The sequence below is a fragment of the Meriones unguiculatus genome, chromosome 18, assembly GCF_030254825.1.
Source record: "Meriones unguiculatus strain TT.TT164.6M chromosome 18, Bangor_MerUng_6.1, whole genome shotgun sequence".
NCBI classification, from domain to species: Eukaryota; Metazoa; Chordata; class Mammalia; order Rodentia; family Muridae; genus Meriones; species Meriones unguiculatus.
The window spans coordinates 10,987,964-11,131,283 of NC_083365.1; the positions used below are offsets into that span (position 1 = coordinate 10,987,964).

Sequence of the window (143,320 nt, forward strand, 5' to 3'; positions counted from 1 at the left end):
TGCTCTTAAATGCTGAGCCATCTCTCCAGCCTCAAACATGGAAACTGTCAAAAAAAGGCATCTAACTAGCATCTCACAGCTTGAGAGGGTTAATCCACATTCATCATAGCTGGAAGCAGACAGGCAAGGTACTAGAGAAGTAGCCAAGATCTTGACATCCAGATACCCAGACAGCAGGCAAAGAGAGCTAGAGAGAGTGAGCAAGAGAGAGAAACTGATGGGCTTTTGACACCTCAAGCCCACCCCCAGTGACACATTTCCTCCAGCAAGGCCACGCCTTCTAATCCTTCCCAAACAGTCCCACCAACTGGGAGCCAGGCATGTAAATATATGAGACAATGGGGACCATTTTCATACAAACCACAACATTCCACTCCCTGGCTCCCGTGGGCTTGTAGCCATATCAAAATGCAAAATGAATTCAGTCCAACCTCAGAAGTCCCCATTGTCTATCACAGTCTCAACACCATTCCAGAGTCCAAAGTCTCTTGTAAAAGCAAAAGCAAAAGCAAAAACAAAAAGCAAATCACATGATTATAACATACAATGGCACAGAATACATATTACCTTTCCAAAAGGGAGGAATGGGAACACAGTAAAAAAAAAAAAAAAAAAAAAAAAAAAAAAAACAGACCAAAACAAGGCCAAAACTCAGCACAATTCCAAATTCCAAATCCCATATCTCTATGGCCAATGGCAAAGGACTTAGATGGCTCTTTCCTTTCAGCTTGGATGAAGACAACACACTTCTCTCTCTTGGGCTGGTTCTTGGGCTGTCTGCAACTCTTCTTGGGAAGTAACAGCTCTGCTGTCTCCAATCTTAGAGTCTCCAAGGCAATCCAGACTTCGCCTTCACAGCTCAATGCAATGGCTTCTACAGGCTGCCATGCAGGGACTCCCCTACCACATTCCTGGCCTCAGCTTTCCTTAACTATGGAGGAAGAGTCCACATCCCGTTCCTATACTGTTTTTTATTTTAAAGCCAGAACCATATGGCCAAAGCTACTCCAACAAGGCACCACCTCCTAATCCTTCCCAAACAATTCCACTAACTGGGAGGAGCCAAGTATTCAAATATATGAGCCAGTGGGGGCCATTCTCATTCAAACTACCATATCACTTAAATTGCTTTTACCAGGTTATTTTTATCACAGCAACAGGACAAATAACTAACACAATGCATTTACTATATGTGAGCATGTATATGTGTTTGCGTAACTTCACATATAGGTATCGAAACACAATATATTCTGAATATTTAAAAACTCTATAGATATGGCAACATTTTGTATATTATTATCCAGCATGTTTTTCTATGTTGTGCTGCTCAAATGTTTTTGCCAACTTAACACAAGCTGGAGTAATATGAGAAGAGAGAACCTCAATTGAGAACATGCCTCCATCAGATTGCCCTGTAGGCAAGCTTGTAGGCCATTTCCTTAACTGATGATAGATGTGGGTGAGCCCAGCCCACTGTGGGTGATGCCACCACCCCTGGGCAGGTGGTCTGGATGGGAAAAGAAAGCAGTCTGAGCAGAGTCCTGCCCTGACTTCCCTTAAGGAAGGGAAGTGGAAATCCTTTCCTCCCCCACCCTGCTGGTGGTCATGGTGTTTGTAGATGCCAAACTAAGATAGACGTGTCTAATAATACAACCTTTATTTCTTTTACCTGGTGAACATATCTAAATTCCTACAGGACAAACATGGCAGCTTGTTTTCCAGCGTTCATGGTCACAGATGGCTACATTGTGTGCTTGTGTGCTTGTGTGCTTGTGTGCTTGTCTCATCTTGTATACCAAGTTCCTCTAGGGTATATGTTTGAAAGCAGAATTGCTGGGTAGTAATAGGGGATGTGTGTCTTCCACTCTGTATTATGACATTGCTTTCCGAAGCTTTGCTTTTTTTTTTTTAATTTATTTTTTAGGTGCTATGAATATAAACCAGATCTTTGCACATGCTAAACAGGCTTTCTACCATCTAACTGTATCCTAACTGTATCCTTGACTCCTTTACAGAGCTTTCTACCAACTTGCATGTGGGTATGATATTTCTTTTCTTTTTTCTTTTTCTTTTTTCTTTTTTTTTTTTTTGTTTTTGTTTTTGTTTTTTTCTTTTTGAGACAGGGTTTCTCTGTGTAGCTCTGGCTGTCTTGTAACTTGCTTTGTAGACCAGGCTGGCTGGTGGCTGGTTACAAAGATCTGCCAGCCTCTGGGATTAAAGGTGTGTGCCACCACACCTGGCTTGGGAATGAGATTTAAAGGCAGGGTGTCAGAGCAGCAAGCAAGGTGTGGAAAATTACCAGCAGGCTATGAGAGTACCTGCTAGTTGACATCCCTGCTGCAGTGAATGATGTCAGTGCCTCATACAAGCTGGTACAGCCCTGGCCCAGTTGCTGTGTGTACTGGTTGCTAATGCTCCCAAGCCCTCCCCTCTTCCCCCAGTCAGTTGGTCCCTGCTCCATCCATGAATCCAGGCATACAGTAGGTTTCTGTTCATCTTTGTTATTTTGTATTGGTTCCAAAGGGTAGATAGAAAAGATGAAGGTGAAGTAAAGAAGCCACACTCCCCATTTTCTCTAACCTTGACCATACTAGACTTCCATGCAAAGAGAGATTTAGAGGGAAGAAGAAGAGGAGGGAAGGAAAGAGGGATGGGTTTTAAGGAAGATTCACCTCAAAGCTTCTTTTCAGGGAAAGCTTGCTAGAGGGTGGGAGCCAGGCCAGTGTCTCTGCGCTAAGTGAGAAGAATATTGAAAGGCTCAAATCCTCCCCTGCTGGGAAAACTCCCTCTGAGTCCAGCAGCCAACCAGCCACTTGGTCTTTCACAGCTTTGTCTATTTCCTCTGGTCTAATTCCCAATTGTAGTCCCACATTTTGTTTACTAAATGTATCTCTGTGCAAAGAACACTATCCAGTGTATAGTATCAACTCATTGTTTATTAAATACATTAATCAGTGAATCTCGTTTATATACACAGTATTTTTTTTTTAAATAAGACAGAGAAGGGAACCAGTGACAATGGCTCCTGGGGAAAAAGCTTGCCAAACAAGCCTGATGACCCGAGTTTGGTCCTCAAAACCCATGAGGGAGAGAGAATCAACTTTAAAGGTTGTTTTCTGGCCTCTACATTCATGTCCAAATACATTCTCATTCTCTCTCTCTCTCATATACACACACATACAAAATAATAATAATAATAATTAATGATATTAAAATTTAAAAGACACAAAAGGCTTCAAGAGGACACTGTTTCTGATTCCTCCCCAGCCTATCACACATCATGCTCTTGTACTCAGTGCCAAGTGTGAAGCCAGAGCCACATTTCCCAGGACAAACCTTCTTCCTCTTCCTTTCCCTCCTGACTCAGAGCCCTGGCTTCTCCTCTATTTCTGCAACGATCACACACCAGACAGGCACCACCCACTCTCTCGTCTGGGCTGAACTCCTCTTTCTCTCTTTTCTTCACGTGCATGTTTTTGGCAACCTTTGAGACTCTTCTCCGCAGGGGCTGGGAATGTAGCTCAGCTGACAGTCTTTGCTCAGCTTTCACAAAGCCCTGGGTTCAATTTCCAGGACTGGGGATAGTGACATGTTCCTGTAATCCTAGCCATGGGGAGGTGAAGACAGGAGGATGAGAAGTTCAAGACTGTGCTTCAAGGCCAGCCTGGGATATATGAAACCCTGTCTGAAAACAAAAAAGCCTCATGGACCACACTGATGCCTTCTTCCATCCACCTGGGGCCACTTCTTAGAAGTACGACCACCCTATCTGGACCTTATGTTCTTCCCAGGCTCATATGGTCCCACTGTCATATGGTTTGAGTGAGAATGACTCCCAGAGGCTCATATATTTGAATACTTACCTCTCCCCTCTCCCATTGGTAGAACTGTTAGAGGATTAGGAAGTGTGGCTTTGGAGAAGGTGTGTCATTGGGGGTAGGCCTTGAGGTTTCAAAAGCCCATGCCTTTCCCAAGCTAGCTCTCTCTCCTCTCTGCCTTGTGCTAATGGATCAAACCATAAGCTCTCAGTTACTTCCTCAAGGGCCAGGAATGCCTACCTGTTGCCATGCTTCCCATCATGGTGGTCACGACTCACCCTCTGAACTGTAAACAATAGAAAGTAACAAAGACATCTCACTTCTTCCACCTCCTTCCTTCAAGACATATGGTCTCCTCATCCACATGCCTACACACTGAATAACCAATGAATTATGTATATTTCTTCCTCTGTGTAGTTCTTCATTTTATATACTAGCCCCTTATGCCACTATCCTCCTTTTCTTTGAGGCAAAAAGAATAATAACCCCAAGATGTCCTCATCCAAATCTTTAGAACTTGCAGATATGCTACCTTTCATGGCATCCTTATGAAACTTGGTAACATGATGAGATTAAGGATCTGGAGAAGTTTATCTTGTGTTTCAGGAGTTTATCCCCATGTTAGGGGATTTTCTGTTAGTGTGATGAAATACAAAAGATAACTAATTTATATTAAAAATGCTTTTTTTGGTTTTCTAGTTTGGTGGCTTTATCCCCTGACTTCTTGGCCTTGTTTTGGGGGGATGTGAGGACACTGTATATCATGGTAGGGTATGTACAGAAAAGAAGGCTAATTACTTCACGGCATCCAGGAAAAAAGTACTATTATCCTATTTAAGGAGACCTGATTATTTACCACTATGTCCACCTCTTTTTTTTTTTTTTTTTTTTTAGACGAGATCACTATATAGTCCTAGCAACCTGGAACTTGTTATGTAGACCAGGCTGGTCTGGAACTCACAAAGATCTGCCTGACTCTACCTGGGAGTAAAGGTGTACACTGTTAAACCCACCTCGTAAAGGTCCCTCAGGCTGGCAAACAAGCCTTTAACACTTGAGCATTTGGGAAAAAAGCTCATGCATACCATAGCAGGTCCTCACGCAAAAACCAAAGGGAGGCAAAGGAACCATAGCAGGATATGTGATAACAAATGCATTTGTGTGTTTAGGAGATAGAAAGAGGAAGAGAGGGAGAGAAGAAAGGAAGAAAAGAGGACAAACTTGTTGTATGTATGAGAATATAACAAAGGGAGGAAAGAGGAAAATTATACAATTACATTTTAATTTAAAAATTTTTAAAGAAAAAAGTATTCAAATAACTAATTACTAAAATTTTTAAATTTGGCACGCATAATTAAAAAGCCCATAACCTGCAATTCAAGAAGCTGAACAATATCCAAAATTACTAAATCAAAAGTAATGGACATCAAGAGCTCACACACAAGCACCTGAAAACTAAAAATGCAAACATTTTTAAAACAGACAGAGAGAAACGATGCACTCAGTATCAACAGAGGGGAAACCACTGGAATCACAGCAAAGTCTCATCAAATACCCCAGACACCAGAAGGAAGTAACATGACACTTTTAAGTGATAGGAGAATTTTTAACCTATAGTTCTATATTCATTTCAAATAGACTGAAGGAGCCAGGCACAGTGGTGCACGCCTCTGATCCAGCACTCTGAGAGGCAGAGGCAGGCAGATCTCTGTGAGTTCAAGGACAGCCATGTCTACAAAGCAAGTCCAAGACAGCCCAGGCTATGCAGAGAAACCGTGTCTTGAAAAACAAAAACAAACAAATAAACAAAATAGACTGAAGGAATGAAAGGGAAACCAGAACACTCAGATGAGGACAACTGTTCCCGGAAACCATACTCTGAAAGAATATCTAGGGTGCCTACACCAACAGTTAACTCTCTCTCCTCTCTGCCTCAAGCTTGTGAATGTACGCTCTGAGTCACTGCTCCGGCGCCATGCCTGCCCGCTTCCCACCACGACGACAGTCATGGACTCACCCTCTGAAACTGTTCGCTTCCACTAAAAGCATTCTCCTCTAAGCTGCCTGGGTCATAATGTTTTGTTACAGCAATAGAAACGTAATTAAGACACTTCCCAAGAACATAAAATGAGAAGCTGGAAACTAGATCACTCACACATCACTGGCAGGAATTGTACAGCCCTTCTAGGAAACAATTGGCAATTTCTTATGAAACTAAATATGCAAATTTCCATGTCAACCCACAATTGCACTCCTGGGCGTTTGCCCAAGGGACATTATAAACACATAAAAAAACTATATATAAATGTTTCTTTTGAAGTACACAGACTATAATGTTCAAATTGGAAACAAGTCAGATGTCCTTCAACAGGTAAATGAATGATTAAGGGGGAAAAAATGTAACATCCACACAATGGAACACAACTCAGCAATAAGAAGAAACAAACTGTTGACTCATGTCACAATGCAGATAAATCTTCAGGAAATTGAGCAAACAAAGCTAGTCAAAGGCTCCATACTGGGTGGTTCCATTAATAGGACCCCTTTGAAATGATACAGTTATACACATTAAGAGCTTGTTAAGTAGCTGCCAGGACCCTGGGACATGGAGGCGGGAAGAAAGCAAACAAGAATCATGATAAAAGGGCAGCACACACATCCCCTATTCTGTAACTCCCCTGTGATGTGATTACATAGACCTACACTACTGATAAATTACATAAAACTCTGTGACCACACAGAGACAGTAGAATAAGATTTGTGCACTGTGGTGGTATCAGTTTCTTGGCTACCGTATCATGTTATATTTTACATAGCCGAGAGACATTGAAGAATACACAGAAGTATTGTTTAATCTCTTACAACTTTATGTGAATCTATCTCAGAATTAAAATACTAATTCAAATAAACTTCATTACAAAGAAACCTAAAGGAATGTGGGTGTGAGCAGATGGTTGAGGGAGAACATCTCAGCAGACATTCATCCATGCATGACTCCCTGGGGAGACGTGAATGAGTGTCTATTTACCCCAGAGAGGACACCAGTGGAAGAATAAAGACCAGCTTGCTTTACTGCGATCACTCACAGGACTGTGGTGAGGAGTTACCTGGAGAAATGCGGGTAATCCCTAAACCTCTCCCCATGCTGCATGCCCCAATTTCTATATTCTGGGTCTCCTCTCCGCTTTTCTTTCTTGGTTTGGCAAGTACAACTTTCAGTTACTTCAAGAAAAGGAAACATGAGTTTGTACATATTAGAAATTTTTTGTTGTTGTTTGGTTTTTGTTGTTGTTGTTTTTTGCTACTCGACTGGTAGTTTAACTAGGTATAGAATTCCAGATTAAACCAATTTACTTCAGAATTCTGAAGATATTGCTTTAATATTTTTGCAGTGTTGCTAAAAATAGTTCTGAGGCTAGTTAGAAAACAGAAAGGAACTTAATTGTGTCTCTGAGTTATGAGACTTAGCAGTGGCAGTTACTGAGTTCTATATTGATTTAGAAAGATATGTAGGTCAGACATACCACTCTATTGAGGATGGAGAACAGGCCTTTAGTAAAATTATGAACAGTGGTGAGTTGTCCCATTATTTTATGTTCCTTTGCTTCTCCTCAAACCCTTGGTTTCATCCTTATTTGAATCAAAATAGTATATGAAAATCATCACAAAAAAAAAAGGGAAAGGATATGGGAAAGGAAAGCATCCCCCACCCCCTAATTTTCCTGGTTCTAATATTTTTCTTTTTCCTTTTTCTCACTGGCTAATAGCCAGGAGTTTTTCTTTTTTTAAAATTATTTTCAGCACATTTCATCATAATTCTTTTTTTAAAAAAGATTTTTTCTTGAAAAATCTTGTGTGTGTGTGTGTGTGTGTGTCTGTGTGTCTGTGACAGGTGTCTGTGCAGAGGCCAATAGAAGGTGTCAGATCTCTTAGAACAGATCCGATGGGATCTTGTGAGCTACCCAAGATGCTCAATCAATCTTAATCTCAGAGTCACCACAGAGTGAAGACTGTGAGCGCTTCTTGCCGTTTTGTTGTGTTTTTATGTGTGATAGACTAGACCACCTGCAAAAGGCACTGCACTCCCTTCTGTGAGAAACATCACCTACAATGCAACCATTTTAGGACCTGGGCATGTGTGAAATTCTACTTGGTGGTCTACTCTGCCAGCCCTTCTCTCACAGGCTACAGGTCACCCTGTGTCCCCTAAAATGTTCATTTGGCCTTGAAAGGAGAAAATTCTGTGAATAAGAAAATGGAGTACAGTATCTACTCTATTTACTCTTTACCACAGATGGGGGTACAACTGAGTCAAGATTTTCCAAGGCTACAATATGAAATACCACTCACGTGTCTTGATTTTGGCAACAGTTGGTGAAGAGAAGTCTAGAGTTCTGATTTTTGTTGTTGTTGTTGTTGTTGTTTGTTTATTTTTTTGAGATAGGGTTTCTCTGTGTAGCCTTGGCTATCCTGGACTCACTTTGTAGACCAGGCTGGCCTTGAATTCACAGAGATCTACCTGCCTCTGCCTCCCGGAATGCTGGGATCCCTGTAATTACAGGGACTACACCACACCTGGCTTGTTCTGATTCTTGAGATTTGGTATCTGACTTAATTTTCCCCATTAAAGCATGTGGAATATTTTTGTGCCAAATTCTGAAATTTCACAATTTCCATTATGTTCTTAGTTAGGCCTGTTTTATCCATTGAAGCCCCATCACCTGGTAATTTATGTTTCCCACTTTGAAAAAAAATGTCTTGAATTGTCTCATTCATTATTACCTTCTCTCCCGTTCTGAAGGGCCTACTCTTCTGGGCTATTCCTCCTACCTGTGTTTTGCATTTGTTTTCTGTGAACTATTTCAGACAGCCTATACATCTTCTATTGATTTTTTTTTTAATTTCTGGTACGATAAGCATGAATGTAGGCTTATTGCAAAGCTACTCTTTCTTTCCTGTCTTAAAGTAGCATTGCATTCTTGTTTTATGGTTACAGTTAATCATCCTTGAGAATAAGTCTCAATGCTTTCTAAGTTGCTTTTCCCCCCTATTACTTATTTTAATATGTTCTGTTGTTACTTCTTCTCTATCTTCTGTGCTACCTGATTTCCTCAGATACCTGATAATCTAATAATCTATAGTAGACATTACTGGTATTCTACTCATGCCCAGCTGCTGTGTGCCTGGATGCAATGACTGTCCTTTCTTTAGACAGTCGTCCTTGCCCAGAGACTGCTTTCCCTAATTTGTGACCCCTTTCTTGGCAGTCAATGGCCAATGATCTATTAATGTCTGTGTATAAGAAGAAGTCAGTCCTCTTGCTCCAAGATTAGATCAACTTTGATATAATTTCCATTTCAGAACTCTCCGCAGATCAGATTGAGTCCAAATTTCAGCCAAAGCCACCTGCTTGGTCTCCTTTCTCTGGGGCTTCTGAGAGCGAAAAGGTGAGCGTCTCCTGAGCCCCTGACCCCTTGCCCATTGTAAACCACTTCCGTGGGCTCTTCCCGTGGTTCAGCTTCATTGCCTTGATTGGTTTGGAGTCAGGAGGCTCACTCCCACGTGCTGGTGAGGGTGCTTCCAGAGAAATTCCGCTGAGAAAGGAAGATTCGCCCTGAATGTGGACGGCACCATTCCGTGGCTGGTCGTGGGCAGAAAAGAGTGGAAAGGAGAAGGTAGGCTGGGCGCTGCACTCACTCCTCTCTGCGACTTGACTGTTGACAGTGTGGTCACTTTGTAGCTGCCTTCCACTCCCACCACCGTGCCTTCCCTACCGCAATGGACTGTGTCCTCTTTGACTGGGAGCCAAAATAAATTGGAGCCAAAATAAATAAATTTACTATATGACTTCTCATCAGGTATTTTCTCACGGAAACAATAAAAGCAAGTAATAGGGAAAATTGATTCCAACAAGTGGGGCCGTTACTATGGTTACCTGGCACGCGGCTTATAGACCTTTTCAACTAATTTGCAGAAGGGTTTTATAAGAATTCGGGGTCTTTTCCAGCTTGGGCCCGGCGGAATGGCTCTCACAGGAAGAAGGGCGGTTCTGGCTCCGCCATCAGTGAGGAGGTGACCGGGAGTACAACATCCACAGCGCATCCATGGAGTGGGCTCCAAGAAGCCTGCTCCCCGGGCCCTCAGAGAAATTCCCAGGTTTGCCGTGAAGGAGATGGCGACTCCAGGTGTGCGCATGGACACCAGGCTCAATAAAGCTGTCTGGGCCAAAGGAATAAGGAACGTTCCATATCGCATCCGAGGACGTTTGTCCCGAAAAGGTAATGAAGATGAGGATTCACCAAACAAGCTTTACACATTGGGTAACTTATGTGCTGGTTCAAAAATCTACAGATGGTCAGTGTGGATGAGAACGTCAAATAAAGGTGCAGAACCACCACCAAAAAAAAGAAGAAGAAGAAGAAGAAGAAGAAGAAGAAGAAGAAGAAGAAGAAGAAGAAGAAGAAGAAGAAGAAGAATCTGGATAAAGGAATTATGCTGATCTAGTGAAGTGATGAAGTAATGGGAAGGTCAGGTTTCTAGTACCAGGCATGACTTTCCTCCTATTGCGTAGGCCTTACGTCCAAATAGACAGCTGTTGGTTATTTCTAAGATGGGAGTGCCACTGTTGCACTTTGAGGGATGCCTTGCCACCACAGCCTGGCAGTTTTCCTCCTTCAGCAGCTTATGTAATATTTTCTGGCACTATGAAAGCCAGACCACAGGAAGAAGGCTTTCACGTCAGAACTACTTTGATAGTTGATGGCTCTTTTCTGGCGGTGACCATTGTCAGACCAACTGACTTAATCTCAGGTAGTATATGTGTATGTGTGTGCACAAAATATATGGATAGTATCATTTTAATCAAATAAATATACAACAATATAATTTCTTGAGACTATTAAAACATCATCAGCTATGTGTTCTTTCCCCTCCCTAAATAGAAACCCCTCCCCATTTTTCTGTTTCCCAATTCATATCACCTGTATCCTGCTATTACCTTCTCCTCCAAACCCCATGGTCCCTTTTTGCCTTCCTGGTTTTTGCACTTACTCCATGTTGTATGCATCTGAAAATTTAGATCTAGAAAGCACAGATGATGGACAGCATGCAGCAGGTGACTTTCTGCCTCCGGGTTACCTCAGTCGATATGTCCCATTTATCTGGAAGTTTCACGACATCAGCTCTCTATAGAGGTGAACAGTATTCCACTGAGTATGTGCACAACATTTTCATTATCCATTCTTGGGTTGAGGGACATTTGGGTTGTTTCTGTTTCCTAGCTATTGTGAACAGAGCAGCAATGACCATGGCTGAGCAAGTATCTGTGGAGCAGGATGTCAAGTTGCTTGGGCGTTTGCCAAGGAGTAGTATAGCTGGGTCACATATGAGATCTGTTGTTTTTTTTTAACTTTTTGAGAATTTTCCATACAGATACCAGAGTCACTATCCCAGTTTGAAATCCAACCGAGAGAGCGACTGTTTTTTCCACGCCCCTCCCGCGCATTTCTTGTCAGTTGTTCTGTTTATTTTAGCCTTTCTGACTGGGATGTGATAAAATCTCAAGGTTTTAACTTGCATTTCCCTAATTGATAAGGATAATGAACACTTTCTGATGAGTTTCTCAGCCATTTTTATCTCTTCTATTGAGAATTCTCTGTTTAGATTTAAAGACCCCCCCCTTTGATTGGGTCAGTTGTTTTCTTGATTGTTTTGTTTTTTTTTTTTTGAGCTCTTTATATACTGGATATTAAATCTCTGTTAACTCTCCGTCATATATAACATTCTTCAGAGAATCCAAGTTCACTTCCCAGCACTCAAACTCCAGTTCCAGGGGCCTAGTACTTTCCTCTGACCCCTGAAGGCACCTGCACTCACACGCACATACACACAGACATTTTATAATAAAATAAATAAAATAAAAAAAGGTTATTTTAGGTTCACAGCAAAACTGAAAGGAACACACAAAGGTTTCCCTTACACCAAGACTTCTTAAACTTTTCCCACTCACAATCCCTTCTTGCCCAAATTTTCATGCAATCCCACAAAATAAGTATGTAGTCTATGCAGATGTGTAAGCCTACCGCTCAAATACTATTGATAATAAACCACAACAACTATTTAAAAACAATTCTTCAGTGCGCATGGGATTTTACCATTTATTAAGGACAAAAGTAAGTCTGCCTACTGTATAATGATGTGCTTATTATTTTTTTAATATAAGGAATTGAACTTAAGGGGGCCTGGGAGAGATGGTTCAGTGGGTAAAAGTGTTTGCCATACAAACCTGATGATCTGAATTTGATACCCAGACACCATGGTGAAAGGAGAGAACTGATTCCCAAAGGCTGTCCTTGACATCCACTCAGTCCATTGCCATTTAAGCATCCCCTTCCGCCCACACCATGCACACTATTAATAGACAAGAATAAAGTCTGGCCTAATGCTGCAAGACATAGAGCATCTTCAACATTTTTATTGATTCTTAATTTTTTTAAATTTATCATTATTGTATGTATAGGCATGTGTGTATGTGTGAGAATGTGGCTATGCATGTGTCACAGCATGTGTGTGGAGATAAGAGGACCACATTCTGGAGTCTGTTTTCTTCCTCTGTGGGGTCCAGGGGTCAAACTCAGGCCATCAGGTTTGTGTATCAAGTACCCACTGAGCCATCTCAAAGCCTGGTTGCTATTTTCGTTTTATAATCAGCAGTGTTAACACTGTCATTTTGCATGAATATGTAGTACCAAATGACAGAAATATGTTTGAGGCCATTTCGGAAATTGCTGGCTGTTGTGCGTTCAGAATTAAGTCTGCAGTGAAGTTGTGTGATACAACGTGGGTTACGGACGCCAGAAATACTCCAGATTCATTTTGTGTTTGCTTTTGAATGAATTTTTGGTTGTTGTATATTCAGAAACCTTTTACTGTTGCCAGTTTTTTTCATGATCCCCACATTCAGTGTGGATCACTAGGCACAGTTTGGGATGTTGTACCTTAACTAGTTTCCCAAATCCTCAACCACCCCCACCACGGTGGTAAATTCATTATAGCTGATGGACCATCATTGATATGTCATTATCATCTAGAATCCATGGTTTAGATCAGGGTTCCACAGGCTTACACAAATGTGCAATTTGTATTTGCCATCACAGTATCATACAGACATACAGGGTATTTCCAGCTCTAAACAATTCTCTGTGGATTTTTAAAGGAAACAAGCTTTTCTTTTTTTTTCCTGTGTTGCTAGATAAGTGTTTGTTGCTTGTTGCTTTTTTGGTAGAGGGACCAGGATCAACAGTTGCAGAGAATAAAACTGCACGGTACTGTTCTAGAAACAGCTGGAAAATAAGGCTCAAGTGCCAGACAGGGCAGAGAAAATCAAAAAGGCAGACACACAGCAGCTTGGCACATCAAGAGGATTTTGTTAAAGGGGTGGGGGGGGGGGGGAGAGTGAATAAATTTGCATGAGAATGGATGGAGAAGTCTGCAACAGCCCAGGGGGAAAAGGTGAGAAGGTCTGGTTTATATTAAAGTGAAAGGTGTTATCAGCAACCATCTGCCCAAAAGGCCTTCCTGGTAATAGCTGGGATTAAGAGCAAGGAAGGAGGGGATCACCCAGTTTCCTGGAGTGAGGGAAAAATCGGTCTCATCAGGTTGGTTCAGAATAAAACTTTATTAGAAGGGAGAGCCTCAAGACCACGGAGGGCCATTCTCCTGCTTAAACTAAGAGAGCATCAGCAGGGACAGAGCATCATCTCAGAGACATGACCAGACCTTGAAGAGAGGGAGAGTCTGCCCTTCTAGGCCTTGGAGAGGAGACTCATCAGTAGAGATAGCTTAAATGGAAAAACAGAAAACAGAGCTGCCATGACAGGCATCTGGAAAGGGGAGTCTTCAGATTACCCCAAACAAGAGAGGTGTTTGTTTGTTTGTTTTTTCAGTTTTTTTTTGTCTTCTTTGATGGTTTCATTCATGTATACAATGTATATTGCTCATATGTACTCCTCATTTTCCCTCACTTCCTTTAAACTCCCCAGTCCATCTTCATCTACATGTGGTATCTCTCTCCCTCTGCTCACTGAGTCTAATTAGCACTGCCCACAAGGGCATGGGTGTGGTGCCTTTCACTGGGGCATGGGCAATATGCTAGCAGACATACCTCTAAAGAAAACTCACTTCCTTTTCTCCAGCAGCCATCAACTGCCAAGAGCGGCTCAGTTAGGGGTGGGGCCTTGTGAACTTCTGCTCCATCCATGCTGAAATGTTGACTGGCTACATCTTGTGCATGTAAGCACAACAATTTTAAGTTCACAAGTGCCACAGCCGTGTCAAGTTCAGAAGAACGCATTTCCCAGCATCCCCTCACAGCCACTGGCCTCTGCACTCTTTCTGCCCCTCTTGCATGATATTCCCCGAGCGTTGGGGTGGCAATGGGTGTCCTGTTTAGGACTAAGCATCCAATAGTCCCTTACTCTTAGCTCTTCGATCACTCCTGATCTCTGCATTAACGGCCAACAGAAGGTTCTCTGTCTAGTCTTGGGAGGAGCACTAATCTATGGTACAAACATATATATTTTGGATGCAACTTGACCTCGTGAGTATTTATCAGAACAACAGTACTTAGGTCCCTCAAGGGCCTCTTACCTCCCAAGCCATTGGCTTTTGACCAGGTTTACAGTATCAAGTATGAATTCCGTCCTGAGGCAGGCCTCAAGTCCAATCAGAAAGTATTCGGTTAAACCACTGCAGTCATACGCTACAGCACAAGTGGGCGGATCTTGACTGATAGGTCAGTACAGTAGCATGTAAGAGCCAGAGCTGGGTAAGACCTTTGTTTCAGTTTGTTTTCTACTGTTGCGATAAAATACCAGGACCCAAACAGTGTGGGCAGGAAGGAGTTTGTCTTCTGCTTCCAGGTAACATTCCATCGCTGAGGGAAGTCAGAACAAGAATCAGAAGGGAGGAGCTGATGCAGAGGTCATGGAGGAGTGCTGCTCACTGGCTTGCTCCTTATGGCTTGTTCAGCCTGCTCTCTTATACCACCCGGGGCACCTGCTCAGGGATGACCCCACCCGCAGGGGTTTGTGCCCTCTCTCAGCAGTCATTAACCAAGAAAATGTCCTGCAGACGCACCTACAAGCAATCTAGTGAAGGCATCTTCTCAGTTGAGGTTTCTCTTCTCACATAGCACTGGTTGTGGAAAGATGACGAAAAAGCACTAGCCAGCACAGCCATTGACATTTTCCAAGGGAGATTCCTGACTTTTATAGGTTTACAGTAGGTAACAGATGATAACCACCCACAAGGGGTGGGCCCTCTCACATCAATATTTATCAGGAGTATGCCCGACAGACGACCCCGCAGCCTGATGGAGGCGATTCTTCAGCTGAGGTTTCCTCTCTGCAGACAACTCCAGTGTGTGCCGCGCTTCTCCTCTTGAATCCCATAAAAGAGAGAGAGCTTCAGACAATACTCCAGCACCTTGAGTATCTTCACTCATGTGACCTGCCGTTCCCTTGCAGTGTGTCCTGTTTTTTGTTTTTTTTTTTCCTATTTTTTGTTTTGCTGCATTTTTTTTTCCTTTGATTCAAAGAAAGTTTTCTTGCTACTTTTGCACACCTACGTGGGCTTTTATTTCAATTCCTTGAATAGGAGACCAAGAACGTGTAAGTACTGTAACCTAACTGAAGGTAACATCTGCCTTAGCCTACGTGCCAAAGTGAAGGACTTATGTAGGACTTCAAGCTGGCAGCAGTGAAGGGGAGGAGTTGCAAGGCCACACAGCCCAGCGGGGCTCCTGAGACTAGAGGTAGGGGGGGAGGGGAGGGGCGGGGAAGGGAGGAGAAGGGAGATTACCCACAGGTGTGGCCTGGTTTTGGGAGAGAGGAAGTTGGGTTGGAGGGTCTGTGATATACTTCCCTTTTCCTAGGAGGTTTATGGTTTGCCAAAGCAGGAGGAATGGGCCGGCTGATAGGCATTTTCCATGATGAATTAAGCGACGAACTATTTATGGTTTATGTGAAAGAGCCGGGAAGGGGTGGAGGAGGAGAGGATTCCTCCTAGGGAAACGGGGCAGAAGGGAGACCTGAAGCGCAGTGCCCACACACCGGGGATGGCTATGAGAACTGCTGCCTGCTTCCACGGATCTTCTAGAACTTAGGCCTTGCTATAACCAGAGGGCTCAGTTCCCCCACATCCTGAGTCAGTTTGTCTGTGGCGTAGAATAGAAGCTGGGGGCCGAGAGCAATGGGTAGACGTAATTACTGGTTCTTGAATATATTTACTTCCACTGTCTGTACAGGCACTGGGTGTACAGCAGGTGGAACATCTAACTAGGGGCGCCCCACCTTTGTGAACTCTCGGGCCTGGGTTCACAACGGAAGCCGAGTTCACTCTTTCAGCTGTTAAAAATGTTCACAGACACGGGAAAAGAAGACGCGAACCTTGCAGCGCAGCATCAACGCATCAAACCTACAGCGCAGCCGGGCGCCCAGCCTCGCCAAGGAGCGCCGCGCCTGCGCATTGCAGACAATGAAGCCGCGCGCCCCCGGCGAGGAGGCGGGACTTGCCCGGGCATCCGGGTCCCACACCCCGCCCCCGCGGCATGAATGAGAGGCGCGGCGGCCGCCCCTCCCCCGCCGGGCCCGCCCCTCGCCGGGGCCGCAGCTAGCAGTCGCTACCGCCACCTCAGCGGCTCGGACCACGGACGCGGCTCGCCAGCAGCCCGCCGCACAGAAGCTGCCGCCGGGCGCCGCCGCCCGCACGCCCGCTGCCCGCCGCCCGGGTGAGTGAGCGCAGAGCCGGCCTGAGGGCCGCGCGGCTGCGGCGCAGGCTCCGCGGGTCCGCGGCGGGATGCTGAGGGCAGCGCGCCGGCCTCGCCCCCGCTGGAGGCTGCGGGGCCGCGGGGCGGTCCCCGCACACCCGCACAAAGGGCGGCGCGGGCTGTCACCCGGAGGTCACCCCGGGCTGGGCCCGGGCGGGGGAGGATGGAGGAGCCGCCGCCTCGGCGTCGGCGGTGGGGACGGACGCGCGTCCCGGGGCCGCGGAGTGGCCGTGGTTTTCGGGTCCCCAGCCACTCCTTCCTTTGTGGGGCTTGTCTCGTGCCTGGTTGTCACCCCGTGCGCGGCACACTGAGCCCTCCCTCGCTGGCGTGCTTGCTGATGGAAGTCATCGGGCCGCCTCAGCATCTGCGGTGGGGGGCGTGCGTGCACCCGCAGGCCGGAGAATTAACGACCCTGGCTTTGTTTCCGGAGACCCGAGGGGTGTGTGTCCTGGGAAATGAGACGGCCCGAGGTCGTCCAAAAGGGCAAAAGGCAGAGAAGTGTAAAGATAACTTGCATCCTGACCCGTCCGTCCCTGATGTTATTTTAGATAGCAGGGTTTTTTTTGGTTTGTTTTGATTTTTGGTTGTTTTTTTTTTTTTTTTTGGTGTTTTGTTGATTCTCATTGTAAAGCCAGTGGGTCTATGCATTGAAAGTATGAGTCTGCATTCTCATGTCTCTGTATATTTAGAACACTTTGCTTTTAGGGTTAATGGTGATATATTTATGTGTCGGGAGTACGCCAACGTTTAGAACATCGCTTTCTGGGGCTTGGTTCATTGATAATAGGTCTTTGTACTTGTACGTGTCTGTAGGAATACCCCCAATATATCTGGGGCACTGCTTTCCCCACTCTTCAGTACAGGCAAATTTTGTTTTTGCCTTTCTGCTTTAATAAGAGGTGGTCTAGCAGGTTCTTTCCGTCTCCTTGTCTGTCCGGTCGTCGGCGCTCCCCCCAACCCCCAGTGCTTTGGCAAAGGATTTTATTGCATATTACCCTGGCACGCACCCCGGCTTTGATCTGAATTTTCGTGTGCGTTTGGTTGTGCTGCCTAGCAGAAAAGATCGTCTTACAGGACTACCAGAAAACAACACCTTTTTTTTTCTCCATTGTTTGTCTTCATTTCCCACCTTCCCCTCCAAAGAGGGTAGGAAGCAGGGTAGGCCCTTATTTGATAGGACTATGTGCCTGTTCACTTAGCCAGTTAAAAAGAGCTGATTAAGATTGTACCAGCCAGGTGTGCGGGCAACCGCCTTTATCCCATTGCTTGGGAGGAAGAGGCAGTAGGATCTCTGATTTCAAGGCCAGTCTGATCTGCATAGGAATTCCAGGCCAGAACTGCATAATGAGACCTTGTCTCGATAAACAACAAGCTTTTCCTTGTTATTTTTTTTTTAAAGATTTATTTATTTATTATTTGTACAGATTTTTGCCTGCACACCAGATCTCATGGTAGATGGTTATGAGCCATCCTGTGGTTGCTGGGAACTGAACTCCGAACCTTTGGAAGAACAGTGCCTATTCTTAACCTCTGAGCCATCTCTTCAGCCCCCTTGTTATTTTGTCTTAACCAAGCGTATTTGAATTTTAGAAGATAGTCATTACTCTGGTTGAATAATGTATTTTGTTGTTTTTTTACCCTTCTAATTTTATAGTGAAAAAACACATTTCCTAAATATTTCTGTTATGATCTTTTGAGTCACAATAGTGGTGGTGGTGAAAAAAATAGTTTATATATGAATAATTGAGTGGGTTCAATTTTCTTTAAGATTCTCTTCAAGACTGCTTATTTTTGAGTCACAAATATTTTCACTCCTAGTAAAATTTCAGTACAAAATGACATGTAAACCTCCACAACATCTGTTTATGTAGAGGCTCCCTGCTTAAAACATTTGCTTTTAATTTGAAGGAGATTTTCCACTGGTCGGATGACAATACATTATTCTTGCTGTATGCATTTTTCTTGAACCGCCGGTCACAACCCAACATGGGGTGCATAACTGAATGTGGGAGTCACAAAAATTAGAATCAAAAGCTTCAGTGATCAAAATTTAATTCAAGGGCCTGGGGATGTAGTTTAGTGGAGGGAGTTCTTGCTTCGCATTCAGAACACACTGGGCTTGATACCTTGGACCAAATCAACGAGATTTGGTGGCCCACACCTGCAATCCATCGCCCTTTTTGGGATACAGCCTGGGATACAAGAGACCCTGCTAAAATAATAGTAACAATTCACAATCCAACACTTAACTCTGAGATGTTCCAGCACCGCTCACTGGTGTGGCAATGCAGGACTTCGCTGCAGCCTTGCTTCTGAATCTACTTGGCACCTCACAGTCTGTAACAGTGCACTATGCCAGTGAATGCTGCCTGCAGTGCCTCTGCTCAGCTCCTAGCCTGTCTGTTAGAACATAGAAAGTTCGAGAAACATGATGGTTTAAAGCTGGGTGTGTGGTAGACACCTTTAATCTCAGTGCTCAGGCCAAGCAAGTGGATCTCTGAGTTCCTGGACAGTCAGAGCTACATAATAAAGAGACTGTCTCACACAAAACCTATGAATATTTTCCCACTGTCATTCCTCCCAGCGTGTAAGTATAAAATTACTATATCTGGGGCTTAAGAGATTGCTCAGTGTTTATGAGGGCTTACTGTCTACCAGAGGACCCAAATTTGGTTCCCAGCACCCACATTAGTAGTTTAGATCACCTGTAACTATAGCTCCCGGGAAATCCTATCCCCCTGGTTTCTGCTCTGTAGTTTACATACCCAAACAGGTGTGTCAGCAAACATCTTTAATCCTATTGCTTTAAGGAAGAGACAGTAGGATCTCTGCTTTCAAGGCCAGCCTGGTCTACACAGTGAGTTCCAAGACAGCCAGGGCTACACAAAGAAACCCTGTCTTGAAAAACCAAGATAACAACAACTACAAACTTTAAAGAAAGAAAAATGGATTACATTGTGTTTAAATTATCCTTTTTTTTGGGGGGGGGGTGGGGAGGAACAGGATCTCACTGCATAGTGAGTTCCAGGCCAGCCAGGGTTACACAGTGAGATCTTCTCTCAAAACAAAAGCTGTTGAGTTGCTAACTTGAATTTCATTCCCCCCAGGATCATTTGAATTTTGGCTTGGGATTCAATTGCCAACAACTTCAGACATGGCCCTGGATTAGCTCCCTTTCTCATTGCCGTGACAGAACACCTGACCCAGATGACATGGCTGAACACCTGAGGGTATGGTGGAAGTCCGAGGCAGGAGTCCAAGGCAGTCCATTGTGTCTAGTTGAGAAGCAGCAACAGTGATACTTGCAGATGCTCAGTTTACTTCAAGTCTGTGGAGTTACTGCCATTCACCCTCAGGGGAGCTCTTTTCCTCTTCAATTTTTTTTCTTTTTCAAAGTTTACCATTCTCCTGTCTCCCGTGTTCTGGATGTTTTCCCTGCAAGTTTGTCTGTGTTCCAGTGTGCTTGCCTGGTGCCAGAGCATCACATTCATGGAACTGGGGTAGCAGACAGTTGTGAGTGGCTATGTGGGTGCTGGGGATTGAACCCCAGTCCTCAAAGAGAAGCCAGTGCTTTTAACTGCTGGACTATTTTTCAGCCACTTTTCTTCTTCAGTCAAGCCTTTGGGGGAAGGGGACACCTTTATAGACACCCATGATGAGTCTAAATCCCATCTAGTTGAACAATGTACCATCATGGGTCCTAAACATACTTTTTCCAGTTTGTACTGTATATAAAGCAGCATTTTTGCATTAACATTATAAAGTCGAAGTATCACCACCTCTGAAAATGATGATGCAGCTACAACTTAATTCTCGCATACCCATATCAACATGCTAATTACTTTCTGTTTCCAGACAGGGTTTCTCTGTGTAGCCTTGGCTGTCTTGGAATTCTCTATATCTACCAGCCTGGTCTTGAGCTTAAGAAATCCATCTGCCTCCCTGAGTGCTGGGATTAAAGGTGTGTACCACCACACTTGGCTGAACTTTAATTTTTGTTTGTTTGTATGCTTGCTTGCTTTTTGACAGGCTTTCTCAGTATAGCTTTGGCTGTCCTGAAACTAGCTGCCTGCCAGCTGAACATTAATTTTTTAAGAGTGACTCAGCCATTTATTTATTTATTTGTTCACTTATTCACTTATCTATATGTCTATCTATCTTATCGATCGATCGATTGATCTATCTCTGTCTTCTCTCTATGTCTCTCTAAGGCTGTAAAGGTTTAGAAGATCTCAGAAGCCCCTCATCTTCCTCTCAGGAGCTCTAGAATCCTGTCCTTAGGACTCCTGCTTTTGTCTTCCTCTTATTAGAGACTACCTTCCTCCCGACTTCTTTGTCTCATATCCCTTCACTACTCACAGTTCCTGTATTTGTGCCTCGCTCTTGCATCATTAACTTTATGCAAGTCTTTCCACTTCAGCACACAGGCAGGTTCTCACTTTTGTCTTTAAAATCACAATACCACATTTAATAAATTTTGTTTGCCTCCCAACCATCGCTTTGTTTACCTGATAGTTAAATGTCTCAAGTGAAAAGTACATGCTTTTTGCCTGTCTTATGTCGTGTCTACCAGCCCTAACTACCCATGACTTACCTTCTCTTTTGTTTGTTTGGGTTTTTTAATATTTTTTTTTTCCTCTGCGTAGCCTTGATTGGACTGGCTTTGTAGACCAGGCTGTCCTTGAACTCACATGGATTAGGCAGAGGCCTCCCTGAGCCTTGAGATAAAAGGCCCGAGTCACCAAGCTCAACTTTTTTTTTTTTTTTTTAAATTTTTTTTTGGGGGGGTACTTCTTGACTCTTGACTCTAGTCTCACTAGAATGCCAGGAACAAGATCCTTATCTGTTCTGAAATTCAAGAGCAAAAGGCACAACCAACATTTTCCGTCTAGCCAGGTAACTCTTACCTTTTAATTTTTCTAACAAGAAAATCCTTTCGTTTTTGTTTTCTTCTTTCCTTCCTTCCTTTTTTTCTTTCTTTCTTTTTTTTTTTTTTCTTTCTTTTCTTTGCTACACTTAAAGAGGTTAAAAAGCCTGGCATGGTGGCACAGGTCTTTAGTCCCAAGACCCAGGAGGCAGAGGCAAGCAGATCTCTGAGTTCAAGGCCAGCCTGTTATACAGAGCCAATTCCAGGACAGGGCTACATAGAGAAACCCTGTCTCTTGAAAAACTGAGGGGAAAAAAAAAGTTAAAAAGTTATAATAATTGTATTGACTTTTCTCTACAACGCATTGCATCTCTCTTGTATGTTAATTCTAGCAGGGTTTCTCTGTGTAGCCTTGGCTGTCCTAGCACTCACTCTGTATACCAGGCTGGCCTTGAACTCACAGAGATCCACCTGTTTCTGCCTCCCCAGTGCTGGGATTAAAGGCATGCACCACCATCCTGGTCCAATACTAGTATTCTTTTTTTTTTAATTTTTTTTAAATATTTATTTATTATGTATGCAGAGTTCTGCCTGCATGTACACCTGCATGACAGCAGAGGGCACCAGATCTCATTATGGATGTTTGTGAGCCACCATGTGGTTGCTGGGAATTGAACTCAGGACCTTTGGAAGAGCAGTCGGTGCTCTTAACCTCTGAGCCATCACTCCAGCGCAAATACTAATATTCTTGAACCTAGGTTCTAACATCAAACTGGTTAGAACTGAATTCTATCTCTTTCAACTTTTGACATGTGACATGTTTGAGTTTTTAGTTTAGTTTTTTGAGATTCAAAACTTGAGATTCCCAGTCTCATCCCCTTAAGTGCTGGGTGACCCGTGTGTTCCATCATACCCAGCTTTGGAAAGTTTGAAAACCTCAGTTTCTTCATGTGTATGATCGAAATAAAAGTATACACTCCATTTATTTGTCCTGTGGATCAAATGAGATAATGAGAACTTCTCATTTTGGCACTCAGTGAAAAATTGTTATAACCTTCAATTTATACTTCACTGTAACGTAATATTTCTTTAAATAATTTATTTAATTTTGTGCACATCAGCATGAAGGTGTCAGATCTCTTGGAAATGGAGACAGTTGTGAGCTGCCATGTGGGTGCTGGGAATTGAACCCAGTTCCTTTGGAAGAGCAGACAGTGCTCTTAACCACTGAGCCATCTCTCCAGCCCTCAAAATCAGAATTATATGCAGTTTTCTTGGTGTTATCGGATTTTCAAGAATCTCTTTTTTCTTTAACAAATTATTTCATTTTATTTTACATGCATTAGTATGAATGTGTCCAATCCCTTGGAAATGGACAGTTGTAAGCTGCCATGTAGGTGCTGGGAATTGAACTCAGGTCCTTTGGAAGAGCAGGCAGATGCTCTTAACCACTGAGCCATCTCTCCATCCTCTAAAACTGTGTAGCCCAGGCTGGCCTTGAACTTGTGATCCTCCTGCCTCTGCCCCCTTCAGCAAATCCTACCGGTGTGCGCACACCGACATAATATTTTTAATACTTAAAGAGAAAATTACACTTATTTTGTGTTGGTGTATCTGTGCCATGGGGTACATGTAGGTGTCAAAGGACAATGTACAGAAATTCATTCCCTATTAACATGTGGGCTCCGGGGATTGAACTCAGGTCATCAGGCTTGGAGGCAAGCATCTTTACCTTCTGAGTCATCTCTTTTAATATTTTTGTTTAGAATACTTACATCCCTCTAAGATTTATTGGTCATAAATATGACCTATTTAGTTTTTTTTTCTTTCTCTTTTCTCCCCTTCTCAACCCCCCAATTTCTTGCCTGTTGGTTCCCCAGATTACCTCATGTGATAGGTTAGTAAAGTGGTCTACAGTTGACAAATGAGCAGCTTGTAGCACTTTGTAGCAGTTTGGTCAGTTGATAAAATCGTTTTGATCATTTGATAAAATAGTTTAATTTGGGGGGCTGGAGAGATGGCTCAGTGGTTAAGAGCATTGGCTGCTCTTCCAGAGGACCCAGGTTGGCTTCCCAGCATCCACATGGCAGCTCACAACTGTCTGTAACTCCAGTTCCAGTAGTTCTGGCATCCTCACACATATATACTTGCAGTCAAAACATCAATGCCCATAAAAATAAATAAATCTTTTTTTAAAAAGTTTACTTTTGAGCCAGGTAGTGTTTATTTGGCTTGCTCAGAGGTTCCTTCCTCATGTTATTCCACATTGTTATTTGTATTCCTTTTTGAAACAATTCTACTGTTGTGTAGCCATGGCTAGCCTGATCTCCCTATCTCAACCCAGCTGGTCTTCAGCTTGAACTATCCTCCTACCTCTGTCCATCATGCTAAGATTATAGTCATGTGCTAAAACTTTCAAATGCCCAGTGTGTCATCAAACAGATTGCTTATTTATTTATCCATTTATTCATTTATTTATCCATTTATTCATGCATTTATTTATTTGCTTGTTTGTTTGTTTATGTTATTTGAGATCGTATTTAATATAGCCCAGCAAGCTTTGATCTTAAGTTGGAAGATGACCTTGAACCTCAGGTCTCTGCCTCCTTAAGTGCTAGGATTGTAGATAAATGTCATCATATCTGGGAAACAGGTTTGTTGTTTGTTTGTTTGTTTCAAGTAACTGTAAGATGTTCTCTTTACCTGCTAGCAAGCTAGGCAGAATGATAGATGTAGCATTTCAACATACTTTGAGAGTCATGTTAAGGCTATAGACAGGCTGTAAAAGTCCCACCAGAGTTAGGTCTTACTAGACTTAAAAAGTTTGTTTCTATATATTAAGTGCTTTTGTTTTAAGTTTATTTTCTCATTAATTGTGTTAATTTTTTTTTTCTTTTTAAGTTTGGAAGTTTGTTTAAGAACCAAGGACCTTTTCACACTAAAACTGAGGGTGAGTTTTAGTTTTAGAAATTGTTTCTTGAATTTATTTGGTAGTTACTCCACTTTCTTATGTAAATGAATAATGGCAGCTCTTATAATCTGAGCATGTCAGCCCACAGAATGCAGGCCTGTGTAAACTGCAGGCTTTAAAAGAATGCCAGATGGTTGAAAAGGAATTGTGAGCACTCCACTAGTGCCATCCTTTGAGAGCCAGCTGGATAAACCTTGTCTGCTCTGGAGGTAAGAACTAGACACTTTGTTCTGGGACAGCTGGTCCCTGAATAGCTGGCCTGTGGCCTTCTTTTGGGTTGGCCACTCTTGGAAAGCCAGCCTGGGCCTTCCATCTACTCTAGTCACACCAAAGAGGTAGTTACGCCAGCCTTGCTCTGTGGTGTCTGCCTCAAGAGTGAAGCAAGCCTGCAGTGTCAAGGAATAGAAGCCACTTGCTATTGCAAGTGAAGCCTGTGTCATGAAATTGCTTTGGGAAAGCTTAATGCCCTATGGTTGGGAATTTAATGCTAAGCATAGAAGAATTGCTTGTCAACAGAAGTCAGTGCTTTTACATTGGGACTTTTTCCAGTTTATCTGTTTTCATTTATTAACATCTCTTAAAATGAGGTTTGCTTGTTATTTTCATCTTTATCTTCTAAAATTCGGGTCATTTGGATTAGTAATTTTTTTTTAACCTTATTATAAAGTTTACTTCTTTATAAACCATAAGCTTCAATAGAGGGTTAGTTATATATGCTAAAATTTGTCTCATTTTATTACTAATGTTCTAAGTAGACAGGTGCTTGTGCCAGGCATTTCCTTATACCCTTTAGCAAATTTAATATTAGTTTAATTAAGGGCAAAAGAAGTATAAGTGATGATAATGATCTTTTTGATTTTCAACATTAATAGCCTCGTTCAGATTTTGCATTCTAGTTTCATATTGCCTACTCTTAAAAGAGTTGGTGCAAATTAAATGATGGAAAGGAAGAAGGGGTTGACACTGCAAGCCACCCAGTTCCAGGATTTCAGGGATGTGGAGTGGGGTAGAGTGCATTGTCAAAAACAAGTTTTCATATGTGGAGGTTTATGGAATGTTGGTGGGCAAACTACCTGTGACAGAAAGAAAGAAAAAACAATCCTGTTTCTCACAATAGTATGTTGTCTTAATTTTTTTTTTCATTTGGAGATTGAATGGTTCTGAATTTCCTATTAAGTTCATCTAAACAAAGCAAAAACCATTATGAACTACTTACATTTTTTTTATTCTCTCCCAAGTCTGAGTATGTGAAATTATACGTTGTGCTTTAAACTTCAAATAGCATCTACTCTCTGCAACTTGGACTGAATTGTGTGCATGGCTATAATTAAAGTTTCTTCAGTCTTTGGTTTTTCAGTTTTGTCTCTGAAAAAAAAGCCAAAAGTTATCTGTCTGTCTATCTATCTATCTATCTATCTATCTATCTATCTATCTATCTATCTATCTATCGAGACAGGGTCTTACTATGTAGCCCTGGATGTCCTAGAACTCTCTTTGCAGATGTAAACAAAGCTGACCTCGAACTCTGCTTCCCAAGTGCTGGGATTACAGGTGTACACCACCACATCTGGCCCAGAAGGAAATTTTAAGATATTTTTTCTTCAAATCACAAAGGTATATCAATATCTACAGATAATTTTATGCAAAATCTTTTACCTGGATTAGACTGCACTAAAAGCATCGGATAGCTGTAGTACAGGTTTACTTATTCCCTCCGTACAACTATGCCGAAATTATTTATTGTTCATGGGTGATAAAATTAAAGTTCAAAGAAGTGACCCCTTGAGGTTGACCAGTCAGGGGCCAGGAGCCCGTCTCCTCTCAGAGTTTATGCCGCCAGCTCCCAGGAGAGTAGTCAGACATCTTTGCAAAGAGCAGCTGAAAAACGACTGCAGCAGCTAAAGGATGTGAATAAAAATGATTACAGTTGAAACGGGACAAAGAGGATGTGTGGTTCCTCAGAGTCATCGGAACAAATGACTGCAAAGTTGACGCTTCTAGCAACGGAAATTTCCTTTCTCGCAGTTCTGAAGTCTAAAAGTGGAAATCAAGGAGACAAGGCTGCTGAGCTCCCCAGTGACTCCAGAAGAATCCTTCCATTTTACATTTTTCTCAAAACACTTGTCAATAGATGCGTAATCTATACAATCTAAACAGATTGATCTCTAAATCCTTAGCTTTTTTTGTTGTTATTTGTGAGAGAGAATTGCTGTGTAGCCCCAGCTGGCCTGGACCTGCTATGTAGACCATAGCTATGCAGTACTCTGATTCTCCTGCTGCTGCTTCTCATTTCTGGGATTAAACTACCACAACCAGTTTCAAATCCTTAATCACACCTGCAAAGACCCTTTGTTTTAAGGTCACAATTAGGTTTCTGGGACAGTTTTGTTTTTTTTTGTTTGTTTGTTTTGGTCCCCATTTAATCATTCACTCTGTGAGGAAATAATTTCCTTGATGATAATTTTTAGTTTCAATTCTGTGTCACACAGAACCTCCAATTAGACAGGTATCCAGCAGACCAATGCAAGACGGGGAAAGCATAGAAGGAGAGAAGGCTGAACTTCATGGGAAGGGTTAGAGAATCAGGCAGATTTTATTCAGAGAGAGATAGATGTTTGAGAGAGAACATGAAAGTAGACATATTTTTATCAATGATCGGGGGTACTTGGGATGTGCAGATAGTAGAAATAATCAACACAAAGATGGGCCCATCTTTGGGGAAGCATCTGACTACCGTGTAGTATTTAGAGAAATAGTGGAGAGTAAGGTTCAAATCAGGGTCAATTCATGCGAGGTCCAGAGTACTACATGGATGAATTTGTTCATCATTGGAGTTGTTTCCTGTGGGAACACGTTTCTCACAGGTCTTCAGGGCTACTATAAATCCCTCGGGGAAAGTGTGTAGGGCTTTTTCGTTTTGTTTTTCACATTTTATTTTACTCTTAAAATATTTTGTGTGCATGTTTGTAGCACATGCACGTAGGAGCCTACAGAGGTCAGAAAGTCATTGGATCCCCTGGAGCCAGAGTTACGGACTGTTAGCTGCCGTGTGGATCCTGGGCACACCACCCAGGTCCTCTGCAAGAACAACACGTGTCCTAAATCACCGAGCCATCTCTCTAGCCCCTTGTTTTATTTTTGAGACACGGTCTTGCTGTAGCTCAGACTGGCCTTAAACACTCACTGGTCCTCTTGTCTCTGCCTGCCAAGTATTAGGATTCCAGGCTTGTACTAACATACCCTGTGTCTCTCTCTTTTTGAGACAGATTACCCTGTAGTTACCACACCGTTTGTTAGAATTGCAGGTATGAACTACTATGCCTGGTTCGTACATTCTCAACATTATTCTGTTTATGTATGTGGGCATTGTTTTTCACCTGCACACCTGGGCACGACCTGCATGCAGTGCCCACAGAAGACAAAGAATTTGTCATATTCCCTAGAACAGTTACAGTTGGTTGCTGGGAATCAAACCTAGGACCCCTAGAAGAGCAACCGTACTCTTAAACACTGCACCATCTCTTCAGCCCTGTAGACTTTTTCTATTGATTTTTTTTTTAAGAAAGCAATAGTGTTAAATCAGTGCTGTGGGATGGGAGGTATGTATGTGCTGGGACATTTGCCTAAACAGTCCCCAGAACTACAAAACCATCGCTTGAATTAGAAGCAGAATATTTTGTGCTTTGAAGACATTTCTGGACATTGATTTTTCTTGCCGCTTTACTTTGAACTTCATGGGAAGAGAATTTACAAAGTGAGCTGGACAGCATCTTCGTCAGCGCCATGCGTGGGATATGTTGTGGATGTTGTGGGTTAAGATATTGTCTCAGAAAATGAAGTGATCAAATGTCAAAAGAAGGAAATCCAGCATTCAGTTCTGAATGCAGCTGTAACTTCTGTGTTGGTGTTTCAGTTCTCTGTTCTGTTCACTGTCATCATTCATTCATTTACAACTCCAGAATTCTGTGAAAGCAGGGCAGTTCTGAGGAGGGGGCAGCTGCATCCGTGAAAGGATTTGTTTGTATTTGGAGACTCTTCCTACTTTCTTTCTTTGTATATTCTGTAAAACTGTTCTGTTTTGCAGATTTTCAGTAAAAGAATGTATTTCAAATATAAACAATATTTATGTTCTGTAGGTGTGTGGCTGTCTTATTCAAGGAGAAATGGGTATTTTCCATGTAACGTATCCTACTTCGGTACACTGAAAAACCAGTAAAGTGGATTTTGCCCACGGCTTCCCTTTATTTTCTACTGAGGTAATTATTTCTTCATAGACTCAACTCTCTTACTTTGCTTTTGTTGGTGATGGTGGTGCTTTTGTTATGTTTTTTGAGAAAGGGTCTCACCATACAGCCGGCTGGCTTGAAACTCACTACATACACCAGGCTGGCCTGGACCTCAACAGAGCTGTGCCTGCCTCTGCCTCCTGGGAGCCGGTATTACAGGCCTCAGGCACCACACCCAGCTCAACACCCAGCTCAACTATGTTGCTTCGCAAACTTGTGTTTGCAGCAGGCTTAGGTTTTGTTGGGTAGTCTGAGTGCTCCGGTACTCCACCTCATGCTCAGTAGTTACAGCAGTGGTTCTCTGTCCAACCTCCCTCTGCTAGGGACCATCTGAAAATGCACAGTAGCAAAATTACAGTTATGAAGTAGCAATGAAAATGATTTTATAGTTGGGAGTCATCACAGCATGAGGAACTGTGTTAAAGCGTCACAGCATTAGGAAGGTTGAGAAGCACTGAGTTACAGTTACTTTGTCACACTTGTTTCCCCTTAGCCTTTTTGCTTTCCCCTTCCCTTGCCGAGGTGTTTTATAGGTGAGTCCAGGTCATTTTGTCTCTGGTTTATCCAGTACAGTTCTGCTTCCTTTTGTTTTATGTTATGAACTCATCACAGGACCCGTGTCCTGGTCCTGGGCCTCTCACTCAGGTTTGGGCTTTGTCTGCTTCTTCATCACATGGTGCAGTTCATTGCTGTTCCCTGCATTACATTCAACATTGTATCACATCTAGAGGTGGTACCTATCTACCCCGTTTCTGGTATAGCAAAAGACCAGAGGGTGGGTAGTCACAGTGTAAGGCATTTCATTCGGGCTATAGTGATGACTTTTCTTACTCTGCTATGTCTTTTACATTTGTTAGCAAGAATTCTGTAAGATCTTTATCTCATCAAAGAGTTCCTTAGGGTAACCATAAAATACACTTTATATGAGAGGCTGCCACTGTAACTTTATATTGTATTCTTTTAGAAATAAGTTTAATTAAAATGAGAGAAATTGAATTGTTTGATTTGAGGATTTAATCTTTTGTGTTCGTGGTACTGCCTTTGTTTTTTGAGTATCATATCAAGATGTGAATTATTTCATTTAAAATTGACACGTACTCTTGATATCTCTGCAAGTTAAAGATGCAAGTATATAAAAGTCCCTTTTAGTCAAGCAATGGAAGGAAAGCATACTAGGTTAGGGTGAAAAGTCAGACTCTTGGTTTGCTTTAATCCAGCACTTCCTCGGATCTCAGTCCATTCCACTCATTCTTTGGGGTAACTGTTACTAAATTACCAAGAAATAATGAATCTGGAATAAAAAACAAGATAAGAAGTGAACACCACAAATGACACCGGTTTTAAATTTATTTCCTCAATCATATGAAAAATGGCGATACGTATGTATTTTTTTTTAGATTACTTATTTCTTAAGCAATATTTTATTTTAGAAAATTAAAACTTTGATCCAAAGCTAGTTGGAATATAAAAACCTGCTTCCCTCAATTTTTTAAAGTATAATACTGAAGAACCTCACTTGTCCAATTTTTGGCTTCTCAGAAGTATTACAAAGTGATTTCAAATTCTTGAATACTCTTAAGACTTGCTCTATTGGAGGCTTGCTAGCTTGAATGTAATCTGATTCAGTTTTTAGTTAGTAGTTTGTGTCCCCATTTTAATTTGGCTTAAATCTATTATGTACAAGAGTCTGAGTCGTCAGCTCTGTAAAGTACATATCTTCTATAAAGATAGAAATAAAAGCCATAGGTTATGCTTTGCATTTTTAATGTTTTATATTTTTTTCTCTCTAAAACGTTTTGGGATATATATATATATATCCTTAAAATACTGTATTTTCATGTAATTGGGTATAGGTTAAAGAAAAGAGAAGGCTGCACACTTCAAAAAAATCTTAAAGCAGAGATTCTTCATTGACTAATTTTTACTTTATCAGCTGCGTAGTGGTGGTAGTGTATGCCTTTAATCCCAGCACTTGGGAGGCAGAGGCAGGCAGATCTCTGAGTTCCAGGACAGCCAGGGCTACACAGATATACCCTGTCTCAAACCCCCCCCCAAAAAAAATTGCCCTTTATGCTAAAGAGTTCTTTGATCATTTCTCTGATACTTCTTAACTTCACGTTCCTTTAATACTCATTTTATCCTGCTGCAATTTTCCGTACTTAACACCTTTTGTTTTTATTTCTTGAATCCTTGTTCTCAGGAAAGTAGCCTTGACTTCAAAGGAAAATTAAATAGGTTAAGGTTAAGGTTCTTAGCTTAGTAACCATCTCTAGGCAATCTCTAATCATCGTAAGAAGGTCATTAAAGTATGTGCTAGCACCTGTGCTATATGCTGTTTACTTAAAATGGAGTAGACTGTGGTGTGATCTCCTAAAACTGAAGCATGCCATCAGAAAGGGATGTCTTAACAGACTGCAAGCAGATGAGACCTTTACAGAAACCCACAACTGGTCAAAATTCAGAGAACAGCTGATAGTGGATACCTAGCCCAGATGATAAATCTGCAACAAAATCCCCATACCTAAGGTTCAGGGAACCTCGGGAGAGGAGCAGAAAGATTGCGAGAGCCAAAGGATCAGGGAGCTGCACAGTTGTGTCTCCTAGAAATGATAAGGAAGCTACACTTGTGATACTCAACAATGTGGTTGCCTAAACAAGACCTGAACAATGGCAGTACCAGTAGACATGCTGACATGGAAAGGGACAGTCTCTACCCACTGCTGAGGGAGGGAGAATGAGTTGTTCCCTAATGGGTCATCCAATACCAAGTGGTCAGCGCTGAAATCATGTACATACAAACAAGCCACTCAGCAAGTCTTACTTGTGTGTTGTCTGTTTGTGTTTAAAATTAAAGAAAAGCTCCAATTTTCCGTACTTACCACCTTTTGTTTTTATTTCTTGAATCCTTGTTCTCAGGAAAGTAGCCTTGACTTCAAAGGAAAATTAAATAGGTGGTAGTGCACACCTTTAATCCCAGCACTCAGGAGGCAGAGGTGGGCAGATCTCTGTGTTTGAGGCCAGCCTGGTCTACAGAGTTCCAGCACAGCCAGGGCTGCACAGAGAAACCAAAAACAACAAAATTAAAGAAAAAGAGGCCATCAATTTGAGAGGCAGCAAGAGAGGACATGAGTTGGATAGCGAGGAAGGAGGGAGAAATGATGTAATTATGTATTAACTTTTAAGATTGAAAAAGATGTACACAAGAAGAGCTCAGGAATGTTAGTGGTAGAGTTCTTGTTCAGGATGCAGGAGGTCCTGTTTCGTCTCCAGCACAGGAAAAAAAAATCATCCCTTTCTTATGCTCATAAATAAAATCAGCATAATTGTTTTTAATCAGGTGAGCTGAAGCTTACAGATCGTCGTCATCATTTCTCATCTCAGCCAAAGTGATTTAGTGCAGGAAATGAATTTCTACTTGCTGAATTCAACAGTTGCTTTACTACTTGCTGCTGAGTGTAATAGTTGCTTTAGAGTAGCGACTGTGTGCGAGCCACTGTGTGTAGGCCCGGAGCAGAAGGCTCACTGCATGGGTGCAGATAAGACACACTTCCTTTCTATAGAGTCCTTTTAGGAAATTGTGTCACCGCTTCATTGCTTCATGTTCTTGCCCACTTTTAATACAACCGGAGCCCACAAGGTGTAGTGGGCTCCACCCCAATCTTTGACCTATTCTTTTTGTGGTAAGGAGGCCTACAAAGCAGTGGACCACAGTACTTAAAACTCTTAAACTCTTTGGAGTCCAGAGAGCTAGTACATTCTACAAGAAACAAATGTAAATTTTTTGTCTTTTTAAGATAAATATGTCAGTTGGGTCAGTGAGATAGCTTAGCAGTTAAAAGCACTTGGCACCAAGCCTTGTGGCTTTGAATTTAACCCCTAGACCCTACATGGCAAATGCTTCAGCTGTCCTCTGACCTTGACATACACTCCAATGTACAGCGCCCCCTCCCATACACAATAAATAAGTCATTTAAAAAATTTTAATGAGTTGGTATAAAAAAGAATATTCCCATTCCAGCTAACATTTTACTTGGGTTTACTAGCTTTATTCATGTCAGATTTATCATCTCTTATATGCCAAGTATCATCTAGTCTGAATTTATAAATGGATAACTCCTTTTTTTGATTCGCTAAGTTACACTTTAATATTTATTAGATTACAATTGTCACTTTAATATTCTTTTTCATATGATCTGACTGAAAAGTTCCTGTAAAACTTAAAACAGGAACTTCTGAGGCATTTCAATAGTTTCCATGGGCTAACTTCCTATAAATGCAGTGAAATCAAGTCGAGCTTGCATTTGACTTTTATTAGGCTAACTCTCTTCAAAATCAAACATATAAAAAAATTTTTTTTGCACAGTAAATTCCAATGGTATTTTTTGGAAACAGTGATATAGGGGTAGCATATGGCCGTTGATTCAAGTTCTGGCTTCACTTATTAACTGTGGTCTTAGCCTCAGATGGAACTAATTACAACTAAATACTTCAGAGTTACTGTGAATGTAATTTAGTTTCTCTAACAAAGTACTGTCCTAATTATTGTTGCTATGCAAGGGCTAGACCATTGCAAGGAGTAAACACAAAACAGCTAGCCTTTGCAGATACATACCAGCTTTGGCCGCCTGGCTGCTGAGATGTGCCTGGTCAGAGGTTCCATTATAGCGATTGTCAGATGTAAAAAATTGTTCCCACTTCTTTAATACTTTTTCATCTTTTTTGAAGGTTGTATATGTATCATTTCTGATAGTTTTAAAATTTGTTGTTTACCCCTCTTTTGAATAGCTTTATTACATCTTCATAGTTTGCTTATTTAATCTTCAGGTCTAGGCTGGACAGATGGTCTGTCCGTTAACGGCACTTGGGCACTTGTTGCTCTTGTAGAAGACCCAGGTTCAGTTTCCAGTACCTACATAGTAGCTCACAACCATCTATATGACATCGGTTCTAGGCGATCTAATGCCTCCGTCTCACTCCTTTTTTTTTTTAAATAAATACATTTATTTATTTTAATAAATTGGAGGTACAGACAGTTGTGAGCTGCCATGAGGGTGCTGGGAATTGAACCTGGGTCCTCTGGAAGGGCAGCCAGTGCTCTTAACCACTAAGCCATCTTTTCTCCTTCTCACTTCTGTAGGTACCAGGCACACATGTATGTGCTACTACATGTATATACATGCAAGCAAAACACTCATATATAAAATAAAACCTAAAATAAAAATTTTAAACAACCAAAAAAATGTGTTTACTTCTGCAATACACAGCTCCCCCATCAGGCAGCTCACAACCATCTGTAATTCTAGTTCTAGGGCATTCAACATCTCATTCTGGCCTCTAGGCACCTGCATGTGGTAGACAAAAATTACATAGGCACACACATGCAAATAAATCTCTAGATGTCCATTAATTGGATTTTAGTTTGTTCCTAGAGCTGAGCATTTGTCACCATAATTTGGGAACATTTTCTTTATCGTTGTCTAAGAGGGGGCCTCATTCCTCTAGTCACCACTCTGTACTCTACACTAAGCAACTGCCAGTCTTCTGTTTGTATTCTCTGTCCTTGATAGAAACACAGTCATATGTGGCCATTTGGGACTGGTTTGTTTGACTTTCAAGTTTCATTTTGCCTGTCTTTTTGAAATCTTAAGGTTCTCAGAAGCATATTGACCTTTAGGAGGGATGAGTGGAATGACTTTTGTTAATAGAGAAAACTGACTTGAGCCATGACTCAATCACAAGTGAGGAGACATGTGCTCTAAATAGTTACTGTAGGTATAGAGTGAAGAGTGGCTTTCTTGTAGAAAAGGAAAAGATTAGTTCTTTTGCATTCCCCGTGTGTGCATGGATGTGATCGTTGGCATATTTTTCCATATACAGGGTAATAATATGAGACTCTGGAGTTATTGTGATGAAATCTGTTGAACCACTATCATTTTTATTTGCTGTTTTTCTCCTTGTAACTTTTTTCTGTTCGTTGTTTTGCACAACTCAGACATTATGATCATTTCTAAGTTTGCACACTACATCTTTAGTTAAGGTTTTGTTGTTTTCAAGACAGGGTTTCTCTGTGTAGCCTTTGACTCACTTTGTAGACCAGGCTGGCTGCAAACTCAGAGATCCACCTACCTCTGCCTCCCTGAGTACTGGGATTACAGGTGTGCCTGGCTTAATTATTAAGTTTTACGAGATGAAAACTTAGATGTTTTATTTTGAATAACCAACTATTATGTATTATAGGTTGAATATTCCTAATTTGAAAATCTGAAATGCTTCAAAAGTTGAGACTTTCTGAGCAGTAAACATGATGACACAGTCCTCATGTGACTGCTCACAGTGGAATTGTGTATTCGATATATAGAAACACAAATGACTGTTTAGACTTGTGTCCCACCCCCAATATTTCACATTCTATAACTACCCAGAGAGGAGATAGGGACATTATTTCAGAATCTGCTCCTCCTGCCCCCCCCAAAAAAAATCCAAAGCCTTGATACAGTTCTGGTCCCAATCATTTCAGATAAATGATATTAAACCTGTAGCACAAATGAGGTTTGGAGTCAGGATATATCAGTCGGGTAGAGGTAGTTGGCTGATCATTTGTGTTGTAATTCTGTGGAAGTAATTGGTAAATGTCTTCAGACTACTTCAGCTGTCACATTGTATCTGGTCAGTGGCTGCCACTGTTAATTCCAGCAGTGGGGAGGCAGAGGCAAGTGGATCTCTGTGAGTTCCAGGCCAGCCCAGTTTACAGACAGCCAGGGCTACAGAGAGAAACCCTGTCTGGAAGAACAGGAGAGAGAGAGAGAGAGAGAGAGAGAGAGAGAGAGAGAGAGAGAGAGAGAGAGATATCACATTTAAATTTTCCTGTGTAATATTGTGCTCTAATTAGTTATATAATGTGATGTCAGAACATAGGGCTAGGACTTATATATGATCTTAGCAAAAAGTGTTTTTCTGAACTACAATTTGGTTTTTCGAATGTCTATGAATATAAAATAATTTAAAAATAGCATTGACCTAGATGGTAAGTATATGAGATGAGATCAGCTCTCAGTCTAGAAAACCTCCTAAAACATGAATGGAACAGTTGTCCCAGGTCTAGCATGAAGAATCATGGAGTAAGGGACCTCATACTAAACACAGCCAACTCTTTCTTGCCATTCTACGTTCCAGTTGTGGATAACTCCATCCTCTTCCCATATTTGTCATGCTGTAAATGGCACCCAGAACTTGTGCGTGCCGGGCAAGTGAGTTATATCTCCAACTCTCCCTGAGCAAGTTGGTGACATGGTGTCCACATTACAGAAGACAAGGCCAGGAAAGGGGTGAAGTGGGAAGTAGACGACAGTTGTCAGTGCGCTTCCGTGTACATCTGTTGCATGTGGCGTGGACAAGCGCAAAAGCAAGGATAGCTGGGAAGTGTCAACACCTGCCCATCTGAGAGCCCTAATCACATGGAAAAGGAAGACGGCACGGCAAGAGAGGAGGGCAGACCGTCGGCACCTGCACAAGCTTGGTTAAACTTTTAAGAAACAGCTTATTTCTTTACACATTTTATGTGTATGGGCATGTTGTGTTTTGCCTGTTTATGTCTGTGTGCCACGTATGTGCCTGATGCCTACAGAGGCCAGAACAAGGGTATTTGATCCCTTAGAACTGGAGTTAGAGATGCTTGTGAGCTGCATGTGGGTGCTAGGGCTTAAACTCAGGTCTCTGGAAGGGCAGCCCGTGAGTGCTCTTAACTGCTAGGCCATCTCTCCAGCCCTGTGCCACTATCTTGCTAATCATAAAAGAGAAAACTAAGAACATTCTTCATTATATCTCTTCCTCTAAAGAAGGGCTCTATATCTCTAATACCTGATACAGATTTTCAAAATAGATCATTCTTTTAGAGGAAAAAAGGCTCCCAACTTAATGGAAATATTCCTTAAGACTATGCCATTACTAGGGTTGGAGAGAGGACTCAGTGGTTAAGGGTAAGTAGTGCTCTTATAGAACATCCAAATTCATTTCCCAGCACGTGTCATTTGGCTTACAACTGCATATAACTCCCAACTCCAGGGACATATGGCCTCCATAGACAGCTGCATTTGTGTGTGTGTGTACCTACATGGACACATACACACACTTAAAAGTAATAAAAAATCTTAAAACAGAAAGAAGTTGTCATTTTCAGATGTAGTGTCTAGTCCTGCAGTCCCAGCACCATCTGAGGACAGTTTGGTCTAAATCCCAGGCTAGTTAGAGCTACATGGCAAGACCTGGTCTTAAAGTACAGCACAAAAGAATAAATTGGGGGGCTGGAGAGATGGCTCAGCGGTTAAGACCACTGCTTTTCCGAAGGACCCGGGTTCAATTTCCAGCATCCACATGGCAGCTCATAACTGTCTGTAATGGCAATCCCAAAGGATCTGACACCTTCACACAAATGCACATAAAATAAATAATAAAAATATTTTTAAAAAAGAATAAATTATTCCTTTTTCTGCAATTGGGTTATTATAGAGGGATGGTCTGAAAGACATTACTTGAGCTGATAGGATTTATAAGCTAACTTATAATTGTGTGGATTTTCCACAGAGCTCAGTTACTCCTAGAGTCAGTAGGGAGTAGGTCAACCCAGATACAGTGACCTTACTGAGGGCATGTATCTTTAAGGCTTCATCAGTTCTAATCTTGCCGTAGGAGGAACTCAGAATTTCCTAATATCTCCATTTTAAATAATAGTGCTTTATGTGATGAAAGTTGTAATACCAGTCATGTAAATGTTTGTATTATATAAAGAGAAGAAACCTGCCAGTACTAATGATATTACAAGACTTGACTCTTTAAAAACCTGTTAAGAGAGAGATTGTTCATCATTCTGGAATGCTTATGACCTTTTCAGGATGCTTTGAAATATAAAAGCAGAACCAGAGTCATTCACAGAAGAAACCCATGTCATCCCTTCCCCTTACCATCCCAGTAATCCTATCCTCTGCCAGAAACTATCTTGAGCATGCAGTTAGGCTGGGTTTGTGGCTCGATCGGCACAGTGCCTGTCTAGCATATAAAAGACCCGGGTTCAGTCCTCAGTGCCACATACACACATGTAAGATCTTTGGATGTTTTCTAAAAGAACAAGGTGATCCTAGAAGTCGAAAAGATATTTAATGTAATGCCTAGGATTCAATAGCTAGAAACTCAGGATAATCATCACCCAGTGTCAAAATGCACAAAAAGCAGCACTCCTACTTTGAATTTATAACTGTTTGAGGATCGCTTAGTTAGTCATGAGCCTGATAGAAGGCTGTTTTAATTCATAGATTTTCTGTCTTTTTAAAGCCTATACAATGACTGAATATCCATTTTTAAAATTTGTTTGCTTGCTTTATGCCATTCTAAATGTGGTTATGGTTTATTAAACTTTGTTGTTTGTAAATATGCTTTATTTCTTTAGTACTTTTTCTCTTCAATGATTCTCAGGCCCTATATGGATTCTGAAAACCTAATATCTTTTCTAGGAATTAAAAACCCATCGGTGGGGCTGGGATCATGTATCAGTGGCCCTAGGCCCCAAGAATAAGAGAACCTACTGAATGGTATAAAAGATCTTACCACTTCTTCTAAAGCAGCCTGAATATGTGTGTATTCAATATACAATAATGGAATAGTATGTGAAAACTAAACTTTCTTAAGGGTTCAGAGTTTGAATTAGACTCACTTAGCTCAGCAATTTTAACGCTACCAGTATGAAAAGGGAGTCCGTATGGAGAACATCTAGTGTCTTTTAATAACCTTTGTATACTTATTACTAATAAAATTAAGTTACTTTGTCTAGAGACTGAACAAAGACAAGTACTTTAATTTAAAAACAAATTAAATCTTCCATGACTGTTCTATTAAACAAAGCTGTATTGATTTCTATCTGGTGACCTGTGATTTTTCCAGGAACTTATGACTAATTGTTGATTTGTTTTGTTTTATTGACAAGTATCTTGAGTGCAGATCTGCACTTAATATTACGTGATTTAATATTGAGTGATTTAGTATTTAATATTAAGGGTCACTAAGTGAAGAGTATAGGAACTCCATGTAGCTTTTCTGTAAATATAAAATTATAGGAAAACATATTTTTTGGTGTTTTCCTCTGAGTTGGGATCTCTAAATAGCCCTGGCTATCCTGGAACTCACTATGTAGAGCCCAGGCTGGCCTTCAAATCACAGAGTTCTATCCGTCTGTCTCTTCCTCCTTAGTGCTAGAATTAAAGGTGTGTGCCACCAGCCCTGGCCTTAGAAAAGCTTTAAATATATGCCTCATTCAGAATCACTAGACTTGTGCTGTGGGCCTTCCTTGCGGCTATGTGAACAAGTGAGTGAGCTGGGGTGTATCAGCTGAGTGCCCACAGGAACCAGCTAGGTGCCGCCTCCCTGTGCATCTGCTCCAGCACTGACAGGCACGTGCGCGCGCACAAAGTCCACAGAGGCCGCAGGATTTGGGGGAAAGTAAATGGTTTGGGTCCAGGTGTGGTGTTCAGTTTGGGAAGCCAGTTTCACTGTTTGGAGTCTGTTTTTTTTTTAAATCTGCATATTGGAAAGTATAATATTCAACCTAAAGTGCTTATAAAGACCGTAAAGCTTATATATACACATTCTAGCCATAAACTGTAAAGCACTGTGCAAAATGCTTATTCTGGTTACTGTCTTAAAAAATTGATTTGTCAGTTTTATGGCTTACATGTTAGGCGGGCGCTCTCTGTGTGACCTTTCCTGTCTCACCAGTCACTGGACCTTGTTGGCCTGGCAACATGTGCTTCCTGGTGCAATAGCATAATGGCTATGAGGGTAACCACCAGCTTGCTGGTGGGTGTAAGGCCTGCTCCCCAGAAGGTACTTCATGCTGGCACTGTAAACCCGGTGTGACAGAGTGACACAGGCTAGAGTCACTTAGGAAGAGGGAACCTCAGCTGAGCAAACACCCCCACCATATTAGCCGCTGGGCAGGTCGATGGAGCATTTTTTAATTGGATGGGAATGGGCCTAATCCTAAAGAGGGTGGTGCCACCCTGGTCAGTTGGTCCTGGGGGTTATAAGAAAGCTCTCCATTACAGCAAGCCTCTGTGGCCTCTGCTTGAGTTCCTATTCCAACTTCCCTCAGTGATGGACTGTTACCTAGAAGTGTCAGATGAAATAAATCCTTTTCTTTCCAAGTTGCTTTTGGTCGTGGTATTTTATCTATTTTATCCTAGCAATAGAATTCCCAAAACAAACGGTGAGAAAATAGGTCCTGTGGGAACCCGTAGTTTTGTTAAATAGTCATCCTGTTAGACTTCCTTCTAAATACTTATGTTTATCCCCATAGATTTGGTCAGAGGATTTTTATTTTTATTTTATTTTTATGCAGACACTCATAGCTAACTGCTCAAAGTGCTGAGCATGAATAACTGTGAGTGCTCGGCTTTGTATGAATCATGCATCACCCCCCGCTGTGCAGTGCCAGAGGCAGAAGAATGTGAGCTGCTGATGGGGAGAGAGCTGGGGATGCTGGTTTGGGGATAATGTGTGCCAAGCACACAGCAACTCACAGAACTACTGTTACCACAGCAGATCAAGCCAATCAAATGGTTTTCAAACAAATTCATACTAAAGCTCTTCTTTACATGTCTGTCTGTATATTCTAGTGAATAGGTAGATTTACATTAAAACAACAGGAGGTACCTTTTGTACTGATAATGTGATAGTCCTACAAAATTTTTTTAAAAAGTTGACATCCTTGCTAGGCCACAGAGGAGGACATGGCAGACAGACCTGAAGATACCTGATAAGCTAGGGTCAGATGGAAGGGGAGGAGGACCTCGCCTAGCAGTGGACTTAGAAAGAGGGAGGGGGATACAGCTGGGATACAAAGTAAATAACCTGTGATTAATATAAAAAATTAAAATAAAAAAAAAAAAGTTGACATCCAAAGCTGGAGAGATGGCTCAGCAGTTAAGAACACTGCCTGCTCTTCCAAAGGCCCTAAGTTCAACTCACAGCAGCCTTCTGGTGGCTCACAACCATCATTGGGATCTGACGCTCTCTTCTGGTGTGCAGATAGAGCACTAACGTACATAAAATAAATAAACCTTTAAAAAAAAGTTGGCATCCACAGGCAAATAGGGGTAAAGTTATTATTGACATAGTTGTTACTTTGATTTTTGTTGTGAAAAAGATTTACTTTTCTCTTGGGAACAATATGGCCTTATTTTATTTTATATGCCTTGGAGTTTTGCCCGCATGTGTCTGTGTGAAGGTGTCAGATGCCCTGGGACTGATGAGACAGCTGTGGGCTGCCATGTGGGTTCCGGGAACTGAACTTAGGTCCTCTGGAAAAGCAGTCCTAACCACTGAGCCACCTCTCCAGCCCTGTTTTAAACAACTTTAACAATTTAAGACCTCTGTACGTAGACGAGCTGTGGCGGCACATGTGTTTAATCCAAGTACTCAGTAGGCAGGGGGGAGCAGAGCTCTGTGAGTATGAGGTTAGCCTCATCTACATATTTGAGTTCAGACCAGCCAGGGCTACATGGAGACCCCTATGATGGATGGTTGGAGTTTTTTAAATTCTGTACTTACAGCCATGATGTATACCTCAGCACTTGGGAAGCCAAGGTAGGAAGTTTGTGAGTTTAAGGCCAGGGATTATATAGAGACATCCTGTCTCAAAAGAAAAAAAGAAACCAACCAAGCACAGAATCCAATAATTAGCAGCTGATAGATTATAATTGTAATATTATAGTGTATACACTGTACTGTGTGCCTAAGACATCAGAAAATAGGAGATGGCAAGTTTGATTCACTACAGTGAAGTCTCAAAGGTCTGAGGAGATGCTTAAAACAATTTTAAATGGAGACTTCATTATGTAAAAAGATAGGGGTGAGTCTTTATGAAACTGACAAATAGAATAACTGATACTTTAGCTGGTCTGTGTGTGGTAGCACATACCTTTAATCCCAACACTCAGGAGACAGAGCCAGGTGGATCTCTGAGTTCAAGGCCAGCCTGGTTTACAAAGCAAGTTCCAGGATAGCCAGGGCTACACAGAGAAACACTGTATTGAAAAACAAAACAAAACAACAACAAAGAATAACCCTTTGTATATGGCAGAGCGAAAGAACTGGTCATAATAGCAAACATTCAGATTCCAAGTATGCCCCACAAATTAAAGGCAGCAGCTCAGGCTCGATTGACCGGGCAGTGCCAGCCAAGGAGAACCTGTGCTCACACCCACATGGATCAGTGAGCGTCACCATTACAGAGCAGGGTAGGCTGAAGACTGTGAAAGGGACTGTTTAGATTTTAAAAAATGATTTATTTTATGATCATTGGTGTTTAGCTTATATGTATGTCTTTATGACAGTTTCAGGTCCCCTAGAAGTAAAGTTATAGACAGTTGTGAGCTGCCATATCACCTGGGTGCTGGGAAACAAATCTGGACCTTCTGGAAGAATAGCCAGCGCTCTCAACCAGCTCTCCAACTCCAGACTTTTTTTTTTTTTTTTTTTAAGCAGGCTCTTATTGTATAGCCCTGGCTGGCCTGAACTCACAGAGATCCACCTGTCACTGACTACTAAGTACTAGGACTAAATCCTTGGGCCACCATAGCCAGGTCTGTTTAGAATTTTTAAAGTTTTTTTTTTTTTAAAGCAAAGTACAAATAAAGTAATAAAACTTTATAACATTGTATTTTATGCTGCTACTGTTATTTTACATTTACTTACTTATTTGTGTGTACATGGAGGTCAGAGGACAACTTACAAGAGTCAGTTTTCTCTTTTTCACCATGTGGGTTCCAGGGATCAAGCTCAGGTCATCAGGCTTGGCAGCAAGCAAACCTCACCCACTGAGCCATCTCACCAGCCCACTATGACATTCTTTAATGAAACAAAAGTAGACTCAAAATAATGAGGTTATTTATAAATGAAGTAAAATGGAAAGATCCACAGTGAAATAGAGATGAGACAAATAATTAGGATACAGCATTGCAGTAGCTGCAGGTTTTTGTTCCTGCAATTCTCAAAACAATGAGGATGGGATAGCATTGCAGCCTGAGGGAAGCTAGGGAATTGCTGCAGAGTGAGAGATTGTGGTAGAGCGTCTCCCCTCCCCCCCCCACGCCTTTTTTTCTTTTATTTCTTTTCCAGATTCGTCACTCGAAGACAGAGCACCCAGATATCCACCATTTGTTGCTTGGTTGGTTTTAGATACCAGAGGTTTACCCGAGGGCCCTGCACATCATTCTACCACTGAACTCTATTCTCTAGTTCTTTTCTTACTTTTTGCTTTTGAGAGCAGGGCTCACTTCATGGCCCAGGCCAGCCTGGGTGTCGCAGCTCTCCTACCCCAGACTCTAAGGCACTGGGATTGCCGGCCAACACTACCAAGTCAGCTTCTTCAGCACAAAGAATAAATGAAAGATATGGATGACCTCAGACCAACTGGAACAATATAGATAAGGGTCACTAGAGAAATGTTTACAAAATACCCAGCAGTTGTCTTGCTTAATTGCTTGCGCTTGGGGCATTACAAGGTTTTTTTGTTTTTTTTTTTTTAACTGGAGATCTTACTTCCTGATAGGACCTGATGTTTGTTTCCAGCAAGGAAGTAACCCAGAAGATTGTAACACCCTGGAGTGAAAAGGGAAATCTTTGAAATCTGAGTGATAGAGACTGGTCCTTCTGGAAGGAAGTGTGGCCCCAGTGCCACTGGGAACACCAGTTCAGGCTCTGACTCAGCCCCTGCTGCTCAGAAGGGGCTGCATTCACAGAGACTGTCACACTTGCTTCCTTAGACGATTCAGGAGCATATAATCTGAGTGAGTTTGGGGTCAGAATAAAGGAAAGCATTCCAGAAACCTATAGGGGTGCTTTCTGGAGAACTTGGACTTTTGGCATTCACTGGTAAACAACATGTTTAATCATACACATGTAACATACTTCATATACAGCCATTCCCAGCACTCTTTTAAAAGTCTTCTACTTGTCTCTAAGATGTGAAGATGTAAACAAATATCTTACTGTTTTTTTATTTTAAAATGCTGTATTTTGAAACATACAGCGTACTAATTTCAAGATACAAAAAAATGTATTATACACTTCCCTGTTGTCTTAGGGTGTTTATAGCTATGATAAATACCATGACCAAAAGCAATGGAGGGAGGGAATTCTTTCTTCTTACAGCTTATATAGTCCAGGGAAGCCAGGCAGGGACTCAGGGCAGGAACCTGCAGGCAGGAGCATCAGAGGGCATGGAGGAATGCTGCTTACTGCTCTCTCCTCATAGCTTGGTCAGTTGGTCAGTCTGCTTTCCTTTTAAAGATTTATGTATTTATTATATTACATAGACAATGTTCAGCCTGCATGTGTGCCTGCAGGCCAGAAGAGGGAGGATACCAGATCTTATTATAGATGGTTGGGAGCCACCATCTATGTGGTTGCTGGGAATTGAACTCAAGACCTTTGGAAGAGCAGCCAGTGCTCTTTTTTTTTTTTTTTTTTTTTTCAAGCCAGTGCTCTTAACCTCTGAACCATTTCTCCAGATCCTCAGACTGCTTTCTTAAACAGCTCAAGACCACGTGCCCAGGAGTAGCACTGCCATAATGGCTTGGACCCTCCCACATCAATCATTACTCAAGAAAATGCCCCACAGACTTGCCTACAGGCCAATATTATGGAGGCATTTTCTCAGTTAAGGTTCTCTCTTTCCAGATATGTCTAAGTTTGTGTCAAGTTGACAAAATCAACAAGCATATCTGCTTATTTTCTCACAAAAGCAGTTTATACCATTAATTCTTTCAGTTTCTTAGTATCCCCCAGGCTTTGTGTTCCAAGCCCAGTTCTAGCTATGCATATCATGATCCACACAGGCCTGTAATTCCAGCACTTGGGTAGCTGAAGCAGTGAGATCTGAAGTTCAGAGGATAGCCTGGGCAGGTCCTATCTCAAAAAATAAAAATAAAACACAAAAAATAAATTTCTATATTCTTTAGTGAAATCTGCCTAGTCTATGTAGTAATGTGCATGTTTTATTGGCCTCTGTTGTGGTAGAGAGTTGGCTATAAACTGAAGAGTTGTGGAGGCAGCCCCAGAGCTGCCACCTCATTCTAGAAAGCTCTGTCATGTGGTACTGGCCTATATCATGAAGCTGCATTGTGGCTTGTTACCAGGCCTCAGCAAGAATGGACGTTGCCTTCTGCACTTGTTCCCATGGGGCGACATAAAACAAAAGGGCCGCAGCCTGGTGTTCTCTTGGAGTCAGTTAATGAGAGCACCTCTGGTTAAGCTAGAGCACAGAAGAATGCATCACAGCACAAAGTATGTGATCACACTAGAGGCTGGGGCACCTGCTCCTTCGCCTGTCAGGAAAATCAGCTGGTTAGGAGCACAAGTTCTATTTGTTGACATGTTTTTGTAATCATTTTTAGTGGCACGTATGTAAAAAAGCACGTATTAAATTCACGTATTAAGTTCAGATGCTTCTATATGTGTTTTACAACTAGCTTCTCTTGAAGCGCTCACTGCTCAGAGCTGAGTAACCTTCAGGTACTTTCAGACTTACTAAATAGAATAGTAGCTGGGTCTGTCTTTATCATTTTTCTAGGGTAGACTATGAAAAAACAGTAGTTCTATGCCAAAACAATCAGTTTAAAAAATATATATTTTTATATGTGTGTGTACATAAACCTGTTTGAATAAACTATACAAATCTATTTATGTGGTGGCAAACACCTTTAATCCCAGTACTTGGGAAGCAGAGGTAGACAGATTTTCATGACACAAGGTCAGCCTGGTCCACATGGGGAGTTCCAGGCTAGCCAGGGCTACATAGTGAGACTCCGTCTCAAAAACTCAAAACAAACCCTAAAAGCCAAATCTATCTAAAGGACTAGAATATGTCTAGGATAAATGAAAAGAACATGTGTTGTATATAAAGATGTGTATAAGAAAAATTTTGAATTTTTTTCTTTTTTAATTTTGAAATATTAAAAAGAAAATAATACTGCTCCACCCTGAATAATTACTAATGTGCTTAAATGAAAACAAAACACTAGGTATCATAGGATATCATACTGTCTTCTAATGTTACATTCAAGGTAGGTTAAATTTAAATTTAAAGAATAAAACTATATAAATATGAAAAAAATATAAGTGAACATTTCTTTAATCGGATGTGGGAAAACCAAAGATAGAAAAAAATTAAGAAGGGTGACAGATTTAGTGGCAGAAGGGGCCAGACAAGGACTTGACGTAGACACAGCTATCACACAGAAAATAAAGTCACAATGACCTCCACTGGCTTTCTTTCCTTCCTCCCCTCCCCCCATCTTTCATTTGAATACAGGCAGAAATATTTACCTCCTTAGAGAAAAATAGCAACCCAAACACAGGAAGTGACAGGAAGTGGTGAGAACTGTGACTAATGGGAACTTACTGGCCTGTGCCCAGAGGCTTAGGCACTCTGGAGACTGTAAAGCCGCCAGTGCCACCTACCTACTTAGGCAGCAGTGGAGCAGCCTCCAGAGTGCCCCGCAGCCCCAGGAGCTCTCTGCCATCTAAGAATGCAGCTTAGTTGTAGAGCTCTTGCTTGCCTAGTGTGTTCAAGGTCCTCAGTGACAAATATATATATATATATTTTAAGTCAGGCTTTCTTGAGCCAGTTTGGCTATTCATAGGCCTATTAAAATCCACTAATCTAAATCAAAAAATTAATACTCAAGGTTTCATTAACTTTTAAAGGTCTCAGAATAGCAAATTTCTTTTCAATGTTTTGATTGGTTGGTTAGTTGACTCAAACCTGCTTGGTTTTTGGGTTTTGTTTTTTTTGTTGTTGTTGTTGTTCATCTTTTTGGTTTTCCCTTTATTTCTTCTGGCTTACATGATTTATTCTTCTAAAGTTGAACTATCCAGTTCATTTTCAGTATTTTTCTGTTCTTTTTAAATTGATAACATAAATCAAAGAGGCACATGAAAGGATGATATGCAACAGATATTATATGGAAGAGATTTATTGGATGGAGATGAAGAGAGGAGAGAGTGAGACATGATGGAGGAGGGGAGGGGCACCCCAACAGAGAAGGGGGAGAGAGCAGGAGAGAGGAAGAGACCGCAAAAGCAAGAAGGTGAGAGAGACAAAGTGGCAGGTTGGTCCTTTTATGGAGCAGCTGAACTATGCCTGCCAGGTGCCATTACCTGCCCGGCGACACATGATGACATCATAAGTTGCTAGGCAACCTAGAAGCAGGTTGCCTAAATAACAGAGCCTCTAGGTTGCTTCCAGTTTCTGGCTATTGCAATGAACATTGAGTGAGTGTCTTTGGTAGGATGGAGCATCCTTTAGGTATGCCCCATATGTGGTGTAGCTGGGTCTGGAGGTAGATGGATTCCCAGCTTCCTGAGGAGCCACTGCACTGAGTCTCTCAGTGCCCATTCAGGTGTGCACCCCACCAGCAATGATGAGAGCTCCCTTAATCCACATCCTTGCCAGCAAGAGTTGTCACTTGTTTTATTGATCTTGGTCATTCTGACAGGCATAAGATGAAATCTCAAAGTCGTTTTGGTTTGCATTTCCCTGGTGACTAAGGATGTTGAACATTTCCTTAAGTGTTCCCCAGCCATTAAGTTTCCTTCTGAGAATGCTCTATTTAGATCTGTGTCCATTTTTTAGTTGGTTTACTTGATAGCTAGGCTGGGGTTTGTTGTTGTTCGGGGGGGTTATTTATATATATTTGGTATATAGTAGATGTATAATTGGTAAAAATCTTTTCCCATTCTGTACACTGCTGCCTTGTCCAAATTACAGTGTTCTTAGCCATGCAGAAGCTTTTTAGAGTTTCATTTTTTTGTTGATCTTAGTGCCTGCACTATTGGTGTTCTGTTCAGAAAGTTTTTTCCTGTGCTGATGCACTCAAGGTTATTCCCTACTTTCTCTTCTCTCAGGTTCAGTGTATCTGGTTTCCTGTTGAGGCCTCTGATCCATCTGAAGTTGAATTTTGTGCAGGGTGATTAGTATGGATCTGTTTGGATTCTTCTACATTCAGCCATCCACTTTCACCAGCACCATTCATTAAGTTGCTGCCTTTCCCCCTCCCCATGTGTATTTCTGGTTTTATCAAAAAGCGGCTGTCCATAGGTGTGAGGATTTATGTCTGGGTCTTCAATTCCATTTGACTGATGAATATGTCTGTTTTTATGGCAATACCATGCTGTTTTTATTGCTATAGCTCTGTAGGGCAATTGGAGGTCAAGAATGGTGATACCTCCAGCAATTCTTTTATTATTCAGGATTGTCTTAGCTATTCAGTTTCCATATGAAACTGCAAGTTGTCCTTTCAAGACCTGTGAATAGAATTTTGATTGAGATTGCATTGAATCTGTAAATTGCTTTTCACAGGATGGCCATTTTTACTGTGTTAATCCTACTGATCTGTGAGCATGGGAGATCTTTCTGTCTTCTGATATCTTCTTCAGTTTCTTTCATCAATGTCTTAGTTTTTGTCATACAAGTCTTTACTTGCTTGGTTAGAATTATCCCAAGATATTTTATATTATTGGAGGCTATTGTGAAAGGTGTTGTTTCCTTGATTTCTTTCATAGTCTGTCATTTGTCTATAGGAAGGCTGCTGATTGTTTTGAGTTGATACTGTATCCAACTGCTTTGCTGAAAGTGTTTATCAGCTCTAGAAGTTTTCCAGTGGAGTTTTTAGGGCTGCTTACATTTATAACACCATCTGCAAGTAAAAATACTTTGACTTCCTTTCAAATATGTATGCCCTTGATCTCCTTCAGTTGTCTTACTGCTCAAACTAAGACTTCAAGTACTACATTGAATGGGTATGGAGAGAGCCTTATCTTGTTCCTAATTTTAGTGGAATTGCTTGAGTTTCTCCCTATTTAATTTGATGTTGGCTATGAGCTTGCTATAAATTACCTTTATTGTGTTGAGGTATGTTCTTTATATCCCTATTTCTCCAGGACTTTCATTATAGAAGGATGTTGGATTTTGTCAAAGGTCTAATGACATGATTTAATGACATAATCGTCTGGTTTTTCTTTTTCCGTTTATATAGTGGATTGCATTTATTGATTTACATATATGAATTGTACCATCCCAGCATGACTGGGATGAAGCCAACTTAATCATGGTTGGTGATCTTTTTGATGTGTACTTTTCAGTTTGCAAGCATTTCACACTGAAAATTTTTACATTTATGTTCAAAAGGGAAAATGGGTCTGCAAATTTTTTTATTTATGTGGTTTGGGTATCAGGGTAACTGTGGTTTCATAAAACAATCAAAGAAACCACTCTTCATTGATTCGTTGTATTGTTTTTATTGTTTCTGCTTTATTGATTTCAGCTATGAATTTGTTTCTTGCCATCTTTTGGATATGATTTCTTCTTGAGAAGATAGGTGTTATTCTAATAAGTGTGCTTTTATATGTTGCTTGGTCTTTTTCCCTTGCAGTTTTAAATATTCTTTTTTTGTTCTGTATGTTTAGTGTTTTGATTGTTGTGCTGAGGGGAATTTCTTTTCTGGTCTGGTCTGTTTTCTATGCCCTTGACCTGTGTTTCTTCTCCTTCCTCTATTGCTGTTTTCCTTAGGTTTGGTCTTTTCATAGTGTCCCAGATTGCCTGGATGTTTTGTGCCAGGATTTTTTTTTAGATTTAACATTTTCTTTTACCAAGATTATCCATTTCTCCTATCGTATCTTCAGGGCCTGAGAGACCCTGAGAGTCTCTCTTTCATCTCTTGTTTTCTGTTAGTTAGGCTTGCCTCTGAGGTTCCTTTTCAAGTTCCTAAAGTTTTCATTTCCAGATTTTTCTCAGTTTGGGTTTTCTTTATTGACTTTATTTCCACTTTCAGGTCTTGAATTGTTTTACTCATTTCCTTTCACTTTTTGTTTGTGCTTTCATAAATTTCTTTAAGGGCTTACTCATTTCCTCTTTAAGATTCTCTCATATTTACAGAGGATATTTTAAAGTTCTTGTCCTGTGCTTTGGCTGTGTTGGCAATTCTCGGCCACTGTAGTAAGATTGCTGGGCTGTAGTAGAGGCATACTGTCCTCTCTGTTATTGACTGTTTTTATTCTGGCGTCCAGACATCTGGGTTTGTGATGAATGTAATTCTAGGTCTTGTATGTATGTAGGTCATGAATGTAATTCTGGCCTCGTTCTTGTGTTTGGACAGGTGTTTGCTCCTTGGTTTCTGTTGTCCTCTCTGGTTCTTAGTAGGGCGTGGTGGTTGTGTGTTGCCTTTTAGGGACTTCTTCTGGGTATTGGAAGCCACTTGGGAATGAGGATGGACTTGGAGGGTTTGAAGGGGGACCCCAGGAGGGAAGAAAGCAAGGTGTGTTCCACTAGGATCTGCTAGTCTCCAGGGATGGGGCAGAGAGTGAAGAGAGGCCATAACAAGTAGGCTGCTGCAAGTCGGGGGTGAGACTGGGGAATTGGATATGTAAAAGGGAGAGGAAGTTCAGCTGTTAGTCTACCGCTTCTCTGGCAGTCTTGGCTTGTGCCAGGCAATGCCCTGTGTAGCTGGGGACTGGGGAAAGGGGTGAAGGAAGGTGAGGAGGGAAGAGCTGTGTGATCTGTTGGAGACGGGGCAGGCGGGTGGGGGGGGGCAGAGAGTGAGGAGAGGCCACAACAGGTGGTCTTCTACAGAGCCCCGGGCGAGACTGGGGGATTGGGTTTGGAGGAGAAGAGGGAGAGGTGAAGATCTGCAGTTAGCCTACCTGCTTCCTTGGTGAGTTCCAGGGAATTCAGTCCACTTTTTATGACTAATTAGGACTCTGTTGTAGGTGGCAAATCACAATTGTTTGTTTACCTGTTTATCTCATTAGGCACTCTGGCCTTTCGCTTTCAAGCAACAATGAATAGTGCTGCTAAGAATGTTGATACAGACAAGATTTGTTGAGTCATTGTTCTCAGATCCTTTTGATATTGCTAGGAGTAGACTTCTTGGATCAAAATATAATCCTTCTGAACTTTTCATTTTGTTTTGTAGACTCACTGTGGATCCCTGGATAGCCTAGAACTTTCTGTGCAGCCCAAGCTGGCCTTGCACTGGCTGAAATCCACCTACCTCTGCCTCTGAGCACGGGAATTAAAGGTGTGCATTATCAGGCCCAACTCTTCTTAACTTTTTGTTTGCTTGTTTCGGTTTTTGGAGACAGGGTTTATCTATGTCGCCTTGGCTGTCCTGGACTTTGTAGACCAGGCTTGGCGAACTCACAGAGAATCGCCTGCCTCTGTGTCCCAGAGTGCTAGGATTACAAGTGTGCGCCACCACTCCCGGCTTTCTATAACTTTCTGAGAAACAATGAATTGTAACATTTAATGCCATATAATTACTTAATTCTGTCTTTTTGAGAAATATGTGGGTTACTGTTATTGTGTTTGACATTAATTGCCAGGCTTCCTTCCCATCTTGCTAGCCCATTATGAATTATTTTTCATAATTTCCATTATAAGTACTGGTGAGTTAAAAGGTGAATATTACTACGATAAGAGTTGAGTTAAGTATTCTGAGAAGTTTTAATACATTTTTTTCTTTTTGCACTTTGAGGCTTTTGTGTTGATCAATTACATTATTTCATGAAGTGCCATATGAATGAATGTAAGTTGAAATGCTCTATGTTTTGAATCTAATAAAATTGGTAAATATTTGATGTGATGAATAAAGAAAGGAAAGACAAGAATGTTAATGTTTTAGTTCAGGTCAGGCATTAGAAAAGTTTTGTTTCTTTGCTTCAGCAGTCTTTCTGCCTCGTCCACCTAAGGGCTGGGATTGCAGACATGCACTGCCAAGCCTGCCCACACCTAACTGTTTTCCATTCTTTCTCCCACAGTTCATCCATGAGCTCAGATTTTCCACATTACAACTTCAGGATGCCTAATATTGGATTCCAGAATCTGCCTCTCAACATATATATTGTGGTTTTTGGCACTGCTGTATTTGTCTTCATTCTTAGTTTACTCTTCTGTTGCTACTTGATTAGGTAATCAATCTTTATTGTTTTCTGATACTTCAGAATATTTGAAACAGGCATTTCTATCATAAGGTCAAGAAGCATTATGTGGAAAGTGGGCCAGTTTTCTAAGGCCATGGTGGCCTACCATTTTAATCATCTGTGAGCTGGGTTTAGTAACCACCTTTGTGCGACCTTCAACCCTATCTGCTGATGAAGTAGAAAACGGTCTTCAGTAGTTTTCCGCAATGCCAACACCCCATCTGGACGCACTGACATCATTGTCTCCAATTTTTTTTAATTTTTTTTTTTATTAATTACACTTTATTTACTTTGTATCCCCCCCTGTAGTTCCCTCCCATCTCCAAGATTTTATGCATCTCGTTTTAAGTTTTGTTTTGTTTTGACACTGTCTCAATCTATGCATCCCTGACTGGCCTGCTACTTATTGTGTAGACCAGGCTAGCCTTGAACTCATAAATATCTACCTCTGCTTCCAGAGTCCTGAAAGTTGTTCTTGTAGAAGGCATTTTGCATCATTGTCATCTGAAGTTCTCATGGGTCAGAAGACAAGAACCATTCCTTAAAACACCTTGTAGCTGGTCTTTTGGGATTTTAAGCACCTCTCTGATGAGAACGTAATTGGGAATTCATGTAGTTATTTATCTGCATAACACACTAAACATTTCACATGGTAAACATCAGTGTACACAGAGATAGGGGGCAAAGATTACCTCACACAGGGCCGAGTGATGGATTTTGCCAGTAATGATTCATGCCTGGCTGATTTGTTATTATCCAAGCACTTTTTACCTTTTTCATTATTAAATAGAGCCTATTTTTCAAAGCCAAAACCGACTTTAATATTTTTACGTAAGCCACGTGTAGTAACAACACTTGTAATCTTAGTACTTTCAAGGTGGAGCCAACATGATCAAGAGTTTAAGACCAACTAAACTACACATCAAAACACAATTAAAGATGTTATCCCATATCAAAACACAGTTAAAAATGTCACATGGGGCTGGAGAGACAGCTCAGAGGTTAAGAACACTCACTGTTCTTCCAGAGGTCCTAAGTTCAAGTCCCAGCAACCACATGGTGGCTCATAACCATCTATAGTAAGATCTGGTGCCCTCTTCTGGTGTGCAGGCAGAATGCTGTATAAATAATAAATAAATCTTTAAAAAAAAATAAAGAAAAAATTAAAAAAAAAATGTCACATGAAGCCCAGTGTGGTGGCACACACCTTTAATCCCAGCACTGGAGAGGCAAAGAGACAGATGGATCTCTGACTTTGAGGCCACCCTGGTCTATCGAGTGAGTTCCAGAACAGCCAGAGCTACATAGTAAAACCCTGCCTCAAAAAAAAAAAAAAGAAAAGAAAAAAAAAGTTACATGATCTTCAAAGATTTTGGTTTTTTTAAGAGTTAAAAATAGGACATTGGCCTGGAGAGATGGCTCAGAGTTTAAGAGCACAGGCTGCTCTTCCAGAGGTCATGAGTTCAATTCCTAGCAACCACATGGTGGCTCACAACCATTTAGAATGAGATCTGTATACATAGTAAATAAATTAATCTTTTTTTTTTTTTTATTAAAAAAAGGACATTAAAGGAAGAAGTTGCTTGTGTGTTGGATTTTTGTTTTGTTTTGAGTTGAGGTCTCACTTGGTAGCTCAGGCTAGCCTTACCTCTTGCTCCTCTTGCATTAGCCTTTTGAGTGCATGGTGCTTACAAGTATGAGCCACCTGGCTGTAGCTATCCAATAATCTGACATGTGGTTTACATTCTTCATGGCAAGTCTTTCCTAGCTGGGCCTGATGCTGTCTGTAATTACAGCCCTCAGCAGGCTGAGGGCAGCTTCAGCTCTATAGTGAGCTCCACACTGGCCTGGGGTAGAGTAAGACTGTCTCAAAAAAATCCCGAAGGATAGCCAGGTAGCTCTTAGACAGTCCTAAGAAGACTCAGGATGAAGCAAGTAGGCCCTGAGTTCAGAGCCACCCAGAGCTACACTGCAAGAACCTGTCACAAAGAAGAGGGTAAAGGATGTGGTAAAACTTGGAGAGTAGCAAAGGTTTGAAACCATTGCTGCCTGGATGCTTAGGGTTCTCATCATGGATAGGTAAAAGCAAAAGGAAATCGGCTCCCATTTCCCCCTTCGGTACTAGACTCATGAGTGCTAGACAAACATTCTGTCACTAAGCTATAGTCTGGTCCCAGTATACCTGAGCAATAAATAATGATCACATTTTATTTAAGCCTGTAGCACATAGACCATCTTAAATTGTATGAATTTGGGGGTTTTGTTTTTGTTTTCAGGCACAGTCTCACTTTGTAGCCTTTATTAGCCTGGAGCTCAATATGAAGGCTGGGCTGGCCTCCAGTTTAGAGATCCACCTGCCTCTGCCTACTGAGCACTGAGATTAGAGTTGGGTATATAGCTGGTTGCCTTAACTCTTATACTCTTATCTGTGAATCCCAATTAGATAAACAAAGAATTAGGACCACTGGGCAAGCAAAATGGATGCTTTTCACTTGAGCGAAAAGTAAGATAGGAATGTGATTTTAATTTATCTTCCCCAGCTGTGTGTCAGAAAACATTCAGTGGTGACTTGACCAACCAATGATAGTTAAGTGTCAAAGGCTTGAACAGCTAAGGAACTACCTTGATAATAGAGGCTGGGGAGACATAACTAGCTGTAAAAAAGGATCCCGAGCTTGACTATGGCTAAGGGAAGGGCATGAGTGAAAAATCTTGTGGAATTCAAATGGGGCAGTTAGCCGATGTCAGTATTATGCCATGTTGTTCTTACTGTGGTGACTGTAAGCACTGGGGAAGTATGTAGAAAATTTATGTGAGCTGGGCATGGTAGTTCAGGGTCCTAAGGCACGAAGTTCTTAACTTCAAAGTTGGTCTAGGTTACACACTAACACCGTGTCAAATCAAGAATATGTGTGGACTCCACCTTTGTGTGTTTATTTTAGAATGAAAGTTCTGTTTTGAATGTCCACGTACTCACATGAGCATGTGCACCACGTGTGTGCAGGTGCCAATGGAGACCAGGTATTGTTGGAACTGAAATTATAATCAGTTGTGAGCCATCTGATGCGGGTATTGGGAACAAAGCACGGGTCTTCGTCAAGACCATTAAGTGCTCTTAATTGCTCTGCCATCTCTCCAGCCCCTAGAATAAAAACATTTAAAAATAGTGTCAACATGGGCTGTTAGGTTTCTAGGACCCTCTCAACAGAGCACTGTAAGACAGGCGAGTCCAGACAACCCAAGTCTCCATCTCTTAGAGCGTGTCCACCTAGCTTCTGGTCCACCAGCACTCCCTGGCTGTTCTTGACTTGCGGTTTATTGTCAGCTTCTGCTCTGCAATCACCTGGTCACCTGGCTTTTTTCTGTGTCTGCCTAATATCTAAGCCACACCTGACCCGGTATTCGGAGTTTTTGAGGGATGCCACGGGAACCAGTATGCTAGGACAGGAAGCTGGAGCACTGGGGCAGGGTAAGTCGAGGAAACAATCCTCATGTTGCATGTGGCAGTTGATAGCAGACACTGCAATTTATAGGGATAGGAGGATCTTGATAATTTTTATGAAGCCAGTAAAAACCATGACAGGCACAAAAAGACGCTAAAACCCTACCTTACAACACACATAAAGTCTCGCTTCAGGTGGCTCTCAGACCTAAATGTAGTAGGTAAAATAGTACATAATTTTAGGACATTGTCTTAAAACTTTCATGTATAGCCCAGGCTGGCCTCAAACTTCTCGGTAGCCAAGGAATGACCTTAAACTTTTGATCCTTCTATGCTGTCTCCCAAATGCTGGGAGGCTTTTGTCTACAGACATTGGCTTTAGGAGAATTATCTTCTTAATCTTTGGCTAGGCAGACATTTCTGTAACTGGATACAAAAAGAGTCTCAGGGACTGTAGACTGGAAGAAACCAAACACAAAGGATTCACCAAGCAACCCATGTATGTGAGTGGGTGATAAAAGGCCGAATAGAGCCCGTTTTAACGGAGTACTGGTTGGGAGGGGTCATTTCAGAAGCTTCAAGGCTCCTGAGAACAACCTATGTCTTGATGTGGACAGAAGGATTCCAGCATGTGCACTTTTTACATTTCTGAACTGTTGTGTTCTTAGTTTTTGCACTTTAGTGAACTTGTGTCTTAAAATTGAGAATTAACTATTGAAATCACTGATTACTAAGTTTCCTTAACACCAGAAAACTTTTATCCTCATTACAATGTCTGTGTTGTGATTCTTGTTTCAATGAGATTTCACTAAAACTTACAATGGGTGGTATCTCATGGTTCACTGGGCAGTCTTCAAAATCTCAATATTGCACTTTTCATTTGTGTCTTTTAGGCTAAGACATCAAGCACACAAAGAATTTTATGCCTACAAACAGGTGAGACATTTAATTATGATTAACTTTTACTGTGCTTTCCACTAAACTTTGAGACTGATTCACTTGTAGCTTAAACTGGGATTAGCTTAACATCGGTTCATCTTAGCACAGAATAGATCAATTTAATTTTCTCATATGATCTTTTATTGGTATTATTTGAAGCTATAAAAATTTAGATGATACAATAAAATGACAGAATTTCAGCCAATATTTGCTGAAGAAAAATGGCAGTCATCTGTAACCCTTCAAGTCACCACTGACTTAACAGAGTACGCATCCCACTGAGTGAATCTTCCTCCTCGTGAACAACAGAGCAACTGCTCAGAGGAGGCTGGCTGCGTTACTGTGCTCTCTTCCTCCAGGTTACCCAGATGTTACTGTGCCATCCCCCCTCAGGTCACCCAGATGTTACTGTGCTATCCTCGCCTCAGGACACCAGGCTTTCACCCATTTGTTTTGATAACCCCAGCTTGCTTTTGTTGGTGGTGTCAGGTTTTGTTGTTATAAACAGATCTTTCTTACTATATGCCCAAGGTTGACCTGGAACCTGTTTTGTAGTCCAGGCTGGCTTGAATTCAAAGCAATCCTCCTGCCATGACCTTCTAAGTGCTAAGATTACAGGCCTGTGCAACCATGCTGATAAGACTCTACCTTTTCTTGAAGCAAAATAAAAGTAGTTTAGTCTTCCATGTATCATATATTAATATTTTACCTCTAACATAATCAAACAGTGGTCCTAGATTTTCCTTAATTTTGGCCCTAAACATGAAAGTTTTGTTGTCTTTAGGTTTTTTTTGAGACAGGAAAAAAGGTAGTTTCTTTTTCTTTAACTTTGCTGGCACTGATGTCACACTTCCACCCGTGTGGGAGTATCTGAAGTGAACTCCCTGTACCCCTGTCTGTGGCTAACCTGTGTTCCTCTCCAGCACTACCATGCGGGTCTAAAGCAGCTGAGTGTTGTAATTTTCTAAATGAGTGAATCCTTTTGTCTCAGTTCTATCATAATCTTGAAAAATCCGTCTCTGCAAGTAAGTTAACTAGAGTAAAATTGGCCTTGGTTGTTGTTTAATAGGTGAAATTCATGTGGACTAATCAGGTGAGATAAAAGGTAAATTCAACCCTAAAATGAATACGATTTTAGCACATTATTCTGTGGTTGGATGATAGCTTGTTTGTGATTTACCTTCAAAATCATTTTCTATTTGAATGTCAAACACCCAAAATTTAGACATTTTCACCAAATTTAATTTCTCTGATTTTCTCCTTTAAGATAAAGATAAGTAGCCAGGAATGGTACACTTTTTAATCCCAGCATTCAAGAGGCAGAGGCAGATAGACCTCTTTGCACTTGAGGCCAGCCTGGTCTACAGAGTGAATGCAAGATAGTTAGAGTAATATAGAGACCTTGTCTCAATCTCAATCCCCACCCCCAGCAAACAGGCAAACAAAGACATAAATATAAGTTTGTTCTGGGGTTGAGAGAAGACCCATCAGTTAAGGGCACTTGTTGTAGAGGACCTGGGCTTGATTCCCAGCATCTACATGACTTATAACTGTAACTCCAGTTCTAGGGGATCTGACTGTCTTCGCCATATATAGCCCATAGATAACAAGAACACATATGGTGCACAGATACACATGCAGGCAAAGGGCCAATGCTCATAAAATAATTTAAAAACTTTTACATGTACAGGTGTTTGCCTGCATGTTTGTCTGTGCACCATGTCCTCAGGCCAGAATAGGGCACGAAGGCATTAGATCCCCTGAGACTGGGGTTACAGAAGATTATGAGCTGCCGTGTGGGTGCTGAGAATTAAGCCTTGGTACTGTGGAAGGGCAGTTAGTGTTCTTTTTTTGTTTGTTTGTTTATTAATTAATTATTCAGACAGTGTTCTGCCTGCATGTGTGCCTGCAGGTCAGAAGAGGGCACCAGATCTCATTATAGATGGTTGTAAGCCACCATGTGGTTGCTGGGAATTGAACTCAGGAACTTTGGTAGAACAGCCAATGCTCTTAACCTCTGAGCCATCTCTCCAGCCCCCCAGTTAGTGTTCTTAACCACTGAGATCTCTCCAGCCCCCAAGTAATTGACAAAATTAAAAAAAAAAAAAAGTCTATTCTGAAGCCTTTTTTTTTTTTTTTTTTTTTGGATGGAATCCTTGTGATGTCACATTCACTTCAGCTAATTTTGTTACCATACACCCAGGACAAATCTAGATGAACATAGCATACAATAATCAAGCTTCCAGAATTAAAATTGACTTTGCATTTTAATCTTTTATGAGTTACCAGTTCTAATCAGCCAGTGCTACTTTACTGAATGTGAGGTTTTTCCACCAATTTCATGCTGTCTTTCCCAGGATTTGTTCTACTCCCCAAAAGATTCAGACGTAGATCTGGAGAGGTACCTCAGATAGTGCTTGCCCTAGTCCAAGCCTCAGCACCACCTAGCTGAGCCTGGGGCACATGCTTGTAATCCCAGCCATCCAGGAAGACAGGAAGATCAGAGGTTAAAAGTCATTATTACCTATATAGTGAGTTCAGGACCAGCTTGAGCTACATGAGACCCTATTTTTTATCTTAAAAAAAAAAAAAAAAAAAGCAATCCAGGTGGTAGTGGTACACACCTTTAATCCCAGCATCTCTGTGAGTTTGAGATCAGCCTGGTCTACACAGCAAGTTCCAAGACAGCCACGGAGAAGCCCTGTCTTGGGGGATGTAGGGGAGAATTAGAATACTCTGCTTCAAAGTGTAAAAGAGATTGTTTCTAATATGAGTGTGAGGAAAATGAGCTACATACATACATGTTTCTATATAGCCTATATAATTTTCACATACATATATAAAAGATGCAAATGAGAAATTCTTCAGTTGCTTCTGTGCATGAAGCCTGAGCCTTATGCAGACTAGGCAGATACTGTGAGCACCAAGTAAACATTCATGTGGCCTGTGAGATGGTACAGTGGGTAAAGACACCTGCTTATATTCATAGTGGTGTAAGGGTATTTTTTTTAATCTTACAGGTTATATTAAAAGAAAAAGTAAAAGAACTGAATTTACATGAGGTAAGTTGCTTTTTAAGTATTTTAATCGTTCCTTGAGCTATTTTCTAATACAAGTGATGTGCTTGAAAATACCTTCATTTTCAAAAGCTGAAAAAGATGAGCATCTCCCTCCTTCCCCCTCCCTACATCCTTAGCCAGTTCTGTGACAATACCATAAGGCACGTTGTGTGTTATCAGTTATTCCTCTCGTCACTGTGACAAAACACTTGAGAGCAACTTATAAAGAGAGGATCTATTTTGACATTTGGTTATTTTTTCATGGTGAAGAAGACCTGGCAGCGGGCAAGGCTTAGCCTTAGTAGGTGGATGAGCTGCCTACTGTCCTCCCATAGGAAGCAGAGAAAATGAACACTGCTGCTCACTAGGCTTTCCTGCTCCTCCTTTCTAGTCAGTGTGCACATGCAGCCCACACTTAAGGCATGTCTTCCACAGTTAAGCCTCTCTAGAACACCTTCCCAGGCACAGAGGCCTGAGTCCTTGGTGATTTCAAAAGCCAGTTGGGTTGATGGTGAGGATTAACCCTTACATGAAGTCTCTAAGGTTTGTCTGGTTTTTCAGTTTTCATTTGCAGCCCGGGTTGTCCTTGAATTCAAAAGTCCTCCTTCCTCTCGGGTGCTGGTAGGCACGACTCAGCATGCCTTAAGGATTCCATCTGCTGACTTTAGCTACAGGTTTCAGAGTATGCAGCCTGGTCCTCTTACTAGCAGCCATAGGGAGCCCAAGTTCTTGTTGCTGCTTTGCTGAACTTCAGGAACCCACACTGTGCTTGGTGGATACTGGCCTCACGTGTGACTTTGCCTTTCAGCTCTGTGCTGTGTGTCTAGAAGACTTCAAGCCTCGAGATGAACTGGGGATTTGCCCATGCAAGCATGCCTTCCACAGAAAGTGAGTATTGGTATGGAATTATTTAATGTGACCCAACTTCCTGCAGGCTATGGGGCACTGGCAGCCAAGCTTGATGGTGTCACAATTGGTCTGTAATGCAGAAAACTAATAGCATTGCACAGGGTGGAGCACAGGCATGTGTTCGTGACATTAGGAGGAACCAGGGAAGTGGAACATGAACACCACTTCAGGCTTGGGCAGAGATCCGCCCATCATGCACCGCTATAAACAGCTTTTTAGCTGGAACTTTCCAACAGCTGTTTCTATCTCTTGATGCTGTATTCTAACCAAAACCATTTGTCTTAAGTCACAGTAGATACTGTAGATACACATGGTGCTGTAGGTCGCCTCCCTTTCTAGACACATTCGTATCCCCTCCAGAAAAATTTATTAGAAATGTTGATTTTTCCTGCTTTCCTTCATCAACATACTTTATAGGAGAATAGGAAGTGCTGATAGTGGCACCTTCACGTCACCTTGTAGGAGATAGGCTCTGGCTTGTCAGGGGGTGATGAGGAGTCTGGGGCTTAGATTCTAGACTCCTCGCTGGTTCTGTGTAACTGACAGTCAGTTAAGCAGCGAGCTCAGGGCAGGAGCCACTATAAATCTGGAGTGTCTCCCACCTGGCTGTCTTGTTCTGCAGGTGCCTTGTTAAGTGGCTGGAAGTCCGCAAAGTGTGTCCCCTGTGCAACATGCCGGTGCTGCAGCTGGCCCAGTTGCATGGTAAACAGGACCGTGGTCCTCCTCAGGAGCCCCTCCCTGGGGCAGAGAACATTGTATAGCTTCCTACAAGGATCAGACTGTTGCTGGACACAGCAGTATGGAGCCAGGAGGAACACAAGCAGACAATGTTTTCGCTGCTCTCTGCCTGGGACACCCACTGTCACTTCCTTTGCCTCATGAAGAACTCTTGAGCCAGGCAAGCTGAGACCCTAGGCATCTGGATCTTGTGACAACCAAAGCACCCTGATTATCACCCTATGCCAAAAGGAGTGGATGAGCCTGCAGGTTTGGTTTCAGAAATTTTCTGATCTTCCCCTGTGTCTCCAGGCACCTCTATATCAAGCAGAAGGGAAGATAAACACGTGTTAGAAAGGAACTTCGAATGGGTCCACCCGTGGACCTTAAGCTGCTGTTCAGACTTCACCTGCTCTGTTGCCACAGACCCTCGGCATCCTGAGTCAAGTGAAACCAGCTGTTCCATCAGCTGAAGCACACCTGGCTGCCAGTATTTGGTGAGGCAGCTCCTGCAAGGTTCTTCGGGTTCATCTTGGAACCTGAAGACTTTGGGAACAACAGCAACAGGACCCCTGCCACACACACCAGTTCACACTTGCTGTCAAATCTTCCAAGTTGAAGCCATTATAAACACTTGGAAAGGCCTGGTCAGGAGCCATCCCTCTTCTGTTTCTCCTCCTAGCCCAGCAGGAGCTTGACCCTGAACCTCCACTGTCCCTGTGTAACCCAGGGGCCAGGGCACTGCTCAAGTATGCCGAAAGCGTAGTGTGTTCCATTACAGCTGCTGGCCTCATCCCACTGGCTAAGGGGTCTCTCTGGGCCCTTCAGATGGCTCCAAAGAGGAGCCCCTTTCTCAGCAAGGCCAGTCCTCACCCACCTGGATGACCCAGGACAGACACTTCGGCTTCTCTCCTTTCCCCTTCTGTCCTTCTTCTGCTCTTTTTCTACATAAGAAAAATGTCTTACTGCATTTTTAAACATTTATCCCCAGTAAGCTCCCTGTAATTTTTGAAGCCAGTGAGCCACTTGGAGTTGTAAATAGTTTGAGGACGCTCCTGCATGGCTGGCCTTCTGTTGGTGTGTACCTCAGTTACTTGGACTCGAGATTCCTAACTGAAGGTGTTTTTATAGGAGAAACATGCATGCTGCTTTTTGGCTCTTTCTGTCCAACTTTTCTAGGACAACTGCCTCCAGTAGGCGTTGTGAACACTGTAAACTAGCCATGTAAAGCACAGAACATTCTTTTTACATAGCTTTCTCTCCCCTCTCGTCACAACAGTGCCACTGCAATGCCTCAACAACTGCTCTGCAGGAAGTAGTCTGGGATGGAGAGGAGGGGGGTCTTTGCTACTCTGTTGACAAATACCTAACCTTAGAATGAGAGGGGACCTGCCTTTGCCTCCAGTGGTCAGATGAGGAAGAAAATTCCTATTTGTCTAAAAAGTGCTGTGGAAGCCAAGTGTGGTGGTACACACCTGCTTAGTCCCAGCTGAGGCAGGCAGGGTCACAAGTTTGAGACCAGCCTTGGCTTCATGGTGAGACCCTCTTGCAAAGGGGGTGGGGGAGTTTTGGAAGAGTTCATTTGGAAAACACAAATCCGGTTGGTGAGAATTTGCAATTCCCAGTGTGCTCTACTTTTTGCAGGCCAGCTGGATTCCTATACAGAGCAAGGGATTGTGAACCATTTTCTGAGAGCCTTAGCCTGATTGGCCCCAATAATTCATACCTGTATTCCTCTTGCTTTTCTAGATGTAGAGTCAAATGTCCACATACTCAGTTTACAGTGAAATGTTTTCAATGACCAATGCCAGAAGTGGGCTTCTTCTGGCCTAGTTTTGCTAACAAACTAGCATTAGCCATTTCATATTGCAGAAGTGAATATAATAGGAAACCTCCCACCCTAATTTCCATGATTGGTACTGTAAATTACTGCCATTCACAGCTTTTGTAGAATCCTGGCCTTTAGCTGCAGCTTTTTCTATCTCTGTTCTCACTACTACATTCAGCATCACCAAAAGCCCCATGAAGTGGTTGGTGTGTAGCCTGAATGGTCAGGGGCATTGGAAGAATGCTGGGGGTGCTTTGCTCTGCACCAGGAGACCCATTCTGCTGGACCTGAATGAGGTCCCATAACATTTTCTGCTCAGCCACTGTTAATCTGATTGCTTCCTAAAAAGCATTCTTTGGGCTGGAAGCTACAACTGTGCAAAACATGCTTCTCATCTCCTCCTTGGCTTGGTGGTCCCCTGCTGCTGCAGTAGCATTTCTCCGGCTGTTCTAACACCCACTGCCACCGCAGCCCAGCATCTGCTCCTGGTGGCTGGGTCCCCTACCAGTGCTTCCCATCAGGCATTCTGCTCAGGCCCAAATCTGCATCGAGGCCCTTTTCACATCATTTCTGGTAACCTTTATGTGTGGATATATGAGGATTTTGGTCTACTCTTAGACCACTGGACTCTTAAGTGTCTTAAGTAGCCAGAGGATTGGGTGTTGCGTTGGGTGTGGACTTTGGGGTTTGTGGAGCCTAAGTCAGCACTAGCTGGACTTCATGCCTTGAACATTGTTGCCTAGGAATCCATTGAGTTCAGCTGGCATTAGAAATGGAACAAAACCTGGGTCACATAACAGAGAAAGCACATCCTTGACTAACAGTTTCTTGTAACCTGTGCTTGCCTGACCAGGAAGCAGGACAAAAAAACCCAGCCAGTTAGAGGCTGGTGTACTGAGGAACCACATTGCCAAATACTGTTCTTGACAAGACTTGACAAAAGATCTTTTCCTCTGTTCCAAAGCACGCCATCTCTGACTTGGAACAGCCACCCTAAGCTGTGCTGAAAACCTGTAGCACCTATTTTCTGGGAATTTGAGATATCCGCAGATGTTCGGAAGAACTCTAGGCACAAGTGCTCAGACTAGTTTGAATTGTGGACTCAAAGCCACTGTCTGCAGGTCAACCTCTTAGGCTCTCCTTTCCTTAGCTACCACCCAGGAACTGTAGCAAAGGTTTCTAGAAGCCCTGCCAGCCCAGTCTGCTGAGCACAGGCATGGGGAACCAGGAGCTGCTGCTAACACATACCTTCCTGGTCACAAACTAAAGAACTTCCCAACTATGGAACTTCCCCTGGCTCTGCCACAGCAATTCTTTTTTCTTGAGACAGGGTCTGTGGACTTCCAGTTGTCCTGAAACTCTACAGACCAGGCTTCAGAGATCTAGCTTCCTCTGCCTCTGCTATAATTAAAGGCAAGGCACCAGGCCTGGCCTCCACACTGAATCTTGACTTGGTTGCTCAGTCTTCCTTAATTGGACTGTTTGACTAGATAGTTTCACAAAATTCACACATCACAGTAGTTAACTGCCGTTCATAAAATTCTATCCCATAAGCACTCGATTCATTTTCTTTTGAGAGACAAGAGTGTGTACCATCCCGGAAGTGGGGTTGTCCATGAAAGATGGAAGTTGGTTTTGCATTCACATTCCTTTCATACAGATTCCTTTACAGACACATCCCTTGCCCCTAATAAAACAGCACAGCTGGTTTCCCTACACTCTTCAGGATGACAGCTTCCCCGTAGCCCTAAGCAGCATCTCTAGGTGCCTGGACCAGCTGCCACCCTCCTCCTTCTCAAGCTGCTCTGGTCACTCTTAGTTGGTACCAGTGTGGTTTTTTGAAGTAGGAAAACTTGTCAAGATACAGGTCTCCTAAGTCCCTAGGGCTAATAGTCATTATTACACCAAGCATCTGCAAATGAGACCTAGAAGCAGAATTCTCCCCTCACCCAACTTTCAGATTAGCAGAAATAATTTTTTTCTAAGTTCATTTTGCCCTTTCCTAATAAGAAATAAAGCTGCCTCCTCCAGGGAGACAGTAAGGGGAAAAGCAGTATGTGCCTTGTTCTCCACCACCCAAGGTCTTTGCCCAACTCACCTGCTTCCCCACAGCCCAGTGGGTAAAGTATGCCTGTGCTCCCAAGATGAACCTTGAGAGGTGGAAACCCACTCTTCTGGCACTTCATGCAATCTCTAGCCTGGTTAATCTTCCCCTGCAGCTGTAAGAACCTCCTGACGGTCTGCAGAGATTGCTCAGTGGTTAAGAGCACTGGCTGCTCTTTCAGATGAACCAGCTTCAGTTCCTAACACCTACATGGTGGCTCAGAGCTTCAATCAGTAACTCAGTTCCAGATCTCTTCTGGCATCTGAGGGCATCAGATAGAAACAAGCCAACACTCATACACATAAAAATCTTTAATTAAGAAAAAAATTTACCTAAAATAGACACATCACAGTACCTAACTAAATCTTAGAGGTACCTGAAATGCCAGGTGAAGGGTTTTTAGGTAAGATTAACAGGACTCAGGTTCACTAGTTGAGTTGAACACCTGTCACCTGTTTTCAAGTTTGGCTTTAGAATCCAAATTGCTCTAACATGCTTTTATTCCAGTTAGACCAGCAAGTGGACACTTTGTTAGGTCCTCTGTTCACAGGGTTAGGGAGGATTACCCTGCTGTTTCAAAGATAAGATGTAGTTCGTTCAGGTCATGGTCCTCCCACCGTTAAGGGACTGTACCAGTATTAAGGGATAGTGCGGTCGGAACCTCAGTGATGTCCATGCCTTTCCTTCCTGGCAGAACATCTTCCTAGTGATGGCCTGGAACCATTGCCTTTGGGCCTCTTGACAAGTCATGGCCAGGAAAGTGGGGGAGTGACACTTTTAGCCCTTTGGGGCTTATTCATTAGATATAACTCCCTCAAAAGTTTATGAAATGCTGAGCCTCAGGTTTCATAGACGTGTTTGTACACTAAGAATTCTGCAGCAGAATATTTTTAAACATTGGTTTTTGTAAGCTATATTTTTGTATATTTAATTGCTATTTTAAAACTTTAATGCATTTTTTGCTAATCACTTGTTTAAAGATAAAACATGCATGTAATTGACCCAAACACATGTAAATAAAGGGCAGATTTTGAAATACTTTGTATTATGTACCTGTCAACTTTTTCACCAGTGGATCTCTGGTAAGTCCTCCCACAGTAAGGTGGGGCATACTGATGGAGGGAAATGCATCAGGCCTTGCAGACAGCAAGAAGCCAGACCACACCATGCATTCCAAATGTACTGCTCAGCTTCAGCCCATGGCTTCACCAAGGCCACACATAACCCCGGAGCTGCCTCTGGGCAACCTTATAACCCACTGAGAAAGTATCTAACACTTTGCTTTTGGACTCCCAGGCCTTTGGGTCCTGTTCCTTCACTGTCCCTTTGCTTTTTTTCTCATGTTCTGGGGGTTCACGAACTCCTTTCTCTGTCACCAACTCACATCCTCTGCTCTGTCTCTGACCTGAATGCCCTCATGCTTTGGGGGGTTCTCAAAACCAGGCATCCTAAACTAGGTACCCTCACATCCAGTCCCTCACATCCAGCCATTGAGGCTCACAAACTATTTCCTCTTCACACTGTCAACCTCCTCCCATCTTAGTTCAGGCTAGTTCTGTATGCTCCAGGGCCACAAACCCTCCTCCCTACCTGAGTCCCTGGGGGGTGGGTACAGGACAATAGCACTCATACCCTGCTGTGCCCCTGGGGCTTGTTTAACACTGTGGGAGTTTCAGTGTAGGAAGACAGAACAACACTACAGAGCACTGTTCACCACTGTCAAATAGCCAAGGTGTAGACAACACAACTTGGGTGCTTGGCAAGCCAGCACCAGGGCAGAGCTCGTGTGAGTTCTGGGGATATGGGGTGGGTGATGATGAGCAGAGCCTTTCCACAGATGAAGAAACTTCCTCATACAAGAGGTAGATGGAGAGACGGTTTTGAGGCTCTCAGGAGGCCCAGCTGGGAGTAATAGGGAAGGATTGCCATCCCTCTACATCCTGTGCACTGTGCCGTGATACCTCAGCCCAATGGCACCAGAAGTCCAAATGGGCCAAAGCACAAAGGCAGCTATCCATACTGTAAGAACTGGGGACCATCAAAGCAGGCTAGCCAGCCAAGTCTAACCCTGAGTTCCCATGGTCCAAACCAACAAGAGCCTCCTATTGCCCCAAAGCTGGCACCAGAACCCAAAACCGAATGGCCAAAACATCTCGAGGTTTCCATTCTGGCTGCAAGGTTACTGTGGACAAGCCCTTGCCTCCAGCAGCAATGCAGACCATTTCTTAGTGGATATAATAGGAAAGCAGAGACAGCTGCTTATTCTGCGCAGAAGAAAGGTCCAGCCCCTACCAAGACTTAATTCATCTCTCTACAAGTATCCCACATGCCAGCATCCTGAAGGACATAAGTTATTTAATAAACACTTGTCTCCTCTGCCACTCAGTGTGAAAGGATAAACTCTCCTGCTCATCTGGCACTTCTTTTTCACCTAGCTTACCCATTCCCATAAGGTCCCTAATCACCCTACCCAAGAGAATTGTACCCAAACTCCTGTCTTTCCACACATACCTAAGTTAACACTATAAAGGAGAGAAGTGCCCTTCCAAGTTCATGCTGAGCATCAGCTACAGAACAAACCTGACAAGTTTGTAGAACCTTAATAAACCATTTTCAGCAAGTTAACATAGAGGCTAAACATGAACCAAAGAGCACAGATGATCTCCAAGGGCATACTGACAAAATTGGTGAGGTTCTGACACATTTCAATAGGACAAGCAGTCAGCTGCTGGCAGGACAGACAGCTCTCCGTTGTATAGCCTGTGTGGGTGTGCTGGGACTCCAAAGCACCTCAGAGTTAACAGTACTACCCTGAAGAACAGTTATGAACAGCAAATCGTCACACTGCCTAGACAGGAAAAAAAAAATCCTTACTGGATGCTCTTAGAATTTTAGAAATTTATCTTGATGACTTAGAAAAATACATTTGTTTCTTGCTCTGATTTGAGTAGTACACGATCATAAAACTTGAGTCTCTTTAAAAAAACAAAAAAATCCAACAAGTCCACAGATGTCCCTGTGGCAGGATTCAGGAAGTCCTCTGGGTAACTGTCAGGGTATCTTCAACAGCTCAAGGAGTGCACCAACAGCTCCAAAATAACCCTGAAAAATGACACACAAGTAAGATCATTTTTAAAAATTACTTTTAGACGCGTATGGGGAAGGGTAGTGCATATGAACACAGCTGCATAGACGCATCAGATTCGCTGGAGCTAGAGTTGTTTAGGTAGTTGTGAGCCACCCAACATGGGTACAGAGAGCCAAACTTTAGGTGCTCTGCAAGAGCACTGTGTGCTGTCAGCCACTGAGCCATCCCTCCAACACCATAAGGTCATTTTTAACTCCCACAAATATTACTATATTAAACAACACCATCATATCCCTTTAACACCTGACCCATTTGTTTCCTGAGCATAGAGTACACATCAAGTCTGGAAAAGGCCAAGGAACTCCCTTTCAGAGAAGGGCTGCATGTTGGAGATGCTCAACAGGAACAGAGGGAAATAAGGCAGCTAAGCCTCATACCTGGCAAGGGTTTTGTTCTGGTTAGTTTTTTGTCAACTTGACACAAGCTACTGTCACGTAGAGAAGAGGAACCTCAACTGAGAAAATACCTCCAATTAGACTAGCCCGTAGGCAAATCTATTTGGCATTTTCTTGATTACTGAATGATGTGGGAGGACCACTGTGGGTGGTGCAAGCCCTGGGTGGGTGCTTCTGGGTTCTGAGCAAGCCATGAGGACCAAGCCAGTAAGCAGTTTTCTTTCCACAGCCTCTGCATCATTTCCTCCCTTCAAGTTCCACCCAGTTTGAGTTCCTGTCTTGCCTTCCTTCACTGGACTGTGACGGGGGATATGTAAGCCAAATAAACCTTTCTTCCCTAAACTGTGTTTGGTTATGGTATTTATCACAGCAATAAAACCCTAACAGACAGATGGTGGCGGTCCTGTCCTGGAGCAAAGGGCTGTTCAATTTCCAGCATCCAAAAACAAAGTGACACTTAAGTTTAATCAGGGAGGACAAAAGCCTGAATGGTCTGGAAGGGAGGGGTGGTGGTGGAAAGGCCCAAACCTATCTATACAGAACGGAATAAGGGTGGAAGATGAGTTCCACCTGATGGTCTGGTCTACAAATTTACAGGCCAGACAGCTACACAATGAGACCCAGTTTAAAAAAAAAAGGAAGAGGAAGACACATGCCTGTTTCCAGCAGTAAGGAGTGGCCTCAAACAAGAACCAGAAACCAAGCAAAAATAAACAAAGGATAAAAAATAATAAATTGGCCAGGTGGTGGTGGAGTACTCCTTTAATCCTTTAAACAAATCACTCACCAGAAAGCACTTGGGAGGCAGAGGGAGTGTATTTCTGTGAGTTGAGGCCAGCCTAGTCTACAGAGCACGCTCCAGGACTACACCAGTCTACAAGCAGGAGGTTAGAAACTAAAATACTGTAAGAAAGAACAACTGGGCTGGGCTGGGGCTCAGTGGCAGATCATCAGGCCAGAATATAAAGCTGAGGTTCTATTCCAAGGGCCACCCAAAACAACTAAAACTAAAAATGGAAACAGGAAAATCCTAAAGTCCTGGTGGTCACACCCCCACAACTGCTAAACTAACTGCCAAACTTGCCATGAGAGGGCAGACAAGGGTCTCAGGACTAATATAATGATGTCAAGGGCAGACATCAAGGTGCAAATCAGAAGTCTTGCCAAGAACAAATCGCCCAAGCTAAGAAGAAGGGAAAATGAGCAAGCAGTGAGAACAGCAAAACAGAATCCATAAAGCTATGGCTACGGCTGAGTTCCCCTTATCCAAAATGTTTGGGACCAGAGTGGTTCCAGTTTGGAAGTTTTGTGTATTTTAAAGTGTCTGCATAAACTAACCTCACCACTCAGAATTTCAAAGTAGATGCCCAGAGACTTTTAATCTGTATAAATGGGGGAAAGGGAGGGGATATTATCGTAAGAAACTAATTTCCTTGTATTACCTAGCAAAGATTCAACCCAGCACTGGGAAGCAGAGATTAAAAAGTTCAAACAGGCTATTTGAACAAGCAAGTTCCAACCATGGCAAGGCCTTGTTTCAAATAACAAAAAACTGGCTTAAAGTTAAACTAGTTCAACACCCACCTCATTACATTGGTAAGGAATAGTTTTCAGACACAACAATAAAAGCTCAAGGCTACTGCATGGATACAGCGGGAACAGCCCACTCACTGCATCCCAGGGCAGCCCTTTAACTCTGTGCCCTTTTTCACGTGACAGTCCCTGGAAACAAATCACTCACCTCATGCTCTGAAAACAGTGCTTTCAGCTGCCCCTTAGACCAGTAATCCAGAGCATACGCTAGAAGCCGCATGGCGATTGTGTTGACTCTCAGGAAATTGCCGACAAATACGACCTGGTTAATGTTCTGAGCACAGAAAAGTGGCAGTGAGTTCACACCCTGATTTCTGTTTCCTCATAAAGTTACACCCAGAAGTATCATGCAGTTTTCAGCAGCAACTTGACTGATGAATCAAATTCTATCCAATTGGTTCAAGGAGGTCTAATGAGATTTGCTTTTCAGACAATACAGGACCTCTGCAAACTTGCCCCAAAGTGTACACACAAAGATTATGAAAAAAGCTGTATTAAATATGATAAACAGTAACATCACTATGGAACACTTAACAATAAGTGAAAAAAAAAAATAGCAGCACTGCTGATGATTAATTTTGTAACCTACCAGATTAAGACACCCTAGGGCATTAGTGAGGTACAACTTTAGGTTTGTCTGTGAAGGTACTTACAGAGATTTAAATTGGGGGTTGGGAGCATTCTGAGGGAAAAAGGAAAGTCAACGTTCATTCCCCCCTGACATTCCTGGTCCATCCACTGTTACCAAGAGCTCACATTCACACTGCTGCAAGCACAATCAATTTCTATGGCCCTACCATGAGTTCAAATAAATCCTTCCTTAAGTTGCTCTTGCCAGAAATTTGACAAGAAAAAGAATATAGAGAGTCTGAGAGACAGACACCTCAGTGTCTTGTCTGCAACAAGTGCTTGTTCTGCAAGCATGAGTGATGACCCAAGACATAAGAAGCCAGATGGGTTGCACATACCTATACCTATAACCCCAGCATCTGCCCGAGAGAAGCAGATGCTAAGAGTTAGGAATCCATTTTTTAAGGCAGTAAGATGTAGAAAGATAAAGGAAGACATGCAGTGTCCTGCTCTGGCTACATATAAGCATGGGTTTGCACATCTGCACATTCATAGGTATTGGGGTGGGGATGAGGGGAGAGACAAAGACAAAGAAGAGAGAACAGAGGAAAAAAGAAAAAAACAAAGAGAAAGGAAGGAAGGAGAGAAAGGACAGTTATCTCTTTCTAGAGAAAAGAAAATAGAAAAGCAACACAGAAAATTGGTACCAATGAGCCAGTAAAATGGTGAATCAGCTTAAAATAAATAAATAAAAAGCTTACCTCAAAGCCTAGTGGCACGGGTTCAATGCCCAGAACCAACTCCACAAGTTGCCCTCTAACATCCATAAGCATGCTATGAACCATGTACATCCTACCCCCACAATAACAGTTACATTTTAAAAGAAACTGATACCAAGAAGTGAGGCCATCATCATGATTTAACACTATGGTATACAGGCCTTCTGTATTGCTGGAAGGATGCAGAGCAATCTGGAACACGAAGCACCAAGAGATGTGAAAAACAGGAAATTTGAAAGAAATGAGCATCGGTCCAGGTAAAGTGACTCTTATTATTAAAGAGATTAGGGCCACTACAGAGAAACCAGGGACAGTCCATCCAGACAACAGAAAGATATTCTGAAGCACAACAATGCAAACTTATTTGAAAAACTTTGGTTTGAAAGAAAAAAAAAAAAAAAAAAAGACTACCTGGCCAGGTGTGGTGACAAATGTCCTTAATCCCAACACTGGAGAGGCAGGGGCAGGTGTCTGCGAGTTCATGACTAGCCTAGTCTACAAAGAAAGTTCCAGGACAGCCAGGACTACACAGAGAAACCCTGTCTCAAAAACAACAAAACAAAAACAAGACTATTTTAGTGACACCTTGCTCCAAAAGGGCTGCCCAGGACAGTGTGTTCCTAGGTTCAGACATGCAGACACACTTAGGCCTCCGTCACTGTAGTAAATGAGGCACAGCTACATCTGGAGCTAAAAGCAGGAGGCAGCAGGGATTCCACGTGGTGCTGTTTTGCAGGCATCAGAAGCTCTGATTTGGGCTGGTGTAGTGAAGTCTTGGTTTCTTTAAAAACTCAGTTATATTATATAAAAAGGTTTTTGTTTTAATCCCAAGTGTGGCATATGAGACTGCCTTAGTTTGTCCAAAGCTGTTAATTGCCTCCTGCAGTTTGGAGAGGGGTGTGGTCTTTGCAAGCTAGAGATAGTTTAATTCTGAGGACTCTGAGAGGGGATAAATACCAAAGCCCAGAGAGAGAATGCTTTTCCGAGAAGGAAGAAAGTTGCTGCTGCATTTGCCAGTTTGCTGGACTGCTGGATATCCTGACTATGAGATCAGATTTGTCCCAAAGACCCCAATGACCCTAAAAAGCAAGAAGTAGCCAAAGAGAACTCCACCCCCTCTTCCCACTAACTTTCTTTCTCGCCTACCTAGTGTTGGGGTATTGGAAGGCATTAGGAGGGATAAGGGGTGGAGAAGGTAGGCAGAGGCATAAGGAACCCCAAATAAAGTAGGGTTTAAAAATTAGCACCTACAAGCTGGGAAGATGGCTCAGTGGTAAGGACGCTTGTCATTAGGCCTGATAATCCTAGTTTGATTCCACATGGTGGAAGGATTCCCAAAAGCTGTCCTTAACACAACCTAACACAAAACGTTGACATGCAAAACAAACAAACACCCACACCAACTAAATAATGTTTTTAAAAAAAGATCCAAGAGTTATGGAGTCACTGAGTTCGCACCAAGGCTCCAGAAAGCAAACACTGTGGGACAAGCTGAAGTCCCTAAAGGAGGCTCCAAGACACAACCATGTGAAACAGTCAAGTTGCAACGTAGACATTAAAATACTGGAGACGACAGGAACCTGGGATAGTTCCCAAGGAAAACTGTAGACTCCATGTAGAGTCAGCTCAAGAGAGAAACTACAATTGCCACCAACAACAGCTAAAAACAAAAACAAAACTATGAAAGCCTACTGGAGCCTAAGTGATGCCATCCTGAACCCTGGGTGCTGGACGCAGAGCTACAAAAGTTGGCAATTATCCTATTCTGTTATAGTCTCTAATTTCCTTGCTCTGCTCCCATCTCTTACTTATGGAATGGAAATGTTTACTCTGCCTCATTATACTGGAAGTTGTACTTTGGCTTTTGATTTTATAGATGCTCACCATTATAAGATTATGGTCTCAGAATAAACTGTTTTGCTTTGTTTTTTAAGACAGATTCTCAATATGTAGTCCCAGCTGGTCTAGAACCTACTTATAGACCAGGATGGCCTGGAATTCAGAGATTTGCCTATCTCTGTCACCTGAGTGCTGGGATTAAAGGCATGGTTCTTCATGTCCAGCTTCAGAACCAAGCTGCCAGACTCAAGTAAACAATGCCCTACCTATATATGCAATTCCAATTAAATTCAGTGGGCCACAAAACAACAACAAAAAGACATAAAGTAGGTGGAAGAGTTGGGGGAGAAAAAGGGAGAAGCTGAGGGGAGGAGAAGAAAGAAACAGTTGATAATGAGGAGCATCTGTAATGTGAAAGACAGATTCTACTGACACTCATAGATGGATAACACATATAAAAATGACAGCAAGGGTAAGGAGTACAATGTTAGATTTAAAGTGAGCTGTTGGGTGACAGGTTGACAAGGGCTAAGCGTGAGACAGGCAATACTGATTGTTGGCACAGCTGGAGTAGGAAGCACCCAGAGCACTAGTGAGGCACACTTTTGGCTATGAGGGCATTCCCAAAGGAGTAATTAAGAAAAGAAGACTTGTGTTGGGTGTGGGTAACACCATCCTAGACTGAATAAAAAGGACAAAAGGGAAATGGCAGCTAAAAACCAGCATTCATCTGTTTCCAAGCATATCCAGATGTAAACAAGCAGCCTCACATTCTGCCAACAAAGGTTATCCAGACCATCATTCCTTCCCAACCATGACAGACAATACCCTCAGTCTATGAGTAAAATAAATCCTGTTCCTAAGTTACTTTGTCAGAGATTTGGTCATGGCAAGGAGAAAGTAACCAACCTAAAAGAGGACATGACACAAAGAAGCAAAGATATGTGAGAGCTAGAAACAATTCACCTTCATCTGTGAACAGAATAAGCAAAATCGTGGCTGTCTAACAAAGTCTACCTGGAATTCCAGCCCCATTATCAGTGAAGCTGTCCAGGCATCAATGCTAAAGATGCTCTAAATGGGCACAGGCCTGTGCCAAACCCCTCAGCAATCTACCAGGATTTATAAGCACAATCACAATGCAGGATCACAAGGTTCACTCCAAAGTAAGCCCTGTATCAAGAATAAAACAGCCAAAGAACAGGTTGATACTTCAAAATACTTACCATAGTCACCACTTCCAAGAAACCAATGCCCAGCTCTATCTGATTAATTTATGACAAAATAAGAATCTGATCAAGTATACAGTCATGACTTAGGGAGGTAGCATAGTCAGTGAAGTCCTTCTCTTGCAAATGTGAGGCACTAAAGTTGATCTCCCCAGGATCCACCCAAGAAAGCAGAGGCAGTGGCAAGTCTGTAATGCCAGAAGTGGAGAGGCAGTGACAGTCAGATCCCAGAAACTTGTGGGCCAGCTGCTGGGCTATTTCAGCCAGTGAAGAGACCTTGTCTCAAAAAATAAGGTGAGCCATGCCACACACACCTTTTAATTCCAGTACTTGGGAGGCAGAGGCAGGCGGATCTCTGTGAGGCCAGCCTGATCTACAAAAGTGAGTCCAAGACAGCCCAGGTTATACAGAGAAACCCTGTCTCAAAAAAAAAAAAAAAAAAAAAAAAAAAAAGGTGAACCAGTCATGGTACATATGCCTTTAATCCCAGCACTAGGCGGGAGAGGCAGCAAGACCACTAGGAGTTTAAGGCCAGCCAGGTCTCCATAGCCAGTTAAAAAACAAACAAGCTGGGCAGCGGTGGTGCACAGTGTCAATCCCAGCACTGCGGAGGCAGAGGCAGATGAATCTCTGAGTTAGAGGCCAGCCTGGTCTGCAACGAATTCCAGGACACCCAGGCCTACACAACAAACTCTCTTTCAAAAAGCCAAACAAACAAACAAACAAGGTGGACAGCTCTCGAGGAACACTGTACGTTGTCCTCTGACCTTCCCACTTGAACATGCACACACATGCACTCACACAAAGAAAATGTAGCCACAAACCATATATTTCAGTTAAAAACAGAAGCTGTATGCACACCAACTAAAAATTTTTAAATACTTAAGCACAAGAAAGAAAATTTACAAAAAAGGAAAAAAAGAAATGTTATTCAAATGAAAACAGAATTTTAAAAATCTGGTGTATAGTGTCTTCTAAATTAAAACTTAGAGAAATCCTTTTGGATCTCGAGGTCTCCTTTTAAGCACATGTCTATATTAATTAAAGGGTAACTGTAAACCGAGTGTATGAATAGGGACAAGCCATCAAGCTGCACCAACTGGATCCTAGACACTTCCCCTAAGGGCAGCCATTCTTGGTTCTTTCATAGCCCTGTACAATGCTGCTTGACCTGAATGCTACAAGGCAGCACTGTAAAGAAGCTGAAAGCACGAAGACAACTCTGCTGAGGTGGAGGGAACCAAGGTGGGCCTCCCTCTGACCGCTCAGTCTTCTCCCAGCTTCAGCTGCTTCCTGTGGATTCCTTTCCACACCTCCACAGCAGCCAATACACACAGCATTTAGATTCACCATTGTTACCCATTATTCATCCCACCCTAGCCCAGCTCAACACTGGCCTTCTTCCTGTGCCCCCTCTATAGTCTCCTCAAAAGAAGCCATTCACCTCTGGCAGCAGTGTTCATCTTCAGGAAGAAAAAGGTGTGTATGTGGGGGGAATCAATGAAGATGAATCTGTTTCTCGAGAGTATAAAGTTTGTGTTTAACGTTTACCCCAGTAACTACATTTGGACACATTGTAAAGAGACCCATTTAGAAAGTCAGCATTTTCCTCAGAGTAACAGAACAATATCATGTCCCCTTACTTCATTAAGGGCACACATTCTTGCTATGGAGCCAATGTTGTTGGTGATGGTGATCAAAGTTGCTCTGGCAAGGTCCTCCTTACTGGCAGCCTCTCTCTTCTCCTTGCTCATCATGTTTCCGAAACTGTAGTGGAGGAAAAATGTTTCACTGCTGAAACAAAGGCAATACAGTCCAAGGGAACTTCAATGTTACTTTACTATGATAAAATGACTTGATAGCAAAATAAAATGACTTTCCACTTTTTGTTACAGAATGATGGGAGCATCCACTAAAGAGAGCTCAGTTAAAAAAAACAAAAACAAAAAACCCAGGAAGTACTCTAAATGAGCAGGTCTTCTACTAAAACTCAACTTTGGTACCAGAGAGTTCCCTATCCAAGAAGACCCACCGAAAGGCAACACTGCCTGATCTTCTACCACAGAGTTCCAGGAAGACCTCTCTTATCAGCAGGTCATCCCTACTGTGAACTATTCCACTCTGACGATCACAGTCACACCTATCATAGAAAACTCACTTTATAAGCACAAAGAACACAACAGCTGAGTTCCAGTGAGCTACTAAAGCTCCAGGCTGCCCTGGAAAGATAAATGCTTTATCAGTAACTGTGACCCAATCCCAAGAACAAAAATAAGGAAGTGGTGATCAGTAATCAAATGCTGCAAATAAAACAGAATCTACAGCATTTACTAAGGGCCTATTACTCAGCAAGTACTTGCACATGAATGCCTTTTTAAATATTAAAAACCAAGTGTTCTGTTGTGCATGGTGGCCCATACCTTTAATACCAGTCCTCACAGGCAGAGGCAGGTAGATCTCTAAGAGTTCAAGGCCAGCCTGGTCTACACAGCAAATTCTAGACCAGCCAGGGCTACACAGGAGACCTTGTCTCAAAAACAAGACAAAAAACACATGTGTTCTAACACACACAAACAGTAATTACATACCTAGGAGGGGTGGGAAAGAGGCTCACCGTAAGAGCACTGGCTGCTCTTCCAGAGGACCCTTTCAATTCCCAGAACCCACATGTAAGCTCATAACCATCTATAAGGCTCTCTATTCAGTCCCAGGAAATCTAGTGCCCTCTTCTGGCCTCCATGGGTACCTGGTACACACATGGTACACAGATACAAATTCAGGCAAAACACTCATACATATAAGTAATTATTTAAAAAAATACATATATAAACAAACAAAATAAATTTAAGAAAATCCCATGGTGGCACAGGCCAGCATCTCAGCGAAAGACCAAGGCAGATCTAGGCATCACAGTGAAATCCTGTCTCAAAAACAGCAAGAGGAAGGAGAAAAAGACTTCCATTTTTGATAGAATTAGAGAATTAAGCAGGCATACACTAAAATCTTTTGTGATTGGAAGATAACCATCTAACTAAATGGAAAGAAGGCCATCTTCCTGAACCTTAAGCTGGCAATACTCAAGTCTACAAAGATGGGTCAGTGGTTAAGAGTACTTGTTCTTGTAGAAGAGCTAGTTTCTATTCCCAGCACCCAAATGGAGGCTCACAACCATCTCTATCAATATCCTCTTCTGACCTCATTGCCACCAGGCAAGCACTGGGTGCACATACATACATCTTAAAAAAAAAAAAAAATTTGTTTTCTTTTGTGAGACAAGATTTTCTCTGTGTAGCCTTGGCTATACTGGACTCACTCTGTAGACCAGGCTGACCCTAAACTCATAGCGATCCACCTCCCTCTGCCTCCCTGAGTGCTGGGATTAAAGGTGTGTGCTACCATGCCCAGCCAAACACACAAAATTTTAAAATAATAATAAAAATAAAAGTTGGCAATACTCCTCAAACTGGTCAATAGATTCAACATAATCCCCATCAAAATTCCAGCTGTCTTCTTTACAGACACTGCCAAATTGATACTAAAACCCATCCAGAAAGTCAAGAATTCAACACAGCCAAAATAATCTTGGAAATGAAGAACAAGCTAGCGGGCCTGTGTCCTGTGTGTCTGCCACTTTCCCCTTAAAAACTTAGTGCAAGGCTGCAGTAAACAAGGGAATGTGGTACTGCTCTAAAGAAAAGTATAGAGAATAGAAGGAAATTGAGATTCCAGAAATAAACTTAAACATCGAGAGTCATCTGACTATTGACAAAGGGCTCAAAAGAGTAAGGAAAGAACAGTCTTTTCAGCAGATGGGTCAGCTGGAACAAGTGAAAACAAACAAACCGTGCAAAACCGAGAATATGGAATGCTATCAGAAAAGCAAACACACCGACGGGGTCAGACACAAATGTCAAAACCCAAACCATAAATCTCTTTGAAGTGAATCCTCATAACCTTGGATAGGGCAAATGACACTAAAAAGCACAAGAAAAACAAACACATAATAAAGACAGGCTTCACCAAAACTTCTGGCTGGGTTTGGTAGCACTTGTTTATAATTCCAGAACTCAGGAGGCAGAGACAGAAAAAGGCTCAAAAGTCTGAGGCCAGCCAGACTCAAAAAAACAAAACAAAACAAAACAAAACAAAAAACACCAAAAACCAAAAGAACCCAAACAAAACCAAATAAGGCTATTCATGTAGCCTCAATTGGTAGAGTACTTGCCTAGCATGCATGGATCCCTATATATGATCCCTACCACCAAAAAAACGGGACATATTAGCACAGATCTGTGTGGATATAGAAAGCCAGAACACAACAAGGTCAAGACCAGCCTGAGATACAGGAGACCTTCTCCGAGAAGAGGAAAGAAGGAGAGGAAGAGGGGAAGGAGGGGTGGGAAGGGGAGGGGTGGGAAGGGGAGGGGAGGGAAGGGGAGGGGAGGGGAGGAGGGGAGGGGAGGAGGGGAGGGGAGAAGAGGGGAGGGGAGGGAGAAAAAGAAAAGGAAGGAAGGAAGGAAGGAAGGAAGGAAGGAAGGAAGGAAGGAAGGAAGGAAGACCTAAATATCTGTACTGCAGATGTCAACAAGGAAGTGGGAAAAAGAACAGAGAAGGTACATATCAATATATATAAAAAAATCTAATAAAGAACCTTTATCTACAACATGTAAAGAATTCTTAAGCTCAATAAATAGAAAAAATAATTTTAATTAGCAAAAGGTTTCAACAGACATATTCCTTAAATGACAAACAGAAAAACAAAACTCAAGATCACAATGAGCTGAGGCCGGGTGGCACACTTCTATTATTTCCAACAGTCAGGAAGCTGATAAAGGAAGATTACAAGTTCAAGGCCCTCCCCATTTCTGAGGACTAGGGGACAAGAGTTGGGGGGGGGGAGAAAGAGTGAGGGTGAGAGGAGATGAGGGAGAGGGCTACAATCAAGATGAAAAAAAAAAGTTCAAGGACACTCTGAGCTCTGCAGAGGAGAGACAAAGGATCCCCAAAAGAAAAAGTGAAGATGAAAAAAGCAAAGATGAATGGAAGATTCAGGAAGCAGATAAGAGGAAATGGGAGAAAACTTAAAGGAGCTACAGTAGACGGACTGTCTGCGTATCCTCATTGTGGGACTCTCAGGTCTCAGTAACCATCAGGGTAAACTCTGCTTGTCTGACTTTCTTACCCTGGGATTCCAGTGGTTCTCTTTCCTTACACTTGGCTGCTATGACAGCTTCTAACTGCAGGTTGCCTTTGTGCAGTGTCATTAGTACAGTTTTAACCATTTGCATGGGAAAATGAAGTTACTAAAGCAATTTATGAAAAGCGGTGAGGGATTCTTAAACAGACGAAGACATAGAATAAATTTATCTCTCTTAAATTGCTGGGGCTGTAAAATGGGGTGGTCACATTGGAAAGTAGTTTAATAGTTCCTCAAAAGATTAAACATAAGGTCACCATGCAGCACATCAATTTCATTCCTAGATAGAGATTAAGAAAATAAAGCAGAACACAGTGACATAAGCCTCTAATTACATGACTCTGGTATATTTTGCACTAAGTGACATGAAGCTGGTCATGATAGATCATACCATAATACCATATATATGAAATGTTCAGAGTAAACAAATTCACAGAGAAAGAAAGAAAAGCAACTTGGGAGAAGGGTGAGGAGTAAAAGGGGAAAGTGATAGCTCAGGGCTGCAAGGTTTCTAAAATGATAAAAATGTTCTGAAATTGAATTACAGTAATAGTTGTAAAACTCTGTCATTATACAACAAACCACTAAATTACACATTTAAAAAGACAAGTGCTTGTGAATGCCAACTAGCCTCCAATTCTCCTGTCTTCGCCCCAGGACTAGAATTACAGCACGTACCATACTCAGTTCATGCAGTGCTGGGGATCATACATGCTAGTACATGGCTTCATATACACTAGTATGCACTCTACTAACTCAACTACATCTTTAGCCCCAAATTAACTACTTTAAAAGGTAACTTTATAAATGACATTTCAATGAAACTATTTAAAACATACACTCAACAGGATTTTAGTTCTGTATTTCTTTCTACATACACACTCCCTTACCTTGAAGCCACAGCCCAACCTGGCAAGCCAAACCTCTCATAGTCTCCTCCATAAATGTCTCGAACTAATTTGTCCACTTTGGTGCTATCCCCACGAGACGCCATCTCAAGTGCTTCTTCAAAAGTGCTACAGCCAGTAAGAAGACAGCAGAGACCAAAGAAAGTTCCTCCTCCAAGACTATAATTAAAAGCAAACAATGAAGTATTTTTAAACATAAGAATGGGATGTAAGACTTATGAACCCCAAAACAATATTCATGTATCAGTCTACTCTTACCCCAATTAAATCATGTACGATACCAATAAGGTAAGTTTGCAAGAAGACAAATCCAAGTGCCTCAAGAACACAAAATGCATATATCCATGTGAGCCAAAAAAAGTAGAAAAAAATATATATATAGCACATCTCCTTGTACATAACCCCAGTACAGTCTAATCCTGGCAAGTATTAAAAGTATTGGGTACACATCAGTAAAGCCAATATACCCAGTGTCATGTTGGCAATCTACTTTGTCTTCAAATGTAGAATATCTGAAGTCATTCAAGCACCTGTCACCCTAACCCCACCAGACTTCTTTCCCAAAACTAACTCTTATTTGTTGGCTAATACTCATGAGGTAAATGGTTATTCAAATCCTCAGTTCCTTTGTTTTCCTCAAGTAATCCTTGAACCCTAACCAAAACATTCATTCTCTTTCATCTAATCCTCCCTTTCAAATCATTTTTCTAGTTAACAGTACCTCAACTTCTAGATCCAAACTGTCTTAGGTTAATTTTCTATTGCTGTGATAAGACATCATGACGAAGACAAATATAGAAGAAAAGAGTTTATTTGGGACACCCAGTTTCAGTGTTAGAGTCCAGACCATCATGGTAGAAGCATGGCAGCAGGTAGGCATGAAACTGGAGTAGTAGCTGAGAGCCCATATCTTTTTTTTTTTAAAGATTCTTTTTTTTTAAATTCATGTATTTTTTTTTAATGTATGTGAGTATTCTGTCTGCATATACACCTGCAGGCCAGAAGAGGGCATCAGATCCCAGTACAGATGCTTATGAGCCACCATGCGGTTGCTGGAAATTGAACTCAGGACCTCTGAAAGAGCAGACAGTGCTCTTAACCTCTGAGCCAACTCTCTAGCCCAAAAGCTTTTTATCTTGAGACACAACCATAAGGCACAGAGAGCTAACTGGGAATGGCCTGTGCTTTTAAAACCTCAAAGTCCACCCCCAGTGACATACCTCCTTCAATAAGGCCACCCTTAATCCTTCTCAAACATTTTGACCAACTAGGAACCAAGCACTCAAATATATAAGCCTATGGGAAGACATTATCACTCAAACCACCACATTCCTACTCCCTGGGCCCCACAGGCTTGTAGCCGTAACACATGCAAAATGCATTTAGTTCACCTTCAAAAGTTCCCATAGTATTTCACTCTCAAATGTTTCAAAGTCCATCCATATCTCTTCTGAGAATCTGAGAATCTTAACAGTAACCCCATGTAAAAGCAAAAAAGCAAATCATGTATTTCCAGCATACAATGGCACAATATACATTACTATTCCAAATGGAAGAAAGGGGGCACAGTGAGAAAATACTGGACCAAAGCAAGACTAAAAAGCATCAGGGCAAACTCCAAATCCTACCTGTCCTATGGCAAAGGACTTGGATGGCTCTCTCCTTCCAGCCTTGCCAACTCTAACCTCCCTCCCTCCCTCTCTCTCTCTTTTCCTCCCTCCCTGAGACTAGTTCCACACCCTAACTGTAGCTCTCCTTGGCAGGTATCCCATGGCTCTGGCATCTCCAACATCTTGGGATCTCCCAGACCAAGGCCTCACCTTCACAACTTTACATAGTGACCTTTCAGGACCTCCATGCAGGGACTCCCTGCCACATGCCTGGCCTTGGTGGTTCTCCTTAACTACGGACAACATGTCTGTAACCCTTTTATTCATAAATCCTTGACTTTAAAGGCAGAACATGTGGATTACTCTGCCAAATTGGGCTGCCTGCTTGGGATGAGGCATGGGCTCCTTCTTGAATTACATTTGCAGCAGCTTTCCTTTGTTGTTACTGTTTTTTTAAGAGCAGAAAATTCCTCAGGCACTTCCTTCTTACAAGTTGAAAGCTTAGCTGGGCAATGTCTTTAGTTTTATTTTCCACCAGGCCTCACCTTATCTTTCAGCATAGGCCCTGGCTGTACTGAACATTAAATCTCCTGATGCAATTTTTCCACTTTAAACATTTTGTATTCTTTACCTCAATTGTTGTTTTGCACTGTAGATCTACATAACAGTTACCACTAATAACCACGTGACACAATATTAGGCTGTCTTAAAATCTCAGCCAAAACAGTTAATCCATTAGTTCTCAATTTTGCTTCAGGCAACTTTTTAGGAAAAGGGCAGAAAGCAGGCACATTCTTGCCAAAATATCATAAGAATGATCTCTGGCCCTCTGAAACATTTTTTTGGTTTTTTGTTTATTTGACACAGTCTGTAACAGCATTTCTCAACCTGTGGGTCATAACCCCTTTCACAGGAGTCGCCTAGGACCACTGGAAAATACAGGTATTTATTATGATTCATAACAGTAGCAAAATCACAGTTATGTAGTAACAAAGTAGTCAGGAGTCACCACAAGCATGAAGAACTGCATTAAAGGGTTGCAGCATTATAAAGGTTGAGAACCACCTCTCTCTATAGTCCTGGCTGCCTGGACCTCACTGCTGGCCTTGAATTCAGATATCCTGAGTGATGAGATTAAAGGCATGTACCACCACCACACCTGACCCCCTCTCTGAAACCTCCTGCGCTGGGCATTCATGGTCAACATTGCTCTCAAGACTACTGTCTTCCAACTCCTACTCTGACAGCCCTATTTAGCCCTGTTTATAGCATTTAACCACTTTCCTAATCTAAAGTCCACATATTATTCCAAACAACAGAATGGTCAAGCCTGTCAGACAATAGTCTACTCCCTGGTACCAATTTCTGTCTTAGTTTCTACTGCTGTGGTAAGGCACCATGACCACGACAACTTATGAGTTTACTGGAGACTTATAATTAAGAGTTCATGACCATCACAGTGAGAGCATGACAGCCAGTAGACAGGTTTGGCACTGGAGCAGTAGCTGAGAACTCCCATCTTTGGACATAACCAAGAAGCAGAGATAGCTAATTGGGAATGGCTTGGGCTTTTGAAACCTCAAAGCCCACCCCAAATAACATATCTCCTCCAACAAAGACCACATTTCCTAATCTTTCCCAAACATTTCTACCAAGCAGAGACTAAGTATTAAAATATATAAGTCTATGGGAGCCATTCTCATTCAAATTACAACACACACCATCCCATGACCATTCCTTGCTGTATGGGACACCTTCTATCATCCTATGGTATGAGTATATGCATGCACATGCTAAAGCACATATATATGCATATATGTATACAAAGTCTACAGGTTTCAAAGGAAGAAATTTCTTCTGCCTTCTTTTCCAAAGGACTACCTGGTTAACTTCAGCTACTTTATATATGCACACCATAAACTATGGATGCAATGAGTCTGTTGGGACATCACTTAATGAAACAATGATAATAAAAATCCTAAGCAAAAGAGATTTAAAAAGGTCATGATATCAGAATGTTTAAAGAGAAGCAACATATGCTTGCCTAGTTTCAAAATTCACATAATTTTAATGGGTGCTGTAAATGTAGCTGTGATAACCAAACACTCAGTAAACCTACCATATCAAGTATAAATAATGACTATATGAAGGATTTACCTGGTGCCTGTGACCCTCTTATAATTATCTTTGGAATAGACTGCTAAGATGCTAACCCCTGAGCCGATGTTCACCAGAAGCAGAGGGTATGGATTTTTCAAATCAAATGGTAGCTTCTGACATTTTTCAGAATCAGCAGGGTTTTCAAAATAATAGCACTGTGACCGTCCATTGAATCCAACTGAGTCAATGTACAAAATTCCTTTTATTAAGCAATCTAGTTCATCCAGTTTTCGAAGTTGAAGATCACCTATCTGTAATAAAATAAGAATGTTATCAGACTTTCTAATAAGCCAACAGTTTGTTTTTTGAAAAAAGTCTCATTGTAACCTCTTGCCCCAGCTTACTAAGTGCTAGGACTACAACTGTGAGCACCACATCTGGCAACCAACAAACAAAATTTTCAATTCTATTTAAAAACACTTCTCTACATTGAAGGAACCATAAAAGTGTGCCCTCAAATACGCAGCTTTTGTATACTTTGTAGAGCAGACTTGGGGACAGGGAAAAGGAGGATGGACCACCAAGACAAACTCGGGCTCCCACAAACTACTGTAAACTACTGTAACTGTCCACATACAAACTACTGTAACTGTGGGGTGCGCAACAGAAAACAGGACCTCTGCTAACAGGGACAGTGAAGTCAGGATGCAGTGGAGCCCATGGCTTATCAGAGTACCTGGTAACAATGGCAGTATCCATAGATTGACATGCTAGGATGAAAAAAAGTTTCACTGGTAAAGTTTTTGCCACCCAAGCAAGAGGACTGGAGTTCCATTTCTACATACTCATAAACAGCTGGGTGTGGTGGCATATATCTGTATTCCCCAGTAATAGAAAGGAATGGGAAGGGGGACTCCCTGCCCAGATGGCCTAGTCTAACCAAGGAGCCCATGTGGACAGCTCTTTATGATCAATACCAAGACTGGCCTCTGGATTCCATGTAAGTGAGCACACACTAAGGGCACGTGCATATGCTCTCTCACACAAACACAAACACACTCTCTCTTTCACATGCACACACATACACAAACAACTCTCCCTCCCCAACATCCACCTTCAAAAAGACCATCTAAAGCTATCTAGCAGTACCAAAGAAAACACACTTACTACTTCATAACCTGAAGCTGAAGATATAATTCAATGGTATGCATAATGCATGAATTGGGTTCAAGTCCCAGTTTAAAAACAAAAACAGCCAGGGCTAGAGAGATGGCTCAGAAGTTAGGAGCACTGGCTGTTCTTCCAAAGGTCCCAGGTTCAGTTCCCAGCAACCACAGACATGGTGGCTCATAAATATGCATCTATAATAAGATCTGGTGCCCTCTTCTAGCGTGCAAGTACACACACAGGCAGGATACTGTATAAATAATAAATAAATAATTAAAAAACAAAAACAAAACCTACCTGAAGCTAAAGGACTATAAAGTGTCCAAGGAAATAAGATTTAAAGTCAAGCACAGTGGCACATACCTGTAATCCCTATGCTCAGGAGGGAGGAAGCTTGGAAGTTCAAGATCAGACTCAACTACAAGAGCCCTCCAGCTCAAAAGAAAGAAAAAAGCTTTTCGGAAGAGCAAAGCTTAATATCATCAAACTTTAAATCCTTTCATCAACTTAATTCCTTTCATATAACAGGGAAATGCTAGATTATTTTCATAGTACGAGGGAAGTACAGCAATCCTACCTAAGCAGGGAAAATGTCAAGACATGTTTAGTCAAATCAGAAACTTCTTATAAACTATAACTGAGTTTATCTATTTACATCATGTTTATATATACATGTGACATATAGTTATGCATATCTATTAAGATACAGAAACTTGAGCCAAGGCAGTGGTGCACACCTGTAATCCCAGCACTCAGGGAGGCAGAAGCAGGCAGATCTCTGAGAGATCAAGGCCAGCCTGGTCTACAGAGTGAGTTCAGGACAGCCAAAGCTACACAGAGAAACCCTGTCTCAAAAAAACAAAAAACTTAACAAAAAGATATACAACCCTCTCCTGGTAACTCTGAAGAAGGCTGACTAGTTTGAATACTGACTATAACATGCTGATATATTGCAACAGTGTAATACCTCACAGCCACTGAAGAACCCAGTTCAGGTATAAACCACACTCTATTCAATTATATCTACACTCACTCAATTTATTCCAGTCTATTGTGAGCAACAAAAAGTTAGTCACTTCAGGGAAGCCCTTAAATTAATCAGTTCCTAATGAGAATATGAAGTTCTCTTCCAGCCAAAACCACACCCTTTAGATGTTTAGCACATCCCTCTCTGGACGTTCTCTCCATCAAGGTAATTCAATGCTGTGTCAGCATTTTCACTTCCACACTAAATACGAGCGGCAGACAAAAAAATAAAATCCAAGTAGTTTTTGACATCGAATATCAAACCAATTTCTCCTTTCATCCTTGCCAGAATTTGTTATCCTGAAACATCCTACTGTGCTACCATTCTTAATGAGTCTCCGCCCAGAGGTCATACCTAATGACTCAATCTGCAGATGATATTTTACTAATCCAACTTATTTAGAATGTAAGTTTAGTACAAAGAGGCAAATTCAGTATCAAGAAAATCTGAGCCAGGGATGGTGGCACACACCTTTAATCCCAGTACTCAGAAGACAGAGGCAAGTGGATGACTCTGTGTGAGTTGGAGACCAGTGTGATCTATAGAGCTGTTCCAAGCCAACTAGAGCTACATAATAAAACTGTCTCAAAAAGAAAAGTCTTAATTCACATTTTAAAATAATTTCACATGCTGTGTGTGTGTGTGTGTGTGTGTGTGTGTGATATGTGCATGTGTGGGCGGATACATACGGAGCCTGGAAGTGAACATCAAGTCTTTCTCAATAGCGCTCCACCTCATCTTTTGAGTCAAGGTCTCTTACTGAACCTAGCACGTGCTGACTGCCTAGACTGGCTGGCCATACATCTCTGCTCCCTTGCTAAGGCCACAGGCACATACTCAGCTTTCTTTCCTTTTTTAAAAAAATTTATTTTTATCAGTGTGTTGCCTGCATATATGTCTGTGTAAGGGTGTCAGATCCCCCAGAACTGGATTTACAGACAGTGGTAAGCTGCTATGTGGGTGCTGGGATTCCAGGTCCCCTGGAAGAGCAGCCAAGTGCTCTTAACCTCTGAGCCATCTCTCCAGAACCCACACTCAGCTTTCTAATGTGGGTGCTAAGGATTCAAACTCAGGTCCTCATGCTTGTGTGGGAGGCACTTTACCTACAAGGCCGTTTTCCCAACACCCTTCATTCCATGTAGTTTTCATCACAACTTAGGAACATGAAAAGGAGAAAGCTAGGCTTAAGAACCTGGTCTTAAGACAACAAAGTCTGGTTGGCACGGTTTCCTTGGATTCTCATACAACTGAGACCTGTTAATGGCCTGAAGTTTTCAAATATGCTACAATGGGGCCTCTACCGTGTCTTGAAAATAGAAGTTTTCTCCACCTATCAACTATGACCCAGAACCCACTGTGAGACTTTCTCTATCTATGTGACCCACTAGGAAACTCTCACAAGGAACTTACTATTCCACTCTTCACCTGGATTCAATGATGGAAAAGAACCCCCTGAAAAAGCATACAAGAAAACCCAAAGGGAAGATATAAAACCTTATTAGCTAATTATTCATGTCACTTCTATGCTCGGATACAACAGAAAAGAGCAAGGCCAACGTAGTGACACATGTCCAGCCCATACCTGGCCATTTTATGTGGGTTCCAAAAGATTAACTCAGGTCCTCCAAACACTATACTGCCTGAGGTTTCTCCTTAGCCCAGGACTAAATTTTAAAATTGTGTATTTAACTCCTCAACAAGACTGATGTTCCTCCTTGTAGGCTCTTACTGTGCTTATCCCATGCTCAAAGTTTTCATAGTAAAGAAATGGTAAAATGCTTTGCTAACACATCAATGTATTTCACCAGGTAAGAAGTACACTGCACAGCAGCTGCTAGGTGATCAACTTCTGCCTGTCGTTAATTCATAAAATGTTCATTTCCCTCAAGAATAGCCATGCTCTATTAGACATGGAAACGATTCTACCACTTGTAATTGGCATCATCTTAAACAATCAAATTACCATAAATTGTATATAAGCTAAAAAATGCATACTGTGAGAAAATCCTGCTCAAATTTGTATGATCCACCTCCAGTGGCACAAAAGACAGTGTGGAGACTCGAGAAGTTTTTATCTCTGCCCATTTGAATAAAAGCAGGCATGTCATGAGTGGGAAAGCGTATAAAGTGCAGATTGCCTTTGCGTCCACACAGAGTCAGGTCCTTCAGCTCGAGGTGCACGTCCCGAATTCCTGTTGATCCATAAGCCACATTGGAGGTCAGGTACTTCCGAATGCTTTTCAGACTCTCCACTTCCTCCTTTTCTTCTTCAGCAGTGATGTCTTTAGGTTCAAAATAAACCAGCTTGACCAGGGTTCCACCAATATCCAAGCCAAACCATGGAAAAACTAAATGGGAAAGAAAAAAAAAAATGTCAAAATACTTTTTTTCCTAAAACTAAAGCTCTGGAAGCTTAAAAATTTTTAAAAGACTTCAATGGCCTTTTAAGTCCAATATATCTGCTGCCCCCAAAACACTTCAAAATTATACAAATATGGGGCTGGAGAGAGCACCTACTTGTCAGCTCACAACCACATTTAACTATAGTTTCTGGGGATCTAATACCCTCCTTCTAGCCTCCATGGGCTCTAGGCACACACATGGTACACAGACATACAAACCACACACATAAAGCTTTTAACTAACTAAAAAGTTAGTTAATAACTTCAGAAACATACGTAAATATGGACATGTATGTGCCTTTCCAATCCTAAATCTAGAAATTACTAATAAAAGCTTCAATTTACTGATATTCTTTCCTAAAAAAACTTCTGGAACACAAAAACATCTAGTCAGTGTTTGTCCAGAACCATCAATGCTAATAAGACTGGAAGCAGCCATGAAGTACACAGGGGTTGCTCTACCCAAGCAACAGATGGAGTGGCTGCCAGGAGCAAGTTCTAGCAGCCATGATGACATGGTCAGTAAATGGATTTGGAGCAACTCATCAGGCCAGCCATTTCTATCTACCAAAAATACATCTCACCTCACAGAGGCAAAAAAATCTCTTCCCTCAGTACATGGATCAGAGACACAGAGTTAGAGTGGCATCCACCTGGCTGCTGTCATCTAAAGGAAAGACAGCCTCCAAACCTGGCCACGTACCCATCCCATCTTCCAACTAACTCCATCCTAGAAGACAATAAACAGGATCTACACCCGCTGAAACATCGGCAGCCTCATCTATACAGCGAGTTCCAGGACATCTAGGACTACATAAAGAAACTGTCTTAAAAAGGGAAAAACAAAAATGATGAATAAAGTTTGTTCCTAACCATGGGGGAAGGGGAGATGTGCTTTCAACACTCATCCTCACAGGAAAAAAATTTTAAAAAATTATAATGAAAGCACAAACTTATGAAACTCAAAAACAAGCTGAGTGAAAGAAGCCTTGCAGAAAAGGCTACAAACTCTAGGAAACACAAACCAATAACTTCTGCAGCTAGGAAAGAAAAAAGGTGGAAATAGAGGTAGAACCAAAAGCCCAACACCTTATCTTCCACAAGTTCTAGAATTTTCCTGGGACAGAGTGGAAACATTTAGGAAGACTTGGAAAAAAAAAAAAACTTACAGAACCCAGGTATGGTATGATACATATTTAGTCCCAGCACAGGCAGATCTCTGAATTCTAAGCCACCCAGTGCTCTATAGCGAGACAAAAGAGAAAGAGAAAGAAAGAGAGAGAGAGAGAAATCTTACTGAGATTTCATAAGGCCCTAAGAAAACCTGAGTTCTTAGGAACAGACATAAAGTACACAAAGGTAAGCAGTGCTCTTCATCAACAACAGGCATGTTAGGTGACAAAGGTATATGGGCTTGATTCAAAGAACTAAGGGAGAGGGTTTAGAAAGTGTTATCTAATCAACCAGCTTTCAAGAAGAAACCCAAAAGAAACTTCACACAAAAGGACTACAACTCAAGAGAGTATCTGAATCATGTGAGATGCACAGCAGCATAATTTTACACTTCCAAGAACTGTAAGAAAGATAAGATTTTATCCATAAGCTATAGGCAGAAGAATAAATGCAGGCTGACTTTAAGATCTAAAATACTTACATGATTTCAACAAAGGACATCAAGGAGGAAAGGAGTAGGAAGTGAAGGCAGCACATCAGGGAAAGGAAAGAGGGCAAGACTGAGCAGCTGGAGACAAGAACAGAAAAGGGACGCTTTAAAACAAAACAAAACATGCAGTGGTAGTGCATGGCTGTAATCCTAGCACTTAGGAGGCAAAGGCAGGGGGATCATTGCAAGTTCAAGACCAGTACGGTTACATATCAATTTCCAGGCCAGGTAGGACTTCATGAGACCCTGTGTCAAAAATATAAAAATAAAAGCAGCCCCAGAAGAGAAAAGGAGCATAAGATTTCTCAAATAACTAGATACAGGGAATAAGTCTACTGTTTGGGGGTGGGGGTAGTTTTAGACATCCAACCTAGGGCCTCAGAGACTGTAATGTGTACACCCCACCACTTATGTACACCCCCACCCTAGGCAAGCAAGGGCTATATAGAAAAACCGTCAGGAAAAAAACCAAGAACTGGAAAGATGAGTCAGTGGCTGGAGAACCTGCTGTACAAGAGGAGAACTTGAATTAGTATCCCAGCACTCAGGTAAAAAGCTGGTTGTTCCCCCATCACTGTGGAGGGTGGAAACAGGAGGATGGCTGAGGCTTGCTGCCCTCCAGCCTAGGATCAGGTCCAGTGAAAGATTGCTTCAAAAGAAAAAAGCAAGGACTGTAGAACAAGATACTCATTGTCTTCCTCTGGTCTTCACACATGCAAAGGCATACACATATGCACATGCGTTTGCATGCACGCACACACACAGCAAGAGAAAGATATAAATGAAAATACTGGACATAAAGCTACAGCAGTGATCAATAAATAAAATGAAATCTTGGAAAAGCCACTGAAACAGACCAAGACCAAAAAGAAGATTTGAGGATATGCATTTTGCATGCCTATTAGCCCACTCCCATTTTTGAGATTATCTTTCTCAACAAACTGTTTCTATTTCTACTGACTTTAAAACAAAAACAAAAACAGGGGGCTGGAGAGATGGCTCAGAGGTTAAGAGCACTAGCTGCTCTTCCAGAGGTCCCGAGTTCAATTCCCAGCAAGTACATGGTGGTTCACAACAATCTATAATGAGATCTACTGCCCTCTTTCTGGCTTGCAGGTGTGTGTGCAGACTGAACACTGCACAAATAAATAAATAAATAAATAAATAAATAAATAAATAAATAAGTACATAAGTACATAAGTAAATAAGTAAATAAGTAAATAAATAAATGTGTGTTTAAAAGAACAACAACAGCAACAATTAACTGGGCTGGGAATAGAGAGCTCAGCGCTAAGTGCTTGCCCAACATGCATGAGGCTCCAAGTTCGATTTTCAGCACTAGGGTGTGAAGGGGGAACAGTCTAGTAACTAGCAGTTTCATGTGTGTGGTTGTGTGTACACATGGGGCCAGGAAGCAGCAAGCGTTTTCCTCAATCATTTCTCACCTTATTGTTTGAATTTCTCACTAAACCTAGAACTAAAAAATCTGCATATGCTGGCAGACCCAGGAATCCTCTTGTCTCCACCTCTCCAATCTTGGGCCTGCATCATGCTATTAAGTGGGTGCTAGGGATACAAATCAGGTTCTTACCTCTGCACAGCAACCACCTTACAACTGAGCTATCTATCTTTTCTCTACAAATTCACTAATTTACAAAGTCAAAGATAAAACAGTTCATAAGGAGAGATCTTTAAATTAAGTATCTTTGTAACCAAAGTTTAAAAGGGACACAAGATTAACTAGGGAAAAAAGAGGGGAAAAAAAAAGTGGCTCAGATGGGCACAGTAGCACAGGCCTGTAATCCCATCACTCAGGCAGGCAGAGGCAAGTGACTCACTGTGAGTTTGAGGCCAGGCTGGTCTACAAAGCAAGTCCAAGACAGCCAGGGTTACACAGAGAAATCCTGTCTATTTAAAAAAAAAAAAAAAAAGTTCAAGGGACAGAAGCTGACTCCATGGGTAAAGTGCTTACTGTAAAAACATTAAGACGTAAAACAGAAGCCTTAATCCCTGGCACAAACGGAAGGAGCTAAGCACATCAGCACCCACTTGTAATCCCAGCATTCCTAAAGACAAGTGGGAAATGGACACAAGAGAATTCCCGGAAATCTATGGGCAAGCCAGCAAACAAAGGGAACTTGTCTCAAGCAAAATGGAACCACACTCAAGATTGTCCTCCGACCTCCATTCCCATGCCATGCCCCCCCCATAACTATACACATATAAGACTCTTTAAGTAGTTCAAAATGAGGTAAGAAAAAAAAATATATGAGAGTCAAAAACACTAAAAAATCTTTATCACTGAGGGGCAGTTGGCCATTTTGGTTTCCAACAAATATAGGGACACTTCTAACACAACAGTTCCACTCTGCCAACACCAATGTTCCTTAAAAGCCAATAAACCCCTTTTCTAAATTAGCATTGCCAAGCTACAAAAGGCTTTGTTTTCTAGACTAATGAAATTTAAGGGCATCTCACGATTGACAAAGTCCAAAAACTCGCAAGTCCCAAAGACTTCCCTCATATGCTACAGCATACAAAAAGCGTCACCTTCAAAGAGCTTGTCCTCCATAAAACCAAGGGGGGCCCATAACCCCAGTGTTCTCATACTTCCCATATGCCTGTATGCTCTATTTTACATACACTGCCAAAGCAGTGTTTTACTGTATGTCACTGTAGCTCAATAAAAATCTTTAAAGTTTCACTAAGCCTATCTTTCCATCTGGAAATTTAAAGGAGGGTGAGATGTCTCAGTGAATAAAGACTGTTATGCTCTGCAAGCAGGAGTCTCTAGAATCTACATTTAAAACAAACAAACAAACTCAGCATAGTTATGCACCCATGTAACCTCAATTTAGGGAATGGAGACCTGTGGATCCCAAGAATTTATTGGCTAGCCACCCTTACTGATAGGATGAGCTTTCTGTTAGTAAGGACCCTGATTCACACAATAGCACAGCAAGAGGAAGACACCTTAGGTCCAGCTCAGGACTGTGTATACACTTAGATGTGTGTATGCTCTCTCATGTTCTCTCAAAAACCCCTACCTCACTGGATAATGAGACCTAAATAAAATACCTGGGGCACAGTGTTTAACAACCACTTGTAGCTAGCTATGTAACTATCATTAGCATCTTGCTGCCATCTTTTTTTTTTTTTTTTTTTTTTTTACCTATTTAAAGCAATGCTAAAATTGCTAAGTATTTGCCAGGCAAAAAGTTATCACCAACCAAGTTACATCTTCACCCTCTATGTCTTTTTCTTTTCTTTTTTTTTTTTTTTTTTTATTTTTATTTTTTTTTTTTTATTTTTTTTTATTTTGAGAAAGACTGTCCTATCCTGGAGTAGTCTTGAATTCACTATGTGGCCAAAAATGACTTCAGCTTCTTATCCTCCTGCCTCAACCTCCTTGATGTTGGGATTATAAGCAGGAGCCAACACATGTGGTTTATGTAACACTGGAGATCAAACTCAGGAATCCCTGCATGCTAGAGAAGCACTCTACTATTAGCTACAGCCCAGCCTTCATAATTTATTTTCTTTTTAAATTTTATTTACTCTCATGTGCTGCAGCATGTATGTGTGTCGCAGAACAATTTTTCAGGAGTCAGTTCTCTCCTTCCACTTTGAGATAGGGACTGTTTCTGCTTCTGACTGCCTCTCCTGTCTCTGCCTCCCTTCTCACTGTAGAAAGGCTGGGGGATTACAGACAGGTTCTGGGGACCCAACTGGGTAGTCAGGTTTTGGACAGCACTGTCCTCTGAACCAGTCGTAATTTCCTTAAGTTCAGCTGTATCACTTGTAAAAGAGTATCACAACTGGGCTTGTTGACTACTACTACAGGACAAGGATAGGGAGGCTCACTGGACCACCCTTACCTGAGTGCCCAGCCAGTCATCTGTGTGCAATGCTGCCCTAACTGCAGATGGCCAGTGAGATGGCAGGTAAAGGCACTTGACACTAAGCCTCACTGTTGGGGTAATCTTTTTGTACACTGTGTGAAGGCGTGTCTGTCCTCCCTCACCTGCCTACGGTACCTTCTGACTGGTTTAATAAAGAGCTGACTGCTAAGCAGGGGATAAGCAGAACTTCCAACTAGAGACAGGAACTATGCGAAGAATTTAGAGGAGCAAGACCCGGCAGACACAGAGGAAGTCAGATGTACCAAAACTGAGGAAAGGTAACAGGCCACATGGTAAACATGAACCAGTCAGGATAGACAGGGTTAATTAAGTCATACAAGCTAGCTGGGAACAAGCCTAAGCTATACGGCCCAAACTTAAATAAATAATAACAGGTCTCTGTGTCATTTTTCAGAAGCTGGCAGGTCTGAGACAGTCCGGCAATACCTGACAACCTGAATTCAATCCCTGGGGCCCACAAAGTGGGAGGAGAGAGAACCAACTCCTGCAACTTGTCCTCCTAGTTGGATACATGCACCACAGCCTGTGTGTGCCCAGGAGTTCACCATCTCCGCTGAAACACATCATTAGGAGTTTAGTGATGGGGAGTCAGCACTGAGGGAGTTCAGTTTCAGCTGGGGGAGATACAAGAGTTTCAGACATGGATGGTGTGATAGTTACGCCACAATGCAAATATTTTGCCTACTTAACCCCCAGGGGAAAAGAAGAAGGTAGTGAAAACCACATTACTGTTATTTTTATTTCAGATTTATTATTTCACATGAGTATTTTGCTTGAATGTATGTATGTGCACCTCATGTGTCTGTTGCCCTCAGAAGTCCAAAGAAGGCAGATCCTCTGGGACTGTAGTTACAGGCAGTTGTGAGAAACCATGTGGTTGCTGGGACTCCAACCCAGACCCTCTCCAAAAGCAACAAACGCTCCTGACGGCTGAGCCAGATCTCCAGGCCAAATCAACAGAATTTTTAAGATACTTTTACATTCCTTATGCATGCTCCTCATCTCTCTTCTAATTCACAAGTCTGGAAACACACTGCTCATAACACATGTGGTAGAACATTACTATAAACCAGGATCACAGTCACAAAACAAATCAGCTCCTACTAGTTTCAACTGCCCTTAGAAAAGTAGTGTAGGAATGGCACGGTGGCACACACCTTTCATCCCAGCACTCAGCAAGCAGAGGCAGGAAGATCTCAGTGACTTCGAAGTAAGCTGTTCTACATAGTGAGCTCCAGGACAGCCGGGGCTATAGAGAGAGATCCTGTCTCCAAGAAAGGAAAAAAGTAATAATAAAACAAGGGTTTCTAACCTCAGCTGGCTTTTCCAATAGAGACAAAGAATTATTTAGTTATCAGTGGATTCTCTCAGAGCTATGACTAAAGTATACTCTTGGAAGGGTTCAGCAGCCAACAAGCTGCATTCTTCATCTAGCAGGGCATCCTTGGGTAGTACAGAAGATCAAATGGATGTAAGAACAACCAATACTTTGTTTGAATCCTGGAACGGTGGTCTTGTTTGTAATCTTAGCACTCAGAAAGCTGAGGTGGGAGAATCATGAGTTCAAGACCAGCCTGAGCTGCAACTGACACCATCTCCCTAACAATAACCAAAAATAAAAATAAAAAAATTTGTTTCTTCAGCACATTCCTTGTCTGAAATATAGTCTTCTATGATCTGTCATACAATCAGAGGAAGCAAAGAAAAGGAATATGACCAATATCAGACACCCTATTAGAAAAATAGGTCGATCAGAAGCTCGCAGGATAGTTCAGTGGGTACAAATGCCTGCTTCCAAACCAGATCATCTGAGCTCAATCCCCATGACTCACCAAGGAGGAGATAACCGATTCCCACAGATTGTTCCCTGAAATTCCCATATGTGCCCTCACATATACACAAATGCAAACACAACAAAATAGGTAAATATACAAATAAATAAATTCCCGTGGTTTGTTTAAACTTGAAAGAGAGAAAGAAAAAGTAAGGGATGTAGCTCATTGTGTAGTATGCTTGCCTAACTTGCAGAAAGCCCTGGGTTCAACCCCCAGCACCAGAGAAAACAGATGTGGGGACAAAACTCTGTATTCTCAGTCTTCCGGAGGTAAAGAGGATCGGCTTGGGAACGAAACACAGTCTAAAAAAGTAAAAACCTTAACCAACTTAGTGCCTTCAAGAAAGTTGAGAGCACTTTATATTAACACACCCAAAAGTTTTTCAGAATTTTCTCGAATTGCCTGGATCTGAAGGACATTTGTTTATAAAGCAGCTTTTCTGTTGGTTTATGTATTTTTTGGAAACAGGGTTTCCCTTCATAGCCCTGACTGTCCTGGCACTCTATAGATCAGGCTGGCCTTCAAGCACAGGGATCCACCTTCCTCTACCTCCCAAGTGCTCAGATATTTTAAAAGCATGGGCCACCACACCTGGCTAATGCAGCATCTTCAACGACTCTTCAGATACCCCTCCCTCTCTGTTTTTTTGTTTTGGTTTCAGAGACAGGATTTCTCTGTGTAACAACCCTGGCTGTCCTGGCACTTGCTTTGTAGAGCAGGCTGGCTTTCAAACACAGGGATCCACCTGCCTCTGCTAGAATTAAAGGGGTGTGCCACCACCACTGGCAAGATTCTTTTTGTTTTGAGTCAGGACTTCTCTGTGTAGCCTTGACTGTCCTGGAACTCACTCTGTAGACCAGGCTGGCCTCGAACTCAGAGATCTGCCTGCCTCTGCCTCTGAGTGCTGGGCCACCACCTAACATCTCCAATTCTTATTCCAACTACTGAATTAGGCCCAGGAATCTGTATTCTAACTCTCCACACCATTCATTTATGTTAGAATGTGTGAGCGCAAACTAAAGTTCATATATGCACATGGGTGTAGCTCCTCAGATACCTTCTACTTCTTGAGCCAGTGTATCTTGTTGGCCTGGAACTTTGGCAAGTAGGCTAGGCTAACTAGCCAGTGAACTTCGAGGGATCTGTCTGCATCTCCCACATGGCTATCACTGTATTACAGGCACCTGCCACTGTAACCACCTTTTTTAAGCTGGGTTCTGGTGATTTGAACTTCTGAAGCAAGCAATTTACTAACCAAGCCATTCCCTAACCCTGTAATTTTTACATTCAGTACTTGGTAGTCACAACTTTTCCTCTCAAGACAGCCTTGAATACAAAGAAACTCCTGTTTGTGTTTAGACTAAAGCAATGAAAAAAAAAAACAACAAAAAAAAAACAAACAGTAAGACAAACAATTCCGTAAAACAATAGCGAGGCAAAAGCACAAAGGCTGAAATTCCTAAACTGCATTTCCATCCCACCAGAGTAGCCACTTGTCACTGGGCACCATTTTTCTGGTCAGTGAAACAGACTACCACCGCATACCTCACAGGCGCTCTGAAGGCTGAACTGTGCTGGACCCACATATAACTAATCCAAGACAACACTGCAATTTCGTGACTACTGGCCACAAACAGCCCTCTACATCTGGCTAGTGGACAGATAAACCTCCAATACTGGCACTCATGTCAGATAATGTAATATACACCCATGAAAGAACTAATGCTTTTGTGTTGCTTAAAAATCAGGTACTTAGAAGCCAGTACTGGTGGTGCATGACTTTAATCCCAGCACTTGGGGAGGCAGGGGCAGGTGGATCTCTGAGTTCGAGGCCAGCATGGTCTACAGAGTGAGTCCAAGACAGCCAAGGCTACACAGAGAAACCCTGCCTAAAACAAAACAAAAACTAAATAAACAGAAATTAAAAACAAAAACCAAACAAAAAACCCAAGTGCTTGGACTAGAGATATTAATATATACTATATATATATATAATATATAAAGTTCAGACATAGAACATTTACTTAGCATGTACAAAGCCCTGTGTTCAAACCAACTACTGGAAGAAAGAAAAAAAAGCCTACCAGGAGACTGGTAGTGGCACAACTGTGATCCCAGCACTAAGGAGGCTGAAGCAGGACAACTGCCCTCAGCATGAAGCAAACTAGGCTATACAGCAATTCTGGTATTGAATAAAAAACAAGTAGGCACACCAAGGTTCGTGAGAAGGTTCAGCAAGTAACTACCCTCAAGCCTGACAACCAGAGTTCCATCCCCAGGACTAGGGAAAAGTCCTGGGGATTGCCCTGACCCTTACCTGAAGGCGTGCGATAGAGAAATGTAAGAAAAATTTAAATCAAGTAAACAACTCTATCACAGGAAAAGCTTGAAATTTTGTTTTTTTGTTTGTTTGTTTGTTTGTTTTTTAAGGGCAGGGTCTTAAACTTCAAATCCTTCTGCCCCCACCTCCCAAGGGGCTGGTAATACCAAATCTCTTGCAAGTTGATTAAACACAAAACGCCCAAACTTTCCATGGCAAACAACGCCTTTCAATCAAGGCGTTTTATGATAACCCATAAAAGCAACAGGGTGGTTGGGCTAGGCACAGACGATCCCACACAGACCGCACACATCAAGCCACTTTGCACAACACTCACAGCCTACATTAAGCATTTACTTTCCTCAGATTGTAATCCAACAATCAACCCTTCACCACATGCAAAACCCAGCTTTGCTGTAAAGTTCTTACAGTAGCAGGCCAACTGGCACTTTCAACAGTAGTAATGGCCGCTAGACAACAGCCCTTCAGGCCTTAAAAGGGGAGAAAACACACAAAGAGAAAAAAAAGTAACTCCCTAGGCCAAAGTGAGGAAGAGGTCGACTCCACTCCAAAGAAAAGGCCTTAATGCCCAGAATGCTAGGGTGGAAACCGGAATTCTCGTGGACAAGCGGAAGGAAAATGGGGGAAACCTCTGGGTGCGAGATGACCTGAATTCTCTCAGAAAGAAAAGCGAGCGAGGCTCAGAGTCGAATTTTAGGCCCCGGCGCTTCAGGGGGGACATCTACCAGTAACCTCGAAATCGCCAAGAAAAGGCTTGATCTGTGACCACGGTTGGGGACTCAGGGGCCTGGAAGAGGAGACGCCTTCTCGAGAACAGAAAAAGAGGGGTTCTCGGGAAAAGAACGGCCCAGGAGGCGGGCAGGGAGGAAGTGGCGGGGAGCCCACGCGCGGGAACCGCTCGCGACGAACAACGACGGCCGCGCCGGGGCACTTACGCGGCCGCCTCTTCCGGAGGCCCTCGCCGCGCGGGCGGGCGGCCGAGGCGGAGCCGCCGAGGGAGCCCGGCCGCTCCCGTCTCACGCCCTCCTCCGCCCCGGACCCCGGCGGCGCCGCGCTACTCGCCCGGCGCCTGAGCGGCTCCCGCCTCCGCGCTTCGGGGTCCGCAGACGTCGACTCGCCGGCCGCGGCTGAGGTGGCGGCAGCCTTGCCCTGGCGCTCCATAGGCGCGCCGAGCCGGCCCGCTCCCATCCGCAGCAGCCGCAGCTGCCGCCCGAGCCAGGCCCCCAGCGCCGCCTTGCCGCCTCCGCGCAGCCCGCTGAGCGCAGGCGCACGGGGATGCCGCCTCTTCCGTTGCGCCAACGTGCAGCGAACCAATCCGAGATGGCTAGGGGCGGGCGCTAGGGCTGTCGTCCAATCGACTCCCTGACTCGAGCCGAAGGGACCGCGCCGCCACCCAATGACAGGCATCCAGGACGGCTGAGCGGAGCAGGCTGGGCCTGGCCTGCTTGGGAGCGAATGGCGGCGGGGTCCAGGGGACTCGGATGAGGAGCGCCTCCTTTCGAGCATCCACGGGAGGGATGGCCAGTCCCCTTCCCTTCTCGCTAGAAGTCGCCCGGGAGATCACCTAGTCTCCCCTCGCTGCGGGCTGCTCAGGAACCGCGCCTCCCCCCGCCCTGCCGAGCCCCTTGTAGCCAGTGTTAGCGGTGCTGGCCGCGACTAACCTTAGCCTTTGTCCCTGCGTCTGGTTCTACAGCTGCTGTAGGGGCCGCACAACCGTCCGCACTGTACATGGAAACCATCTTTTCTCTTCCTTTGTGTTTGGGCTAAGACCCTTCATTCCCTGTACCAGAAGGAATGAAAAGACTGGGGTTGGTCTCCATGGCAACTGGCGGGAGGAGGTGGATTCTAAATCCTTCACCTACCTCCTGTCTGAAGGAGGCGTTGTGAAGGCCTCGAAGTTGGGTTGGTTTTTTTGTTTGTTTGTTTTTTGTTTTTAATGTGTTTGAGTATTTTTTTTTTTCTGCACGTATGTCTTTGCAGCAGGAGCGTGCCTGATGCTCGCCGAAGGATGCGACATGGATCCAAGAAAACAAACCCTGCCCCTCTTCGAGAACAGCAAGTGCTCTTAATCGCCGAACCGTAGCTCCAGCCCCCAGGGTTGGCTTTTTGCAGAAGACAGGGATCTCCTTTTTTGTGGTATGTTGGAAAACAGAAAAATAAATAAATAAATTGGCAACTGGATTTCTTTTTAATTGTCACTTTTAACAGCCCTAAGTTCCTCTCATATGCCAGGGGTCTTTCCCAATATCCTGCACAGTCAAAGGCTGCCCTGACTCTGGATATCCCACTCATCTGTACGCATAAGATAATCCCTCAGTCCCTCAGTTTTAAGTGACTGAGGCTTTCTCACTATTTCCCAAGTTCCTTTCCTGGAAGGCCATAATGTCCCCTGAATTGATAGCCCTTTTAGCTTATCTTCACTCCATCATTAACAGTACCAGGCTGAGCTTTTGTGTCTGCTGCATAATACTCCTATAGTCACTCCAATCTAGTGCTCCACAATGTAGCATTAACTCTGGAGACCTTATTTCTTAATGTGAAATCCCAGCTCCTGCAGGAAACCACCCTGTCTTGTTCTAACAAGAACCAAGGATACCCATAGCAGAGCTGGACAGACCAATCAACAATTAGGAGCGCTGGCTGCCCTTCAGAAGACCAGGATTTAATTCCCAGCCCCCCTCGTGGCTCACAACCTCTAGCTTCAGGAGACCTTACTCTCTGTCTCTGGGGGCCCCCTGGAGTACCAGGCACTCACATGCTCATAGTGAGATGCATCCTGCCAAATACATGCTGTCTCTGTCCCTTGTGTAACAACTATACCAACCCACAGCACTGAGCTAGGGCCTGAGAAGAGTTCCTTCTAGACTTATGGCTGAAATCTCCAGACATCATTGGAATTCTGAATTATGTACAGTCAATAGACAGATGAGACAAAGTGGGAGCCATTGAAGTCATACTGCTGAACATAGCATGCCCCCTTCCACATTTGGGCTTATCCAGCTAGTGTTCGCTGGATCTACAGGCCTAAAGGGCTTGCTCTAAGAATTGCAGCTCTGAAGGGAAGGGTTTCCTGGCAGTCTCCCATCGTCCAATAAACATCATACAGTAGATTTATCGGGAGGGAAAAACCCAGGTGGGTGGCTGCCTCTTCTCCAGTGAGAAACATCAGGAAACTGAACAGGCACAGGCATTATATAGGTTTTCTTGAGAGAGGGGGAACTTCCTAGGGTAGAGTTTTCCAGGGTGAGAATTGGTGGAATTTCAGGTCCTGAGCTTGGGGGAGCTCAGAGATGGGTAGGGTTTTTTTTCTTGTAGGGTGGGCCTAGCTACTCTCCTGCCTCAGGGCTGGGAATGACTGTTAACAGCATTAGAAGATGAGTGGGCCCTTAGGGAGGTCTGGGACAGAGCCTGGCCACTTGCCTGCCTTGAGGGTTTACAAAGTTTACAAAGTGAGTCTAAGCTGGGAAAGCTTTCCCTGCCACAGGAGTTGGTGGTGAATAGCCAATACTGCCCCCTTTTTTGTTTACTATTGATAAAAATTGGGTCAGAAAGTGGGGCAACATTATCATTAGACTACTTCCTGCTGATTAGGGGCATTCAGTTCCTTGGGCAAGTTTGATCTTTACCCAACAGGATATAATCAGGTGTTGTAGGCCTCTGCCTTCATAGCTCTAAGGGCGAGGAATCCTGCAGTAACTGATTAAAAGTCTGGTTAGAAATCTTTTGAATCTGTTGAAGAAATGTAGACAAGTTTATGAGGCAAGTACTAGTTAATCAATTAGTAGGATTCTCCATCTTTTGATGGAGAAGGGTGGTTAAGAAGGTAGTATCCAATTCTGTACTGGACTGTCATGATCCACTGGCCAGTGGCATCTAGCTGTTTCTTAGATATTTTTAAAAGATCTGTCTGGAGCTGTCGTATCTTGGTTAGCAGAGAAGCAACATTCCTTCTCAAGGAAGAGACAAAGACCACCTCTCTCTGCTGTGGCCAGTGAGTCTGTTTGTCCTTGGAGGGTCAGGATGGTCTGAGCAACCCATTGGAGATCCTGGATAAACAGAGGAAAACCACAGTAAATAGCTAGGGAAGTAGTCAGTCCTGCCACTCAGGTGCAGCAATTCTGCCATTATTGCTTCTGAAACTTGTTTACCTAAACTTCTGAACGTCTACCCTGGCCAAATGCTGCTTGCAATGGGGTCTCAACCTGAGAGGGGTCTGGGACCTCTTCCGTTTGCACTCTTACAATCTTTATGGGGTTGGGACATTCTACACAACGACAAGCTCCTGGATCTCAGTGTAGCAGACTGGGCTGTTACCTGCGTGCTGGGTTAGTGCAGGACCATGAATTTCCATCTTGATTTGTCCTCCTAGGGTTTACATTGTTCCCAGGTTGTAGTTAAGCATCACAGTAAGTTATTTAAAGGAGCCGGCCTGCTCCATCACAGTCACCAATGCCAAGGCAGCACATGGACAGGAGGGAGGTGGGGTGGGGGAACTAGGTGGCTTCTTCCCTCTACCTGCTCTAACCAATGGTCTTCCCTCGCCTACTCAGTAAGGAATCTCCCTCTGGCTCCTGGAGCCTGCTACACCTCTGGGCCTCACCACGTGAGCAACTCTTTAGTTATTAAAACACTAGTTCTCCCTCTGTTGGAACCCTCCCCATTTCATTCCTTCTCTCCCTAGAGCTGCCTGCTAAGCCCTGCAGCTTTCTTAAGCCCTTCTGGATCTCTGCAACCTTGTCTTTCAGCTCTGTCCTGAAAGTCTCATAGCTTGTCTAGGCCCTCCTGGGCTTCTTTGTCTCTGAGCTCTCACCTGGAGCCTATAGAAGGAACTCCCTCCAACAGAGTTCCTTGTGACCCTTTCTTTCTTCCTCTACGCTCTCAGATTTTATTAAAGCCTCACTCTGTTACTACCAACAGCTCGGCCTCAGTACAGTTCAAATAGCCCAAACTGGAATGATTTTCCATGATGGCAACTTCTGTCACTGCACAAATGATTTTTAAAAAATCCTTTATATTTAGTTAACAACCCGTGGCACCCCCAGTGAGAGATGGGGCTCACTGGTAAACCTCACTAGAGTACTCATCACAGCTGCCCGTCAGGCATAATCACTATACAGAAGGTACACATCCCCCTTCCTCAAGCCCTAGGTATAGACAGCGCAGGAGTGGTCCAAAGCTCCTCACATCCCTTATATCGCCCCTTTTTTTTTTTTATGATATTGGTGCCACATACCATTTCTTGTTTCAGACCTTAACCTCTGCATATCAGCTATTCCATAATGCTTCACCCGACCACTTTGGAAAATGTCAGTTGTGCGTCCCTTGTGTGTCAAACTCACAACCACCATTCGTGGTTTCATCCATCGTCTTACCAGATTCTTTCACTTTGCCACTTCTTAACTGTTCAAAGCCAAATGTCTCTGCCACCCCTTATCTCTCCCACATCTCTCTCACTGCTATCACAGACTGCTTTAACTCTTCATGAACACACTTTGTGGGCACACTAGCGTCTGTAGACTCTAATAATACCCTAACTATTACTATCATCCAGCCCCTATGTCCATACATTCACATGCCTAAGTTATCTGTGACACTCAACTATTGTCAACGTTGCCTACCTGCTGGGCAGTCTTGGACTTGTGCCCTGGTGTTCCTTTTTCCAAAACTAGGGGCGGTACCCAGTGAAGAACCCTTGCCAATTGTCATCACCACATTTATGGCAGCATGACATGAAAAAGGAATGATTCGGGTCATACCCTTTCTAGCAGTCCTGGGCATAAGTGCTGGCGTCACTCACCACTGGAGTGGCAGGACTGAATACCTCCCTAGCTATTTACTGTGGTTTTCCTCTGTTTATCCAGAATCTCCAACGGGTTGCTCAGACCATCCTTTCCCGGTCTCAGAAAACAAACAACAACAAAGACGTGAGCAATCACTAGTCGTAATAGCATATGACTTTAACTCCGGGGGCCTGGCCCTAGGGAACCTTGTAAATTTCAGCTTTCACAGACAAGTAAAGTTTGTTTACTTCCCAAATTTCATGAAATTTTCCCTTCTTGAAAATAGTTCAGCTCTAAGAGAAGTGCATAGAACACTAAGTTACATCAACAGTCTGCCCAGATTTTCTGTTTTGCTGTGTTCAGGTCTTGTTTGTTTGTGGAAGTGGCTGGGTGTTGTTTACAATCATTAAAAACAAACCCTCCAAAACCTCAGATTTGCCAGTGTTGAGTGTTATTGAAGGAGTCAGGCTAACCTCATAACCTCACAGAGATAAAACCTGGTAAATATGGTTATAAATACCTGTTAGTTTTTGTAGACACTTTTTCAGGATGGGTAGATCCCTTCCCCACCAAGCATGAGACCACTTCCATGGTGGCTAAGAAGATACTGGAGGAAATCTTCCCCGGGTTTGGGATTCCACAGGTAATAGGGTCGGATAACGGTCCGGCCTTTACTGCCCAGCTAAGTGAGGACTTAGCTAAAGTGCTGGGGACCAAGTGGAAATTACATTGTGCTTATTATTATCCCCAAAGCTCAGGGAAGGTAGAAAGGATGAACAGAACGATAAGAGAGACCCTGATTAAACTGACCTTGGAGACTGGCTTAGACTGCGTGGTGCTCCTTCTCTTGGCCCTGTTCCGAGCCTGGAACACCCCGTATAGGCTCAAACTAACTCCTTTTGAAATCATATATGTATCACCCGCCCCCTGGTGGCTACAGGACCTAATTTGGACTTGACTTCGGACCCAGAACAAGCAATTGCTGCCCAGCTGGTTGCCCCGCAGACTTTGCAAAGAGATATCTGGTCTCAACCATCTGCCCTTTACACTTCGGGCACCACCAGTCTGCCATCAGTTCCAGCCGGGGACACTGTCTATGTATGGCAGCATTGAGCTCATTCCCTAGAACCTCGCTGGAAGGGGCCATACACCATACTCCTGACTATCCCGACTGCACTAAAGGTGGATGGAATAACAGCCGGGTACACGCATCTCACATCACGCCAGCACCCCCTGCCACAAAAGATCACACACCTGGAGGACCATAAAAACTAAATTCCCCTAAAGCTGAAGCTCCGTAGGGGACAACCATGATCTGGACTTCTGGAATTTTCGCTCTCCTAACCATATGTACTCTAGCCCAGAACACACATTCTCCTTACAACCTTACATGGATGCTCAAAGATGACTCTGGACAATTATTACTAAGGTCTCAAAGATGGCTCTCCTTGGAACCTGGTTCCCTGAGCTTAGCTTTGATCTCTTAAAGCTCATCCCTGATGGGTGGCATCTAAGAGTAGGAAAAGTCCCTTACTATGTATGTCCCTCAACCTATGATGGCCCACCTTGGTGGAAACATAAATGTGGTCATCTGTCGGGGGACTATTTTTATGCCAGTTGGGGATGTGACATTCAGGGCCCCTGGCTCGACCAACCAAGTCTAGAGGCCTTGGTAGCTATCAAGAGGGATCTTGAATCAAATTGTGATTATGTGGGAGATATTCGACCGAAGGAAGCCAAGCAGCCCTGTAATCAACTCAAAGTGACTTTTACTGAGCTAGGAAAAACTTATAATTGGGAAAGGGGTAAAAACTTTGGTATCCGATTATATAAGCATGGATATGACGATGGGAGGATCATCAGAGTTCTCCTAGTCATAACACCCATAACTGACCCCCCCAAGGACTAGGACCTAACCCAGTCTTAGTACCTCATCACCGGCCTCTCCCAGTCCGAACCACTTGAGTTCCTCTAACCCAAGGTACTCAGCCCACCCCAACCAGGACCCTGGCCACCTGGAGGACCCCTTATGGGCCATCATGGAAGGCACTTACAGGGCTCTAAATGATATAAACCCCAATATCACACAATCCTGAAGTCAATCCCCCTTTCTACGAAGGAATTACTCTCAATGTATATCTCAGCTGACTAACGTCTCTAGCCCAAACAGTTGCTGCTGGCAACCGTCAAGCGCCTAGTTGTCTTTACAGTCAGTCTTGGGGTCAGGAACCTGCATTGGGAAAGCATCACCCAACCATCGAGCTCTCTGTTCCTGTTTTACATGTCCCCAATGGGTCGGATGTGTACATACTCCCTCCCAATAATGGTGGCCCTGCAATTCTGTATTGAGCCCTTGCCTGCACTCTCAAATTCTCCAACAGGGAAATGAACTCTGTACCGGTCCAACTGATGCCTAGGATCTTCTACCATCCCTACAAGGAACTCCTAAGTCACTGGGACTATGGGGATGAACTGAATAGACCTAGGAGGGAAATAAACACTGCTCTGACTATCGCTTTACTCTTGGGCTTAGGTGTAGCTGGAACCACTCCAGTACTTCTTCTCTAGTTCTCCAGGACCAGAAATATCGAAGCCTTCGGATAGCAAGAGAGGAAGACACTCAAAGAATAGAACAGTCAATAACCAAGTTAAAGGAATCATTAACCTCCATGTCAGAAGTAGTCCTACAGAATAGAAGAGGGCTAGATTTACTCTTCCTACAGCAAGGAGGACTTTGTGCAGCCCTAAAGGAAGAATGTTGCCTTTACATAGATTATTCAGGAGTAATCGAGGATGCCATGGCAAAAGTCAGAGAAGGTCTAGCCATGAGAAAAAGAGAACAGGAGGCCAACCAAGGTGGGTTTGAATCCTGGTTTAATAGCTCACCCTGGTTTGCTACTCTGTTGTCAACCCTGCTGGGACCCTTAGTTGTTGTGCTTATTCTTTTAACTTTCCCCAATGCGTTGATTTGAATAAACCTCTTACTGTTTGCATCAATTCGGCCTCCAAGTCTTTTTCACCCACCTCATCGAAGCTTGGGTCCCTAACTGGATCCAACATTATAATGCCTATAATCCAATACTGAGTAGGTCAAGGCAGGAAAATTGCTACAGGTTCAAGATTAGCCTGGGACACAGAGTGAATTCCGGGCCAGCCTTGGATACAGAGCGAGACCCTATTGAAAAGATAAAGGGGCTTGGGAGGGCTATTAGAATCTAAGGCAGCTTAAAGAGATGGAAGGCAGAAAAACAGAGGTGTCTGACCTTCAACAGTCAGGACTGTGTTGATAGGAATGCACAGCCAGAGGTAGACTCTCTACCCAGGGATGCAGAAGAAAAAGATGACTTCAGCCCTTTCTAGGGGCTGGGAAATGACTGAAGCACTTAGTCTTATCCCAGTTGCCTGCTCAAGGCAAGACAGGCTGTCTCAGCAAGTAACCAAGCAAAAGTCAAACAAGATTCTCTGTAATTTCATATGAGTATTATTTTAAAGGGGAAACACTTTACCACTCCAGACCCTAAAGGGGTAGAAGTATAGACTCTTTCTTGGCTGTTTCCTCTGCTGAGGAGGGTAGAAGGGGTTAGTTTGAGGTTGTTAAGGGGCAGTCCCCTGGTCACTTAGCAGGAGGAGAGTTTTGAAAAATAATCATTACAAGGGCTGTAAGCAGATGATTTCATTAGAGTGAAACGTGCCCAGGAAGCAGGAGGGAGGGAGAGGAGTAGAAGCGAGAGAGACAGAGCATGCCCTTGAGAGAAAGTGTGTCTAGAGCTGATTTAGGGTGATGGTGACTAGTCCCAATGCCAAGAGTGCTGCACCAAACGGAGCTAGCAGAAGTGTCGGGAGCCACATAGCATTGGAAGAAGGAAACAGGAGAAAACACAGGATTGTGTCTGGCCTAGGATGAAAGGGGTGAAGGTTCCTTTGCAGCCAGAGTTTCTCCAGAGCATCTGAAAGTTCCTTTTGCAGATGTATTGGGAACAACTGGAGCAAAGGGAGCAGTTGTCAGGTGAGAACCATTGGGGGAGTGTGTGGAACTTTTTGTTTGGCTTTAGAGGAGAGCTCAGTAAGTAAAGTGTTTAAAAGACAGGGTGAGGGGCTGGAGAGATGGCTCAGAGGTTAAGAACATTGGCTGTTCTTCCAAAGGTTCTGAGTTCAATTCCCAGCAACCACATGGTGGCTAACAACCATCCACAATGAGAGCTGGTGCCCTCTTCTGGTTCTCAAGCACACATGCAGGCAGAATACTGTATAAATAATAAATAAATTAATTAATTAATTTAAAAAAACAGGGTGAAAAACTAAGTACAGGGGTAATAAGGAGAAAGGAAATGAGCAAGGGGAGGAGCCAGAGTGGAGAGGTACCAGAAGTCTATATCTAGCAAAAGTATCAGCTCAGGGCCCCAAGACCAAGTTCTCAGCACAAGGGAGATTTATTTGCCCCACAGAAACAGAGAGCAGGGAATAAGAGATAGAGGATGATAGAGAAGGGGACGAGAACAAGAGAGGGGGGAAAGAGTATTTGTCCCAGAGGACAGAGGACTACCTCTGGATAGAGAGGAGATAGAAGTGTTACATAAGGAAATAGAAGTTTATAAATATGCAAGGAAAAAACCCCGTGTTAAGATGAGGTGTTTAATTTTAGTTGGATATGTTAATTAGGTGAGCCAATGGGGGCTTTTGATTGCTGGACTTCAATATTTTACCCTTAGTCCTCAGCCTCAGGAGGAGGAAGTGGCCAAATAAGGTAATAGATATTGGCAGCTAGCTTTAAGGATGTAATCTAGCAAGGCAGAGGGAACTGGAGAGACAGGCAAGGCCTACCAGAGCCATGCTTGCCACACTTGAGTTGGCCTATGTCCCTTCACAGAGGAAGAGCCTTGTAGTTGAGTTTTTATCTGGTCCCTGTGTGTGGACCAGCAGGTTATTCTTCAGTGACAGGGTCCTGTGGGGAGGTGCCAGAGGATGAGGAAGATAGAGAAGATAAAAGCTGAGGTCAGCAGGTCTTGCACAAACTTTTTTTTTTTTTGGAGGGGGAGGGTTGTTATAGACAGGGTTTCTCTGTGTAGCCCTGGGTATCCTGTAACTCCTTCTTAGACCAGATTAGCTTTGAACTCACAGATCCACCGGCCTTTGCCTCCTGAGTGCAAGATGTGTACCACCAAGCCTAGTTCACAAACCTTTTCTCATACCTAATGAGTCTATTAAGAAGTATATCAGCTGGCTGTGGTGGTGCAAACCTTTTGATCCCAGCTCTTGGGAGGCAGAGGCAGGCAGATCTCTGAGTTTGAGGCCAGCTTGGAACTACATAGTGGCTTCCAGGTCACCCAGGGCTATATAGAGAGACCCTGTTAAAAAAAAAAAAAAGATAAAGAAAAAGAGAAAAAAGTTACAGCATCTTATATACTGTTTGTAGTTTGGGGAATAGCCAGGATCAGCAGAAAGCTAAGTCAGTGTTGCCAAAGGATACAGGATATTTTAAACACAGCTGCCTTAGGACAGGAAAAACAAAAAACAAAAACAAAAAACAAACAAACAAAAAAAAAAAAACAGCCCAGGGGAGTCGGGTCCCCAGAAACCACAACCTCAACTCCTCCAAGGCACAGGCTCTAGCATCAGACCAGCCTTGCCAAGTTCATTCCTGGACAAGGAAAGTTCCCTTTCTCCTTTCCTCAGAGCCTCTGAGAAAGCCTTGGGTTGGTCTGGCTCTGCACATCTGTGTCTTTGAATCCCCATCCCAAACTGGTTAGGACAGACTTCTCAGTACAGAAGCAGGGTCGATCTTGAAGGGTAGCTCAGATCCCACTCTCAGCAGTAGTCGCATCTAATCGTGGAGTCCTGCAGCAGCCAAAGAATCAAGCTGGTACTGCAGGGTGTTCGCTGATCTGCAATTTCTTTAAGCTGGTTTTGAGCGCTGACAAAACAGAAAGGTTAACTGATGCAAAGAAGGCTTCAACCCAGCTCTTTTAGTTCTAAGTCTCAAAACTGCCCAGGGTGGGAAGAAGAGTGATGAGGTAGATGGCCCATTAGTCTCCGTTTTAGAGGCCACATAAACTGCTTTCAGGGGCTTGGCCCCCCCATCTTTCTTTAACTGTTTCAAGCTGACAAAATGCTGACAAATGAGGCAGCAGCCAAAGTGCCTTTAGAAGAGGGTCCAAGGGGCCACAATAAAACATAACAAATGGCAAAGATCCAGAACATAAGTCAGGAGGTTATAACTGTACAACCTCTGAGGAGCATTAAGAGACAGCAGGAAAGAAACTACACGAAGAATAACAGAATGAAAGGTTAAGTATAGAGTTAACATGAAGTTAAATGCAACCACACAACTGCTGGACCGTGACCAGAGCTCTGCAGAGGGCGGGGCAACTGATTAGTTGTTTCTTTACATCAGACTCCTGCGTAAGGAGCAAACACCTGGACGCTTCATAAAAGAAGTCAGGCAAATCCGCACCTAACTGACAGTTTAAAAGAGGAGTAGAATCCCATTGACTCATTTGTATAGGATTATCTGGCAAAGTTCCAGAGACACCGCTTGGATAATCCGAACAACTTTCCAAGGTTGTGAGTTTGATGCCAGAGTATCTGGCATGCTCCTTCAGTCAAGAAACATGGATGGTTAGGTATGAACCTTGGAACTAGCTTTTGCTAAGAGGAAGAGCTGTAAGCCAAGGTAAAGAGCATGACCAATTGAACTGGCATGCAGGTCCCATAGCAGCTGGGTGGTAGGCTCCCTGTTCAAAGCATCTCATGTCAATTTGGAAGACAGTGGGTGCTGAGTAATTGATATTTGCCTCTCTGTTGTTTGAGACATTTAGGAGGTAGTGCAGACGCCAATTAGCTGGAAGGAGAGCCCAAGCCCGCTGGCCACAGACTCACTTGCACAGGCAGTTGACTATGGGGAAGGTAAAGGACTTGAGGAAAGGGGATGCGCCACCTGCTCTGATACAGCAGCCCTTCTCAGTGCTTGTGCCCCTCTGAGAAGGTGAACATGCCAATGAAAAGGGACTGCTCCTAACTGGAAAACAACAACAACAAAAATGCCTGACACAAAAAACTTGGCAGTGAGCATTCTAGGAAGCCAAGGAAGCTAGACTCAACCTGAGGTAAATCAACCCAGAACTTGAGGTGCCAGCTCCCAACCTCCAACCAACTACTACATCTCTTATGAGCCGACCAACCAAAAAGCCAAGTATGTTCCCCAACCGTCATGACACGTCACTTCTATATTTCCCATACCAACAACCTCCTTTCACAGGACCCCAGTCTCCCTCCCCCTAACTTTTCCCAGCTAATGCCTGCTTTTGAGTCCCCACCATTTGCAGGGACTGTTTTGGTTAAGGTTTCTGTAACTATGATTTAAAAAAAAAAAAATGAACAAAAGCAACATAGGGAGGAAAGAGTTTCTTGCACCTTACAGCTTGTAGTCAACCATCTAGGGAAGTCCAGGAAGGAGTTCAAACAGGGAAGGAACCTGGAGGCACAAACTGATACAGAGGCCGTGGAAGAGTGGTGCTTACTGGCTGGCTCCTCACATCTTAACTCAGCCACTCACAGTGGACCGAGCCCTCTTAGATCAATCACTAAATAAGAAAATTAAGCCAGGTGGTGGTGGCATACCCCTTTAATCCCAGCACTCGAGAGGTAGAGGCAGGCAGATCTCTGAGTTCACGGCCAGCCTGGTCTACAGAGCAAGTTCCAGGACAGCCAGGGCTACACAGAGAAACCCTGTCTTGAAAAACAAAAAGCAAGCAAGCAAGCAAGCAAACACTGAAGGCTTGTCCATGGGCTAATCTCAATCTGGCGGGGGCATTTTCTCAGTTGAGGCTCCTTCTTCCAGTTTGTGTTAAGTTGTCTTACAACTAGCCAGCACAGCAACTACTTCTCAGGCCCTGACTAAATGGCTTCTCTGTTCTCATTTGGTCTTTATTTCCACAACAGGGAATTGAACACCAACAAAATACACTTATAAAATCAGCACACATATAAGGAAGTAGACCAGCACCCAGAGTACCCTGTCTCAGCTCTGTCTTCCGTAGGTTCACCATTCTGACTCAAACCCCAAGAGGTCAGCTTTGCTTGTTTCTGTACTTCATAGACCCTGCTCTTGTGTGTGTGACACTCAGTGCCACAGCTGGGAGATTCATGTGTATGTACCAAATGAACAGCACTGTGTATGGCAAGTTCTTTCCTAGTCATTGCTAAATATTAACACCATAATTTTCTCCTAACACTGACAAAATACTTGACCAAACAACTTACAGAAATTACTTCAACTCAGTTTCAGAGATGTCAGTCCACAATCCTGAGCTCCATTGATTCCCAGCCTGTGTTGAGGCAGTGTGCTGGCTTAGTTTTATGTCAACCTAACACAGAGTATATGTAAAAGTATGGTTTTTCTATGCCTGTCCTACTTCCCAGACTTCCCATTAGCTGCCATCTTAGTCTCACACTGGCTATTCCTCATGGCAACTACCTGGACCCTACCTGAGACCCACCTGCCCTCTCTATTGGTCCCCAAAGTCCCGCCTTATCCTCTCCTGTCCAATCAGAAGGTGATGGAGAACAATGTTTACAACATATCAAGACTAGAGATGCTTCGTAATAATTACAGTGCCAAAGTCTAGATCTTTGAGTCTAGAAATCAACATTTGAATACATAATACACAAAACGTCCCCCAACATCCTCATCAGAGATGAGGGATCCTGAGTTAAAATGTCTCCATAAGATCAGGCTGTATTCAGTCCGTGCACTGGTGGTCCTGGGTTCTCTAAGAAAGCAGCTGAGCAAGCCATGAGAAAAAGCCAGTGAGCCGAGCTTTTCCATGGCCTCTGTATGAACTCCTGCCTCTAGGCTCCTTCCCTGTTTAAGTTCCTGTCCTGACTTCCTTCAGCGATGGACTATGATGTGGTAGTGGAAGCCAAATAAACCTTCCCCCCCCCAACTTGCTTTTGGTCATCGTGTTTCATCATAGCAACAGGAGCCCTACTTAAGATAGGCAGACTGTCTTATGGTCATAGTGGTGGGGCATGTTCAGCCTCACGGTAGACAGAATGATGGTTTGGGTAGGGCCAGAGAAGACACAGGAGCCAGGGGCAGGCCTGGGACTCTTCCTCCAGCTAGGTCCCTATCGGATGCAGACCAAGCACTCAACCCGTAAGTTATTTGTGGGCTCATACAAACCATAACGCCCTTTTACTGTGGATAGCCTTTTGGAGTTGTATCCAGTTTGGGGCTATTATAAATAATGTGGCAGTTAGAAACATTTTACAACCCCCTGGCAATGGTCAAAGAGACGCCTTGTTGGTGATGTTGTTATATCAGGCAGCACCAGGGAGATGGCAGTCTTTCGTTCCTCCTAGCTTGATGCCTGGCTGGGTGGCCAAAACTGTCTTATGCCTCGGTCTCATAAAATCAGGTCAAATCAAATCCAGGAGGTACAGCATGAAAAGAGGAGGAAAATAGAGACCTGTAGAGCACCATGCACTCCAGCACATGGTACCCGCTTACTGCCATGCCACATGGCACAGAGGGAGGGTGTGTTCCCAGCCTGCAGCAGGGGCCGCCACAAGAAAGGAGCATGGTGGTCAGACGGGAGGGTAGCGGAGCAGTTTGAGCGTAAGGAAGACGAAGACGGGTGGAACTGGAGACCGGAGGCTGGAGGGGAGTAGCCTGGTCAGAGTGGCCAGCCCTGCCACCTAGGGCCATGGTGAAGTCCCAGCCTGCGGTGCTGCTGAGGTGGCCATGTCCGGGTCCACGGCTATGCGGCAGCAGGGGTCAGTGTTCATGAGAACATGGGGACTCCCTGTTCAGGGCAGCCACGGCGGAGCACGTGGATGTCCGTGGGCTGTGCATAGCTAGCCTCCCCTCCACCAGCTGCAGCACTCAGGAGAGTGCCCCTCCCCAACTGACTCTTACCTGGGACAGCACAGCGGAGCTGACCCTGATGGTGGGGGCGCAGGTGAGCTAGCTCCCCTGAGGGCAAGAATTCCAGCGAGCTGGTCCCGACACTCACTTATCTGCCTTCAGCTGGTCTGGGCTGGGGGATACCCTCCTCCTCCCCGCTTTTCCACCTGCAGTACCTGGGAAAGCTGGCTGCCCTGAGGTCATGAGAGTGGGAGAGCTAACCCCGCTCCTACACTGGCCCTGCACCTTGCTTGGGCAGCTAAGTGGAGCTGGCTCTGGAGGTGTGAGCACAGGCGAGCCAGCTCACAGGGTGTGAGAGCAAGAGTTGAGCCTGTCTCCTGCAGATGGCGGCACGGGGGGGGGGGGGGGGGGGGCGCTAGCTGGAGCAGTGCTGAAGAGCTTGCCCGGCGGGCCGACCAGTGCAGCTACCACCAAGGCCCAGATACAGGGTTCTGAGTTGACCCACCCCAAAATCTGTATCATCCGCGAACGGTTGAGACTCCAAAGGAGCCAGTCCTGCTGATCCAAGGCTGTAGGATCTTCATGACATGGGACAGCAGCGGGATGGCCCTCATCCTGGAGGAGTCCTGATGAGGATGTGATATTGATGGTGTCACAGAAGCCAGAGATCTCGCCAAACTGAAGACTCTTTGCAATGAACATTTGCAAGTGAAGATGTGTGCACAAAGGATATACTGTGGGACACACTGTGCCACACTACAGCTTCCATGAGATGTTTTTTATGCTTTGTTTTTGTTGTTTATTTGTGTGTTTTATTTGCAAGGGCAAAGGGTACATATGAGGAGAAGGGGTGATGAGTGGGACTGGGGCGCATGATGTGAAACAAGGAATCAATAAAAAGTTTTTAAAAAATCTTACATTTATTGGAGAACCTGAGTCCTTACTTCTGTCATGAGCATGCCAAGGACTCGAATTGCTGGCCCATAAGTTAAGCCCAGTTTTCTAACAGGGTTGCATCAACTTAGTCCAGTTGCACTGTTATCAACAAGCGCCTTAGACCAGACCATGTATAAACAACAGAAATTCACTCCTGGCAATATTGGTGGTTGTGAAACCAGATCCAGGCACCAGCAAATTCAGCAGGCTCTCTGCATCCAAGGCAACATAACCTCTTTTTGTTACCTTAAGTGGTACAAGGACAGAAGGGCCTCATACTTCATTATAGTATACCGCTGTGCATGTGTGTCACAGGGCATGTGTGAAGATTAGAGAAGATGGCTCTTTCCTCTACCATTTGAGTCCCAGGGATGAAACTCAGGTCACTGAATTTGGTGGCAAATGGCCTTTACCTTCAGGCCTCCTTATGAGAGGGTAAGTTCCACTCATAAGTGTGGTGCCACCGTGATCTATCCACATCCCTCGGTTCCGCATTTTCATACCATGACCTTGGTACTGGCTTTCAATCTATGAATTTGAGTAGGGGAACATTCAGATCATAATTCCAACTTATATTCTTCCCAAATCTATTAAGCGTCCATTGTCTTGTTTTTATTGGCATTTGATCTTAATCTCCTGTAAGTTCTTCCATATTTAGTTATTATTATACTACTTTTCTCATTGCTAGGACAAAATGTTTCACACAAAAGCAACACAGGAAGGATGGGTTTATTCTGGCTCACAGTCTTAGTGAGGGACAGGGAACTAAGTCATGGAGGCAAACCTTTTATATATATATATATAATTTATTAATTTTATTTTATGTGCATTGGTGTGAGGGTGTCAGACCACCTGGAACTGCTTATGGACAGTTGTGAGCTGCCATGTGGCTGCTGGGAGTTGAACCCAGGTCCCTTGGAAGAGCAGACAGTGCTCTTAACCACTGAGCCGAGCCATCTCTCCAGCCCAGTGGCAAACCTTTATGAAAACATCTTCCCAGTCACAGCCAGAGCATGTTTCCATGGTGATTCGTAATCTCTTCAAGTTGACCATGACAATTAGCCATCATGGTTATTGTAAATTTATTATTTTTGAAATGGGATCTTGTGGGAGGGGCAGCTATAGAGACGGCTCAGTGGTTAAGAGCACTGGCTGTTCTTTCAGGTCCTGAGTTCAATTCCCTGCAACCACATGGTGGCTCCCAACCATCTATAATGAGATCTGGTGTCCTCTTCTGGTATGCAGGCAGAACATTGCATACATAATAAAGAAATCTTAAAAAAGAAAGAAAGAAAGAAAGGAAGGAAGGAAGGAAGGAAGGAAGGAAGGAAGGAAGGAAAGAAAGAGGGGACCTTGGTCTTGAACTTGCAGCAATTCTCATGCCTGAGCCTCCCAAAAGTAAGGATTATGAGCACCACCATGCCTGGCTTGGTTACTATAATTAGTAAGGGTATATAGAATATCAAAACAAACTTTTCTTCCCTCTTATTGCGCTTGTGCCTCAGGAACACTTCCTTAGACCCTTTGTATTACAGACAGTGAGTAACAAAAGGGATGATTCTTAAAACAGGGTCTTTATTATGTAGTGCCACCAAAACTCATCCCAATGCTCTGGCATAGTGGATACAAAGTAAGTATTTTATTCAGTCACATGAAAGTATAATAGGAAGCCAGTTGTGGGTTCCCTTGCTTTTAATCCCAGCACCCCTGACAGGCAGCTTGGTGCACATCATGAATTTCAGGACAACCAGGGTTATGTAGAGAGAAGCTGTCTTAAAATACCAACAAAACAAAACCAAAAAACAACCAAACGAACAACAACAACAACAACAAAAATAATATGAAAGTTCATTGTCCCATATTGCATACATGATTCCCAGGTAGCCGAATGCACCCTCTGTATCTTCCTAACCCTACCCCTTGAACATGGCACTAGGTTTTTAACTCCTTTAAAAAATAACCAATGCCTGTCAAATCAACGGACTTCCTAAGGGCCGGAGTTACAGGTGCAAATCCCCTACCCCATCACACCCCGCCTAAGGGTTCTGACTTTGGGCACATGCACAATGGCTATAGTCACATGGTTATGTCATCTCCGAGGCTGTGTTAATTATAGGCCGCTAATGACTAGAGCAGATGACTTATTGGGCAGGAATGTTTTGGTGTAAAAATCTCACTTCAAATGTGGTCCTGGCTCCAGACAGATACCAAGTCAGCTTAAGTTCCCTGAGATAAAGAGCATCCGGGTCTGGGGTTCAAGGATCAATGTCCCCTCTGAGCCTTCCAGCTGCCATCTTACAAGCTAGCTGTAAGTTGAGTTCATAATAGTGTTTCTGTCACAAGGTCAACATGACGATTAAATGAGGTAATACATAAGAGCTGGGCGTAGAGCCTGGGACATGAGCAGGGTGTAGGGTAAATGGGGGCCTTTACCATGTTGCTGCTGTTGTTAGGGGCAGGAACAATGGCTAATTCTTTAGTGACCACATCTAGCAGGTCCTATAGCCATTGTAGCCTTGGGCTAAACACTCTTGGGGAAGAACTCAGAGGTGGAGATTCGCCAGTGGACATGGGCATGGACAGATGGCAGCAGAGCAGAACAGAGAGGCAGACCTGGCCACGCGGCAGGTCATAGTGCCAGGATTAGCTGGGATAAGGTTAGAGTAGTTGAGAGACTGCCAAGCAAAAGGCCTAAGCTTTAAAATATCAATAAGCTTCTGTGCCATCTTTTCTATCACTGGCAGGTCCAAGAGTCCCACTATAGTACCCAGATACCTTCTGTGGGTACAGGTGCTCCTTTCATTCCTTGGATTCCAGTCCACCTTGTCCAGACCATGGTTGTAAGGGTGACCTGCCCCAACTGCCTTCTACAGAACTCTAAATCCTACTGCAGCTGAAAGCAACACACAAAACATTAGACTCTTGGGACCTGACAGTGCCAAAGCTTTCCTCTTCCTGAAGGTGGCATCCAAGAGGCTTCCAAGTTCGTACCCGTTGAGATGAAGATGCCGTTAAATGCAGGCCTGCTCATCAAAATTCGCGAAGTGCAGGGAAGGCCTGAGAGATGTGACTGTTACTGTGCTTGAAATCTCACTATCTGGCTGACACTCCATAGGGCTCCGTTCTGTATTATTAAGATTAATCTTTCAAGGCTACCCTAGAACGGCAACACATTAAAACTAGCACCCATGCACAATTGTTCACTAGCATGACCAGCATGGCACCTGGGAGAGGGTAGGGAATCCAGGGGTTAGTTAGAAACAACAGTGGCAAAAGCAGTGTAGACAACTTGGGGACAGGTTACATCTAGATTCATGGCACAAGTTGAAGTGTGCCTGGATGTTCACAAGGTTATTAGGTCATTTTCCCCTAGGGCATGTAGGGAAGATTGTGACCACAACCCCCATCCCTGATGCCTTGAAGGTTTGTGTTTACAATAGAGTTCAGAGATGGAGTTGGCTCTATGCCTATCCCTTGTCCAGCAAAGGGCACCTCGAAAGAACCCACAAGGATACCCTCAGTATGCTTCACTGTATTTTTTTTTAATAATGAAGTACTTTTTATATTTATTTATCTATTTTATTTATATGAGTACTTTGTCTGCATGTACATCTGCACACTTGAAGACATCAGACAGTTGTGAGCTGCCATATGGTTTGCTGGGAATTGAACTCAGGACCTTCAGAAAAGCAGTGAGTGCTCTCAACCACTGAGCACACTCTCCAGCCCCTCACTGTATTATTTTTTTTTTTCTGGAGACAGGGCCTCACTATGTAGCTCTGCCTGGCCTGGAACTTGCTAGGCAGACCAGACTTGTCTTGAACTCTAGAGATACTCCTGCCTCTGCCTCCCGAGTGCTGGGACTAAAGGCGCGAGCTATCACACTCAGCCTAAAAATCATTCTGTTTCTGCAGTGGAGGTAACCAGTCTCCCTGCCCATGGAGGAAGAATACACAAGCACCTAGCTCCAACTGAGCCAAAACCCGCAGTACCTTTCCATTTAAAAGTGATAATGTGTGATGGTGGTGGCACATGCTTTTACTCCCAGCCCTTGGCAGGAAGAGGCAGGTGGCTGAGTGTGAGGCCAGTCTGTCTATAGATGGAGTTCTTTGACAGCCAGGGCTACATAGAGAAGCCCTGTCTGGGGTGGGGTGAGTGTTGGTGGTGATAACATGTACTCAACCCTTAAGAAATGCAGAACTCACAGGATTTACACACATAAAACTCTTTTTTTAATTATCTCGATAAAACTAGGATATATTAGCATATAGGTATGCATATTCACCCCATCTCACAGGTGAGAAAAGTGAGGCACAGAAGTTTACACCTGCCAGAGACAGAGACAGACAGAAGCACCACAGAGGCCCAGGGTGTCCTCTCACAGACTCTGCCTCTCACACTCACCTTAGCTCAACCAGGCTGGGCAGGAGGGCAAGAACTCGGTACTCACACCCTCCAGGCCAAGCACTAGGCAAATATCTACCTCTTTCACTCTCAGAGGAGCCCAGTAAAAAGAAGAGCTTGTTCCCACAGTGGCGACAAGGCTAGAGAAGCTAAACAGCTGCTAAGGCCAGAGAAAGTGTGGAACTGAAATTCAAGGCCAGCCTGAGCTCTGCCCACCAGACACCCATCATCCAGTGTAGGAAGCCAAAGATAATGGAGACCAGGAGGGAGAACGTGAGGTGGGGTAAGGAGGCTGGAGCAGGACTCCCAGGGTTTTCCTCAGGCCTGGTAGCTGCTTCTAGCTTTCTTGCAGTCCACAGGGAACCTCCAACCCCTGCCTTAGGTTGCCAGGCTGTGGAGGGGGACCAGAGGGGCAGAGTACTCAAAGCTCCCTAGAAGCATGGTGGCGCCTGCCTTTAATCCCGGTGCTCAGAGAGGCAGAGGCAGGTAGATCACTTTGAGTTCGAGGCCAGCCTGGTCTACAAAGTGCGTCCAGGACAGCCAAGGCTACACAGAGAAACCCTGTCTCAAAAAACAAAACAAAACAAATCTCCCTAGAGAGACCAGCCACTCTACTGCTCCTAGGCTCTAAAGCCAGGCTGAAGGCACTATAGGAGCTCTCACCAATGCACCTGTGCCTCTGCTGCAGGAGACCTGGGTGGGGTGAGGGGCACTGAGCAGAGTGTGATCCTTCCCCATCTTCAGGCTTGGGCCAACAGGGATGAGGCTGGTGGGGATTCCTCCTGAGGAGCACATAGCACAACATCCTACACTGCTATGTGCAGGTCAGAAGCGATGGCAGTAATCTAGTGCCCCCGAAAGCTGAGGACCAGAAGAGGGCATGAACTAGGATAGAAACAATGTCTCTCCCCTACCCCAAAGCGAGGGCACCTTGATGCGGCTTCCACATGGATAGTTCAGTGGACCTCACCATCCCTAAGTTCCCCCGACTCAGCCTCCACCAGCCCAAGCCTAGAGGATGTGCTAGGCAGAACTGAACAAGTGAGTGGCACACAGCTGAGGCTTCACGGGGCCAGGCGCCTACGGTACAGCATCACTGCCAAGAAGGCAGCCAAGAGTGTGCTGGTGGCCCCGAGCCACTTAGCCCAGGGAATGGAATCCGCACAAAGCACTTCCTCTTCTGGGGGCAGCTGGGTGGCTCGTGGCCCAGGGCTTCCTGTCAGGTCAACACTGGGGGGCTCATCCACCTGGACTCTAAAGGAGGAATACTCATTCTCCTCTGGACCACGGTTGGGTTCTGAGGCCAAGGAGCTGCTAGGGCTGATGGCAAGGTCCACGGAGCTGGCTGAGAATGGCTCGCTGTCCAGTTGGGACACCAGCACACCTGGCTTGCTCATCTCTGGTTCGGGCAGGCTGCGTCCAGCGGTGACTGTGGTTGCTGCAGCCTCCAGGGTCTCCTGGAGACATAAGAAGAATGTTGGAAGAGGTTCAGGTGACAGGGAAATAAGCCAGGTTGAGTGGCCAGGGCAGGAACTAGCAGTATACCACAAGAGCCGAGACCACCCACCCTTTCTTTCTTGGGGACTCAACACAGTGATATAACAAGCTGGGAAGGAAGTGACCCAGAGGCCGCAGTGCCCCTTCCAGGGCAGCCCTCTCCCACTCACTGAGCTGCTGTGAGCGCCACAGCTAGGGAGCCCTTGCTGGGATATGACCCATCTTGCACTGTCTAGGCCTGAGGGCCACACGGCAGCAACAAAATCCCAAGGCTTGTGAACTTGGTTCCTTTATGTGGACAGCTCTAGGGTCTTAGGAAAGCGGCTCTAGGGGTCACTAGGTTGGGGTAGCTACTCAAAGCTGGATGCTTGAGACCACTGTCAAACGAAGAACAGGGCACGAGGGCACATGAGCCACCACGCCCACTCCTCATTACTTCATCTACAAAATGTTACTGCTGAGCCTAACTGGGAGCTCTGCGCTCCCAATGAGTTAACATACCACCAGTGGGGGTGGTCCCACGCCCCACCCTGCTGACAGCCCGTGCTTAGAAGCTCTCGTGACTACCATTCCTCCTAGAAAACAAGGGGTAGGGGCCAGGTGAGGCTGCTTCCCATCTGTCCCAACACCTTAAAGAACCACACCAGAGACAGTACACGGACCAAAAGGGCCTGAGGGCAGGAGAGAGGACCAGCCGTCTTGGCAAAGAGGCCTGAGTCACTATTAGGAGGAACGAAGACTCACCTTGGCTAGGTTACTGCTCCTCTCAGATGGCATTATGTTGGCAGGTGGTTTGGCCATAGTGGCAGGCACTTTGGATGCCACTGTGCCAGCATACACGGAGTTAATGGGTAATTTTGATGGCGCTACATTGGTAGACGGTGTTGAAGCAGTGGGCTTTGGACTGATAGGGAACTTGGAGGACACTTTGGAAGGCGTGGTATTCACTGGTACCGATTTGGTGGAAGAAGGCACTGAGCTGGCGGTCACAGAATTGGTGGGTACTGCCTCTTTAGTGCCGAGACAGGTGGCACCCTTGGCCTCTCCGTCTCCCATTGCAAAAGCCGATCCAGTGGAAGAGGAAGACAAGGAGGTATCAGGAGACGGAACTGATACTGTGACCCCGGGTAAGTGGACTGTCCGCAGGGTAGTACGTGGAAGAGGCTGGAAGGAAACAGTTGGAGACACAGGTCCATGCATTGGTACAGGACTGGAGACAGTATCTACAGGCGGGGAGACAAAAGCAGACAAAGGATAGTTTTACCTTAAGGGCTACAGAAGGGTCCCCATGCCCTTGGTCACACTGTCCCTACCACATCCTGTCTCCCAATATGCTGCCCATGGATGGAGAAGACTTGACCCTCAGCCCTTAATTTATGGTCCTAGTCTGTCCTATCACCAAAGAAAAATGGTCTCTACCTTCATCTACACCCAAAAGTTTGAAGTTCATTATAATTTTTTCTCCCACCCTAGACACTTGCCTCTTCTTCCACTTGTGCCTCTTGTACCTGGCCCTGGGTATGAGAGTAGAGCGTCCTGAGACATTCCCCTTACTATTGTTCCCTGCTGCCCCCTAGCGGGAGCAGTCCTGAGTCAGGATAAGAGACATCAGGATGGCTCAGTCAACTGAGCCACAGACGTATGCCACCAAGGATAAGCACTAGTGGTCCCACAAAGGGAGCTTGATCTGGAGAAGCAGGAAGTAGCAGGAGATGGCATCAGACTCTTCACAGATCCTGAGGGTACACTTCCATGGCTGACAAAGGTCAGAAGTGATGTTTAATGTCTCCCTCCAAACCGAACAGTAAATCGCCTGGAACCTGTGTTCACAAATGTGCTACCAATGTAGAGCCATTTGTGACAGAAGTTGGGAACATTAGGACGACTTCCCCCAATGCTAACTGTTCACGTGGCAATCCTAGGACACTGAGGAGTGACCAGGCACCTGACAAGCAGAACAAACACAACACAGTTTGGAAAGTGGAGGTGAGCCATTCTGGCCTGGAAGCCAGCATGGACAGAGTATAGTCCTGAGAGGGCATGAGGTTCTGACCCCTGACTGACTCATCTGGGGTTGAACCACTTTAGTGATTTTCTGGTGTCTTGGTTACTTTTCTATTGCTGTAATAATACCATGACCAAGACAATGGATATAAGAAACCACTTAATTTGGGGCCCAAGGTTCCCCAAGGGTTAGAGTCCTTGACCATCATGGTGGGAAGCATGGCAGCTGGCAGCAGGCACAGCATTGTAATGGTAGCTGAGAGCTTACATTTGCTCCACAAGCATGAGTCATGAGAGAGAGACAGAAACAGAGACAAAGAGACAGAGACAGAGAGCACTAACTGGGGATGGCACGGCCCTTTGGAAATTCCCAGCCCTTCTCTTTGACAACAAAACCATATCCCCTAATTCTTGCTAAACAATTCCCCCAACTGAGGGACCAAGTATTCAGATGTAGGAGCCTGTGGGAGCTATCCTCATTCAAATCACTACTTCCAACTAGAGATCCCCCAGTACAGAGCAGTGTTTAAGAGCTCCTTCATCAGCAACTCCTACATGATCCTTTCCTCTTCAGTCCCTGGACGATCCCTATCGGGTCTTTTTACCTGAGTGCAGAAATAGCCTTAACTCTCCCATACGCAGCAACAACAGACACTTACAGGCATTTGCACTTTCCAATGTGATGCTGCCAGTTTCCCCCGTCTCTGGGCTGGCCTTACAATTTGTTCTGACCACAGAGTACAGCAGGAGTGATAAGGCCAGTTTTGAGCCTATGATCAGAGCCCTGCCTCTCTTTTACCCAGAGCCTTGTCCAGATGCCATGAGCTGGGTTTTTGTACTAGAGGATGAGAGAACAAAGAGATAGCAGCCAATAGATAGTAGAACATGTATATATGTCAGTGAATACGAGGAAATCAGCAAGAACCACCCAGATGAGCCATGTGCTAACAAATGAGTGCATTTTGATTTGCTGTTGCTGCTGCTGCTGCTACTACGCACACTTTGAAGTAAATACCCTTTATTTCTACCCTGCCTCCTGCTGAAGGAAGGCCGAGCAGTAACTGTAACCCTAACCTGCACTTGGGAAGGTTTGAGAAACCCTGGAACAATACACTCTATGCATACTTGCTGCACAGGTGCCAGCCAGTTCTGGCTCTTGCTCTCTGGAGGGCGAAGAGCTGAGAGCTTGCAGATTAGGTGAGGACATCACAGAGCCACCCGACGTCCTCGGAATGAACCCAGAGTTGGCCTGTGGGGTTTGCTCTGAATTCTGCAATAGAGGAAATGGGAATTAAGCAGTTGCTTCTCCTGAGAACTGACAAAGGGAGCCGATATTTGTGGGGCATGTCATGCAGGCCTCAGCTCCTGTTCTAGAGCCCACGATTCTATGGAACCCTTGCCTTGTTTTTGGCCACAGATAATCTTTACATATGAGAGTGTGGTTCATAGATAATATACTTACCTAATATAAGTCTTCAGCCCTGGTACCTATTTGGTTTGGTTGTTGCTGTTTTTGTTTTGTTTTGTCTTATGTATTTCTCCCTAGTCTTGCACTTACTCTGTGGCTAAGAATGATGCTGAACTTCTGATCCATCTGCCTCTATTTCCTGAATGTTAGGCTTATAGGTGTGAGTCATTTACATGGTTCTGGAAATTGAACTCAGGTGCGTGGATATAGCTCTCTACCAACTGAGAGCTACATCCCGAGCCTTCCAGGATGAACTCAAGTGCTTTAAAAAAGAAAGAAACAAACAAAAATAAATAAAACATGCACTGCTCAAGTTCCCTATCCTTGTGTCTGTGCCTAACTCTATAGCCACTGCATACAGCCCTTTCTTCAGCAGTTTCTGCAGACACTGGGGCTTCAGACCCACAGTTTAGGGTGTCTTGTATACCTCATGGCCAACTCACTTCATCTCAGTAGAACTAATTATCTGGCCCCCATACCTGACTTTACTATTAATTAAGAGCCCTGTCAACATCTACCCATGTCATTATGTCATTCTGAGTCCTCATATCAACTCCCTCACATTCAAGTCTGGTTAGCCTTGTCTTTTTACCCAGCTTAACATGTCACATGATCATTGCAAAGACCTGAAACCCATAGCCTCCTAGCTAGCTGACGACAGAGTGCTAAGGGGGCCACAGGCCTGGGCAGCAGTCAGGTAGCTAGTTAGGGAACCCTAGCATTCTTAACAGAGATGAGACTTGGTTTTCAGGACGTAGGAAGGAGCTTCTGGAAGGCTGGTGGGCAGAAGTGGGCAGGCAGGCACACAAAAGTAGGCAGCTTGAAGTAGACTGTGAGAACCTACCTCTACTGGGGACTTTGGTGGCTGGGTATCCTGGACAGGGCTGGGGTAACCTGGTTTCTCTTGGTAGCCATTGTCAGGGACGCTGTGGCCTGATGCAAATGCAGAAGGTGCTGAAACTGTGGCAGGAATTGCTGGCGACTCCAGTGGGGCTAGGGTGCGGAGTGAGGTCCCTAAAAGACAAAGATATAGTGATGTCTAAAAATAATCCAAGGTGTCCTGGTAATAGAAGAGGGCTGGGTGCTTTGGGGCATCTAGCTTCCCTCCAGTAACTCCACAAGCTGACCAGATGTGGGATGAATTCAATAGACATGATAAACATCACTGGGAAGGGGGCAAGAGAGAGAGAGAGGAGCTGGGGAAGAAAGGAAAGGTGGAAGTGACAGGAAAGGTGGAAGTAGGGGCGGGGAGCACGAGCCCCTCACCAGCCAGACTGATAGTGCTCACTCTCCTCCTCTGTCCCAAGGCTTTCTCCTCACAGCTATCACCCCCAATTGACCACTGACATGGCCCATCTCTGACTCTGCCATAGCCATTTCTAATCTGAGAGAGCACTGTTAATGTCCACAAATGAAGAGACCAACTCGCAAAGAAGGGAGTAAAAGAGAAAGAGAAGCAAACTTGTGTTCAAAATTGGCTTGATTTTTGTTCCTGGATCTTCTCTCTAGGCCCAAATACCAAACCCCTTCTGGTCACATGATTTGCAGTGACCTTGAGAAGAATTAAGGCACAACTAGGCAGCTGGATCTTGGGGTTAGAAACCAAGATGTTCTCAGAGAAACATTAGGGAGGGGAAGAGAAATGGAGAATGGGGTAAGTGATTGGGTCTAGACTGTACACTCTACACTCTGTAGCGAAAGAAGACAGGAAAAGAAATGAGGACATGTAGGGAGGCAGACACCAGAGCTACAAAATGACAGCATGTGCCTTGTGCTGGGTATAGGGAGGTGTGGTACCCAGATAAGCACTCAACAGGCATTGTCCAGTGGTGTCTATCTACTGAAGCTACACAGGGGATGTGGCCATTAGCCCCTCTGTGACAGACTGAAAAATCAATGGATGTGGCCAAAGGGACATAGCTATAGCCTATAATGGACAGTGATGGAGATAAAAAGGCAGGAGGTACGACTGTGAAGGAAGAGGGAGATTGCACACCAGAGAAACAGGCATGGGCCCAGGAAGAGGGCTAGGGTAGGATGCTCACCAGGAGGCAGGTAGCTCTGATAAACTCGAGTCACTTGGTCAGCCAGTCCAGGCAGCTCACAGATTCTCAGTGCCCGGATAAAATACTCTACCCAGCCAAGCCGACGCTGGAGCTTATTGAAGAGTTCCCAGAGTGTGTCCTGGTTCCCTAGTTGCTTGTAGGAAGCCCGAAGTCGATCCTGGAAGACAGCATAGCCACCCTACTCAGTCCAGGTAGTCTGCCCATTTCTCCACTCAGAAAAGAGATACTACAAAGGGGACACTCAGAAAGCCGCAAAAGGAAGGCAGCTATCTGAAACTGGGTGACAGGCAGGACAGGGCCCAAGTGTGGAGTGAGGGGGAGCAACCAACAATACAGGGAGCTGCCAGGAAAAGGCTATGGCCAGGTTCAGTTTTGCAGGCAGTGTCCTATTAAATGCTATCTATGATCATTCCTACTTTATAGATGAGGAGACTGAGGCTTAGCAGAAGCAAAGCAGCATGGTGTGTGTGTGTGTGTAATGCTGGAATCAGATAGCCCCTAAAGCAAAGAGAAGACTCTGAATGAGTTGAGAAGGAAAAGGAGCCCAGCAACAATGGGATGACAGGGGCAGAGAAGAAAGGTGAGGAGACCGAGAATGGGAAGCGAGGCAGGCGGGGCAAGTACTGGGGAAGTTCTAGAAATACAACAGCAGCTGTAGGATTTTTTATTCACTGGCTTCCCACTTGAAAAGATCAGTTTGTAGTTCCAACACCAGGAAGGCTGAGGGAAAAGGACTGCAAATTTGAGACCAGACTGCACTTCATAGTAAGACCTTGTCTAAAGAAGAAGGGAGGAAAGGAGGGAGGGAGGGAGGGAGGACAAAGAAGAGAAGAGGAAAACTTGGAAGAGGATTAGGAGGAAGAGAAGAAGGAGGAAGAGGAGGAGAAAACTGTGACAATCTGTAGGAAATATCTTCTACAGCCTATATGACTGAGTGTCCCTATGAATGCCCAACACAGGTGAGACCTGCACACTCTCCTAACTGCCCAGTCCTGCACTGTAACAGTATCTGCATGGGAGACCTCACAAGAAACAATAATAGTCCTGAGACACTTAGAACAGGAGACCCCAAAAGCACGTAGGCGGCTTGGGGAGGACAGCAGCCCAGCCCATCTGACAAGAACCTAAATACACGTGCTGGGTTTTGTCATTTCACTGGCTGCCGAGTGCAGGAGCCCACAGCAAGTCCTTGTGTGGCAAGACACTGATGGCTCTGAGTCCTCAGAACTTACACTCCAGACTCCATCCCAAGATAAGGTCCTATGAGAGAAGGAATCAAAACCAAGCAGGACCAGGACCAAGGACGAACAAAGAGAAGGTTCTGAAACATAGGAAGCCAGAGCCTGGAAACCTGCTGATCTGATTGCTGTGCAACATAAAAACAAAGGGAATTCAGCAAGGCTAGAAAAGCCACCATAAATATGCTTGATCTATAAAAGTCAGAAAAGCAGAACAAACAGCAGCCTCGGGGAAGAGGAGGAAGGAGGCAACCCTGAGCTGGGAGAAGGGCTGGGACAGACCGGACTGCACAGCCCTGTGCTCAGCACACTACCAGCTGTGGCTCACCTGGTCACTGGCTGTGAGGCAGGGCAGGTAAGGCAGGATCTCCCAAACATCAACACAGCAAAACTTGCTGTGGTTGTTGCAGATATACTTATAGGTCTTTTCCTCAGCAAATGTCATGGCTGCTCAGCTTCTGGAGCGACTCCGTCCCTGGAGGTGGGGGATGGACTGAGAGAGATTGACTGGAAGAAAGATCACACAGGGTAACAAGTTGCCAGTAAGGATGGAAGAAGGCAATTCTTTCTTAGCTTCTAGAATCTTTGCATTTGTTTCCTTACTTTTCTTTTACTTCTTGTTTTTAAAGATCTCTTTTATTAATTTTAAAAATTATGTGTGTGTAGGTATGAGTGTGGATATGTGCATGACTGAAAGTGCCCGAGGAGGCCAGAAGAGGACATTGGGACCCCAGGAAATGACCCATTCCATCATTTAAATATAAACATTTAAGGTGCCTTAAATGCAAGCAAGCCTTCCTTGTGAATCACCACAATCTGCAAGCACATGTGTTGTTTACTTGTCTCTTATTCGCTCTCAACACTGAGGATAAGAAAGTCAAGATATGCTACATCCAATTTATGTACCATCTGGAACAGGCACCAGGTCAGTCAGCACATACTTGAATGATAAGTCCAGAAAGTAATCCTGATTATGAAGAAAATAAAAGGAGACAGTGGAACGGAACTCCAGGAGGAAATGCCCTGCCTTAACTGAGGTGATGGAGGAAAGCCCTGATTGGTAACATCTGAGCTGAGCAGCTCTTCACCGTGAAAAGACTGGAGTCTCGGGCAGAATGCAAAGCAGATGCAAAAGTTCTAAGGGTCTGAAAAGAAAGTAGGTGAATGAAGTGGTTTAGAGGAGGGGTAGAGGTCAAGATCAAAGAGGCTACGAGCAGGTACAGAGTTGTGGGAAGGGCTCTGGGTTTTACTTGATGTGAAATAGGGAATCACCGGAAAGCCAAGGCTCTGATCTTCACTGCAAAACTCTGGAGGATCTAAGGCCTTTGGGAGGCCCAGGATGGACGGAGGGTGACAAGTCAAGAGACCACGTGTGAGGAGGGGAGATGATGAGTGTGGCCGGGAGGACAACACGAGGATGGGGGTGGGCAGCTAGAGCCCTGGTGCTTTGTAGATGTGGTAAAGGGAGGGGCTGGAATCAAATGTTGCTTCTTGGGAGCTGAGCAACAAAGGTGCCATTTACTACACTAGGGAAGACAGGGAGAAGCCATGGAAACATGGCACTTCAGAGCTCCATTTTGACAATTTTAAAAAAAAAACAAAACAAAACTGTTGGACTCCAAGAGTATTGTTCAGAAGAGAAGAAGGAAGAGGGGAGAAGAGGGAACCAAGTGCCCTTCCTGGAGTGTGAGGCCTCTAGGAGACAGTGTTGCAGAACAGAGGGTACCCACATGCTACATTTCTGTGAAGAGCTACAGACAGAAGGTCAGATCAGGGAGATACGGTTGAGGTCTCTGGGGCTTTCAGGAGGTGAAAAAGAATAGCTCTGTGAAACCCTTCCCCGCCTTCCCAGGGTACCTAGAAAAATATGATGAGGGAGTCAAATTAGCAATTTGCTGCAGTCCAGCCACAACACTGAATGCACTTGGGGACCAAGTGGCCCCCCAAAAGCAGAGGATGCTCACATTTGCTCATTTCTAGAGGTCCACTGTTAACAGGAGCAGCCTGGGGTTCTTTTACTTAGTCCTTTGACACAATCACAAGAGAAGGAAGTGATACCAAGCTACATGGCTGGCCTGCAGTTGTGTGGAATTTGAACCCCAGACTTGTTGCCTCGTTCTATCAGAGCATAGAGGCCCCTGCAGCAGGAAAGCCGCAAAGCCCATCCTTATGCCAAGGTTACTGCCTGGGGATGGGACTACAGGGTGAGAAGGTGCAGCACCGGGACTCTTTGAAGACACAGAAGACTCTCAGACACAGCTGGCATTAATGCTGCCCTCTCTGACATTCACCTGAGTTCTGAGAGGGAGGCTGAATGCCCTTCAAGTTTTTGAAGTTTCGCAGTATCCAAAGAACATTGGTTTTGCTTTCCTTTGTTTTCATGCTTTTCCTCAGACTTCTTTCCTATCTCAGAGAAAGTGAGATGGCAGGGGTATCCAGGACACAGCAAAGCTTCCAACAGCTTCCACAGAGCTTCCGACGAGGTCATGGAAAGAAATATCCACACTCCCGAGGGACAGGTCTCCTGGCCCAGACTAGATTCCTGGGCGAGACCCAGGTCTCCAAGTGCAGGGAGGCTGTTTTGAACAGGTGTCACTGCCCACAACTGTCCAGACCCAGGACCAGGCCGCAGGCCGCCGGACTGGCAAGCCTATTCCCGGTGCGACTGCTACAGGTCGCTGCACACTGCCAGGCCTCGCTCGGGACTCCACGGCCTGCGACAGGCAAGGAGGCACTCCGAGCTTTCTCTGTCCAGTCAGGGCAAACGCTCTGCACCACCTCCCTGCTCACTAAGGGTGCTGGATGTGGCTCGCCGAACTGCCCGAGTCCGGAATCCGTGTAGGGCAGACCGAGCTCTCCCCTATTCTCGTTCAGGAACCTCCCCGACCCCGCGCGCCCGGGCCCAGGGACACTCCTGCGGACGCTGAGCCGCGTTCGGCTCCCCGTAACGTCCCCTCCCTGAAGGGCGTCAGTGAGCACCGAGCCCGGAGGACCAGCGAACTTACCGAGAGGAAACCAGACTAGGCAACAGGTTGACCGCATTCCACCGTGCAGAGCCCTCCCAGAAGAAGGGGCGGGCCGGGGCGGAGAGGGCCGGGGCTTGCCGCGCGGCCATTGGCCAGGCCTGGGCAGGGAGGGGCGGGGCCGGAAGTACAACCATTGGCCGGGCCCGGCCTGGATAGGCGGAAGAGCCGCTGTCGTCGGGGCTGGGAGGGCCTGGACGGAACAGCAATGTTCCGTGAATCCGCTGATTTGGCTGCTAATGCTCCCTAGGCCTTGCTTTGGGGCTGTTCTGCTTCCCTGCAGGGGTGTAAAGTTGCAGATTATTTTCTTCCAGCTTGGTCTAGAGCAGTTTCCAAGGAAAGCCCAGAAAACTGGCGGTTTTGGATTCCGTCCCAAGTCTCAAGTAAAACAGCTCTTCTAGCCAACTGCTGGAGGAGAGAGGGTCTTCACATGTTCTCTATAAACATGGGGAGTCACACAAAATGCCACAGGGGCGTGAGTGCCTAGTCAGGTGACACAAGCTGGGCAGGTGGGAACATGATGCAGCAGACTTCGGGGTGTGCACCCAGTTACAACCGCTTATAACTGCAGCGCCAAGGTGACCCGACACTCTGACCTCCCCTGGCACCCGGGCTCTGTACACATACCCAGGTAATAAAAAAAAAAAATCAAGCCACATACACTAGAAAATGTCCTAGTGACTTTATTCATAATAAGCAAATTCTGAAACCAATTCAAATGCCACCAGTAAAATGAACAGGCATTTTACTCTGTAGTACACATCAGTGAAAGGTCACAACTTCTTGACGCACATGAACACTGATAAGCTCTCACCGTAGTGGAACAGTTGGCAAGGCTAAATGGTGCTAACAAAAACAAACAAAAAAAGTACGCTTTTTGTTTCCAGTCACGTGTTTCAACAAGAACTAAAAACTAATGTACTTAAGAAGAAATGATGTTAGTTACCTCGGTTCACCAAGAGGGTAAACATCCTGTAGCCCGATATAGGTGGTGAGTACACAGCCTGAGTGTATGTAAAAATATATCAACAGGGGCTGGTGAGAGGGCAAGCCTGGAGATGTGAGTCTGATCCCTGTGACCTACATGATGGAAGGAGAACCGACACCCAAAAGCATTGGTGTTTATCCCACCCACCCCTGAACCATAGAAGTAAAACATGAAAAATGCATCAATGACATACTTAATGTTATAATTTCCTAGCTAACACAGTTTTTAAAGAGAAGCCTAAGGGATTCAGTGCAAATCTCTGAGGTTAGAGCTGCGACCAAACAGAATTAGTCGTGTGACAGAGATGCCGGGACTCTTTGAATGAGATTGTATTACTGTTTGTCTTGGTGTTCCTGTTGCTGTGAAGGATGCTATGTGCATGGCATCTCTTATGAAGGAAAACATTTCACTGGGTTTGGCTTACAGTTCAGAGGTTTAGCCCAGCATGGTGGGAAGCATGGTGGCACACAGGCAGACTTGGTGCTGGAGAGGGGCTGAGAGCTCTACATCTGATCCTCAGGCAGCAGGGGAGAAGAGCGAGCCGCTGGGCTTCCCTTGAGCTTCTGAAACCTCAAAGTCCACCCCCTGGTGACACGTTTCTTTCAACAAGGCAAGACCCACTCCAACAATGCCACACGTCCTAATAGTGCCACTCCCTAACCCAATGGGGTCCGTTTTTATTCAGAACACCATACTGTTCTTGGTAGTTTGTGTACATAGTTCAAATTTTTTTTTTTTAGCATATACAAATCACACATAGGACCAACATGGCAGGAAAACTCCTGAGAGCTGTCTTCTGATCTCTACAACCACCTGTCCCCTCACCTACAAAACAAATTTGAAAATATAAAAAGCAATTTTTAAAAAGTGACTGCTAGTGCAAACAATCATGGACTCTTATTTAATCCTTGCAAACAGAGCACCAGGCCTGTGAGGGATGCCTTCTAAATGTGGTTATAGATAGCCCTGTCCTTGCTGGACTTCCAAGGGTGTTGAGACAATCCAGCTTCCTGGCCTGCATGGTTCCCAGTCACCTGTCCACAGCTCCTATAAAAATCTAGACAATGGCATGCCTCCCTGCATTCTGAGCCATGTTGGCCACACTTCAAATGTGAAATTCATCTGGATATTGACCACTGAGATACAGAATGTTCTATCTTAGCAAGTTCCATTGGCTAGCACTAATCTACAGAGTAACTTCAAGAATGTAAAATCATGTGATACAGCCTATGACCTCAGCACTTCGGAGGTGGAGGGAGAGGCAAGAACATGCAAAGTTTGAAATCAACCTGGCTACATAGAAAGGCCCTGTCTCAAAAAAGAAAGGAAAAAAGAAAAAGAGAGAATGAAAGAAAAATGGCAGTATCATAAAAGTCATGGAAAGATTGAGAACTATTCCAGAGTAAAGGAGACCAGAGTGACATCATAACTGAATGCAAAGTGGGATCCCAGGCCGGGTCTGAAGCACACAGAAAAAGGACACTAGTGGGACAAAGGTGAAATCTAAAATAGGCTTTTGGACAGTTCTGGCTCTATCATGTTACTGTTTTGTTCTGACTGATGCACTGCAGTTGTACAAGAGGCTTGTGCTACTTGGGAACTGTTGTGAGCCTGAAATTCTTTCAGAATTATAAAATAAGATAAAATGAACAGTTTTTGGACTATGGTTATTTATATGACTTCATTTTATTGCTTGTTATTTCCTAGCCATGACTCATCGTGTGTGACAGGGTCTCTCTGTAGCCCATGCTGTTCTAGAGCTCAAAGTACACACCAGGCTGGCCTGAAACTCACAGAGATCTGCCTGCCTCTGCCTGCCTCATGCTCTACCATGCCCCACTCATTGTTGTCATTTGTTAGTGGAAGGACAGATCTAAGCTCCAGGCTGTGCCCAGTGGTGGCCTCTCTTTAAAGCTCATCTCAGGTAAGCTGTCTTTAGGTCAGGATTCCAAGAAGACTGTGCCCACCATGCCGGCTCAGCAGTAATCAACTCATGTTTTCCCCAGAAAGCCAGGATTAGGCCCAGCGACAGCAACAGAGGGCCTCAAAAAGGGACAGTCGCTGTGATTCAGTTCTTCAGGGAGCTGTCCTAGACTGAAAAATAAAATTATCCCTGCCTTTACAACTCCATACCAAATATTTTTTTTCATTTAAATGTTTACTTTATTTTTTCCATTTATTTTCTTTTGAAACACCCAATGTGGCCCAGTATGAGTCGGGGTGGAGAAGCATGGCCCTTGGAAGGTAACTTAGATTCTAACACTGTTCTACAGCTATGTCTGTTCTACAGCTAAAAGGCAAACGAGGAGACATTCCTTATGCCAGGTTTCCTTCTCCTTAAAGGACAACACCAATTTCTATAAAGGCTACCAACTGAATCCCAATTCAAACAGTTTGTTCCTATGGGCATTCTCATGAGTTCAGAATTCCTGAGGGGGAGCTAGAGCAATACCTAGAACTGAAATCCAGGATATGTGTTGTGACTAAATGTTGTAAGATTCCCTACAGTCAAGATTCAGTGTACTCACTGCTCTGGCAGAAGACTGAAGTTTGGTTCCCAGCACCCAGGGGGCACCTCACAGCCATCAATCACTTTAGTTCCAGGAGATCCGATGCCCACTTCTGACCTCCTCTGGTCTAGGCATACAAGTGATGCACAAATATTCAAGCAAGCACTCATACATATTAAAAAAAATAACAACAACAAATGCTGGGCAACAGTGGTGCAAGCCTTTAATCCCAGCACTCAGGAAGTAGAGGCAGGTGAATCTCTGTGAGTTCAAGGCCAGCCACAGATATAGTTCCAGGATAGTCAGGGATACACACACACACACACACACACACACACACACACACAAAACGTTTAAGAAAGATATTTTACTATCATTTAAGTGGATATGGTGAAAGTTGTCTGCTGTTGTCCATCAAGATTTATCGTTTTGCTGTACATTTTTAGACCCTGCCTCCTTAAACAGCAAATCAAATTTTTGTCTTCCAAAAGTCAACAGAGAAGCTTCAGATGGTTATGCAATGTTTGATCACCTCTCCTGAACCAGATCCTGAGATACGCTCTACCACTTTCTTTCTTACCCTCACCCTAGGCAAAGTTTCTCTATGTAATATCCTTGGCTGTCCTGGAACTCTCTCTGTAGACCAGACTGGCCTTAAACTCAGAGATCCACCTGACTCTGTCTCCCAAATACTGGAATAAAAGTGTGTGCCACTACCACCCAGCTTAATAACCTTCTTGTTTTAATTCTGCCTTGCATCTTCAATCCTTTCTATTTAACTTTCTGGTATAATTGGTGTCTTCTAACTCTGGGACCTAAAAATCTCAAGTGATTCTGAGCAGTGATGCCAAACCTTGACCAACATGACCACCTCTTTCTATAGACTGCTCCTGGACCAGCCCTCCCCATAAGGACACAGTTATTACCTCTATTCCCTGAAGGTTTTCAGGGGCCCAGCTTATACAAGAGAAAATGTTGTGGAATTAGTTATTCTATTAATATTAATTAGTGCTGGTTACTAATATAACCTGCTGCTATGTAAATAAAAGACACAGAAACCTGTTCCATTTTTAATAAGCCTTAAACATTAGGGCTGGGCAGATATCAACCCTCTAAGCTATCTTGTCTGCTCCCCAGCCCAAATCCCAAATACTTGCACATGTTTCCATTTGAGCTGCTTCTCTCTGTCATGCCAACCCTTAGAGCAAGCTCCTCCTGGCCATGTGCTTCTAGTTCACACTAACCCAAGACAACCTGCTTCTTTCTTCATCTTCCTCTCTCTCTCCTCTCTCCTCATGCTTCTTCTGTGAGCCCCTAAAGCCAGAGAACCTAGACTCTGCCCACCTCCCTCCTGCCCAGCCTAGGTGTGGGCAACTTTATTTGCCAATCAGGGACAATTTGGGAGGCAAAGTTTACACCACGTCATTTTGTTCTTAAGGATCTGGGGACCAAGCAGTTAACATTTGAATACATAGTGGCTCCAGATCATCCCTAACAAGAGAATGACTAGTAGGCCTCCAACGACAGGACATAAAGAACAGTGAGTGAGCCAACTCAGGGCTCTGAGACACAGTGTAACATAATGGGGGATGATAGCCGAGGTTGACTCCAGGTGGACCATCCTAGGACCCCAAACAGATAAGGGACAATGAATGATGGTGGTCCGTGCTAACCAGATCAGACTAAAGCAGCTTTAAGCCTCCCTCCAAAGTGTATGCTTGTCTCATAACTCTAGTATATCCCAAGCTCACATGTCACTGGGGGAGGCAATCCCAGGTGAGAGTGAACCCTTCCCCCACATACCTGCCCATCCTGCAGCTAGCTCCATTACCATTAACACAGACCTGGCTACTTCTGTTCCGTTCTGCTTGACTAGCTGCAGGGTGAGTAGGTGAAGGTGAACCAAGATACCAGTCATATTATGCAAAGAACCTTTCCCTGGTCATGCCTCTCCAGGGTTCCAACTTCTCATCATACATGCCCTCAGTCCCCTTGCTACCTGTGAGTCTAGAGCCTTTCCCTCAGTACCAGGTGTTCAGTTAAGGAAACAGAAGTGACTCTGGAAAGTTCATGCACGGGAACATTCAGTGAATCACGCCAGTCTTCATGTGTGTGGGTGTGGGTGTGCCATGAATGCATGCCACAGCACATGTGTGGAACTCAGAGGATGACCTCAGGTGGCAGGTGACAGGGTCTCTCTCTCCTGTTGCAGGATATTTGATTCCACTGTGAACCCAAAAACTGTAAGCTGTAAAACCCTGTTTCTTGTTTGGTGTGGTTGAGCCCTATCACACTCCTTTAAGCCAAGATCTTTTTATTGTAAACAGGTGATTATGGTGTGGTTCACCCAGCCCTAGCACTCACTTAATTCAAGAGCTCTCTGTACACAGGATTTAACGAAGTTAACCCTAGGTCAAGAGGTAGAGCAGAAACCAGCTGACAGGGATGAAACAGTAGAAGGGACTTTGCATTGAGGGGTATTTATGACAGTGTGGAGAAGAAAGAGCTTTCAGCTCCAGCTCGGGCGTTAGCTTAGGCTTCAGCTCCCCAGCTCCCTGGCTTTTGGGCTTTGAGCTAGCAAGGCTTTGCCTTTGACCTTTTTTTTTTTTGCTTTTTTGCCTTTTGCTCCTGGGCTGTTGGGTTAGTGAGCCTTTTGGATTTTTTTCCATCCAGACTTGTCTGAGGAGGAAGGTCAGCTGGTGCTTTCTCTGCCTCTCTGAGCTAGCAGGCTTTCACCCCAGAATCTGGCTCCTGAGTCTTTATTGGTAAAATAAAACCTATAAAATAGGTTTATAAATCAACACTCTACTTCTTTGCAGCTGTGTGCTCCAGGCTAGCTGGCTTGCCGGCTTCCGGGGATTCTCCTATCTATAGGTACATGTGATCACATATACAACCACACTTGGTTTTACATGAGTTCAGGAGATTTGAACTTGTGTCTCCCTAGCCCCAGCACTTGATTTTTGTCCAAGCAAATACCTAAGCAGAGGCACCCAGATAAAAATCTAGAATGTTCCAGATCCCAGAAGTTCCTCCCCAATACTTTTTTTTTAATGGAGGGAGAGTCTCACATAGCCCAGGCTGATCTTAAACTTCTTTCCTCTTTAAAATTTTTCATTACATTGTGTGTGTGTGTGTGTGTGTGTGTGTGTGTGTGTGTGTGTACGCGCACATGCACGCATGCTGTGTATATGGAGGCTGTAAGGAAGTGCATAGTAAAGTAACCATAGAAATGACCACTCCTTCATGCTTTGGAAGGTTTTTGTATTGTAAATATGAGAGAGACAGACAGAGAAACACACACACACAGAGAGAGAGAGAGAGAGAGAGAGAGAGAGAAAGCAGCCAGAAGCATATGGAAGAGTCCAGAGCAGAGAGAAAAATGAACAGCCACTGCTTGAGAGCAAAGAAAATAGCAGGGAGAAACAAGAGGAGAAAGCAGTGGGGTGGGCGGGAATGACCTTGCCACGGTGAGAGAGCAGAGCCTCTGTGAAAGGGAGTGAGCTGTAATCTGGAACAGCCTGGGAGCTGGCATAGTGGGGAGAAAGGGGGTGAGAAGAGCCAGGAGGCTAGCATGGGGCTTTTGATATTCAGAACAGGTACATGTCACTAGGGACTGGAGGAGCCTGGAAGTTAGCTTTGGGCTTTGGCATGTAACCGCAGGGATATGCCAAGGGCATAAAGATAGAAATTCATTTTACAGGTTCCTAAAGAATGCTTACTATAGGCTTTGATCTATTTGCCAAAACTCTATAGTCTAGTGAGCTGAGCCTAGACTACCATTTTGGAGCAAGTCAGTGGGCCTGCCCTTTTTTGAGTGCTTGGGTTTTTCCCTTTGGATCTAATAGAGATCAGAGGACAACTCTCTACCCTGTGGGTCCAAGGGATCAAACTCAGGTTATCTGGCTTGACAGCAAGTGCCTTTACCAGCTGAACCATCTAGGGTCCCTGTCTTGAATGTCTGATCTTCCTACTTCCACCTTCACAGGCTGAGATTACGAGTGTGCTAGCTCCATCGCACATCACATCTCTACCGGCCAGTCACCCAGCTGTTTTTCTGATTCCATCACTGTTAAGAGATTGAATGTGACATTCCCCCTCAGGCTTACATTTTGAACTCTGACCCCAGCCAAGAAGTTCTGGAAACTTTAGACATGCAACCTTGCTGGAGGAAGTAGGTCACTGAAAGGTGAGTTTTGAAGGGTATGCCTGATCCTTTCAGTTTATTTCAACTGAGTAAGGAGATGAGAGATGGTTTGGCTCAAAAAGGGGGAGGCATAGGTGGGACCACACCCATGCCTTCTTATGAAGGTGCTGGGATTCAAAAGCAGGGCCTTGCTGTTTTGAAGCAAGTGCTCTTAACCACTGGGCCATCGATCGCGATCATAATCCCTCCTGTTTAAACATTTGGGGTCTCTCAGGCTTGGATGGATAGGCATAAAGCTGCTATGAGCACTGACAAGGAGTTGTTCTGTGGGATTACATGCTCATTTCCCTTGAGCGAATTGCTTGACAGGAGGCTAAGCTATATTTAGATTTATCAGCAGTTTCCAGAGTTCTCCGAAGAGGCTGTGTCACAGCTCCCAACAGCAGTGTGCTGGGAGCTCCAGTCACTTCCTCACCAACACTTGGAACAGTCAGGTTTTACTGGCAAGAGGTTTAAGGCACAAATTTAGTGGGCTACAGAATAGCAAGAGTCAGGGCACTGGCACCTTAATGGATTCAATACACATCATTGCAGTGATATTCACCTGTAACCATGGCCCTTGAAAAGCTGAGGCAGGGAGATCACGGGTTTAAGGGTTAGCTGAGCTGCATAGTGTGACCCTTTCTCAAAAAAAAGGACAAAACAAAAGAAAAACAAAACCTTGGTTGAAAGTGGAGATGGCTGTTGCCACCCTCCTTCACATGGTTCCGAGAAGCCTCTTTAACGCCGAAGAAAAGAGACAAGGATGCGGTGGCTGGCTTTTGACCCTAGCATCATTGTGTCCTATTTTCAAGTGACAGCACGAAGATGCCCTTTGCCCCTCAAATAGCTCAGGTGGCATCTAATTATTGACTCACTTCATCTTCACAGTTCTAGCTGCCAAGAAGCCTGTGAAGTGTGTGGTTTTTTGCTTCACCCTGGAAGAAGGGAGAGGGAACCAGCTATATTAGTTGCACCTCTTACTTCATTCACCATGGTTTGTGCTGGCGGCGAGGGGCTGGCCTTCCTTCAGCAGCTCTGGAATTACTTGATATTGTTTGATGCTATTCCTGGGGAGACAGAAACATTCCATATCTGTTCACCCCCGATAATGGTCTATGACAGTCTAAACCTTAGACTCTAAAGTAAGGATTCAACTTAAGCCCAACTTGGAGAACCAGTGAGTTCCTTACAGGAAGGAACTCAAAGGCAGCTACATCACCAAAGCGCTCCTGGGATGGGTGAGTGCTCAGGAAAGCTGGGAACACGGAGCACACTGTGCAGCCTCCAGGCAGCTCCGCAGGCTAAAGAATGTCTCTTCTGGACAGCTCACGGGGTCTGAACCTCCTTTAGGTAGCTCAGTTTACAAACAGTCCTTGCTGCCTCTGTGTGCTTGGGGAGTAAGGAACTTAGTGAACCTGGTCAGTTTCAAGGACTTTCTGAAGAGATTGAGTTGCTTACTTGTGCCAGCCGGGGTATGCTTCTACCCTTGGGGTATCCGGGCACCACTGTGCCGGATAAAGCTTAGCCTGGTGGGTAAGTCATGCAGGATCTCAGTCGGCAGTGAATAAGGAAAAACAAGCCGGTTTTCAGTGAAACAGCTCTTTATAGGTGGCGAATACGGGCTATATAAACGTTGGGGAGGGAGTAGAGGTATTGGGGATGAACGTACATCATTGGCTAGTATACAGTGATGGGAAGGCTTCATTTGCACAAGGGCTAGCTGGACATGTCCTTATAGGAAGAGGGGAGGTGTAACCTGAAACACAGCCACCTTGACGAACTCAGTGGTGGCAGAGGTGGGGCCTGGAAGGGGGAACAGTCCTAGTCCTGCCGGTCTCAGGGGTTTGGACATGTTTCAACCTCATTCTTGCTCCGAACTGGCTCCCCGAGTCCCATGTCTTTTTGGCTTCACAGACTCGTTTAATGGCATCTCTGCAAGACGGAACATTTTTTTTAAAATAATTTTATTTAATTTCATTTTATGTGCATTATTAGAATTGGCATTACAGACAGTTGTAAGCTGCCATGTGGGTGCTAGGAATTGAACTCAGGTCCTTTGGAAGAGCAAACAGTGCTCTTAACCACTGAGCCATCTCTCTAGCCCCAAGATGGAACATTTTTAACTTGTCTTAGGACATCCTGTGTATTTAATTTTTTTTACTTTTACTTTATGAGTATGAGCATTTTGCCTGCAAGTTTGTCTAGGAACTGTCTGGCTGCCTGGTGCTTGAGGAGGCCAGAAAGGGGTGTTGGAGCCTCTGGCACTGGAATTATGGCCTTTGTGAGCTGCCATGTGGGTTCTAGAAATTGAACCTGGATCTTCTAAAGAACACCCAGTGCTCTGAGCCATATTTCCAGCCCCAACGTCTTGCATCCTTTTTTTTTTTTTTTTTTTTTTTTTTTTGTTTTTTAAAGACAGGGTTTCTCTGTGTAGCCTTGGCTGTCCTGGACTCGCTTTGTAGACCAGGCTGGCCTCAATCTCACGGGGATCTGCCTGCCTCTGGCTCCCTGAGTGTTGGGACTACAGGCATGAACCACTGAGCCTGGCTGCATTTTTTTTTTAATTCTTCTTTCATATATTACATCCTGACTGCAGGCTCCCCTCCCTCCTCTCCTTCCAGTCCCTCCTTTGTACCTCCTCTCTACTCTCCCCCAGATCCACTCCTCCTCCATCTCCCTTCAGAAAAGAGCAGACCTCCCAGGGATATTAACCAAACATGGCGTAACAAGTTACAATAAGACTAGGCATATACCCTCATATCAAGGCTGGATGAGGCAACCCAGTAAGAGAAAAAGTGTCCCCAAAACAGGCAGAAGAGTCAGAGACAGTCCTTACTCCCACGGTTAAAAGTCCCGCAAGAACAACCATAATAGATATGCAGAGGCCCTAGACAGGCTCTCTGACTGCCACTTCAGTCTTTGTGAGCCCCTATGAGCTCTCATTAGTTGATTCTGTGGGCCCTGAGCCCTCTGGCTCCTACAATACTTCTGAAGGATTCTGTAAGTGTGGCTTAGCTGCGACATCCCGTGTCTTAACAAGCTTCTGTCCAACATTAAATGTTTTATCTCAGAGAGCTTGCTACACAACTGATACCTGATACCAGTATCAACTGATAATGCGGGCTCACTGATACCTTTGCAGTCAGTTGCCTTTTCTGTTAGGAACTGATATTCTCAGATAAACTCATCTGGGATGGTTCTTTCTATTTTTAGTTATTGTGGGATGTGTGTGTGTGTGTGTATGTCTAAGGTCAAAGGAAATTATATAATTAGTTTTCCCCTTTCATCACTAAGTGGGTTAAAGGGCCTGAATCTAGGTACCAGGGTTCATGCCGCCTTACCCACTGAGCCATTTCGGCAGCCCGGGGATGGCTCTTTTCACTTACATAGCTTCTCACCCTCCATCAGGCTGAGCCAGGCATTCTTCATGACAAAAAGCCCACGAGACCTTGACCCTAAACTGGCACAGGGTCATTTCTGCCACATTGTATTGGGCGGAAGCAAGCCTAGCCCGGAGTCACTAAGGACAGATGCCCTCCACCCTCTCAAGGGGTGACATCAGGTATGATAAAGAATGGGGTGGAAAGGTACAGAATTTCTAAGGATAGCTCATAGCACCTGCATTCCTCCTCCCCATACAAATGGCTGCCAAGCCTTGAGTCTTTGGGTTGGGGTTTTTGTTTGTTGTTTTTGTCTTGTTTTGTTTTTTGGGTTTTGGTTTCTCTGAGACAGGGTTTCTCTGTGTAGCCCAGGCTGACCTCAGACTCACTCACGGGATTAAATTCATACACTACCATCACCACCACAGCTTCTTCTGTTTTGTTTGGTTTTGGGTGGTTTTTTTTTTTTTATTGTTGTTTTGTTTTGTTTGAGACAGGCTTTTGCTGTGTGGTGCTGGCTGTGCTAGACTTGCCTTGTACTTAGATCAAGTACCAGGATTAAAGTCATGTGCCACTTCAACAACATCTTTGGGATTTTTTGCTTATACAAAAAGAAAATTCCTGCATTTGACTATCATATCTTCTGCTGTGTATGCTCCCTTGGTTGGTAAGCTTTATTTTCCAAATTATTTTTTTAATAATTTATTTAATTTTTATTTTATGTGCATTAGTGTGAAGGTGTCAGATCCTTGGAATCGGCATTATAGATAGTTGCGAGCTACCATGTGGGTGCTGGGAATTGAACCCTGGTCCTTTGGAAGAGTAGACAGCGCTCTTAACCACTGAGCCATCTCTCCAGCCCCTAATTATTTTTAAAGAAAAGAATAATATATGGAGCCTGAAATAGTAGTGTACATCTTTAATCTCAGCACTTGAGAGGCAGAGGCAGGTGGATCTCTGTAAGTTCAAAGCTAGCCTGATCAATATAGTGAGTTCCAGGACAGCCAGGGATACTCAGAGAAACAACTGCAAAAAACAAAACCAGCCAAACAAACAAAAACTCGAAGTAATAAAATGCTACTAACACTACTAATAATAATATGGAGTCAGGTGTGTGTCAGGTCCAAAAAAAACTTAATTCCTCAAACTCCAAACAGCAATCCAAATATCCAGAAATGGGCTCAACCTGGACTATATCGGAGAATTACAGGTTAGATAAAAGCTAGCATTCCTCAGAGACTTGTAAAAACTGGTTATGCAAAGGCATCATTTCTCTTATCATTGGCAGAAGGGACACATGGCTACCCATGGCACCTATCAGTATATCAAAGCGCATGCTGGCTTCCAGACGCCTGTAGTATCTCAAGTACCTGTTACACATCTCAAAGTCCATGCTAGCACCCTAGCCCTTCTCACCTCCTCCCCTACCTAACCCAGCTTCTGGGCTTCCCTTTC

General features: G+C 43.8%; 3 protein-coding genes and 1 long non-coding RNA gene across 16 annotated transcripts; 2 read left to right on the forward strand and 2 right to left on the reverse strand.

The window, feature by feature from the left end:
- The first annotated feature begins 16,422 nt into the window (after window positions 1-16,422).
- On the forward strand, window positions 16,423-62,185 carry Rnf24 (ring finger protein 24). 6 transcript variants are annotated; one of them, XM_021655138.2, is made up of 10 exons: window positions 16,498-16,605; window positions 19,752-19,874; window positions 20,500-20,605; window positions 24,413-24,461; window positions 28,619-28,738; window positions 51,632-51,781; window positions 56,129-56,171; window positions 59,195-59,236; window positions 60,042-60,121; window positions 60,765-62,185. In XM_021655138.2, exons 6-10 carry the CDS (start codon window positions 51,639-51,641, stop codon window positions 60,901-60,903), a joined length of 447 nt encoding a protein of 148 aa, XP_021510813.1. In that variant the 5' UTR covers window positions 16,498-16,605; window positions 19,752-19,874; window positions 20,500-20,605; window positions 24,413-24,461; window positions 28,619-28,738; window positions 51,632-51,638; the 3' UTR covers window positions 60,904-62,185. The 6 variants fall into 6 exon arrangements, with proteins under 6 accessions (XP_060228216.1, XP_021510813.1, XP_060228217.1 ...); XM_060372234.1 differs by having other exon boundaries at window positions 20,504-20,605; XM_060372235.1 differs by lacking the exon at window positions 28,619-28,738.
- A 5,489-nt stretch (window positions 62,186-67,674) lies between these two features.
- Pank2 (pantothenate kinase 2) lies at window positions 67,675-99,783 on the reverse strand. Of its 5 annotated transcripts, none has more exons than XM_021655134.2 (7): window positions 99,453-99,780; window positions 88,349-88,701; window positions 84,217-84,470; window positions 80,432-80,608; window positions 75,988-76,111; window positions 70,076-70,201; window positions 67,675-67,893 (listed from the first exon to the last, which is right to left on the reverse strand). In XM_021655134.2, the coding sequence occupies exons 1-7, from the start codon at window positions 99,703-99,705 to the stop codon at window positions 67,843-67,845; spliced, it is 1,338 nt and encodes a 445-aa protein (XP_021510809.1). In that variant the 5' UTR covers window positions 99,706-99,780; the 3' UTR covers window positions 67,675-67,842. The 5 variants fall into 5 exon arrangements, with proteins under 5 accessions (XP_021510809.1, XP_021510810.1, XP_060228214.1 ...); XM_021655135.2 differs by having other exon boundaries at window positions 99,580-99,778; XM_060372231.1 differs by lacking the exon at window positions 80,432-80,608 and having other exon boundaries at window positions 99,453-99,783.
- A 132-nt stretch (window positions 99,784-99,915) lies between these two features.
- LOC132649094 (uncharacterized) lies at window positions 99,916-100,698 on the forward strand. Its single transcript, XR_009587529.1, has 2 exons — window positions 99,916-100,325; window positions 100,498-100,698. It is a non-coding gene; the product is annotated as an uncharacterized LOC132649094 (long non-coding RNA).
- A 15,955-nt stretch (window positions 100,699-116,653) lies between these two features.
- On the reverse strand, window positions 116,654-130,895 carry Mavs (mitochondrial antiviral signaling protein). Of its 4 annotated transcripts, XM_021655149.2 has the most exons (8): window positions 130,781-130,831; window positions 130,067-130,178; window positions 128,104-128,282; window positions 126,517-126,694; window positions 125,316-125,485; window positions 124,129-124,273; window positions 121,744-122,222; window positions 116,654-120,959 (listed from the first exon to the last, which is right to left on the reverse strand). In XM_021655149.2, exons 3-8 carry the CDS (start codon window positions 128,218-128,220, stop codon window positions 120,567-120,569), a joined length of 1,482 nt encoding a protein of 493 aa, XP_021510824.1. In that variant the 5' UTR covers window positions 128,221-128,282; window positions 130,067-130,178; window positions 130,781-130,831; the 3' UTR covers window positions 116,654-120,566. The 4 variants fall into 4 exon arrangements, with proteins under 4 accessions (XP_021510824.1, XP_021510823.1, XP_021510825.1 ...); XM_021655148.2 differs by lacking the exon at window positions 130,067-130,178 and having other exon boundaries at window positions 130,781-130,895; XM_021655150.2 differs by lacking the exon at window positions 130,067-130,178 and having other exon boundaries at window positions 128,104-128,250; window positions 130,781-130,834.
- Between the last annotated feature and the right edge of the window lie 12,425 nt (window positions 130,896-143,320).

What these genes read in the sequence shown, in the direction of transcription:
- Rnf24 (XM_060372233.1), top strand. Translation starts at nt 16,430, where the DNA reads ATGAGAGGCGCGGCGGCCGCCCCTCCCCCGCCGGGCCCGCCCCTCGCC. An exon ending in TTCTGTTGCTACTTGATTAG is followed by an intron (nt 51,782 to 56,128) that starts GTAATCAATCTT and finishes TGTGTCTTTTAG; the next exon opens with GCTAAGACATCAAGCACACA. An exon ending in AATTTTATGCCTACAAACAG is followed by an intron (nt 56,172 to 59,194) that starts GTGAGACATTTA and finishes TTAATCTTACAG; the next exon opens with GTTATATTAAAAGAAAAAGT.
- Pank2 (XM_021655134.2), bottom strand. Translation starts at nt 99,705, where the DNA reads ATGGGAGCGGGCCGGCTCGGCGCGCCTATGGAGCGCCAGGGCAAGGCT. An exon ending in CCTCCGGAAGAGGCGGCCGC is followed by an intron (nt 88,702 to 99,452) that starts GTAAGTGCCCCG and finishes TTTCCCATTTAG; the next exon opens with TTTTTCCATGGTTTGGCTTG. An exon ending in CACTGTTTTCAGAGCATGAG is followed by an intron (nt 67,894 to 70,075) that starts GTGAGTGATTTG and finishes GTCATTTTTCAG; the next exon opens with GGTTATTTTGGAGCTGTTGG.
- Mavs (XM_021655148.2), bottom strand. Translation starts at nt 128,220, where the DNA reads ATGACATTTGCTGAGGAAAAGACCTATAAGTATATCTGCAACAACCAC. An exon ending in TCAGAGCTACCTGCCTCCTG is followed by an intron (nt 125,486 to 126,516) that starts GTGAGCATCCTA and finishes TTTGTCTTTTAG; the next exon opens with GGACCTCACTCCGCACCCTA. An exon ending in CACCAAAGTCCCCAGTAGAG is followed by an intron (nt 124,274 to 125,315) that starts GTAGGTTCTCAC and finishes CCTCTATTGCAG; the next exon opens with AATTCAGAGCAAACCCCACA.